Source organism: Archocentrus centrarchus, chromosome 4, assembly GCF_007364275.1.
Source record: "Archocentrus centrarchus isolate MPI-CPG fArcCen1 chromosome 4, fArcCen1, whole genome shotgun sequence".
Taxonomy (NCBI): domain Eukaryota; kingdom Metazoa; phylum Chordata; class Actinopteri; order Cichliformes; family Cichlidae; genus Archocentrus; species Archocentrus centrarchus.
In genome coordinates this window covers 13,288,392-13,412,065 of record NC_044349.1, presented here as the reverse complement: position 1 = coordinate 13,412,065, position 123,674 = coordinate 13,288,392, and the positions used below count along the sequence as shown (strand labels likewise).

The 123,674-nt window shown below is 39.8% G+C and overlaps 3 protein-coding genes across 3 annotated transcripts; 2 read left to right on the top strand and 1 right to left on the bottom strand.

The window, feature by feature from the left end:
- The first annotated feature begins 11,958 nt into the window (after positions 1–11,958).
- Positions 11,959–104,515, top strand: LOC115778843 (E3 ubiquitin-protein ligase rnf213-alpha-like). Its single transcript, XM_030727195.1, is given in 67 exon segments — positions 11,959–11,972; positions 13,493–13,599; positions 13,839–13,948; positions 16,591–16,994; positions 17,604–17,747; positions 17,983–18,182; positions 19,280–19,548; positions 19,682–19,926; positions 20,805–21,011; positions 21,088–21,280; positions 27,909–27,964; positions 33,679–33,838; positions 34,183–34,317; positions 35,583–35,681; positions 35,763–35,885; positions 38,644–38,833; positions 39,064–39,237; positions 39,504–39,656; positions 49,032–49,642; positions 50,097–50,256; positions 50,338–50,555; positions 63,447–63,584; positions 63,791–63,943; positions 64,042–65,266; positions 65,784–65,968; positions 66,099–66,254; positions 67,843–71,418; positions 71,910–72,040; positions 72,290–72,385; positions 72,488–72,609; positions 72,866–72,979; positions 73,063–73,112; positions 75,358–75,508; positions 75,608–75,743; positions 76,031–76,216; positions 77,796–77,914; positions 78,058–78,215; positions 80,229–80,429; positions 80,589–80,770; positions 83,048–83,168; positions 83,556–83,656; positions 83,758–83,937; positions 85,157–85,302; positions 85,529–85,631; positions 85,848–85,962; positions 86,594–86,798; positions 86,877–87,067; positions 88,979–89,101; positions 89,382–89,492; positions 90,715–90,957; positions 91,701–91,800; positions 93,530–93,564; positions 93,663–93,766; positions 97,400–97,553; positions 97,830–98,004; positions 98,233–98,321; positions 98,420–98,671; positions 99,410–99,539; positions 99,760–99,774; positions 99,777–99,836; positions 100,283–100,463; positions 100,793–100,997; positions 101,467–101,544; positions 102,067–102,264; positions 102,585–102,674; positions 102,996–103,174; positions 103,692–104,515. Coding segments are annotated over 66 exon segments (14,871 nt in total). The 5' UTR covers positions 11,959–11,972; positions 13,493–13,499; the 3' UTR covers positions 103,849–104,515.
- A 2,536-nt stretch (positions 104,516–107,051) lies between these two features.
- On the bottom strand, positions 107,052–112,819 carry lsm4 (LSM4 homolog, U6 small nuclear RNA and mRNA degradation associated). The gene is made up of 5 exons (XM_030727378.1): positions 112,683–112,819; positions 112,144–112,185; positions 111,774–111,872; positions 110,123–110,303; positions 107,052–107,933 (listed from the first exon to the last, which is right to left on the bottom strand). The coding sequence occupies exons 1-5, from the start codon at positions 112,683–112,685 to the stop codon at positions 107,803–107,805; spliced, it is 456 nt and encodes a 151-aa protein (XP_030583238.1). The 5' UTR covers positions 112,686–112,819; the 3' UTR covers positions 107,052–107,802.
- Positions 112,820–113,350: 531 nt separating this feature from the next.
- Positions 113,351–123,130, top strand: LOC115779490 (pyroglutamyl-peptidase 1). Its single transcript, XM_030728182.1, has 5 exons — positions 113,351–113,524; positions 115,134–115,186; positions 116,957–117,073; positions 118,134–118,366; positions 120,389–123,130. The coding sequence occupies exons 1-5, from the start codon at positions 113,491–113,493 to the stop codon at positions 120,582–120,584; spliced, it is 633 nt and encodes a 210-aa protein (XP_030584042.1). The 5' UTR covers positions 113,351–113,490; the 3' UTR covers positions 120,585–123,130.
- The last annotated feature ends 544 nt before the right edge of the window (positions 123,131–123,674 follow it).

Genomic DNA, 123,674 nt, shown 5'->3' with positions numbered 1-123,674 from the left:
ATGGAGGAGGCTGGGAGAGAGGTTCAACAGTGAGTGTCTACAGCCATCTGTAAAACACGGTGGAGGCTCTGTCATGGTTTTAGTTGCAATTATGCCATATGAGAATGATTCAACCCACCATTCACAAAAAAACATCAGAGCACAGTTAGAGAAAAGCAAAAACCTAAATCTGCTTGTGATGCCTATAAAAGACAACAAAGTCCACTGAGGAACCCAAAAATATGTAGTAAAGTTAATAGACAATAATTGTCCAACCATTTTACTCTGGGCCAAAGGCTATGTGAAGCAAGTAATAGCAAACAGTGCCATCCTTTGGCTGCACCACCTACATAGTACCAGAACATCAGTGATGTAGTAGCTACTGATCCTTTACAATCCACAGATTATTGTAATGTGTGAAGTGCAAAAAAAAAAGTTATGTTTTTTTGTTACAGTCATAATCAGGACATAATCAGTCATAATCAGGACAAGTGAATCGTCAACAAATGGAAGTGTTGGCGTTGAGGAGCATTAAGACTACATGGCCATTAAAAGCATGAAAACATGTGTGTTGTAGCCTTTGCCATATTACTGATGTTAACATAATGGTGATAGGAAGGCTCCAACCAAACCTTCCTAATGTGTGAGTCCACCAATAGGACCACTCCCTACATGGTGATGACCAATAAGATCATGATCATCACTATCTAACAGGACATGGTATACAACATGTGTGGCAAAGAGTTCAAGTTTTCACATCATTTAGTATTTCATTAAGTTCTTTCTTTATCATTCATGCATACAAAATGTATTAACACTGAGAATCTCATGTTAATGACTTTGCTAAATGAATTGAATCAAATAATCTTCAGCACATCTGGAGCAACGATCTGGTGAAATTGTAAGTAGCGTGCATGAAAGTTATGCTGTGAAAATGGAAAAGTACCCATAAAATTTGATCTTTATCACAAACATATTTTGGGCCATTAGGTGATCAGTGTGTGCAAGTTTCACTAAAATCTGGCCAAAAATGTACGAGGAGAAGCAATTCATGTGAATTCTGAACAGACGGATAGAAGTCTAGCCATGGCAAACAAAAAAAAAAACAAAACTAAATATAGTGTGCAACAGCAAATAGACTAATCCATAAATGAATGAATGACTAAATAAAAAAATACCTGCAAGCTCCTGCAGTACAGGCCCTCCGATCTCATACTTGTTTTATGGAGATTCCTCACATCTCATTGCAAAGTATACCAGAAAACAACACTTACTGGAATGCCAGTGCATCACATGATTTCTGAATGTATCAGCAATAATGTTGTGGAATAAACTCAGGTCTCCAAGAATAATTTTCAAGCCTGCATGTTAAGGCAAACCACAATGAGCAGTCAGGAATGCTTGGTATTGTTTATTGGAATGGTTCCTCTGTGCTCCAAAGAGACCATTAGTGCACTCAGCAACATGTGATTGATGTGTGGTTTGTACTTTAAGGATTAAATGCGAACAAAGGAGAAGAGTAGCACAGATATGGGCCCTTTGAAGAAATAAGTGTTAATTATCTATTTCCAATAATTTCTTCATTTAGTGATTTCAGGTTTGAAAGTGCGCTCAAGAAATAAAAAAGCATGTTTTCATGTTGAAAACAGTTAACGCAGGTGTCACTAAACAATGTATAAGTTTGCTGGTGCTGCTGGTGTTATCTTTGTCAGTGTTAAACTGCCAGCATAGCATGTGACACTATGTAGGCATCTGCGCCCAAAAATAAAACAGATGTTGAAAAAAAGTGTCTCAGCTCTCATTTCCTTTTGCAGTGCTCATCTTTCACACGTAATCATTCTGGTTTCATAGAAATATACTTTATCAGTATTTGTTGAGCTGTGACAGTTTTTACCTTCCTCCTACACATGTCAGATGTGGCAGCCAATTTTATTGCTTTCCAGCAGATATGGAAATGAGCCGGGGACGTGGAGGTGAAGAATTAGCAGGATTCAATCTTATCGCATATGCTTTTTTTCATTCTTCACAACCGACTCTTTCTGTTTAAGTGTAAAACATGAAGAAGGTTCTGTGTGTTGGGAAGTGGTTAGAACTAATGCCTGACAACAACAAAGTTCCTGGCTCAAACATCCTGGTCAGCTGGAACTTTTCTGTGTGTGGAGTTTGTATGTTTTCCCAGTGCCTGTGAGGTTTCCTCACACAGTCCAAAAACATGTTACCCAGCCCGTGTTCTTGGCTTAAGTTGGGGAAGCAGTTAAAAATTGTATATGAACTTTTTCTGTTCCTTTCCAAAGAGTCTGGGATTTTTAGGATTATGATTAAAGGCATCTTAAAGATGTACTTACAGTATTTACAAATCAAACGTGTGTGTTTAGTACTGCATGTTCAGTAGTAAATGGAGTTCACTAATCCTTATTAATATAGGTACACATGCATTTATGCAAGTTCCACCAAACTGCTCCTCTGAACCTATTGACGTAGTTTCAAAGTGTGGGTGAAGTTCCACACTCACGGGGGATGTAGGAACTGTATGTGTGTGATGTTGCTTGGTACAAAACACACCGAATCCACAAAAGCACACTCTGACAATTTTAATCAGTTAACCACAAAACCTCACGGGCCTACACCTTTTCATAGTTATGCATTAGCTTCTGAAGAAAAAGGTATCATTTGATAGGTTTTTTTTCCACTACATGTTACTTTTTTCCACTGAAAGTATTTTTGTGATATGAGGGATCAGAACATTTAACAGTAACCCAATCATTTTTTCAGTACTTATCGGGTTCATCTTTTTAAGCTGTTACAATGCTCTAATAGTCCAATCTAATACCTATTATGTTCTTATTTTTCTACTACAACATTATTGTTTTTCTCTGTGACGCTTCTATTAGCAACAGTATGATAAAGTGCTAACAAAGAGTCTCAGTGATCTCAAAAACAGGTTTCCATTTATTTTCCAGATCAGCTTTGAAACTGAAAAATGTAAATTACATTGTTTGAAAAAAAAAAAATCTAAGATTGAGGCTTTAATCAAGACTGAGTACCTGGTTTTATGTTACAGTAAATGTCATCCCAAAGACAAGCAGCACTTTCCAAAATAGCCATAAGTTTTGCTTTTTATGTCTTTGTCTTGAGTATATTAAAAGATTATTAAAGCCTCCGGAGCAAAGGTGGAAGGACAGGTTGTCTGTCACGTGTGAACAGAAACTCAACTGCTCAGCGGTGGCTCAGTGGTTGATACTGCCGCCTCACAACAAGAAAGCACTGGGTTTGAAAATTGGCCCCGATGGTTTCTGAGTTTCTGCATCTCATGTGGGTTTCCCTTTGACACCCACGTTTCCTCCACAATCCACAGACATGTGGGTCAGGTGATATGATATGATAAGTCGCCTACAGGCTGGCACTTATACATACAGTTCACATCATATTGCATCACAGAAGTAGTTACAGACTAGATCATCCACCTACTCTCTGCCAGACTCAGCCTACGAGGAATTTCATTCATTCTCTTAGTTTGTTAATAAAACTCAGCCTGAAGTGACCTTTTTCCTGTTTGGGTTTTTCCTTTGTTTGTTTTTTTTTGTTTGTTTGTTTTTTAAACCCTGTTAGTTATTTCAAAATTCATGAGATTGTAAATCTCACAGTTCTACTTTTAAGTGCAAAGTGCTGAAAAGACCATTATAAGTTTATAGTTTGTAAAGATGCGCCTCTGCGTTCAATCCTACGACTGCTATTGTTGTTTTGTTTTGTTTTGTTTTTTTCATTTGAACCACTAGCCTATGTAAAAATCTACCTGAATAGTGTGCTTATTCAGGTAGGTAGGCTGTCATGTGTGTATTGTTTAATGTGTGTGTTTTCTGTACTCCATTTTAGTACAGTGGTTGCGTAGCTCAGGTCCTGTTGGAAGTTGACTGCCGCCTCCCCAGAAAATCATATATTTTGTAATGTTGTCATTTGATACATATATTTTTTTTGGCCAGTTATTGCCAAAATGTCACCTATCTTTGCTATCTTTTATGGACCGTATACCTGACCCATTCTATTTGTCGTAAGCTTGTCATAAGATGTAAGTTTCTGGTGTAGTTGCTATTATTTACTACCCCACCCCCACCCCGCCTCCAAAGCCATACTCCAGTGGGTAATGTCGCTACATGAAATGGCTAATTGTTGCTCAGTGACACTGATAACATACAATGGCTTGATTGGTGGCTTCCTTTGGCACACCTCACAGTGTGGCAGTGGCACAACTACAGCCTTGAACAGTCAATTAATTTTCTTTCATCACTGGATGCCAACTCTGCCTGACATGATCTTAGTCTATAGTGGGAGTGCTATAATGCATTTCACCAGGTATGACATAACCTCAGGACATGTAGAGGGTGCTGTTTCATGTCTTGGATCTTACAGTCAAGTTCTCAGCGATAAATGGGAAATGTAGCAAAGAAGACTTTTAACTGCATAACTGCAGAGGGTGTATCATTTTCTATTTATAGTTATATATCATTTTCATTTTGTTCATGGTTTTGAAAAGTTTTCCTTTAAAAAGAGTATCATGAGAAAAATGTGGTCATAGACCTTCACTTTAGTTCCCTGAGGTTTGTTAGAAACTGTGAAGCTGATTTAACTTTCACTTCTCTAAAAATATAGAAAAGCAAATCTTAAAATAATATCAGCAATATTTTCCGCTACTGCACAGCCACAATTTTAAGCTCAGGGCTTTCTTAATTATTTTAATTGTTGTTTCATATAAAGGGAAAGTGGAACCATAAGACTTTTATTACATGTTTAAACCACTGTGTTTACTTTTACTGTACATATGACTTCAATTCAATTCTTATTTTATTTATATAGCACCAAATCAAAACAGTTGTCTCAAAGTACTTACAATAAATACAATAAACATCAACAACAACAACAGGATTTGGCAAGTGTGGGGACCCTAAAAGCAGGTTTAGCAGTGCAGCGTGTCAAAGAAATACTTAAGTCACATAATAATTTGCTTTTTGAGCTCCAGTAAAGTTCTCTTTGTGTACCAACTGCAATCAGCTGACATGTGCTGCTCCTCCCACTGCTCTTTGTGTATTTAACCATCTGAATTCAACATGGCATAAGGAGATGTTACGTAAGCTATATTTCCAACAGCTAGACTCTATGAAGCTAGTATAAAAGGTAGAATTCAATGAGTGAATCTGATCATTATCATCACAAATATTAAGGTCTGCTACTCTTAATGTAACCTAGTAACAGCACCCTAGATGTAACCAGCGTAGCTGCAAAGTCACCAGTGTAGTCGGCACTAAACTAGCTAGTAATTACATGCAGCCTTTGAATAATGAAATCTGTATACTTTCATTTGCTTTGCAAGGCCTTTCACAATTCAGCAAGATGTCATGTATAGATCCATTATTGGATTTGAAAGCTAAAATGAATGAGGACATTACATATAAGCTTTATATTTCCACTTTATAAAATGTCACTTGCTGAGCAGTCCTTACCTTTGAAAATCTCTCATCTTCCTCGCCTCTCTTTCTTACTCTATCTCAGAGTTGCACATTAACATTTTTTTTTTCTGTCCCTGGGAAATACAGCAATGGCACATTTTGCTGTAAGACACATTTTGTAACAAACTGTACAGAAACAGTTTGTGTGTTGGATGACATTTGTTGAGCTGCTTGAAAAATTTCATTTGAAATTATCTGGCACTTATTCTGTTTATGCTCGCTCCTCTTCTGCTAAGTACCGCAACCACAATTTTATGTCTGCACCATGAATGCACAAAAGTTCTTGTTCTTGAAGGTGTAAGTGGGCTGTGGATGTCATTATTTTCTTATTATTGAGCAAGAATCTACATGCTCAATAATAATGGAAGCAATACCAGGCTGTAGCACGTGAAAATTAACTCATTCAGTAGTAATATGCATTAACCTGCCTATCAGTTTTAAAAACTCATTAACTGAAGGTGCTCCTGTATATACGTGTGTCCCATCCAGTAGGGAAATTTAGTTTACCCAATCAGATGGAAATGAACCACTGAGGGGGAAGCTGTTGGTGATTCAGCACTAGGTAATTCAAATTTTTATGTTCTTTTAATTAGAAATGTTTATACAAGTTATCTATTTACCTAACCAGCATCTGCATGATGGACAGGCCACGGGGCTTGAGGTCCATCCAGAAAGGTCACAGTGCCCCCTCAGGTGAATTCTACTGGCATACTTTTACAAATACAAGTAAAATTAAGTCATACGATTTGGTAATGACAATGTTAACTACCCAAAATGTTATTGTAGTGACAACCAAGCCCATGTCAATGATTCTGTTAATAGTAGCTTAGAGCATCTGTGTCAGTTGTAGCAGAAAGACTGAGGAGGACACTGATTTTGGAGCGTATGCAAGTCAGAGCTTGGGAAGTTAGCCACCCCTCACACGTGTCTTTGAAACTAAAAAAGGTCATCATCAGCTCATGAGGTTATCCTCAAAGCATGAGCTCACTTGACACTTAGAAAACAAATTCTCTGAGTGTACTATGCGTTTATGCATGCTGGTTCACTTGGATAGGTTGTTTATGCTTGAATTTGTTGTGTAGGCTCTAAAGGTAGCAGCATTAATCTGTCCTCTTTTTTTTTTTTTTTTTTGAAAGAGTAAAGTAAGTTGAGCCCTCCTGTCAAAGTTTAGCAGCTTGATTCAGACTGTATAAAATGTAAAAAATAAATAAATAAACAAAAGCAGCTCTGCACAGGCCTATATCAGTCTGAACTTAGCATTTTGAAGGAATTAAAGGAATTATGTGAATATTAAGTCCTAAAATGTGGAACCCCTTTGAAGTAGTGCAGATCAGCACTTGTTTAGTCCAGTCTAGGTTGGCACAGAAAAACCACAGCAGGCAAGCAAGAGCAAGAGACACAATTACACAATTAGACAGTCTGAAATCATCCATATTTTTCTGTATTCATAATAAGATGTGCATATTTATTCTTCCCTTGTCCCTTTTTTGTAATTTGTAGATTTAACACCATGTTGATTTAAAAGATTTTGAAACACATTTCTTAACGCTCATTAAATACCTGTGTAGCATAGCTAGTTACAACTATGTTATACTGTCAGTATAACAGATTAATGTTCTTCAGCCTAAGCAGTGTTCATCTTTTCAACTATAAAACCAAAAAAGAGATAATGAAAAGAAACCTTAGTTTGTGGTAAAAATCAAGGGAACAAACTCCTCCATAAACATGATGCCAGAGGCCGCTCTCATGTGTTAGCCTACTTCACTGGAAAGCATTGTTCACAAAAGTTTTACTAGTCATTTCCTAAGAATGTCAGGGAGTGCCCTTTATAACAGTAATCATGCTTTAGCCATATTCACAACAACCACAAGTGATAACATTTACTAGTTACTGTTGTTGGGAAACTAAAACATGAAAAGTGTTGATTAACCTTCTCCCAGTTTAACATCTGGGTGTGTACAGCAGCTGTTGTTGACACATTAGATACACAGCCACATGACATGTATTTTTCATTTTTGCATCCATCGTGTCCTTGACTTGCAGTAGTGTATGTGGTATCTTTGTAACATTGTCTAATCCCACTCACATTTTGTTTCTTCACATCATTATGTTAGTTCTTCCCCTAAAACTGCAGCAAAGCACTGACTGTGTGTACTGCCTCCTGGTTTCAAAATGACCAGTCAGTTGCAGAGTCATGCTGACTTCCTTCACAGTTATCCTTCCTGGCACAGCAGACAGAAACCTATTAAGCGAGAGTGACCTTGAGTAAAACAGTGGTTTTTTTTTTTGTTTTCTTTTTTAGTACAGTACCAGATATGGGGGCTCCACCAATCCCTGACTCTCATCACATCTCAGTACCACAGATAGATAAAACACAGATATTCAAACAAGATCACTCAAAACCTTCACAGGTTCTATCTCCTCAGCTCAAAGGAAAAATATGCCTCGAAAGGAACAGCTTTTCTGAGAGATGAATGGAGCGAGAGAGAGCGTGGGGAGAGATGTTTCCTGGCAGGCTGGGATTAGATGCGCTTCCATAAATATGTTGGGCAGCTTGGTATACTTTGTGCCCACTGGTAAAAATAGGCCTTCTTCCCAAGGGAAGTGATGACGTGTGCAGCCTGCCTGCATCACCAGCCACGAGTCGGCTTCATCTTCATACTGGAACAGCACAGACAAAGTGTGGGGGGAGCATCACTGATCACCATGGCAACACATGCAGAGTGACGCAGGTAAAGGCAATAGAAAGGAAAAGAGGTAGTGATTGGCTGGCAACTGCTGCGGTGTGCATGTGTGGGTGGCAAAAAAATGAGGAGGAGGACTCAGTAGCCCAGCATTGAGATTAGCCCCCACACCACAAACACACACACACACACACACACACACACACACACACACATAGACACTCAGTGTCCAAGTCTGTTAGCACGGTCAACAATTCAGCCTAGGAATGAGATGATGTGATTTAGCACGCTGCTTGAGCACTGACTTCAGAGGCAGTAGAAAATTGTGTTACTGCCCTCCCTCGCAAATGCCATCTTGGATATTATGCATGCATGCATTAATGAAGAAAAATATTCCACAGTCTTCCCTCAGATGCACTCAAACTATACAGATGTTCCATTTCAGTCCTCCTAAAATAGACCTTATTGGCAATATGGGTACTTTTGCAAAGTTTTGTTGTCATCTGGACACATGCTTCCTCACATTCTTCCTTTTCTCTTAGGATTCTCCCTTCAACAGTTTTTACAACAGTGCAGTACAACACCACTTTAAACTTTGATGTGATAGACATGTACTTGATTTACAAATTACCAAACACTGTCACCACAAAGTGAATACTATAAGCTTTTCAAAGATGTGCAAGTTTTGTTGTAATATTCTCCTTACTTAATGTTACCAAAAAAGTAACAAGTTACTGCAGAATACCCCATAGTAGTTTGCTACTGTGTTGGAAAAGATTTTTAGTTTGTATTTCATAAGGCGTAATATTTGAAGATGAGGCCCTGGGTCAGTGCTGTTTTTTGTTTGTTTGTTTGTTTGTTTTGTTTTGTTTGTTTGTTTAAGACATGGCACTTCCTATTACTTATGACTAGTGAATATAACTATGTTTTACACTGTAGATGGGGATAAGATAAAAAAAAAAGTTTTATGTTGATCAATACTGCCACCTAATGGCCACAATTGGCCACATCTAGAAGCAGAATTTTTTAAAAAAAGGGGGGGTGGGGGTAGGATTTCTAAAAATTATTGAATTTCTTTTTCATTGCTTTGTGATACTACTGTAAAGGCGCCAATGATGCAACTTTGATGTCTGATTTTGACAGTTTAATGATAACTAGCAATAGTTTAATCAACTAACAAGTATCTAATTCCCCTTTTCCCAGCTTTCAAATGTGAAGATTGGCTGGTTTTCTATATTAGTAAATGAAACATCTTTTGCTTTGAGCAAAAAAAAACACAACTGACAAGATTTCACTTTTTATTCTGTGTGATTATTTTTTGCTCAATAGGCATAGTGGAACAAAGGAGCCACAACTGTTACTCTAAATGAAAGTGAAAGTGTCTTCCCAGCAAACCATGTAATATCAGTTGCTCCCAATGTCATCTGGTCACATTCTTGTTTTTTCTAGTTTTTGTTTCTTATCGCTTTTGAAACAGTCCAGAAGAGCACTTTCTTTTAACTATGTCCTCAGTAACAAACATATAATAACATTTTCAGATTTCCAACATTGTCACGGAAGACTGAATGTTATGAGCTTTGAAATGTTTATGATAAAACTCTGTTCACTAAACACTGCCAATGTAAGAAAATAGCAACCAGGCACTGCAAAGTACCCCACAGTGCCTGTTACTGTGTTTGAAAAGATTTGTAGTTTCTAATGCAGCTCATAAGGTAATTATGCCTTAGCCATATTCACAACAACCACAAGTGATAACATTTACTAGTCCTGGTTTCTTAGGAGACATGGCAGTTATTGTGCTCGTGGGGATTGACATAAATGCACAACAGTGGCAGCTTGTAGTCAGAGCTTTGGCATTGGGGAGTAGACAGTAAATGTCCTCGACTGCAGCTTCTTGGAACTTTGCCTTCAGGCTGCTGTTGCTTTGCAGTTCTTACTCCATTTTTAAGCAATGTGGCGACATTAATAGTGGCAGGATTTGTAAATATGGCAAAGGTTGAGCACTGTGCTTTAAAGTCAAAGAAGCACCTATCAAATTCAATAATCAAGTGGCTTACTTTTTGCACCCAGTTAAGTGCATGAAAAAGCTTTTGGGACTGTCTGATCTTTTAGGAGATGTTCTGGTAAACAGGAAAATTAGTAAGATTGTGCCATTCCAGCTGGGACTTCCAAAGCAGCAGTTTATGCTACAACGCTGCAATCACATCATATATTTCATTGATGACTAGTGTGTGGCCCTGCAGCCTCTGAATCATTTCAGTGAGATGTCACACAACATGGCAAAATCACACAACCAGTTTGGATCTGACAGTCTGGACAAGGGTTTCCTTTGCACAAAGAAAGCAAGTTCCTCCTGATGCTTGAAAAATAATTTAATGACAGCACTCCTACTCAGCCACCTTACATCTGTACGGCAGATCTCCATGTACCATGCCCACCTCCTTCAAAAAGGTGGTGGTGATTCAGGGCCTGCTTCTGAAGGAAGTTCATGGTTTTTGTGACAGTGATCATTATATTATCCAGTTCCAGTATCTTGCCACACAGAGCTTCTTGGTGGATAATGCAAGTTGCTAGAGGTGTGTGACGCCTACTTTGTCCCATTTTCTCCTTCACCATTGAGACCAAACCAGTACTCTCTCCACAGAGTGCAGATGGACCATCAGGCAATTTCTTCAGCTGCAAAAAAAACCTGCTTTCAATGCTTCAACATTTTTTTCCTGAAGCTTTGGCAAATATTCTGCTGTTGCTTTCCATTCATGATGCCTAAGATTAGTATACTTGGCGCCATCACATTTCTGCTGCTGAAGAAAACATTTTCCTGATTGGTAGAGCTAAGTTGAAATTTCGAGATATTCTCTCAAAAATTTTATTTTCTCAATATTTATTTATTTTCTCAGAAGTTGGTCAGTTAAAATTTTGAGATTTTCTTTTTTTTTTTTAGTGGTGGAAACAAGATTCAATGGAAAACTGCTCTGAATAATAGCTGTTGACGAAACACTGTGCGGAACACAAAAAGCAAGATGCATCATGGGACACGTAGTTTACATGTAAACTTTGGTCATTTTACTCTTTTTAAGCTCTCGCGGGCCCAGATTCAGCCCAGGGCCGTTGTGTTTGACATACTATAACAATCTGAAGATGATGGCAATTCCTGCTTTACTAGCAGTCATGACAGTTCTTGGGCTCTTGGGTATCAACTTACAGACACCTTCTATCACTAAACTGAATATGTTAAACAATAAAGTTACATTCTACCTTCTATTCTTACTCTGCAGATTATTTAATTTTGCATACGGTGTTGTTTGAAGTACTTAACTTAATGTTTATCCTTAAATCTTGTTGTTCTGGATTGTTTAGGGGAAATGAGGCCAAAACAGATTAAATATTTCAGATTAATCAATATTTAAGTAATTAATATTGCCACCACTAATAATGTAAAGAAAAAAATTGAACTAATCTTCAGTTGCTTTATGTTACCTCTGTATTATAAGTGACAGTTTTGCTGATAAAAGGTTAATAGTTTAGGGAAAAGGGCCTAACAATATTCCCTTTTCCAAGCATTTTCTTTTTCATATGTGAATAAATGAAACATTTTTGGACTTTGACTGAGAAACAAAGTGGCAAGACAGAACTTTTGAGTCTGTGTGATTATTTATTTCTTAATAGCTCAACTGGCATGGCGGGGGGGAAAGCCGCACCTTTCACTGTAAATGAAAATGAAAGTAAATGTGTGACTGAGGAAGCTATAAAACACCAGTACCAGCTCAGACATTCAGTGTTAAGCATGTAAGGAAGAAGAGGACACGAGGTAAGTTATCTAATGATTATCCTCACTGACAATAATATTACATTATGTTCAAGATTGAAGTATTGTATCTGTAATGTTAAATATTAGGTTAGCCATATTCAGATGTGCTTTCATGCATTTTTATTCCAATATAATTTGGTCATCTGTAACAGTATTAGACCTAACTTTAACTTTACTTCCTACTAAGTTTGAGTGCATTCCTAATGATCTGGTCATGGAAGTGAGACAAAATTAATCTAAATCAGTCATTTTAACTGTTAAATACTGCTACATAATACAGGGTGTAAAATATTGTACAAGATAAAATTGCAGTTATAAGTTCAGACAAAAGAAACTGCTAATGCATTTGTTGAACGGAAAGGTCTGGAACAGGTGTTGAGGACAAGGAAGGAAGTTTAAAGTTTTAAATAAACCACACTGTTACTGTTAGAGGAACTGAATGGAACTCTATGCCCCAACTAAGCTTGTTGATGATATCAGCTGCTTCCACAAAGCTTTCCACATGCTTTACTGCTCTTTTCTTCTTAGTCTGGCAGAAACACACTTTTAAGTATGGCCTCAGTAAATAATATATACAGTTCCAATGCTGTCACTAAAAACTGAACATTATAAGCTTTGCAGAGATCTGTAACTTTTTTGTTATATTCTCATTATTCTTTTTCAGTGTAAGAAAGTAAGCATTGTTTTAATTACTTATGACCAATTTATTATATAACTCTAAAATCACTGGACTGTGGATTGTTCACAGAGATTCAGGTTATAAAGTTGAAAACGATTTAGTCTCTAAGAATAATCAATACTGCCACCTAATGGTTACAACTGAGCACATTTACATGCCTTGCCTCTTTAAAATTAGAGAATATACCTAAACTAAACAATATCATTAATAATAGTGGTAATAATGCTCTGGTAGTAGCAGTACAAAAAAACATTTAGAAATTCTTATGACAAGCTAAAATAATCTTCCACTGCTCTGTCATACAGCTGTATTTGATGTTAAATATTAACACCTAACAACACTGTTTTTTTCTCACTTTCAAATATGAATATTTGTTGATTTTCTGTAAGTTCTATAAGTTTTTTTTTTTTCAACCAACTATTTTATCACCTGTTTTGTGATAAAACTTTTTTTACTAAATGATACTGCTGTAAAGAAAGTAACGAACAGCAAACTGTTGTTCCAGTTTTTTATTGACATGTCACATGACAGTTCCTGGGCTATTGACCTTTGACATAAATATATCCACTCATGCCTGTTACTACAGTGAATATGCCAAAGAATAAAAATGCAGTCTGCCTTTCTTTCTGTTATATGTGCAGTGCTGTTGTATTTAAGGTCTGACACTAAAATCTTGTCACTGTGGATGGTTGACGGGTAATAAGGTTAAATCAGATAAAGTGTTGTAAATTCATCAACACTGTCACCTACTATTTTTGTGAAGCAGCTTAAATTCTGCTTGCAGTACTCAATAAGGGCATCACAGCGTTTCTGTTATTTATAATGTTGTATTTTATTTCAGGCACATCATGTTTTGCCCTGACTGTGGAACTGAAGCAGAAAAGTCATTTAAATTCTGTCCTGAATGTGGCTACAAGTTATTTCTTTTGACCCCAAAAAAGGCCCAAGGTAGGTTTCCTATCACAATGAAAAAATATTACATTTAACCCCAGTCCAAGGAGTTCATTTACAGCCATAAAACAATCCTGCAGGTGGACGTTTAACCAGAACAACAATCCTCTGAAACACAACTCTATAAATGGTTGTCCTGTTATCCCATATGTTTGTATCTTAAAAAAGACTCCAACCATGCCATATTCACTGTGATTAGATATTTGTAACTAACAAAAAAAATAATTATTAAACAGATGGGGCTTCATCAGCTCATCAAATTTCAACCCCTGCTGAGGAGAAAAACCAAAAGGAGGCCCAAGACCCGGCTCCAAAAGAAAAACAAGAAAACACCACTGAAATACAGGTAAAAACAAAACAAAACAAAACAAACAAAAAAAAACTAAGAAATACATATTATATTTACCAAGTTACCAGTGTAATAAGCCATTTATCCAACAATGGTTGAAGAATTCCTGGACCCAAATGCAGATTCAGAAAACAGAATTAATAAGCAGAAAACAAATCTTTATTCAGGTGTAGAAAAGTTGAAGTTATAGCTGAAAACAAAGTCCAAACCTATAAAAACACTTGGTCAAAGATCCAGGACTATGGCACAATGTTTAAAGAGCAAATGAAAACTTCTTTCTGAAAACAAAACATTGCTCCTGCTGCTTGTTTTACACCAAGATTATCAAAGGCAATAAAAAGCTCTTGCTCTGGCTTTTAGAGACCTTCCAAGTTGATGCATGCTCAGTGACCTGTTTGTCTCGGTCAGACTGTGTGCTAAGTTATCAGTTTCATTTAGTTATGAGTTGTTTTCAAAGATGAATGACTGGAGATGAATGAATGAAGCGGCTCAAATTTTATAATTTATATGCGATAATACGTTACCTCCTCCCAGGGGGTTATGTTTTTGGTAGCATTTGCATGCGTGCGTGCGTATGCATGCATGTGTCATCATTCTGTCTGTAAACACAATAGCTCGAAAAGTTTTGAATTAATACTAATAAAAAGAATATAAAGATTTAAACTATCATGTCACACTTGACCTCTGACCTCTCCTTCAAGGTCAGTAGATTGACCTGTAGGTCTTGGCAGAGGTTCATGCTCTCAGAGTGCTTCTTGTTGTAATTATAACTGGCTGTCCATCCATGGATGGATTGATGGATATTATGTTAATAAGGTGAAGTTTCTTTGTATCCAGTTCTGATGGGGTTTAACCTTGGTTACAATGATTCCAGGGTTTCTTTTGAGTTCTGAATGATTAATGTGTTAGTCATTTTCTGGTCACTTTAATTTTAACTCTGATCACACTTTGGTCTTTTTGGATCTTTAGTTCATGCTACTTTTGAGAACTACTGTTTAAAATTTGCTATTTTGTGTCTTGGTTTATTATTCTAGCCCCCACCAGTGTTCCGCCATATTGTGTTAAGTGTGTGTATGTTTCCTGTTTCTTTGTTTAGTTAGTTCAGTGTTACTTCCTGTTTACTTGTCTTGTATACTTTGCCTTGAGTTTTACTCCTTGACTGTGATTGCACTGATTACATTCAGCTATGTCTTACTACCCTTCTGTCTCCACTTACCCTGAGTACCTTTTGTGTGTATTTATTGCCTGAATTTGAAAGTGTTCTTTGTCATGTCATATTGTGTTAACTTCAAGCCTGTCTCTGCTTTCTGCATTTGGGTCCCATCTTCCTACAGTTTTATGACACATTAACTACAAATTTAATTCCTAGTTCCAGACAAATCTTGTCTCCAATAAATATTCATAATGGTATTTGCTGAGCTAACTGTGTAGTTTTCTTTAGGGACTCTTGGCTACTGATGAATCAGAGCAAGACAACAAGGGTGCTACACCATCAGATAACACTGCTAAGCCAGACACAGCAGAAAGTGGAAGCACATCCTCATCCCTCCACCAGACACAGCTGAAAAGTGAAATAGCAGCTTGTAAGGCGAAAGAAAAGCAAACTGTGACTGCTGAAAGCAACTCTCAATCATACAATGAGGAAGCAAACCTGTCTGTTCCCAAAACACCGCCTTCTCCTACACCTGCCCATGGCAAAATACCAGCACATCAAGCAGAGGATCCATCAGCTATTAAGAAAGATGACAACACTGATGCACATCAAGCTCCTGCTGAGAAGCTAAGTGATGTTCATTCTGGACCCTTGTCCAGCTCCATGTCATGCCCAACAAATAAAGAAACAGACTCTACTGTCCCTGAATCTGAGGAAATACTGAAAGAAGGCAAAGTGGTAACGCAGCCTGCTGAAGAACAAGATGCAGATGAGCGAACATCTCATGAGTTACAAAAGCTGTCTGGGAAGTCAGATGATAATGAAAACCACACAAACACAGAACAAAATACATTCATAAAACAGCCTGGCAGAAAAGAAGACCAAGTAGCTGATGATAAGAGATGTGATACCAAAAAATCAGAGAATTCTCCAAACCCCAGTCCACTAACAAAGGAAACCACCAAAAGCACTGAGGTATGATAAAGTCGAATACAGAGTTTTAACCATTTAAAGTGAATTTTTGTACAGAAATACAAAATCATATCATGAGTAAAAAAAAAAAAAAAATCATTTTGTAATGAAAAAGATCATGCAATAAGGAATATATTTATCCAGCAATATTTAAATAGAAAATGAAAACTTCCACTTTCTGACAGCAAAACATAATTTTGCCTTCTTGTTTTACACCAAGATTATCAGCTGCAGTAAACAAGCTCTTAAAACTAGAGGAACCTTTCAAGCTCAGGTTGCACAATGAACTGTTTATCTTGTTCAGTGTGCTAAGTTGTTAGTTTTATTTAGTTATGAGTTTGCAAGGATGAACATTATTTTTGACCTTAAAAGTTGCACAACTTTGTATTAGAGATGATACATTATTAGGATTAACTATAAAAAAAATTTATTATTTTTGGTTCCAGAGAAACCTTGTCTCCAAGAAATATTTATAATAGTATTTGCTGAACTAACTGTCTAGCTTTTTTTTCAGGGACCGTTGGCCACTGATGAATCAGAGCCAGACAGCAAGGGTGCTACACCATCAGATAAGACTGCTAGGAAAGCCATAGCGGAAAGTGGAAGCACATCCTCATCCCTCCACCAGACACAGCTGGAAAGTGAAATAGCAGCTTGTAAGGAGAAAGAGCAGCAAACTGCTGTGACTGCTGAAAGCAACTCTCAATCACACAATGAGAAAGCAAGCCTGTCTGTTCCCAAAACACCACCTGGGACCATGTCTAACTCTGCATCATCCCTGACAACTACACAAACAGACTCTACTGCCCCTGAATCATCTAAGAAAATATTGAAAGAAGGCAAAGTGGCAACCCAGCCTGCCCCAGGACAAGATACAGATGAGACAACACCTCATGTGAATCAAAATCTGTCTGGGAAGTCAGATGATAATGAAAACCATACAATCACACTACAAAATACATCCATAAAACAGCCTGGCAGAAAAGAAGACCAAGCAGCTGATGGTAAGATATGTGATACCAAAAAAACAGCGAATGCTCCAAATCCCAGCCGACCAACAAAGGTAACTATCAGAAGTCAAATACAGAGTTTTAACTCTGATTCTTTTAACTAATAATAATTAACAGTCTATTTTATAAGCAAACATTTTTTTTTATGAATACCTATCAGATTCCTGACTTAAGGAATTTGATTTTCTTTAACTGTATATGTATGTTTTATTTTAGATGAAGTAATAAATAACTTTTTTTACACTTCAAACTTTAATTTTTTCAAAGGTTGCTGACACTAATTCAAATGAAAAAAAAAGTACACACCTGGCTGTGAGACAGGAACAGCAACCAGCCAGCAGAGATGTAGGCATCTCTGGGCCACCAAATTCATCCTGCCCTCCCAGTTATAGGGATGTCCTGGTGGACCACCATGTACCACAAATGTAAGTAGCAGGATATGTACGAGGTATTTGAGGTTATATTTTTAACAATGAAATTAACATTTACTGAGATTCTTTTCATTGTTTTTTTACAGTTCATCCATCAGTGAAGGAATAACTCTGTACTTTCATGCTGTTGTTTCTAAAGACTTTAATTTGGATCCAAAGAAAGACATTGTTATGTTGAAATCTGATGCATTGTTTGGAAGCTGGGATAAAGCTATACAAATGTTTGCCAGGTATAACATATAATATTATTATTATTAGTAGCAGTAGTATTATCATCAACAATTGCAAAAATAATGGTTTTATATATTTTTTCCTCTGGAAACTAAAAAGAGTGAATTTAGACTGTGATTACCTTTAGTCATATTCAGATTTTTCCAGCATAAAGACTACAGTTATTAGCCCCCACTGAATGATTAATATGTCACATCTCTATATGTCCCATCACTAACAATAACTGTTTAATAGGCCTCTTGGAGACAACCGATATCTTGTTGAAGGACTTGTTACGATTCCCAAAAAAATAATTCAGAGGAGCATACCCTACAAATATGCAGTTTACAAGCACAGTAAAAAGGAGCTTATCTATGAGACCATCTACCAGGAAAAGGAAAATGAGTACATCAACAGATGCCTGTCAATCAAACAGGAACTTCTGACAACAAAAGGTATTTTACATTAATTTTATTGATGCAGACTTTGCAAATGTTCACAGACTTACTGTTTTTAATAAACACAACAGCAGAGTGTGCTGTCAATAGAAATCAAACTATTTAACATGGGCTTGCAATGCTTGACACTTGACAGACTGAGAAGTCAAATATATCGTGGATTAAGGTTTTGCAGTAGGATGTCACAGACTGCCACCCCAGTGTACAACCATAATCCAACAAACTGAAAGGAGAAGTTGCAAATGTAATTTTTTAAAGGCATTCTATATGTACATTATTAATTATTAGGCATACTGTATTTTTTAGACACTGTGGTCTCATTAGTGAGAACACTGAATTTATGATATGTGTTTTTGATGACGTACATTGGCCAAGCTGTTGTTTTAAGCACATTGCAAAAAGCCTGATCAGAATTAAACAAGGTTTACACCAGCAAGTAGCTGCAATTATACTAGCTGTGGCAGGATTTTTAATGACAGGTCATTTTGGGATGCTATGAACGGGCAAGTGTCAGTTCCTTTTAAACTTTTCTCATAGTCTCTTCAGGCAACAATACTCCAGCTAAGTCCAAGAATAACAATATGAGAAATGAACAAATAGGTCTCTTGGAAAAGATGCTTTCTGTCCTATCTCAGTCTTATTAAATAACTTAAATGCTTCTCTGTATAGAGAAATATGAGGGTGAAGCTGCTGTTGTGCAACTGACATGTTTATTTTTCTATGAGACCTGTGTAGACATATAATGTAATATAGTATTTTAGTGGCACTCTCAACAAAAGTTTTTTTTAAAAATGCAAAATTTACAAACAGACACATATAAATAAAACATGAGGAGGTGTGAGGGAAGGAATATATTAAGTTCTCTGCTTAATATCAGTGAGAACAAATACTTGTGAACATTCAAGATGCGCAAGCCAAAATGTTCTAGTCCTACATTCCCCCGAAAATATAATTAGAGAATGAATCATTAAAACAAGGTGTTTAGTACACAGAATCTACCATTATTGGCCAAAGCAACAGCATGAATGGGCCAGTTGAATGATGAATGCAACTATCACTAATGTCATTAAATGTTGTGCTGTTGGGCTTTGAAGGTGAGTGGCACCAATATGATGATGTGATCCATCCCAAACTGAAGAGTACCTGGAATATCTGGACTTCTGCAAAAAAAACTGTAATAGAAGGGAGAACCCAAGCTGGGCAGCAAATGTTAAAAATAATCTTTGATCTTCTTACAACCTGGAATGAACAGAATGTGGAAAACTTCTTTGTCCTGCTACAACAGTTCCTTCATACATACAGCTGTCCTCTTCTTCACGATGGTATGGAAAGATGGTGGGAATTATCATATGGTGTAGAACAGGTAAATAACAAGAATTTTATGCTACAACACATTACATCCAGAATTCAACAATTCAAGAGACCAAAGAATAGTGTTTTCCATAGTGCATTGTGTACTGACATCAGTCCTAACACTCATCCTTCGCCTTTTCTAGGTGAAAAACCTTCTTAAACATTTTCTGGAGGAAAACATTAGTTATAAGGCCATAAAGAAGACAGAAAAAATACCACCTCTCCATGCGGGGATCATTAGATTGCTTGTCTACAACATGTACCTGAAGGACAGCATGACAAATCAACTTTCTAGCCTATGTGATCTTCTTTGTCTGCCTAATAAGCCACAGCACCATTTCTCCAAATTCTGGGAAAACTTTGCAAATCCTTTGGCAGATAAAAACAGGTATTTGATATGTAGTTTCTTTTCAAGCACAACAAAGGTATATTAGATTGTATTTTTTAATAAATAATATAGGAGATAAGAACAACCAACTTCAAGTTACAGGTTACCTAAAGATAATAAAATATAATTGTTTATATAAACTTAGCACAAAAAGTAAGGACATTTGTGTTTAGTTGATTATGCTTTTTGGCAATAAATCTAATACTGTTGGAAAGCTTGTTTATTTCCCCTTAAATGGTGCCACATTTGTATGAAAAATGCATTTGTGGGTTGGGCAGCAGAGTTGAGTATGTGGCTTGCACCCATGAAAAGCTGCCAAATCTTCTCTGATAATCCCAAACAGCGAATTCTGCTGTTGACTCTTGTTTGGTGTCGTTTATTGGATTGGATGATTAAAGTCATAGTCAAGTCAAGACATATTGGCAATTTAACAATTTATTCATTTACCATTCATTTAACAAACAGGCTCCCACAGCAGTGTGTGACCAAGCTGGTGACCAGCATGAGGAGGAGGTGCCAGGCTGTTGTGGTTGTTTGGCTCTTCCACATGCTACTGAGGCCCCTGTTTGTTAAATGAATGCTTTTCTTTGGTATAAGAAAAACATTCATTTATTGCCAAGACGTTTTGTTACAACAAAGAAATAATTGACCAAACACAAATTTCCTTAATTTTCAAGTTTACAATAGTTGAAAAACAGCATTTTATCATCAATCTGGAATCCAATCAACTACAATCTGATCAACTTAATTTGATTTTGGTGCATCAAAAAATGTTGCGCTGGAAACAGAAAAAATTTATTTCTCCTGGTCTATATTATATGAATTTTATTATATTATATGAATGACTTGTCTAACCGCTGACCTTTTTACTTAAATAGAGTTGCAGATGCAGTTGAGACCCTTTGCCAAACTGCTATAAAACACAGTATTGAGAAGTGGGTCTTGGTCATCCCTCTTATTCATCTACTGAGAGGAGAAAGCAAACCTTATGAGCCAGTCCCACCTGTCTTGAATCCACAGTTTGACTCCTGGACAGGCTTGAGTGGAATATACTCTCACTGGAGAAAATATGCTGGCAATGCACAGTAAGTGCCTATCACCTGTAAATGAAATTTAGTCAAATTTATCTGGTCCGAATAATCAGCTCTGACTTTAAATTAGGAATCTGATCAAGCTCATGAAGGAACATGCATACCTGGCAGACATCGATGGCCTTCTTGCACACTCTTGGATGTCTCTTATGCGGGTGGATGACCTAATGAGCTTCATATCAAGCATGCAAGTTGAACTTCTAGACATTCTTCAATGTTTGATGTTCAGGATCAAATCTGACATACCTCACTCCATGTTTATGGTATGTATTCTTAAAGCAGCTTTATTTTTTCTAATAAAAACATCATCATGACAAAATGAAACATTTCCATATCCCGTCATAGTGTTTTAGTGAGCTCTATTGACAGCTGTAACCAAAATATAGCATCTCTTAACTTTATGGAAACAGCACATATAACAGCACATGTTCACAAGTTTTTTGTTTTGTTTTTTTAAAAAGGGGCGTTAATGCTGTATCAAGGTGATGGATGTCTCAAACTGTAGCTGGTGGCACACATGACATGTTGGTTTGCTCCCTGTTTCATCTATGGGATTAAGACACCTGTCAATACTTTTGGGGGGTGGGGGTGGGGCTTTAAAGTCAATGTGAAAAACAAAACAAAATATGTAAAGCATGAAAATAAAGCTCAAAAGGAAAACAGGAGCTTAGGGCTCTCCTAGACCGCAGGAATTTATAACAGTGTTTTTCAACCAGTGTGCCGTGGGAGATCGTCAGGTGTGCCGTGGGAAATTATCCAGTTTCACCTAATATGCCATGAGTGTCTGTGCTGTAGTAGTGACTGGGAGCATAATCATGTAATACTCTTCCATATCACTAGACTAGATAGCAGCAGGTAGCGAATTGCATTGTACATAGAGACAAGAGAATTAAGGCGCTTTTCCATACAGAACGACTCTCCGGGTGGACTGGACTCGGCGCGATTTGACGGCATCTCCATTAGAATCAGGAACACTTTGCCGGTCCTTTTTCCGTACTCACTCACCCGAGGTTCTAAGCGATCCGAGGCGATACAAAAATATGACGCGGAGTTCAGCATGCCATTGATTGGCCAGGGAGTGTTGTCACTAGCGGACGCATGAGAGCAACTCCTTCACCACAATCATTTTTAAAACCCCACAGCAAGAAACTGGAGGTGCAAAGCACCGGTTGAATGCCCAGACTGACAGTTTGCAGCGGTAGTTTTGCAACATGAGAGCCATCTGAAACACACACACAGCGTACACATTTATAACCCTATACTGCCGGGCGTTCGCCGCTACTAGCCGAACAGCTGGTTAGCACAGAGCCTGTGGCGGCTGATCAAAGGAAATTTGAGTTACCATAATAGGGCGACCGTTTGTCCTATCGGAAAAATTCAAAGTTTCTGAAAGCTGAGAAACTGCACTTCCCAACCAACATGGTTTTATTACGGTAATTGTTGCCGTAACTCCACGAACAGCGACACTTTTGAAGTACACTGAGCCGATTATGACATGTTCGGTGGTATAGGGTTATAGTTAACAATGATAGCCTTCATCCATTAAAACATTGTACTGGGACTTATGCATGATGATGATATTAAACTGGCATTAGCTGTGAGCTTGCCTCTTTCTCATGTATTGTTGTGTTGTGTTATTCCTGGTAATAGAATGCTTTTGGACAGAATTAGAGTTTGCAAAACACTGAAGTTTTCTACTATAAGACCACATTGTTGTAGCATTTATGTTCAAGCTGTGTTTTTGAAGTGGACATGTTAAGTGCACTTTTTATTTGAAAGAAGATATATATTGTAGCGTCCCTCAAACAGACCACAGCGAAGCTTTTGCCAGTTTACTTGCTGTTTATTTGGAACCCAACACAGGCTACTGTAGGCCGTAGCCAATGCCAAAACAACAGAACTGTTCCTAGAAACTACTGCAATGCTCTTTAGCCGTCTCTCTCTCACTCTCTCGCGCGCGGGCACCAGCCCACACTCCCACCCCCCATGCACTCAGCCAATCACCAGCATGTTCTCTTGTAGACTCTCTATTATAGGTAACTAGAATGATTGACAAGCTTTGCAGCCTCTAAGTCATTACACATTTAAGGACACTCAGTTAATCCTATTGCTGCAGTGTAAGAGTGCCTCTGCCTTAACTAAGTAGGAATTCTGAACACTATAACGTTAACACATCAAGAACTTATAGTAACTCAGTCTGTTACACTACCCCGGCCCCTCAAAGTCCCTCGCCCACGAGGGGCAGATAAAGTCTCTCAGACCAGGCAGCCTGTGAAGTCTCCTAGGACGAGAGCATCCAGAGGAAGCAGCAGGCAGGGATGGAGAAGGGCCCAGGCAACGAGGCAACAGGGCTGCATCAGAGGGGGCCACTGGCCCAGGAGACACAGGGCTCACAGAATGTGGGTTTGAAACAGGGGAATCAGGCAAGGCCACATTGTTGGTGGGAGGACCTGTAGACGCCGAGTCTGCCTGTGATCCACTAAGTTGCCCCAGGAAAGTAGCTGTGCCCTGATAGGGAGCTAGTCTGTCACGGTGTAGGGCAACCTTCCGTCCCCTTGGGGGTAATTGGACCCTGTACACCACCTCCCCTAAGCGCTCCAGAATCTTACAGGGCCCAATCCAATCACTGTCCAGTTTGGGGCACCTACCCTTCTTCCTCTGGGGACTATACACCCAGACCAATTCTCCAACATTGAAATGTCGGCCCCTGGTGTGTATGTCATAGTTCCTCTTTTGCCTTGCCCCTGCACTCAACAGTTTCCCCCTTGCAAAGTCATGTGCAGACTCCATGCGATCCTGATGCTTCCTTGCAAAGTCGGGTCCTGGTGGGACCCCAGCAGTGTCAGGGGGTCTGCCCATCATCATCTCTGCAGGAGTCCGAATCTCCCTGCCCAACATCAGGAGGGCAGGGGAACAAGAAGTGGAGTCTTGGGCTGCTGAGCGATAAGCCATGAGGACCAGGGGTATGTGAGCATCCCAGTCACGCTGGTGTTTAGCCGTTACTATCGCTAGCTGCTCAGCCAGTGTGCGGTTAAATCTTTCAACCAGTCCATCACTCTGTGGATGGAGGGGTGTCGTACGGGTCTTATGAGAGCCCAATTTCTTACACATGGCCGCAAACACACGGGACTCAAAGTTCCTGTCCTGGTCCGTATGGATTGCTTCTGGCGCCCTGAACCTGCTAAACATCCCCTCCACCAGTGCATCCACAATGGTCTCAGCTTCCTGGCCAGGCAGGCTGTATGCCTCTGGCCACTTTGTGAAGTATTCCATAGCTGTGAGGACATAGCGGTTTCCCCTCTCTGTATGGGGAAAAGGACCCAGGACATCAATTCCCACCCTCTTCATGGGGTACCCCGCCGGAAACTGCTGGAGTTGGGCGTGAGACCTGGCCACTGGGCCTTTTCGTGCTGTACAGCTGTCGCAGCAGCGGCAATAGTCCTCCACATCACGCCTATGCTGGCCCCAGTAGAAACCCTGCTGGAGGCGGCGAAGCGTCTTGGTGACGCCAAAGTGGCCAGACCCTGGGGCCCCATGCATCACCTGAAGCACTGTCCCCCGCAGGGTCTGTGGCACTACCAATTGCCACCTCGTTTCTCCTGTGGCCGGCTCTATCCAGCCCCTTTGCAGCATCCCATCGTTCTGCCGTAAAGCGTCAAACATGGACCAGAGTCCTTTTGTGGCCCGTGATAACATGGCAATCTCCTCCCACTGGGGTTTTTTCCGTTCCTCAACCCACTGGAGTACCGGGCTGATGTCAGCATCCTCCTCCTGTTGGCGCTTCCACTCTTCTGCATCCACAGCAACCAGCCCCCAACTGTAAGACTGTTCCCCCAAACCTGCCACTGCACACCTTTCGTCAGGCTGCGATTGGTCCCTCTCCTGAACCTCCTTTCTCTCACAGTAGTGGCATCCATCTGGGTCACAGGGTCTGCGGGATAGTGCATCTGCATTCCCGTGGTGGCCCCCAGGTCTGTGTACCACCTCAAAATCATAAGCCTGCAGTTCCTCGATCCAGCGTGCAAGCTGTCCTTCTGGCTCTTTAAAAGACATAAGCCACTGCAAGGCAGCGTAGTCGGTCCTGATGGTGAAATTGAGGCCCCCGAGGTAGTACTTAAAGTGCCGCATGGCGCAGACCACTGCAAGCAACTCCCTCCTGGTGACGCAGTAGCGGCGTTCAGCCTTACTGAAAATCCTGCTGTGGTAGGCAACCACTCTCTCCCCATCTGGTGTCACCTGGGCCAGCACATAGCCCCCTGGGAGGGGATATGGGTCTTTTTTAGTCACTTTATTCAGTAGTCAGAAATCTATGCAGAACCGCCAATCATCCTTAGATTTCTTCAGAACCATAACAACTGGAGAGACCCAAGAGCTGGTGGATGGTTCAATGAGCCCTGCCCGTTGCATCTCTTGCAGGGCCTTGTCTGCTGCAGCCTGTCTAGCCAAGGGGAGGCGTCAAGGCCTCATCCGAATGGGTTGTGCATCCCCAGTGTTGATGTCATGCTGAATGAGGTCAGTTCGGCCCACATCATCTTCTGAGAGGGAGAAGCAGTCCTTGAAGTCCAGTAAAAGCTGCCATAGAGCGTCCTGTTTACTAGCAGTCAGTCCATCACAGTTCTTCCTCCACACCTCCCTCACAACTGAAATTCTCGCTTCCTGATCAGGTTGTTTAGCAGGGGGGAAAAATGGGCAGAGATCAATGTCAGCTACAGGTGAAGTCGGAGCAGCTGGATCGCTGGGGAAGGCAAGGCTGGGAGTCGCGTCCGGTGATGATTCGGCTGTCAGCACAGTAATGGTATGGGCTGCTGGGCAACCTGGTTGGGGTGGCCGCCGTGACATCTGGATAATGTGTCCGTCCGGGATGGAGAGCGTCCCCCTATTGGTATTAATAACACAGTCCAGTGCCCCGAGAATGTCCAGTCCCAGAATAGAGTCCTCCAGGTTCGCTACCCACACTGAGCAGCGGACTGACTTCCTCCCAACACCCAGGGTTAACAATGCCTCCCCCAACATGGGGGCCCGCTCCCCTGTTACTGTCTGGAGCTTCACTGTAGTAGGGAGGACAGTTGTTCCATTTCCGACAACATCAGGTCTCACCAGGGTCGCTGAAGACCCTGTGTCCACTAGGGCTGAGCAGCACAGTCCATCAACCTCAACTGGGGCATACCAGCAGTTCCCGACCCAAGTCCGGCCCAATGAAACAAGCTGCTCTGACGGCCCATCACTAGCCCCAGCGGATTGTCGCCCGTAGTCCATATACTGAGCTGTTCCTCCATGCATGGAGGACCGGGACACAGACCAGAGCCTCGTAATCACTCCTATCCTCTGGGCTCAACAGCAACAGGCTTGACAGGGCGTCACTGGTAAGGCACACAGCTAACTGGAGGGCCTTCTCTTCAGTGGACCACCTCCCAGCCCGTGCCAACAATTCAAACTGTGCATGAAAGGCTTCCCAGTCGGCCTTGCCATCATACCTAGGGGTCTTCATAGAGGCGCAGAAGGGGTTCCCACGCGCATGCACTCTCAGTACTCCCAACAGCTGTCCCACAGGCGTCACGTTGGACACCCGAGCGATTAGAGCATGTAAAGCCAGCTTCATTAGCCATATTGGCAGTCATTTGCCATACCTGCTCTCTGTGCTCTGCAAACATCCGGTCCCCAGCTGAGCTGGAATGTCTACGGGCATCTGTGTCAGTTTCCCGCTTAATCTTGGAGCAGTCTACTGGAAGCATTGTTGTTACTAGCCACCAAGCTCTGCAGCCCACACAGTAAGAAAAAGGCAGGAAAAGGAAAAAAAAGTCCAAAGGCGAGCTTTCCGTTTACTTCTGACACCAGTTGTAGCGTCCCTCAAACAGACCACAGCAAAGCCTGTGCCAGTTTACTTGCTGTTTATTTGGAACCCAACACAGGCTACTGTAGGCCGTAGCCAATGCCAAAACAACAGAACTGTTCCTAGAAACTACTGCAATGCTCTTTAGCCGTCTCTCTCTCACTCTCTCGCGCGCGGGCACCAGCCCACACTCCCACCCCCCATGCACTCAGCCAATCACCAGCATGTTCTCTTGTAGACTCTCTATTATAGGTAACTAGAATGATTGACAAGCTTTGCAGTCTCTAAGTCATTACACATTTAAGGACACTCAGTTAATCCTATTGCTGCAGTGTAAGAGTGCCTCTGCCTTAACTAAGTAGGAATTCTGAACACTATAACGTTAACACATCAAGAACTTATAACTCAGTCTGTTACAATATTATATGATAAAGTTTTTTGTATTTATTTGATAACTATTCAAGACACTTTGATAAGAATAACTATATTGTTAATACAGGCTACAGAGTATCATATTTTTTAACATTTTTGGCTGGTGGTGTGCCTCTTGATTTTTTCAATGAAAAAAATGTACCTTGGCTCAAAAAAGATTGAAAAACACTGATTTATAATATGCTGAAAGGTTATCATAAAAGCTATCTTTATCTTGATCCACAGTTACTCTTGGAGTGTGTGTGTATGTGTGTGTGTGTGTGTGTGTGTGTGTGTGTGTGTGTGTGTGTGTAGCATTACTAGCATAAACCAAGAAGTGTAAAAGCCAATAACCAAACCATTACAATAATCACAATTAAATTGATGAGACAGATTATTAAGTTTACATAGAGCTGTTTCAGATGTCCATATTCTTAGCCATATGCTATGATCAGCTGTGCTGTGATCAGGTGGTTTGTTACCACTCCAGTTTGCAGCATTGTGCTGGTCCAAGTTACAAAGAGCTAGCATAGATTGTAAGTATAGTAAATGGTGTCATATATAGGAAGTGAACTTTGAGAATGAAGGTTGTGTTTACAGTAAACCAATGAATGAATTAATCTGTGGCCTTTCTCGTGGTTTCCACACAGGCTTTTAATGATTTGACATCTCATCTCATCAGACGAGAAAGCCATCACAATAAAAGGTAAAATAATAATTAAAAAAATCAGAATCAGGATCAGAATCAGAATACTTTATTGATCCCAGAGGGAAATTTCTGTTGTTACAGCTGCAACTGTTTCATTTAAATGAATAAAAGCAAAACAAAATAACATACACTAAAGGCATGAAAATATAAAAACTAAAGAGATAATTTGGCTATATACACATCTAAATCTATACACATATAAAACTTGTGAGTGCAGTATCTGTGACAGTAGACATAATCTGGAGTATACTTAAGTATTTATATCTGTTTTGCATATGTACATAATAAAATAGGTGTCATTATATATATGTACAGTCTTTTTTTTTAATGTATAAGTGTATGTACAATGTATATGAACAATTTTATGTACAATTTCAGGCACACATACCAAATGAATACCGATAAATGAATGACACTGGTGAACCAGTGTCACCTATTAAGGGAGGAGTTATAGAGTCTGATGGCCACAGGTAGAAATGACCTCCTGTGGCGCTCTGTGGTGCATGTTGGTGGGATGAGTCTTGCACTGAATGTGCTCCTGTGTCCCATCACTGTGTTTTAGAGTGGGTGGGAGCCATTGTCCATAATGGCCTGCAGCTTAGACAGCATCCTCCTCTCTGACACTGCCATAAGCGAATCCAGCTCCACTCCCACCACATCACTGGCTTTGTGGATCAGTTTATTGAGTCTGTTGGCGTCTGCCGCCCTCAGCCTGCTCCTCTATGCAACAGCATAGAGGATGGCACTCGCCACCACAGACTCATAGAAGATCCTGAGCATAGTCCGGCAGATGTTGAAGGACCTCAGGCGTCTCAGAAAATAGAGACGACTTTGGCCCTTCCTGTATAGGGTATCAGTGTTCTTAGCCCAGTCCAGTTTGTTGTCAATGTGTACTCCCAGATATCTGTAGTCCTCTACGGTGTCCACACTGACCCCCCCCCCCCCCCCCCCCCCCCCCCCCCCCCCGATGGACATAGGGGCCACCGGTGCTTTGTCTTTCCTCAAGTCCACCACCAGTTCCTTTGTCTTTGTCACGTTGAGCTCTAGATGGTTCCGCTTGGACCATGTGACAAAGTCCTTCACCGTCATCCTGTACTTGTTCTCATCACCCCTGCTGATACATCCAACTATTGCAGAGTCATCAGAAAACTTCTGAAGATGGCAGGTCTCTGAGCAGTAGCTGAAGTCTGTGGTGTAGAGGGTGAAGAGGAGGGGAGAGAGGACAGTCCCTTGTGGGGCTCCAGTGTTGCTAACTACTCTGTCAGACACACAGTGCTGCAGGCGTACATACTGTGGTCTGCCAGTCAGGTAGTCAACAATCCAGGACACAAGGGGGGCATCTACCTGCATCACTGTCAACTTATCACCCAGAACAGCAGGCTGAATGGTGTTGAATGGACTTGAGAAGTCAAAGAACATGACCCTCACAGTGCTGGCTGGCTTATCCAGGTGAGCATAGACTCGGTTTAGCAGGTAGATAATGGCATCCTCAACTCCCAGGTGGGGCTGGTAGGAGAACTGGAGGGGTCCAGAAATGACTGGACCATGGGCCGGAGCTGATCCAGGATGAGCCTCTCCATGGTCTTCATTACATGGGAAGTCAGTGCCACTGGCCTGTAATCCTTGACGTCACTGGGTCGCGGCATCTTCGGGACAGGAACGATGCAAGATGTCTTCCACATCACAGGGACCCTCTGAAGATTCAGGCTCATGCTGAAGACATGGTGCAGTACTCCACAAAGCTGAGGGGCACAGGCTTTAAGCACCCTGGGGGAGACCCCGTCAGGGCCTGCAGCCTTGTTTGTGTGGAGTCTCTTTAGTTGTCTTCTCACCTGGTCAGCAGTGAGACTAACTGTAGAGGTGGCTTGTGGGGGAGGGGTGGAGACGTCAAGAGGGCCATCACAGGAAGGAGGCAGGCTATTGTGAGTGGGGGGTGGGGGTGGAGTGGACTTCTGGAGACCGACAGCAGAGCTGTATGGACGAGGGAGGACAGAGCCTGCAGTGTCAAACCTGTTAAAGAACAGATTTAGCTCATTTGCCCTGTCCACACTGCCCTCCATTCCCCTGTTGTTGCTGGTCCTGAAGCCAGTGATGGTTCTTATTCCACTCCATACCTCCCTCATGTTGTTCTGATGGAGTTTCAGCTCCAGCTTCCTCCTATAATTGTTCTTAGCCTCCCTAATTGTTGTTTTAACTTCCCTCTGGATCGTTCTCACCTCCTCCCTGTTGCCAGCTCTGAAGGCCTTCTTCTTATTGTTCAGAAGTGCTTTAGGTGCCGTTTACACGAGACCGTTTTCATTTTGAAACGGTGTCGTTTTGATGCATTTCGGCCTTGCGTTTACACGACAACGGTGTCGTTTTGATGCGTTTCGCCCTTCTGTTTACACGACAACAGAGTGAAAACGATGTGTTTTGGAAACGGGGTCCAGAGTGGAGCGTTTCAGAAACGCACCGGCTTGCGTTCTCGTGTAAACACTTGAAACCGGGGTGATTTGAAAACGCTCGACTCGCACATGCGCACTCTGGTTGCGACGGCCAAAGTTTTTCGCGCACGCGCAAATTGGTAAACAATACTCGCTATGGCGGATTCACGAGTGCTTCTTGTGCTGCTCAGTCTTTTAAACTTAGCAGCCCTTCTTCAACAAAATGTACATTTGCTACACCATCATGTGGATCAACGGAGACGCATTTCTATCATGCGTCAGGTTCTGAGCGGGCGTGTTCGGCGACGAAGGGCAGCAAGAAGGCGCTTCTGGAAGCGGCCTGGGAGGACAAGCAAATGGTGGGATAACTTTGTGGCTGATGTGGTCGATGGCGATGAATGGAGGGAAAATTTTCGAATGTCCAAAACATCTCTTGTAGCCCTGTGCGAGGAACTTCGCCCTTACATCGATGGTGAAAATACAACCATGAGAGCGCCGGTGGATGCACTCACAAAGGTGGCGTGTACAATTTATTACTTAAGTGATGAGGGCAGACTGCGGAAAACGGCCAATGCTTTCGGTTTGTCACGGGCAACTGTGTCGATAATTATCAGGCAAACCTGCCACGCCATCTCTGTTCACCTCGGACCAAAATACATACAGCTGCCGTTCACCGAACCAGAGGCACAAAGGCTCGTAAACGGATTCCAAGATGCTCACGGTATGCCGCAGTGTTTGGGAGCCATCGACGGAACACACATCGGCATTAAACAACCATCAGCTAACTCCACAGACTACATTAACAGGAAAGGTAATTATTCCCTAAATGTTCAAGCGGTCTGTGATTATAAATACAGATTCATGGACGTTGTTATCAAGTGGCCTGGAAGTGTGCACGATGCCCGCGTCTTTGCGAACTCAAAAATAAACACTTATTTCAAGACTGGTAAAATCCCTGCCCTAGCAAAGCAAATTGTTGATGATGAGGAACCGGTTCCAATTTTTCTTCTGGGGGACCCCGCTTACCCTTTATTGCCGTACCTCATGAAGGAATACTCAAACGGTGGTTCAACTGCACAGGAACAGTATTTTGGACTTTGTTTGTGTCGAGCGCGAATGGTTATAGAGTGTGCCTTTGGCAGACTCAAGGCCCGATTTGCAGCACTCAGGCGACCAATGGACATTAACCTAAAGGACTTGCCCCATGTGATTTACGCATGTTTTGTCCTACACAATTACTGCGAGGCCGCACAAGAGACTGTGGATGCACAATGTGTGCGTAACGCCATAGATATCGACCACGACTGGCAGCCTCGCACACAGAATAATAGATATGTGACGGACTGCAATGAAAGTGCTGGGAAACGTGTGAGAAGAATTGTCACAAAGTACCTCGATCCATGATTCTGTTTCTGTCATGTACAGTTTCACACTGCATGTAATTTGGAGCTGCCGTCCTGTGATTACTTGTGTAATCAATGTAAATGGAAAACTGCTTATGTAGGTACTGATAGTTTTAGACAGCAGTATGTTGATGTTGCTTTGGGGAAAAAAAAAAAGTTGTGTGTAATTTTTGAGTGATGTTTGTAAACAAATAACCGTTTGAAAGTGCCATTTTCATGCTTTTATTGAGGAAAATAAAATGTCAATACCAAAATCACTAATAGTGCTATACATGCATAAATAGTAAAAAGGTTAAAAGAGCAAGTACAAAGTGGCTTTACAAAAGATGGTGTGCTTTTTACACACCATCTGCATGTCCCATTTATGTACATGAAGTAAACTCCAAAGTCTGTCACAAGTCCAGAAAGTCCCCGTGCTGAGAGTTGTGCTGAGAGTTGTGCTGTGTTGGGGCCCTATGTGCCTGTGCACTGGCAGGGCCGCTGAAAAAATGCTGTTGGGTGTGTGCAAATGGCCCTTGTGCATATCGTCCCATGTGCCCCTGTGCAAAACTGTATGGCTGTTGCTGCTGGGTCATTAGTTGCCCAAGAAGTGTAAAGCCATCTCTAATCGTTGAGGTTATATTGCAAATATTTTCTGAAATTTTATCCAGTCTCTCTGAGTTGCGTCTCTCTGACTCCTCTAGTAGGTCGATCATCCTCCTCTTTAGCTGGAGCTCTTCCAGAACTGCTGGGTCAGAGTGCATTTTCCGCTTCAGTCTGTCTTTCCTATGGTTGGACAGCTTTGCCTTAAAAAATAAAGCAGATGTTATATTATTTGTAAATACGGCACAGATGTACACATCTAAGCATTTTTTAAAACAAACAGCAATTACACCGTTTAGCACTGTTTACTAATACGTACTTCAAGCTCAGCCCGACGGGCTTGTGACACATCCAGCTGAACTGGGGAGGCACCTGGGTCATCCATGGGAGCGTAGCTCATGGCTGGCAAGGGCGTAGAGCTACGGGAACTCGAAGCTGTGCTGTCCGCCCCACTGTCTTCTAAATCGGCGGTTTCGAGACCTACTTCCAGGGTGCTAGTGGCTGGCGATCCGCCCCATATTTGCTCACAGAGTTCAAAAAACAGGAGCACAACACGTCCATGACCACTACGACGCCCCGAATCCACTGCCTGCCTGTACTTCATCCTTACCGCTTTCAGCTTGCCGGTTACCTGGGCCTTCGTTATTGCGCTGCGGTCGTGCGGAAAGTCTTTGCCATCTGCCGTCCCATTAGCAGGATAATGCTCAAGGTATTCAGCGTGGATGTCAGCGTACCTTGAGTAGCACGATTCCCAGTCTACATTTTCTTGTGATTTTGAGGTTTTGTAATTTAGGGTTGTGTGGAGCAGCAACTCCACTTCATCATCTGTCCACACGAAACCTCTCACACCGGCCATTTTGTAAATAATGAACAATTTGCCGCGCTTCCTACTGAATCCCTCCACGCATGCGCGTCATGCGTAAAAAAACTTTGCAAAAAGAAAACCAACGCCAACTTGTGGCCTGGCATGGGAACTACATCGTTTTCATCGTTTCACGTGTCCTCGTGTAAACGCGGATCGTTTCTGAAACGCTATCGTGTAAACGCAAGGCCGAAACGCATCAAAACGACACCGTTTCCAGTGGAAACGGTCTCGTGTAAACGGCACCTTAATGTCCTTTGTTACCCACGGCTTGTTGTTTGGGTAACATTTTACAATCCTGGTAGGAACAATGGTGTCCACAATAAAAACTACCTTTCAATATAGCCAAGTATCTCTGAAGAAGCATCCACTGATTTCAGCAGAAATTGATAGCAATCTTTAGCCATACACCGCAATAATGTTCATTTTTTCTTCTCACAGATTTGATGACAGAAATGGAGAGTGCTGCCTGAAAACCGCAGTAATGCTTCTTGTTTCTGTCTGCTGTCTCACAAAAGAGCCAAACCGCTGTGATCTTCCTCTTAACTGCCTCGATCTAGTTTGTCTGATTGCAAAGGCATATAGCCACAGTGATTCCCAGGTGAGACTTGCCTGTGAGTCAGTTGGACAGGCCACAATTTTAAGACACTGTACACATAATGTAGGCTTGCAATACTTAGACCAGTTTATAGAAAGAGCTTTAATAGATTTGAATTTATTTTTATACATTTCATCTCACGTGAATCATTAAATAATGTGATAACTTTTCTATAAAAAAATCTTAGAGCAATTTGAACTTGAAAGTCATGTTTATCTTTAAAAGCAAGCTAAACAGCAAAGCTAAATAAATTATAATGCTTAAATGCAATTTTTGATTGATCATATTGAATATTATGAAGTTTATTTCATAACTATCATATCTGCATTAATCTATAACTGTTACAGAGAAGAGAGAGAATTCATGAAGAGTCAGTCGGGGAGACATTAGAAACGATGAGGGAGTGGCGGAGGAACACCTTCAAAAACAAACTGCTGAATCAATGGGGTCATTCGCAGTTTTCTGTACCCAATGAAGTAAAGGTAAACAAAACTAAATGCCAGTAATACCTTTTTCTCTTCACTGTTTAACAGATTGATTCTTTTCTCACCCTTGCTTTAGCCACTTCATATTAAATACATCACTTTAACTGGCATATATCTCATCTCACTAACAAATTTTAAAGAATTTCTATGTCTGCTTTCTCTTTGCCCATCTCTACTTCAGAAATGACAGATGTAAGACTGCTGGGGACCAAATGGTGATTGGTTTCTGGCTGTCCAGATAAGCTGTCATTTAATTTTAGTTAAAATGTTATATATTGTACTGTAGTGATGCATCTTTTGAAAATTATCACCCAAATGTGCAGTCTCCATCCTATCAAAGGCACTTTGGCATCACATGAAATTTTGCAGAAAAATTCACAGCCCTTTGTGATATGAAATTTCATAACATCCTTTAATTAAACTCGAATCCTTTGATTAAACCTCCACCATTAGAGGTTTTTCACAGAAGAGGACCAAGCCAGTGTTATGACTGTTTTATAACTGTATCACTGTTTTACCTTCAGATGTTCAGCTGATTCCATCTATTTATGTTCACTAAATACTGTAGCTGAAATTATTCACATTTGTATTTGACCAGGATGATGTAATGCTCTATCATGGATAGCTGTTATACTGTGCCTACCTTATTTTCTTCATAATGCTGTAAATGAGAAGTATACTCTCTGATATCTGTCTCTCCTTTTCAGACTTCACCATTTTAAGCATATCAAAAAACCAACCTCACATGCTAGGAGCAGATGCTCTTGTCAAATTAATGAAATAGTCTACAGCATGGATTACACTCTTTTGCAGAAAGCTGCAGATACCAAAGATGATTAGTAATTTTCATTACTTCTTTACAGTCTGCCCACAGGGCGTATGCTTAGTTCATGTATGATAATGTGGTGTCTGCTGACAAGGCTGTGCAGTCAGAGACTTGGCAGGCATGCAGATGTCCTCACTGAGCTCACTGTTTGATGATTAAATTTACTCAAACCCATGCAAATCCTGGCAGGCTGGATGCAGAAATTTTATTTTGTCTAAATACTACTCTTAAAAATACCACCAGGAGATTTAATATCTAAAAAAAAAAAAAAAGAAAAGAAAAGAAAGAAAAACATTTTAATAACTTAGTTTACTGGATTTTAATTTCAGACCTTCCAATTTAAAACTGTTTCTAACCCACAGAAACCTTGTTAACATGCTTGTCACAGCAGGCACTGTACTAGTCAATTAACACCTCTTTCACATATTTCTTGTAGGTATGGAACAAATTACTTTCAGCATCTTTCAGCCATGAAGAACACACTAAATCCTGGAGAAGCACATTCATAAATGATTTTGAAGGCAAACTGAAAAAGGTAAGACTGGATTTATCTTTGTGTTTTCATGGTAACATGTGCAGCTGGAAAACATAGTGAGGATGTGTGCTTATGTGCTAGGAACACCCTGTGAATCAAATTGGAATATACTGCAACATGATGGAAGAGTTAAGCAGGACAAGTCCACTGTTATGCAGCATAATGGAGAAATGTGCAATGGAGGCTGTTGCACATATTTGCCAGGTATGATTTCAATAAATCATGTTAAATGCCTTGTAATGTCATGTGATATCATTTTAAGTGCCATGTAATGAACAATATTTTTGGTTTACAGGTAAAAACTTGCAAAGTAAAAACTTGCAAAATGGTAGAAACCATGCACAGTTTTATAACATTTCAGTAACAAATGGTTAAAAACTTATGTAAGGTGTGAGCATGAAGTTATTAAAGATCCAAAAAGACAAAACAAAGACAAAAACCCCACATGTCTAAAAGTCATCTTGTAACATCTCTAACAATGTTTAGAGTAATTTCTGCTTTCCTTAAAAGGAATCCATACAATGAAGACATGCATAGCTTATTATATTAACATTAGCATCAGTGATATAAATCTCATACTGGAGAAAAAAGAACATATGTCTTACATTTGAAAAAGACCTTTTGCCCCTGTCTGGTTAGTGACGTCAAATATATTCTTTGAGGCTTTTTTTAATTTAACAGTTCAGTTTACATAACTGAGAGAGAATGGAGCAAAATCATACTGTAACATTCAATTGCTGTTTTCTGCCAACCAAAAGGAAAAGCTGCTTTAGTTGTGTCACTTTCTGTCATCAGCTGTTGGAGGCAGGCATGTGGATCATGTGGATTAAGACAAAATGTAGTTCACTAACAATAATTTCATTAATTTCCATAATATAATGCTTCTCTACTTTTTTAAAATGTAAGTCAGTTTCATGATCACATGCCTAAACATAGGCCACAGTTAATGACTTGAACACATCTGCTGGCCACTGTATGGCTGAATCTTACTGTCATATAACCACATCATGGTACGCAGTGTGTGGACCCAAATGCAGGACTCAGAAGACAGTCAGCTTTATTGCTGGAACCCCAGAGGGGAAAAACAGAATACAAAATGAGGCTGGGCTAGAGCCAGAAACGCAAAAACTCCAAGACCAAGAGAAAACACAAGGCAGGTTAGCATATAGCATGAAGAAGGATGTGACAAAGAACTTAGGAAAACTGAGGGCTTAAATACACACAAGGTAATTAGGGAGAGAGAGCACAGCTGGGGGAGACAAGAGACAGGTAAACAGCATCTAACTAATGAGACAAAAGGGGAAGCAAAACTAAACACAACGCACATGAGGCAAAAAACTAGCAAAATAAAAGACGAAGTAACTAAACAAGGAACACAGAAGGGGTGCAGAAAACAAAATTGCATTCCATTTAGTTAGGAAACTGCACCAAGCAGGACTTCATGGCCCTAAAAAGGCTGGTTCGTTCAGCTGAACGGACCATCAGAACCACCCTCCCCAACCTGCAGGACATTTACACCAAGCAGTGCAGGCTGAGGGCCATGAAGATCCTAAAACAGCCCAGCCACCCCGGACACTCTCTCTTCTCCCTGCTCCCATCAGGCCGGCGTTACCGCTGCCTGAGGGCTAAGACTGAAAGGTTGAAGAAGAGTTTTTACCCACAAGCCATCCGTCTGCTCAACTCTGAGCCCTAACTGGACCATTATTGCACAGTGTAAATATCATAATTTAAAAAGTGTGTATAGTGTATAGTATATAGAGTATAGTGTATAGTGTGAATTACTTTTTTTTTTATTTTTATTCTTCTTATTTATATGTGTGTGTATATAAGGTTGCAGGTACAAAATACATTTCACTGTGCATTGTACTGTGTATAACTGTGCATGTGACAAATAAACACTATCTTATCTTATCTTATCTAGTTAGTGGTGGTTTCTTAGGACACACAAATAATGGAGTTTGAATAACTAAAATTTCATTAATTGAATTAAGCTCAACAGAAATGTGGAATAGCTAAGTAAACAAAGTAAACTCTGGTAAACTTTTTTCTTTTCTCTGAAAGAAAAAGGTTTACCAGAAACCAAACTAACGCCAAACCTACCACGCTTCTCCCTAATGTGGAGAACAGAGAGAGATCAGGAACAGAGAGAGATCAGGACTGGGTCCTTGCCAACAGGCAAGTTAACACACATGCTTCATTTATGCTATCGCAGTTGTGTCTGTTTGTGGAGTATTTGCCTATGAACAGCCTAAAACCAACACAGTCCTCAAATATCCCAACTGCACAGTGGATGGAGCTGTATGATGGTCAAATGCTGGTTGTTGTGCCAAAAACTGATTGTGGGCCAAAAACTGATTTCCAATGGTTCTTTGTGTTTTTAATGTGTAACATCTTTGCTTATCTTGGTAAATAGACTGTAGTCAACAGGATTTATGAAGGGCTTATACATCAAATGAAGAAATGACCTGTCTTGCAAGGATCTTTATGAGTCTGTGTTACTGTATCTACATTATAATCAATCCAGTCCTTTTTGGCCACTTCAAATATCTTTATAGAACTTGATGTTATATTTGTTGCCCTCTTGGCCAGATCTTTCTTAAAGAAGTCATTTTTAATGTAAATGACTGCTTTCACCCTGATAAATAAAGAATATAAAAAAGTCACTTTGCCAAAAACTGACTGCAGCTTCTACTTTATGACAGGAATTTTGTTTCTTGCTCAGAATGGCTTGGCATCATTAATATCTCTTTGACATATTTTTCACAGATTAGTGAAAACAACAGTTTAAATATAGCCTTTTTTTTTTGTAAATACCAGAAAGAGGCAACCAGAGAAAGAAAAAATATGATCTTGGCCAAAGAGATTGTCACATACTGCCTTTGCAAGAATGATTTCAATCAATCAATCCTAAAGGTGTTTCTACATTGCTTAATTTTATTTTTCTATTTTTTTCTCTCTTCAGGATAAATCTGGAGAAGCTGTGTTTGCTCTTTTGGATAAATATGATATCACAAAGTTTTTGAAGCTGATGTCTGTTGTTGTGGTGGAGTCATGGCCCAAAGGTGCAAGTGGAGATGACATTCAAGGCGAAGACTTGATATTTGAGTACCTTATAAACTGGCCCATGGCCAAAGCTATCTTCCAAATGACAGGTAAATGAGATATAATATATATATATATATATGTATATATATATATGTATATATATATATATATATATATATATATATATATATATATATATATATATATATATATATATATATATTAGAGAGAGAAAGATAACTTTATCAAATACATTTTGGACTGGATGAACAGATTTTTATTCATTTAAAAAAATATCAGTAAAGTACTTTAAGTTTTAACTCTTTTTTTTTTCCAGGTGTTAGAAGAGGACTGACTGACAAACTGTCAGATGAAGCACAAATTAAGATAGTTTTGGGGACTACAGCCTTCAAATCTATATCAGAAAAATTACTGAATGGAAACATCCAAATGAAAACTTTACTTCACATTTTCCAGAGAAAACGTGAATTTCTTGATTTGCTGAAGTTAGGTGAATATAAATATCTATTTCCTCTCTATGTTTTGCATCAATCTTTTCAGCTGACGTTCTTTTTCTTTTATTTGTTTTGTTTTTTATTTTTCCAGAACACATCCGAAAGTGTGACAAGTTTATTTATCTCTGGGTTTAATAACACTATTTGTAACACATATGATTAAAAAAAAATACATTTAATTGTTTCTATTTGAGTTATGTTCAAATAATGCTGAAGTGTAAGTGTTCATTACACTCCACCAAAGTGTTCATTAATGTTCCAGATGTCCTGTGTGATGATGGTCGTTGTAACGATGAGCAAAACATGAGAAAATTACTGGAACAAAGAGAAGCGGAAGCAAAAGCTGTGAATACTAAGAAAGAGCTGGTCAGGGGTCTTCTACAAATCTGCCAAGAAGTTCCAGAACATGTGAAAGGTAGGTAGTGCTAGCAAACTGAGAGAGAAAAAATATGTTTTAGCTTTAAGTACATATATTTTAATGTATTTGTTATCACTGTCACTTCAAAGAAAGTTCAGGGTGTGAAACCTCATGTTTGGCATGGGCTTTTCTGTGTGGAGTTTGCATGTTGTCGTTGTGCTTGCATGGGTTCTCTGTAAGTACTCCTGCACATCAGGTGCTGTTAAAGCTGGTTATGGAGCTGTTTGGCCTCCAACTGGATTGGACTGGAGAAACCTATCTCCATTAAAGGTCTAATATCTCCTTAATGATGGAATTATTTTCAAAATGAAAAAAAAAGTGGATTTTGCTAATGACATCACAAAGCCATGAAAAAAAAAAGACTCAGGGGCAGATTTGCTAATGGTCCATGCCAACATAAAACCTACTGTCAGTATTTACTGAGGAGGTGTATTGTCAGTTTTGATGTGGACACAGGTGTTTTTACAGCTGGCCTTATTGTATATGTATTTGTAGAAAATTGCTTTTCAGAAGAAAGAATGCAAAATTTTAGGAGGAGGGTGTTTAGATGAATCTCTCATGTCATGAATGAGTCCTGGACCCAAATGCAGACTTATAAGATGGAAATAATAAATAAACATTTTTTTCAAGTATATCAGAGAGTCTGTCAGCTGAAAATAAAGTCCATAAACCCAAAATAAGTGAGAGATAAGTAAGGCAAGACAGAATGAGACTACAACACAATAAGGAACTAAGGGAAACTGAGGGTTTAAATAGACAAGGTAATCAGGGATATGGGAAACACCAGCGTAATGAGATACGGCTGAAACTAATGCAAGAAGACAAGACAAAGGAAACTGGGGGAAAACTGAAAACATAACACAAGAGACTGAAGCCACCAAAATAAAACAGTTTGTAACAAAATGAGGGAACACGTAACACAGAAACAGACTAAACAACAGAAACAAGGAACACAAGAGGGCAGGAGAACTGAAACTAAACTGAAACTAAAAACAAAACTATGTAACTGAAAACTGCATCAAATTTAACATAGAAAATAAAGTGTCTTTTCTCGTACTTGATGTGTCAGTGATAGTTACAGATGTGATTGTTTATTGCTTATTTGTAATACTGGGAGAGGGTGTATTATGACAATGAGCATGAAATTGGCCTGGGATGGTTCAAGGATGTGAATGTGATGCCAAAGCTTCTGCTGTGCCCTGAAACTCTTCTTTGTTCTCAGCCTGAATGTTTATAGGGCCAAGTCCTGCACACTTCTGGTCTTTATTAATTCTGGAATTTTGATAAAACAAAGCAGAACTGAACTGAACTTAACAAGGAGCATCAGAAGGAAAGAGAGAACAAGTGTCTCACATTCCATATTACAAACAGCCGGGTTACTTTTTAAAGTTAGCCAATGGTTTTGTTGTGATTCAGGTTTTTAGTCAGATTTCTACGCAGAGATTATTCCATAACAAAAACTGTCAACAGCAGAAGACCATGTGTGTCTGTTCTTAGTAGTGCTTATAAACAGAGCTTGATGTTCATGTAGTTGACATAGCATGCAGGAAAAAAAAGCAAAAAACAAAAACAAATAAATTTTCTACTGGATTCGCTCTGTGATATTACACTTTTCCCAGCTGTTGTAGCCATTTTTTTTGTGAGATAGTTGTATGCATTTGGAAACACAAATTTGGTAATTATAAGTAATTCTGCTTGTAATGGAATTGTTAATCAATGACTAATTTGTAGAATAATTTGTTGGTTGTGATGTTTGAGGTTTGTATACTGGTAGGAAATGAGGAAAGGGCACCGGAAGTCACTGGACCCTAGAGCAACACAGTTTTTCGACCTACACTACGCTGTACAATGCGGTAAACTAAGTTAAATCAGAAAGGTCAAGATTTCCTTTATGTTTGTACTTTGCTTTCTTCAGTAAAGATACACCAGAAGATTTTTGGACTCAAGACCTTTGTTTACTAACGCGTGTGTGTTGAGTACGGAACACTTGAGGGTCCAGGCTAGGGAGGCAGCCGTGCCGCTGCAGCCACATTAGTCAAAAAACTTGCTATAGTGGAACGACTTGCTGAAAGGCTACCGCTTGCCGTGGAAAGTGTGCCTGGCTTGCCGCAAAGATCCGCAAGGGAAGACGGTGTGGAGCTACAAGGAGCTAACCAATCGGGCTAGCAGGCGGAGGCTACCGAACTTGCTAGCAAAGAGTAAGGAGTACCTTGACGCTGAGTATGCTACGGCAGGAGGCGGTGCTGCAAGTAGAGGTCTGTGCCAAACGAAGAATCCTCTAAAAAAGGTCTGACACTCTCTCTCTTTATTCCGTTAACTACCTGACGCCACTAATGTTAAACACCATCTGAAGTGAACAAAAGTAAGCAGACACTCGGGATTCCGCTCTGAAAATCATTGTGTTTAATTCTACACATAAAGAAACTCCTTTTGCAACTGTTGTGAAGTTTAAGAAGAGTTAGAAGCTGTTGATAATTCGAGGAATTGTAACAGTTTGTGTAGTGATTAAAATAAATGAAGGAATGATCGAAGGAAAAATGATGGCGGAAGGAGGTGCTGTCCCGCGTTCTGACCAAAAGAGGGCGCCAAAGCCCAAGGAAAAGGCGATAGAGGAGAAAATCAAACGGCTGAAAGGAGAGAGAAAGGGAAAGTTGGCACACGTAACCAAACAGAAGAATGACCTGGAGAAATTAAAAGAAAATGAACACAATGTTGGACTCATTAAAGATCAAGCATTATTGATGTTTGAAAAATCCCTTGGAGAATTTGCACGTCTTAACGAAGAACTGTGTGAATTATTGGATGTGGATGAAAGACAGGTAGATCAAGAGGTTTATGATAAGAGATATTCAGAGTTTAAACTGTTCATACAAGGCGTGAATGAATGGATTGCAAATGTCCATAAAGATCCTCAAGAAGATGTTGATGGAAAGCCATGTGATAATGAATCAGAGGCCTGTTCAGTTGTATGCCATAGCGTATCTAAGGCCAGTTCAGCTGTAAGTCATGTCTCAAGTACTACTACTGCTAAGCTGAGAATTAAAGCAGAACGTGAAGCGTTGTTGGCAAGAGCAGCAGCAATGAAAAGGAAAGCAGCATTGGAGCAGGAGGAAATTCGTTTAAAATTACAAAGGGAGCAGTTGGATATTGAAACAGAGCTTGCCGCTTCAGATGCCAAATTAAAGGTGTATGAGGAATACGAGGATGCTCGTTCAGTAGATGAACTTTCCGAGCCATTTCCAGGACTCAGGAATTTATCTATGACTGACAAACCAGATAATCTTTACAGCGATGACAATTACGCGCCTCATCAAAGTAAGCCTCTGGTATCCAGTTCAAACCCAGCTGCAAATGTTTCAGAAGAAAGAAAGCTTTGGCCAGGATTGGATGCTAGCAGCGCTGTGCCCCGTCCTGATGATCACGACCATGCTGATATCTCTTCAGACAGCTTGTATGAAGTGCTGCGGCGCCAAAATGAAGTCACAGAGATTCTCATTAAACAACAGAGTTTGTCTCAATTGCCTCATAGAGATATACCAATGTTTAGAGGAGATCCTCTGACTTACAAATCCTTCATAAGAGCTTTTGAGCATGCCATCAACAGTAAAACAGACAGCCCTCAAGATCGGTTGTATTATCTCGAACAGTTCACAAGTGGAGAACCACTTGATCTTGTTCGTAGCTGTGAGCACATGAGACCTGACAAAGCTTACAAAGAAGCCAGGGAATTACTTGCTCGCCACTATGGAGATGAGTTTACCATCGCCACAGCTTACATCAAGAAGGCAATGGAATGGCCTCAAATAAAACCTGAAGACAGAAAGGGATTGAACGCCTTTGCTTTGTTCTTGATTGGATGTCGTAACACACTGAATGATGTAGACTACATGGACGAAATGAACAATCCAACAAACATGAAGTGCATTTTGTCTAAGCTTCCATTTAAACTGAAGGAAAGATGGAGAAGCTATGCTTATGATATCCAAGAAAAAACAAGAAAAAGAGCTAGATTTACAGATTTAGTGGAGTTTGTTTACTGTCAAGCAAAGGTAGCAAATGACCCACTCTTTGGAGATATTCTGGATTCCACTGCAGGGAATCAGAAAGGCTTGAAAAGAAAACCTAACATTGTCAAAGGTGTATCTAAAGGAAGCAGTTTTGCTGTGGACGTCTCTACTGAGAAGAACGCCAGTAAACGCCAGCTTGAGAAAACAACAGTTTCAGTCAAGACTGCAAGCGTTTTCCAAAATCCATGTCTTTACTGCCAAAGGAGCCATGCACTCATTGTGTGCAGCAAGATCAAAGAGCAGCCTTTGAAAGACAGAATACAGTTCCTGAAAATGGTTGGTCTTTGCTTTGCATGTCTAACAGCAGGTCATCGGGCCAAGGACTGTAGAAAAAGAACCTCATGCCCAGAGTGCTCCCTCAAGCACCCAGCAATCCTGCACGTGGTAAAGGATGTTAAATCAGATTTGAACAGCACAACTGGTGGCTTGCAAGGCACAGGTGAGGTCACAAGTGCTCTTGTGTCAGGAGAGAGTATAAGCAAGAACACTGGGGCTAGTGAGTGTATTCTTCCTATTGTACCTGTGCAGATAAAACACAAAAGGGACTCAAGGATGATCGAGACCTATGCCTTCCTAGACCAAGGAAGCACGGCAACTTTCTGTACGGAAGACCTAGCCAGCAAGTATAACATCAGAGGCAGAAAGACAGAGTTCATCCTTCGCACGATGGCAACCGAACAGAAAGTAAGTAGCTGTATGCTTACTCATCTAGAAGTGTGTGGCTTAGGGAAGCAAGACTTCATCCAGTTGCCCAACGTGTATACTCAGCCAGAAATCCCTGCAAAGAAAGCCAATATACCTCAGAAGAGTGATTTGGCAAGGTGGCCTTACCTGAGCAGAGTCCATCTCCCAAACCTTGAAGCAGAAATTGGTCTTCTCATCGGTTCCAATGTCTACAAGGCCATGGAACCATGGGAGATCATCAATAGTCAGAATGATGGACCGTATGCTGTAAAGACGGTGCTCGGGTGGGTTGTCAATGGGCCAATTAGTAGATGCACAGAGAAAGAGGCTGAAGACAACAAAGAACAAAGTTTCCTTGTCAATCGTATCTCTGTGATGAACATTGAAGATATGCTGGTGAAGCACTATAACGCTGACTTCCCAGAAAACCGGTGTGACGACCGGCGAGAAGACTCTGAACAGGACAGGCAGTTCATGCATACAGTGGCAACATCAGCACAACTCATTGATGGCCATTTCTGCATTAAGCTGCCGTTGAAGGATGACAAAGTGAAGATGCCATGTAACCGTGGTATTGCTGAACAGCGACTTAACTCACTAAAGAGGAAATTCAGCAGAAATACAGACTTTGCCCAAGAATACAGAACATTCATGAGCAACATACTTGAGAAGGGCTATGCAACACAAGTTCCTGAACAGCAGCTGAGTCGCAGTGATGGAAGGGTGTGGTTTATCCCACACCACGGCGTGTACCACCCGAGGAAGAAGAAGCTGCGAGTAGTTTTTGACTGCGCCGCAACTTACCGAGGAGTGTCGCTGAATGACCAATTGTTGCAAGGACCAAACCTGACAAACACACTCATTGGCGTACTGCTAAGATTCAGGCAGGAGCCCGTCGCCATGATGGCAGACATAGAGTCCATGTTCTACCAGGTGCGGATACCTGATAATGATGCGGACCTGCTACGCTTCCTCTGGTGGCTGGATGGTAATACAAATTTGGAACCAGCTGAGTACAGAATGTGTGTGCATCTATTTGGCGCAACATCGTCTCCCAGCTGTGCGTCATACGCACTAAGAAAAACAGCAGAGAATGCATTAACACAGACCTCAGCAGAAGCAGTGCAGACAATTCTCAAGAATTTCTATGTCGACGATTGCTTGAAGTCTGTTCCCACAGAGGACCAAGCAGTTGCTCTTGTCAAGGAACTGATGACGTTATGCACTGGCGGTGGTTTCCACTTAACCAAGTGGATCAGCAACAGTAAGGCCCTACTGTGCTCAATACCTGAACATGAGCGAGCTGCTGAGGTCAAAGATCTAGACCTAGAGAACGACGAATTGCCAGTAGAACGGGCACTGGGCATGCAGTGGTGCACCAGTACAGACAGCTTCAGATTCAAGACACAACTGCCAGATAAGCCATGTACAAGAAGAGGCATCTCAGCCGTCGTCAGTACAGTGTACGACCCCATGGGCTTCCTAGCACCACTCATGCTACCTGTGAAGCGTATTCTGAGAGACCTCTGTAAAGACAAAAGAGATTGGGATGAAGAAATCCATGGAAGGCCACGCAAGACATGGCTGGATTGGTTAGCACACCTCCACAAGCTTTCAGATCTAAAGGTTAGCAGATGTTTTAAACCTGCCACCTTTGGTCTAGCAAAGACTGCTCAAATCCACCACTTCTCAGATGCCAGTCAGGATGGTTATGGCGTTGTGTCATATCTTTTGTTGACAAATGGACAAGGTGAGAAGCATGTATCATTCTTGATGGGAAAGTCCAGAGTCGCTCCACTCAAACAGATCACGATTCCCAGAATGGAATTGACGGCAGCGATGGTGGCAGTCAAGGTAGATCGTATGCTGAAAAGAGAAATTGAAAGTCCCTTGATGGAATCGATCTTTTGGACAGATAGTACGACAGTACTAAAGTACATTCGAAATGACACACTTCGTTTTAAAACGTTTGTAGCCAACAGAGTTTCGTACATAAGAGAAGCAACAACGCCAGCCCAGTGGAAGTATGTCAACACGGCTCAAAATCCGGCAGATCAGGCTTCAAGGGGCTTGAAGTTCGAGAGTTTCATTAAAAATGGGAGCTGGTTTCATGGGCCCAAGTTCCTGACTGGTGAGTGGCCAGACCAGCCTGAGCAAACCTACCTCACGGAAGATGATGCTGAGATTAAGACATCGGCTGCAGTATCATGCTCAGTTCAGGAGGAGTGCAAAGAGCCACTGAACAAACTCGTGGAGTATTATTCCAGTTGGCACAAGCTTAAAAAGGCCATTGCTTGGATTTTACGTCTAAAGGAGTCATTGAGGTATTTATGTGAGAAAAGGAAAGAACTGGAACGAACCATGCAACAATCTAAAGAAGGTCCAGAAAGGCAAAGAGACATTATCGAACAGCATATGGTGACATGTAAGAAGAACCTAGCTAAAGGAATTCTTACGGTTGAAGATCTAGCCAGAGCTGAAACAGAAATGATTAAATACAGTCAGAAACAGACCTATGCAGAAGAGATAAAGGCTTTGCTGCTTGGAAACATGCAAGTGAAAAGAAACAGTTCAATCTTCAAACTGGATCCATACCTGGATAATGGTGTGCTGAGGGTAGGAGGGCGTCTGAGCAAATCAGCGATGCCCGAAGAGGCCAAGCATCCCGCTATTCTACATAAACAGCATGCAGTAGCCCGCCTTATTCTCCACCATATCCACCAAGAAGCTGGACATGGAGGCAGAAACCATGTCTTAGCCAAATTACGGCAACGCTATTGGATACCAAGGGCCAATGCAGCAGTGAGAAGGGTGATTTCAGAGTGTAACCTCTGTAGAAGACTGTATGCAAAGGCAGGAGAGCAGAAGATGGCAGACTTGCCACCGGATCGGCTACTGCCAGACAAGCCACCCTTTACTAACACTGGTGTAGATTATTTTGGCCCGTTTGAGGTCAAAAGAGGGCGTGTTAAAGTCAAGTGCTATGGAGTGCTTTTTACATGCTTAACTACAAGAGCAGTGCATATTGAAATAGCCCATTCCCTTGACACAGGCTCGTGTATTAATGCTTTACGGCGTTTTCAAGCCAGAAGAGGGCAAGTGTCAATCATTCGTTCCGACAATGGCACGAACTTTGTTGGTGCTGAACGAGAGCTACGAGAGGCATTGGCAGAGCTGGACCAGTCTCTTATCCATGAAGCAATGGTGAAAAAAGGCGTGCAGTGGATTTTCAACCCACCTGCTGCTTCCCACCATGGCGGCATTTGGGAGCGTCAAATCCGCACAGTGAGGAAAGTGTTGAGCTCCGTCGTGAGGCAACAGCAGCTAGATGATGAAGGGCTACAGACTTTACTGTGCGAAGTTGAGAGCATTATCAATGGAAGACCCTTGACTACAAACACAGACCACCCAAATGACCTAGAGCCACTGACGCCAAACCACCTCCTCCTAATGAAGGCACAGCCTAACTTTCCACCCGGTGTATTCAATAAAAATGATCTCTACGTCCGCCGTCGTTGGAGACAAATTCAATACTTGGCTGATCTGTTCTGGCAAAGGTGGACTCGTGAATATCTCCCTCTGCTGCAAGAACGGCAAAAGTGGCACATCCAGAAGAGGAGCTTCACAGTTGGAGATGTCGTCCTGGTCATTGACTCAACCCTGCCAAGGAACTCTTGGACATTAGGAAGAATCACCAGAGTGGTACCAGATTCTGAAGGGGTCGTTCGAAGTGTCGAGGTCAAAACGAAGACAAGCATCATTCAAAGACCCATAACTAAACTTTGCTTCTTGCAGGGAGAAGATTGAAGCTTGAGAGAAGAATGAAGACCAGATTAGTTTAGAACTGGTTAGGAAAGACTGTTATTTCTTTGCTAATGTTATTCGTAAAGGGATGAAACCTGTTGAGAAATATTAGTTGATCAGTGTAAATGGCTCCAATTTAAGTTTAAGTTGGTAATTGATATGCTGAGGCATAGTCAATTAGGGGGCGGGATATGTTGTAGCCATTTTTTTTGTGAGATAGTTGTATGCATTTGGAAACACAAATTTGGTAATTATAAGTAATTCTGCTTGTAATGGAATTGTTAATCAATGACTAATTTGTAGAATAATTTGTTGGTTGTGATGTTTGAGGTTTGTATACTGGTAGGAAATGAGGAAAGGGCACCGGAAGTCACTGGACCCTAGAGCAACACAGTTTTTCGACCTACACTACGCTGTATGATGCGGTAAACTAAGTTAAATCAGAAAGGTCAAGATTTCCTTTATGTTTGTACTTTGCTTTCTTCAGTAAAGATACACCAGAAGATTTTTGGACTCAAGACCTTTGTTTACTAACGCGTGTGTGTTGAGTACGGAACACTTGAGGGTCCAGGCTAGGGAGGCAGCTGTGCCGCTGCAGCCACACCAGCCAATTGCCATATCCATCTTTTATGCACAGCCTATGCATTTGTCTAACATCACTAGTAGTATTAAGCATGAAAACTGTTTAGCTTATTGTTATATCTTAGGAGTACAGATCTAAACACTTCGGAAACTAAAGTCTTAAATCGGGAAATGTTGAAATAGTACTAAGAAAAGAATTTTTGATAATAATACATTTTCTACATCTAATCCACAGTTGACTTCAATGGGTTGGACCAAAAACTTAATCAGAACATTGAGACAATGAATCTGAATGAATTTATGAAGGTTTGCACTCTGGATGAACTGAGCTCTTCTACAACTTTGAATGTCACTTTTTTCAATTTGTGTGATAAAACCCACCAAATGGCTTCAGAACTGTTGGATATTAAAGACAGCGCAATCTTCAAAATGTGCTGGACCAACCAAGTGGAAGAGCTGTCAAGAGACCAACCAGATGCAGATGACACTGATAGAAATGAAGAAGTCTATACTCTTGAGCAGATCTACAACAAAATATTCCAAACCTGCTATGCCAACTACAAAAAGCTTTATGATAGTCTTAAGAGTGGAGAACTTCTGCTGGAGGAAATTGACAGCATCTTTGAAGTCTATAAAGGAAGGTATGAAGACTTGAGGAAAGACTTAAATATCATGTGCAGAATCAACTCATCTGACGACAGAAAATGGATCAGAGGAAGGGTTTACCAGATTCAACAGTACCAGGATGTTCATCTAGCAATGGAATCTTCCAAAATCATCATGGATATCAAAAACATAATATGTCCAGAAGGAGACTTCAGTGTATTGGACAAATTGCTACAAATGGTGTGTTTACTTCTTCTTCTTCTACTACTACTACTACTAGCGGTTGCCAAAGGAAGCAGCCAAAAAAATGTTTACAGCTAATTAATATTATTGAAACTAAGGTCCATTAAAGAAACTCTAGCCCTGACAGGATATTAACATCAGACTTACTTTAGACTCTTTTGATAGATATAGAAGAATGTAGTTGTATATGATATATATTATTATATATTTTGATATATATTATATACTTTATCAACTATTAACAGTAATGTTCTACTACAGACACTTAATGGTGAAACTAGTTTGGTCTTGTTCTCTGATAAATAGCAATGGAAAAATCTAAAAAGTAAAAGAATGAAATTAATTATGTATTAAATAATTAACCTTTATAGAACATTTATTTTTGGTTATAAATAATTTTATTTTAAAAAATCAAATATAATGTGATATTGCATAAATGTATATTTTTCAGAATGAATCCAACTTTAAGAAAAACAACGTGAAGTGCATTGATGATGCTTTCATAGATGCAAAAAAGATTCTGAAAGACATTACGGATGATCGCAAGGAATGTCTTCAAAAACTCTTTCAGAGTAAAGACTTCATCCAGTGGATTAAGAAAGAACTTAAAGGTACAAAAAATTCTTTTTTTTTTAATTATCAACAACTAAATATAGTAATTCATAACAGCTAAAGGATACTTATAATTGCAGATGTCAATGAGCTAAAGGTTTTTGTTGATCTGGCATCAATCTCTGCTGGAGAAAATGACATGGATGTCGATCGAGTTGCCTGTTTTCATGATGCCGTCCTTGGTTACTCGTCCATGCTGTATGACCTGAAGCAGGACTCTGATTTTAAGAAGTTCAATGAGTCATTATCAAAGTTGTGGAAGGCACTTGATAATGACAAAGATATACCCAAGAAGCTGGTAAGATTTCATCCTTATAAAATATAAGTAGCATTTCTACTATAAACAGGTAATTATAGTATAATTATAAGACACATTATTAGTTTTAGTCGCCCAGCAAGGTGATGACAAGCTGATGTTGAAGTTTGACTTATTACTGACAGTGATGTATATTACTAACATAATCAGTAGTCTGGGGTTCAGTCTAGTTTTGGAGCAGTCTCTTTCTTTGAGTATAATGGACTTAGTTGCTATTTGGTTTGATATTATAGACTTGGTGCTACAGACATGATACAGTATATCATTACACACAGTGACTTGTTACATTGTACTTTTTTGTGCAAAAGAAATTAATTTAGTAAGGATGTAACTGTATTTTTATAGTGCCTTTCAAGATATAAGGTGCTTCACATCAAATAAAACCAGCAAAATAAAAAACATAAGACCAGAAGTAAAATGACACCAGGTCATCAGAAATAAAAATATATAAAACAGAAACATAGTAAAGTGATACTTGAGTGTCAGTTTTAAAAGATGAGGATTCAGCAGCTTTTTTAAATGAGTTCACAGGTTGTGAACTGGAGGGCAGAGAAACACGGATTTCTCTCTTCAATCAAAGTTGTTACCTTTTTGATATGTTTATGAGTGGAACCACCATTATCTCCCCCCAAAAAATTGCTGTTGTAAGAAAACAGGATGGAATCCTAAAGAATAAAAAAAATAAATAAATAAAAAAATGAGCACATGCTGCCCTACAGTGCAGGCTTACCAAATATAAATAATTTAATGTGGCACAATAAGACACTTGTTACCTAATTGTTGGGCTGCAGTACTGCTCATCCTCACCTTCATCAGGAGTGGAGGGGGTCAAATAGGCAGTCAATCCAAATTAGAAGGGATAATTATAAATACATAAATTAAGGGTTGTATCTACTTAGGGGTTATATTGAGAAGGAAGTCTTCTCGGTGTAAACAAATATTTGAATGACATCACAAGGGTAGATAATTACTAAATGTTGTTGTTACTACATAAAAGACATGATTCATACAAGGAAAAACTCCAATTTCTATATATATATATATATATATATATATATATATATATATATATATATATATATATATATATATACCAGAGATGCCGGTTAGATATAGCCGGGCTCACCTCAACACATGACCTGGGCTCTGGAACCAGTCTCCAGGAGAGGGGCTGAACTCTGTTCCAATCTGGAGTTGTCCTCGGTGAAAGGCGGCGAGCTGGGGTGGGTATTCTTGTATCCCCTTGGCTTACTGACTGTATGTTGGAGTTTTCACTGGTGGATGAGAGGGCTGCTTCCCCATGCCTTCAGGCCAGGGAATGGGTCGTGACTGTTTTTTGTGCTTACGCACCAAATGAGTTCAGAGAACCCAACCTTTTTGGAGTTGCTGGGTGGGGTGCTTGAGGGTGCTCCATCCGGTGACTCCATCGCCTTACTGGGAGACTTCAACACTTATGTGGGCAATGACAGTGGAAGGGTGTGATTGGAAGGAACGACCTGCCATATCTGAACCTGAATGGTGTTTTGTTATTGGGCTTCTGTGCAAACCATTTTCCATAATGAACACCATGCTCAAACGTAAGGATGTCCATAAGTGCATGTGGCACCAGAATACCCCAGATTGCAGGTGGATGGTTGATTTTGTAAGGAGTCCTATCAGGATTGCTGCCCCCGCAACTTGCCCCTGGATAAGTGGAAGAGAATGCATGGATGAACGGATGTGTTGTCTGGTTGGTTAGCCATCAGCAGTTTGTCTTTCTGTATCTGGAAGTCCCACAGGATTTTAGCTTGGTTATTCTCAACCACTCTTGGAGCATATCCCATTTTGACCTTGGGACTTTTGGGCCATACTTGGCACAGATGTTCCTGCATACTATGTCAGCCACTTAGTTATGGCGTTTGTAACGTCTGGGTTGTGTTCGGTGGTGAAGAGGAGGCGGCGGGCAGCCAAAAAAACGCACAAGCACACTGGCACTGAGAATTTCAGTATTGCCCTTTTAATAAATGTAATCTTCACAACCTTATGAAGCCCGGTTGAACGGCTGCTACATAAACACACCTGAAAACGAGCAGTGTTCATACAACCTGTAACGGTACAAAAAATAAGGAAAAAGGAAAAGGTCCGCCTAAATCCAAAATGTCCGTCTGCAAAAAACATCTCCCGCGCTCTCTACTGAGGAGCGGTGGGTGCACACTGGTGACATCATCTACACAAAAAGGCCAGACTGTCGTAAAGAGACATCACAATTACGACTGTTACATATTCCCCCCCGGTTAACAAAAGGCTGTCCTCAGCCGAACACAGCAAAGGCACAGTACATACTTAACGAGCCTCCACACATGGATAAGCCAGGATAAGATGTTGAAACCAAACAGGAAATCTACAGTGCAATATTGAAAAGCTGGCAAACATGACAGTTTCCAACAAGGTGAATGTCAACTTGGACAGATATTGCATAATAAAAATACACTTAGGATGTTCAGGACAATTACAAAATGAAGTTCCCTTTTTTTTTTTTTTTTTCCCCCCACAAAATTTTTTTCAAATTCTGGAACAGTCAACACAATATGTAAAAACTTATAAACATGAGCTGTATATTAACTCACATAACAGTCATGAAACACCAGTGAACAACAAGAAACACATAACAAATGCAAATAAGGTCACTTCAGGTCAAACCTGTCAGTATGAAAAGGGTTGGTCCACCTATTGACAGACCAATCAGTGGTGACTCTAGGAACACGCCTCGGTCTGAAGTTATAGGAAACCCCAGCAGCGCGCCCATTGTCAGCAGGAGGTGGACTGTTCACATCTGTTCTCAGGGCAGCGTCTGCGGTCTCATGAACAGAGTTTTGGTTCAACAAAGGAGGAACAGTATCGGCATAGTCGAAATCAGTCTCAGTTGGGATATCACCAGAGACCATAGCAGTGTTTGTATCAGCAACATCACAGTCACCAGGTTCTGGTTCCAAAAGAGCAGAGGGCAAGCTGCTGCCTGGCAAACTGCGAGTCAAACCTGCAGAAGCCTTTTGTTTTGAGTGTTTGTCAGATAAAGCTGTGGCCCAGGTGTAAAATGGTTGCAGGTTTGCAACATGAAAAACTCCAGCTTTCTCTCCAGTGTCCACTTTTGTTAGACAGTAATTCACATCAGACATCCTCTTGGAGACACGGTAGGGACCTGTGAAAAGGGGTGCCAGCTTTGCTGAAAAGTTGGATGCTGCATCTGATTTTGGGTGCGATTTCACTCTAACCAGGTCCCCAACTTCGTAAGAGACTGGGCGACGTCTTAGATCATAGTAATGCTTTCGCCGTTTATGACTCTCTGTGAGAACCACACGAGCATGCTCATGAGCCTCTTGAAGTGAAGCTCTCAGATTCTCTGAGTAGGATGTTTCAGGTTCGCCCACTCCGTCCCAGGAGGGTTGAGTGATGAGGTCCAAGGGAGTGTCCAACTCTCGTCCATAGAGCATCATAGACGGGCTCAGGCCTGTGCTCTCGTGAGGCGCAGTACGCAGGGCAAAACAAATTTGGGGAAGATATCTGTCCCAGGAAGTGTGTTTGTCGTCGACATATGCTCGGATGGCTGTTTTCAAGGTGCGGTTTACACGTTCAGTTGCATTCGTTTGAGGATGGTAGGCAGTTGTCAGTCTGTGTTCAGTTCCAAGTGTCGACAGAACATGCTCAAACAGGTCGCTGATGAAAGGTGTTCCCCTATCAGAAATAAGGTAGGAGGGAGAACCATGTCGGGCAAATATTTCAGTGATGAACTTATCAGCAGCGACTTGAGCTGTGGCTTCTCTCACAGCACTCACCTCAATCCATTTGGAGAAATAGTCCACAAAAACAAGAATATATGCATTTCCCCTTTGTGTGCGGGGTAGTGGGCCAACATAGTCCACACCTGTGTACTCCCATGGTCTTTGTGGTTGGATGGGAACCATAAGACCTGCTGTTTTCCTTTGGGTTGGCTTAGTGGCTTGACACAGACAGCATGAGACGACATACTTTTTCACATCGGTGGTCATGTTTGGCCAGAAGAACCTGAGACGCAGGCGTGCCAGAGTTTTTGCAATGCCCAGATGTCCTGCTGTAGGGTGATCATGGTAATACTTGAGCAGATAACCATGGAGCGCATTAGGAGCGAAAAGTTTAATCTGCTTGAGTGGGTGAAGACCACATTTTGTTTTTGGGTCGAGGAAATATAGGAGTCCATCTTGTATAATGAACTTCTCAAGATCTTTATTATCTGTCTCACTTCGTTGGTCGCTCTCCAGCTGACGAAGCAGTGCGCCTGTGACCGGGTCCTCTAGCTGTAGTTGGCGAACATGTAGACGGTCCGACACAATTACAGAAGGCAGAGCGCGAAGGTCCATACTTCCCATCACGGCATAGGGAGGGAGGATATCGGTAGGTGCATCCACATCTGGGAGGGGATTACGTGAAAGGGCATCAGGCACCTTATTACGTTCTCCAGGTTTGTGGATGATGCTGAAATCAAAATCTTGAAGGCGAAGAGACCACCTGGCAAGCCTGCCAGAGGGATTGGGGCGAGACATCAGCCACTTGAGGCTGCTGTGGTCAGTGTAAATAGTCACATGCAGACCTTCGACATAAGGCCGGAAATGCTCCAAGGCCCAGATGACAGCGAGGCACTCTTTTTCTGGAGTCGAGTAAGGTTTTTCCGATTTATGCAGAGCACGGCTAGCAAAAGCCACAGCAACATCTCTGTCATCCTCATCTTTCTGCATTAACGCTGCTCCGAGTCCAGCATCGCACGCATCCGTGTGGATGAAGAATGGACGTGTGAAATCTGGAAACTTGAGGATTGGTGCAGACGTTATGGAACGTTTTAGAAAGTCCACAGCTGTTTGGCACCTATCATTCCAGTTAAACTGCACATCCTTTTTAGTGAGGGCGAAGAGTGGCTCTGCGTGACGGGCATAATCTGGTACAAAGCGGCGGTAGTAACCCGTTAAACCAAGGAACTGTCGCACCTGCTTTGTTGTGGTTGGTACTTTAAACTCAGTCACAGCTCTCACCTTGTCAGGGTCAGGATGAATGCCAGATGGTGTGACACGATAGCCAAGGAAGGTAAGGTCTGTGAGACAAAATTGACATTTGCTCAGTTTCAATGAGAGGCCAGCAGATTTGAGCCTACTAAGGACCTCCTCAAGGTCGATTAGATGTTGTTCAAAGGTTGGTGATGCGACAACAATGTCATCCAGATACACTGCACATGACTTATAAATCAGGCCGGCTAAAACATTGTTCATAAGCCGTTGAAAAGTCGCAGGGGCATTACACAGGCCAAAAGGAAGGACTCTGAACTGAAACAGGCCGCAATGCGTGATAAAGGCAGTCTTTGGTCTAGCCTCTTCAGCAATGGGGACCTGCCAGTAACCTCGAGCGAGGTCTAGTGTTGTGAGAAACTTCCCTTTGGCTAAAAAGTCCAATGATTCATCCACTCGTGGGAGTGGGTAAGAGTCTTTCACAGTTAACTGGTTTAGACCTCGGAAGTCAACACAGAACCGTGGTTCACGGGGGGGTCTGATCACAATGACCACAGGTGCTGCCCATGGTCCTGACGCAGGTTCGATGATGTTATCCTGTAACATTTTTTGTACTTGGTCTTCAATGATTTGCTTTTTAGCTGGGGAGGTGCGGTATGGTGGCAAGTTAATTGGTTTCGCATCCCCAGTGACAATGACATGTTCTGCCAAATCAGTGCGGCCAAGGTGACCATCAAACAGATCACCGTAATTTTTTAGCAGTCTTAACAGTCCTTCCTTTTCCACAGAACTTAAGTTAGCGTCATCAACTTTTTCATGAAGTGAGAGCTGCGGAGTGTTCTGCAGAGTCATTGTTCCGCATTCAAGATCAGCTTCCACAAAGCCACTGTCACAGAGTTCATCGAGACATGGGGCATTATTGTCCATAATTACGGTTCTGGTTGGGACATGAATTGTTAGAGAAGTGCGAGTCATAAAGTCCATCCCGAGAATGAAGGGGGATGACAAGTTCTGCACTATTACAAACCTTTGATAGACTGACTTGCCCATAAATCCAATGGTCAACCAGGTTGTTCCTAATGGATTGCAGTTCGTGCCGTTAGCCAGTCTTATGGGTGGAGAATTCCACTGAGTCTTTAATGAGGTATTTTTGGACTTTTCAGCTACCAGGTCTGCCTTCACTGCTGAAAGCGATGCCCCTGTGTCTAGTGTGGCTTCCAGAGCTGCTCCTTTGAAGTTTACCTTAACTCTGAAAGGGGTGTTCCATGAAGATTGTGAAGATCCATCTTCGACGTGATTGAGCATAGGTGGTGAGACTGGGTTTGACATAGGTAGTGAGGGCGGAGTTATTGACTGGGGGGAGGGTTGGCCCTGTGAAACACCCTCCCCCCCCGGAAGTTTCCCTGCCTCCGACCTGCTGGTTGTGTCTGTCTTGCTGTCCCAGCACCGTCTGGTTCTGGAGTCTGTTATCGGATGATAATCTGCAGGCGACACTTGAGGAAGCTCTCTGACGTGTCCGGGAGACTGTCGAGTTCCCTGAAATTCAGTGGAACAGTTAGGGCAGGTGCGGGATGTGACCCCTGGCATTGAACATTTAAAACAGTAGGGTCCACCAACATCTCTACTTTTCACCTGGACTCTTGGTGGCTGCAAAAGGTTGGTGCCGAGAACAGAATGCAGCTCGTGGGCACGCAGCACTAGATCAATTACTGACCTGACAGGTGTCCCATACAATGCCACCCTGTATTTTTCCACTGCATGTTTACAGATGAGGTCAATTTGCTCCTGCTCAGGTGGTGGATTCCTCAATCTTCTGAACTCACTGAGCATGTGGGCTGCAAATGTTGGCAGAGGCTCTTCGGGGTGCTGGAAATGGTCCAAGATGCCTCTCATGATGTTCTCCTGGTTGTCAGCAGGCAAGAACACAGTTCTGAAAAGTTCACAAAATTTGGCCCAAGTAGATACATGAGGACTGAGAACACTAAACCACTTCCTTGGTTCCTTAGCTAGAAAATGTGGTAGTGCCCTCAGGATCTGGGCATCTGTTAGGTCCAATGAGGTTTTATAAGCATTAACAGACTGTAGCCATTCTTCTGGGTGGAGACCACCATCATTAGTAAATACAGTGGGTTCTAATTTAGCCTGGTGCAATGCCGCAGCGAGGACTCTGGTTGTATTGATTAACTCCAGTGAATCTGACTGCGACTGAGACAGGGCCCTATCAGATTGAGTGGGGCCAGGTGCTGGGTTGGGATGCTCTTTCTTCCTGTTATGTTGGCTTTGAACAAATGGAGTGGATGAGGCCTGAGGAAAAGGGTGAGTAATCCGGGCGGCTGGAACTGTAGGGGCTGTTTTAGTGTGTTGAGTCCAGCGCTCCAAAATATTTCTCTGGAGATCCAAAGAGTCATGCAAGCATCGCTGAAGCATGTCCACCTCTGCTTCTAAACTTTGTACTTTATGTTCAAGGTTAGGGGAATTTCGTTTGGTAGCAATTTGACTTGGGAGCAACATAAAGTCTATATCATCACATATATCATTCAAGTCAGGGTGAGTAGCCATAATGCACACTTATCAGAACCCAAATCTGTATAATGTAAGTTGTACTGGAATGAACTTCACGTCTGGTCACATAAAAACCTGAGGCACATAAGTTCTTAACCATAGCAATTATTTGTCTGGCCCCCCCTTTTATTTCTTTTTTTTTTTTTTTTTTTTTTTTTTTTTTTGTTGAGGCACCAAATTAAGTGATGATTAACTGTAAAATAGACAGAAACTTATAACTTTGTATGGGTAGAAAATTTTCGAGTCAAACGATCTTAAAACAGCTTTCAACTAGGAACCGTCAAACCAGTGAAAACCAAGAAACCGTATTTAGAAACACTTTAACTGTCCTTATATTATTCCTCCAAAAAGAAAAAAAACATCCCACTGCTGAGTCCAATGAATAGCTCACTTTTTTTTTTTTTTTTTTTCAATCCATTCACAGTCAAAAGTCAAGACTTCTTTTGTTCTCTCTTTATTTATTTTTTATACTCACGGCGTCGGTTCGGTATCTCTCAGAAGAACTGAAAGCCTTGCAGTCCTGATTCTGCACAGAGCTCAGTCCCGTGATAAAGTTCCGACGTGGAGAGACTAATCAGATGAAGCAGCTTGCAGCGTGTGCTCCGCCGATGAGGGGGTTTCCGGTGAGTTCGTTGTGCATGCGTGCATATTCATGAACTATGGAAAGTTGGGTCCGTCTCACATCCAGGTAATGCAGGTCTGCTGTCATCCGACGATTTCACGGCGCAGGGCTTCAGCAGGGAACCAGATTATATCCCGAAAACGGCGCTGCAGCGGCTCCGCTCGTTGCCATGGAAACTCGTCGCGACTCTTTGATCCACCCGACGTCTGTGTCTGGGCCGGCCTGGCCTGTTCCCACGAAGTATGGCGGACGATCGCTGCACTTCGACTACCGTTCTGATGTATCAGGCATCTGCTGCTCGAAGATACTGCATTCAGAGGTCCAAGATAAGATGTTCGGGCGCCAATTTGTAACGTCTGGGTTGTGTTCGGTGGTGAAGAGGAGGCGGCGGGCAGCCAAAAAAACGCACAAGCACACTGGCACTGAGAATTTCAGTATTGCCCTTTTAATAAATGTAATCTTCACAACCTTATGAAGCCCGGTTGAACGGCTGCTACATAAACACACCTGAAAACGAGCAGTGTTCATACAACCTGTAACGGTACAAAAAATAAGGAAAAAGGAAAAGGTCCGCCTAAATCCAAAATGTCCGTCTGCAAAAAACATCTCCCGCGCTCTCTACTGAGGAGCGGTGGGTGCACACTGGTGACATCATCTACACAAAAAGGCCAGACTGTCGTAAAGAGACATCACAATTACGACTGTTACACGTTCCATGTATGCCCTGCCTGCTAACATCTTGCACCTAGCTGTTATGTGCTGGATTGTCTTAGGGCAGTGCTTCTCAAAAAGCTTTTCTTCTTCCTAGGGGGGGCATAACAGAAAATAATTGAGAAGCACTGTCTTAGGCAAGACCCCAGCCTGCACCTGGGGTCTTGCCTGGTTTGGTAGACCCCAGCCTCTGTTGATCTTGTGTTTAGAGGCTGTACCTGCGCTGCCATGAATAATGACTCTGTGCTATCTTTTGGCCCAGCTATTTTCAGCCATTGGTAGGATTTTCAATATCAGCAACTTCATCTATTTGCTGATGGTACATCCCGTGCAGGGGCCTGTCCTTCCATGATGGTTCCTGTTCTTGCTCCTCTTCTTTGTTGGGTTTCTGCTGACTGAGTTATTTACTAAGCACATGATCACTTGTGGCCATCTTCCAAATGTACACATGGATCTTTGTTGTTTCATCCAGGATAGGATTACGTCCGCAGCGCCAACAGCGATGATGCGTCTGGATCCACTCAGACATCTGATCCTTACTGAATGCCTTAAAGGTGGTGCATTGGCTGAGGTAGTGATCCTCTTTGTTGCAGTAGGGACAAAAGGCCTTAGATGAGACTTTCTTGTTGGCTGGCTGATTCAGGTACGAGGAGGCTGGCTTAGGAGCTTGATTCCCCCCTGATTCCTCCACTCCATGCAGAATGGTAGTTGAACGGGTTGGTGGCTTGTGTTCCCACTTCCTATCTCGTCCCTGTCCTCGTTTCTCCGTAGGGGGTATCTCTGAGCTCTGACACCAGGCTTCATACTGGAGCTATTCCGAGAGGTCAAACAGGGTATACATTGTTCCACGTTGGCGACCCATCTGTCTGCGAAACTCCGACCTCATCTCACCTGGCAACTTGCTCAGAAGTCGCTCTACATGCGACCCGCATCGTAGCTCCGCTTCCCCTTGTGGGCCAAGAGTGTTAAGCATGCCAACGAGGGACCTGATCTGTAAGGCGAATCTCAAATGCTCCAGTATCTCCTCGTCGAATACTCGGTGAATCCATCACCTCCGCAATCTTCATGAGAGCCAGTTTATGTGGCTGGCCATACCTCTCATTCAAAGCTGCCATGGTGTCGGTGTAGGGGAACAGAGAGTTGAGGTAGGAATCTGCGATAAGGCGGGCTTCTTCCAACTTCAGGTGATCCATTAGAATCTGATATCGGAATAGCTCTGTAGCATCAGGTGGTAGCAGATTATCCAGAGCTATCTTCAGTCTCGTGAACTCACTCGGATCCTTAGACACAAAGTCTGGTATTGTGGGTGTAGGACCACGGTAGGTATATTCCCTAACAACCGGGACCGTTTTGGACTGCCTGGAAGCTTCGTAGTGAGGTCTGTGAGGCTGAGGCCTCTGTAGGGGCATATACTCCAGTTTGGGTGGACCTATCTGTGGTTGCTGGTGCCCGAAGTGAGTGGGTTCACCAGCATGTGAGGCAAAGGGAGGCCTCTCCGACTGAAGAGGGAAAGAGGAGGTCGGATATACAACAGAAGAGGGGTCATGAGAAGAGGGGAAGGCTCTTTGTTGGCTCACTGATGGTGGGGACTTACTGGGTGTCAGGGATGCTACCTGGTCTTTCACGATCTGCAACTCACTCAACATCCTTCCCATAAACTCAGATAGTAGCTGGTCCCTGTCTATACTCTCGGATCGCGGCCCATTGGGATATGGCGGGTAGGATTGATTAACCGGGCCTGGAGGACCATGGAGCTGAGGTGAACACTGATGCTGTGTTGCCGAGGCTACGGCAGTAGCAGGTATGTGAGACGGTCGACCTTCCCTGTTTAGGAGGAATGACTGAGGGCTCACTCTTGATGCATAGCTAGTTGCAGGATGATCAGGATGGGATTTCTGTCTGCTCTCGGGAACCATAGGCAACCCATACTGACCGACTGCCTCCTGAGGTGCCTGCGAGGGCCCTCTCTCCCATGGCCGATGGTAAGGGGATGACTGCGATGGCCGACCAGGCTGTGGGAATGGGCTAATAGGGCGGAAACCAAGAGGTTGTGTGTCCACTTCAGGCCCCTCCCCCTTATGCCCTACCTCTTCCAGGGATGCACTAAATGAGTCCATAATCTCCCACTGACTTTGGCTGATAGGGCTTGAGATTCCAGAGTGTGATGGAGTCACCTTCGCTACTCCCTCCAAATGAGGCTGGTCCATCTGATGGTCGACTAGTGCTTGATCTGCTGTGTGAAGAGAGGCAGGTCGCTCGACGTGTCTGTAGCCTCTAGTCAGATCGTAATCTTGAAGATGGGATGGTGGCTGTACCTGGCGACGTGGCCTGACCACTTCTGGCTGGGAGGTATATGGCTGCATGCTGGAAGGCTGCTTCTCAATCCAGGAAAAGGTGCCCTATCCGGCTCGAAGGACCTCTGTTAGATAGCGCTAGCAGAAAGGACTGTATAGGTGATATTGGGTGTCTTCCCGGTGTGTCGATCAGAACACTCAGCAGCCCATCACATGCAGTCGTGTACTTTAATCAGGCTTTGGCATACGAACAGCACAGTAACATCAGTAGGCATGCATGATAGTATGTGTGGTCTGAAATAGATTAATAAAGAAATAATATTTACATTAATAAACTCAATAAACAGATAAATCTGAATAAACATCATCAACTTACTAAACATCTGACAACAGGTCAGGAAGTTGCACTATTCTACCTATTTCTCCTACTTCACTACAGTTCTACAGGTATTAGGGAATTCACATTCAAATGTAATGCAACACTACCATCTAGTGGCTACAATGGCTCATAACATGGAGACATGTTGCTACATGCCCCTCGGCAAATGGGTCGGCAAGCCAACCGCTAGCTTACAACTAGTATCACCATAACATGCATGGCACAAGCAAGGTAAACATTCTAACATGGATGTGAGCTGAAGGGTGAAGTCTGCCCACAGTTTACACTAGGAGAAATTGTATTGGAATACAAAGGGAACATTGTTCCTGCTCATCACGGATCGGACTTAACTGTAAGTTTATCACACTACGTCACCTACAACTCAGGCTACTCGTAAGTACGACACACAATAAAGAAAAAGGCAGTTAAATGATCACTCACATCCTCAGCAATGACGCACACTACACACATTAAGGTTTTCCGTCATAGTCCACTCCGGCACTCGCCATCCACTGCCGATCTTACTGCTACGTTGCTGCTATACTGCTACTTGGCGCATGCCCAGTAGGTCGGTCTTTCCAACAATTATTATTATTATTATTATCCCAAATGAGCAGATACTGGTTCTGCTGATGCGTTAAGGACCTTCCACAGCCTGGTCCAGCTGTCCTAGAGTAACTGCCTCTCCCAGTAGTCTCCCAGAATCTCCTCCATGTTTTTGAGACTGCTGGGAGTCACAGAAAACCTTCTGGCAATACCATCCTGGAGGAGTTGGGCTATCTGTACAATCTCTGTTGGATCCAGTTGCTGCCAGTAGTAGCTGACCCCTGCTAAATGCAAAAATTGTGAAAAAAATTCTCAGAAAAGATGAGGAGGGGAAAAAAATGTCAGTGGCCTCCACCTGTAAAACCATTCCTGTTTTGGAGTTTGTCTCATTGTTGCCCCTCTAGTGCACCCGTTGTTAATTTCATTAACACCAAAGAAGCTAAAACTGATAAACAATTCTCTGCTACTTAACTGACCAGATCATCATACCAGAAATTTGATTGAGTTGATGCTATACTCTGATTAAAAAGTGCTCCTGGAATTTTTTTGTGCAGTGTTTAATCTGTCAAGTTCATCAAACAGCAAAACCAGTACTTGTACAAATATATCTTTTGTTTCAGCATGACTGTTGTCAGGAACAGCTATTTCCAGTCAACGCACCTTAAATTTTACCTGACATTTATGAAAACCTTTACTTACATCCAGAAATACATAGGTTTTTTTTTTTTATTTTTTGATGTCTCATTTAAGCTCGATACTTCACGTCATCTGGAATGGTTAACAACTGTTAGAGAAAGCCATGGATCTGTTGAATTCTCATCGCTGTCTTTGGCTACATCCATCAATGACCGAGGGAAATACATCATCAAAGCACAAAACCAGAAAAAGGTAAACAAATTAATGTTAGTAATGCTGAATTCTGAAAGAAATAGGAAGATTTTCACAATTCTAATCTCTAGAACATGTGTTGCTGCAAAATGTAGTACATTTTCTTGTGATAGCTAAAGCCTTTTATGTGATTTTTTTTTTTAATTACTAAATTTTGCATAGTAATAACACCCAACTCCAGTCATTTTTGTTATGTCCCTTTATAGATTGACTTAGATAATTCTCTGACACTACAAACTGAGGATGGACATAAAACCATGACATATACCTTTGAGGACCTGAAAGAGCTGCAAAACAAGCTCATGCTCATGTCTGGAAAAAAGCAACACAATCAGAGTGAAGTGGAGCGGTTCACCGAGGTATGATTTTGTTATACTTATTAACTCTCTACATTGACGGTTTGACAATGACTTAATTTTTAATCTCACCCATACTCTAATTTATTCTTCATATTCAGGTGTTTGAGAACATCCAAAGACTTGCCAAAGCATTCATAGATCTTCACACTTCAGGAAACCCACTATTCAGGTGTTGGGAAGCTAAGATTTTTTGCAATACTGAGAGTGACCCATGTATCACTATGGAAATCAACTTTTGCAAGACACTGTATGGCTTCAAAATAAATGGAAGTTTAATTGAAGGACTCACATCACTATCCAAGAACATGGAGATGTTTCTTGATGACTGGCAAAATTTCATGGACAGACAGAGAAATGATCACTACTACCTAAACTACTTCACAGCAGAACAAATGTTCTACTTGTGCAGCATATTGTCTCCAACAAACATGAATGCAGAAATAGAGGACAAAGCACTGATGATGCTTTCTTTTATCAAACCAAACTGCTCAACATCAGATGTCTGGACTACATGGAGAAGGTTTCACAACCAATATGATTGTGGCAAAAGAGATGGTGAACACATTGATAGTCATTTTACAGACCACACTGACCCAGCAGATGAAGCAGAGCAGGCTGTTGGTTTGAAAGAACTTGAGGAGTTGTGGAACAGCTACATGAAGAATGAAGGAGTATTTTTCCATGACCTTTTACACATCAGGAGTTTAGGAAGTCTCTTGCAATTGATGACAGAAAACAAAAATGAGAGTGAATGGGAAGAGGAACCGATGCTCTCAGAGACAAAAGACAGTTCCCTCAGAAGGAGCCTTCCAAAAGGCTTAAACTCAAAACAACCTAATCTCATAATCTGCCCACACGATGAGGTCCTGACTTCAAGTATCTGCTTGTACATGACCAGCGACTACGAGCCATTGCCAACTTATGATGAGGTGCTCTTGTGTACCCCTTCAACATCTTATGAACAGGTAGAGCTTTTCCTGAGAAGATGTCTCACACCAGGTGACATTGGCCAGAAGATTTACACAATGCTCTTTGCAGATCAGCTTTCCTATGATGTTAGCTGTGCAATGGAGAGGTGTTTTCAAAACCTGTGCTCCCTGAAAAATGATTACAGGCTAGTGATCTTTTGCAGCTCTGACAGAGAGCACACTTACATTCCAACTGCATTCAGTCAGTACAAAGCAGACTTTGTGCCACAAGAGCCACTGGAAAAGATTCAGCAGTACCTTTCCAGGCATTACACCATCACCTCAGATTACAAGAATGCTGTGTTCAAAGGTGGCCATTCTTTGGGTATTGTTGCTTCCAGTCGTGCAGGAGTCGGTGAGTCATATATGTGCAGTACACTTTCTTATGACTAATTTCTGTCTCCATCAATGTTATGTAAAATAATTGTTCAGATAGGTCAATTATTGTTTAATGAAACAATAATTGTTTTTAGGTTTATACATTATTTAACAGTAACTCTAAATTAACATAATTTTCTTAAAGTGATGCACCTCTTTAAAAACATCTTCAGGCAATACTTATATTGATTTAATTTATGCAGTTTTCTATAATGTAATCATGACTGGAAGCAAATTTTCTTTAATCAGTGTCGGTGATTTGATTTAAAAATGTCCAGAAATAATACTTGTAAATGTTCTTGGAATCGTTTGAAATAAGTTTCACATTACAGTATATATATGGAAAACGGTGTTGAATTATATCTGGTTTTCTGTCTTCTGATAACAAAATTGTTTCTGCCTAGAAATACATCTGTAATGCAGTTATTACATTCAGTTATTATTTTTGCAATGATTTGTCAGCCAGTTAATGGACTGTTATTCTGCCATTTTAGGCAAATCATTGTATGTCCAAAGATTGTATGAAAAGCTGGAGAAAAGTGTTAAACAAGGAAGTGCATTTAAGAAGTGCATCAGGCTCACTGAACATGAAGTTGATGACCACAAGATTCTCCGGTTTTTGTATGACACACCAAAACAAAAAGATCTTAAGGTGTTTCACTTTGATGTCACATCCTCGGTAAGCAATTTTTATTATTTAGTGAAAGTGCTATTATTTATCAGTTTATTTATTTAAATGGACATTGTGGTTCTGTTAGAATCCCTATTCATAATGTGTAACATTTTTATGTCTCATATCTGATTTCAAGGTGCAAAAAGGCTTGAATGAATTCATCTTCAAGCTTTTCTTTTTGCGGTACCTGATGGATTCTGATGGACAAATGTGGCACTGCAGGCAGAACCACTTGTATATCATTGAGTTACTAGAATCCACAAATGATCAGAACAGATGTGCCACCAGATCAGTAAGTGGAGATTTTACTGCTTGTCTAGTTCTTATGAAATCATACTATACTCTACTATTGGCATGGCTTATTCATTTTATTTAATAAAAGAGAAACACGCACATCCAAAAAATTAACCTGGGTGCTGGATCCAAGCAAAACTCAATGAAAAAGGAGGAGGTCCGCACACCAAAAAGCTCCTTGAGAAATTTTAATCCATCAGTATTAAAGAAGTAACATTTCGGGCTGGAATGCCCTTCTTCAGACTTAACAAGGTAATGCTACACACCTGTTTAAATACCCACCCGTCACCAAGAAATTGAGTGACAGGTGCCATTCAATGACCAAGGAAAAAATAGGACAAAGAACACCTGAAATCATGGATATACCAGACTGGTCTATCACATAAATAAGAAACAAATAGGAAAGACCATTTTTAAAACCTCACATCAGTGTAGCATACCTAAAAACATCTAAGAATACACCATTACAACCATCCTCGTCACAATATAAGAATAAAGGGAAGAAAAATACAAATAAATAAAAGTACAAAATAAGCCATTAAAGATACACTAAAAATTAATCTCCGATCCACAAACAAAGGTCCCACAGTACAGTGTCATATGTACATTGTTGTTAGACATCGTCTATATCAGACAGGAAACAACGCTCAAATTTCCGACACAAAGATAGAAAACATTACACTAGCCCATATGTACCAGAAGTGGCAACTGACCAAAAGGTTAATTACAGAAAGGGTCTTAAATCAAAATCTTCATTGAGTCCAAACGGAGAAAGGGTATTGAGTGTGAATATCCAATAAGCTTCTCTTTTCAGTAAGGCAGAATTAATGTCACCTCTGTGTGGTGATAGAGACAGATTCTATGCCAAAAAACTGCAAAGACGAAACACTATGTGCGGCCTGTGTGAAGTGCAATGCTACAGAACTTTTAGTGTTATGGTTGCGGATATTAGACCGATGCTCTGATATACGAGTTTTCAGTGGTTGCGTGGTTTTGCCGACATACGCCAAACCACATGGACATTTCAACATATAAATCACATTATTAGTTAGTTTCGCATGTAATGTTACGCTTCATAGTAAAGAGCTTACCTGACCGTGGATGACAGAAGGTGGTCATGTGACGTGTAAAATTACACTGAGTGCAGTGTCCGCACCGGTAATTACCAAATGGTCTATCAGTGCGGTCATGTTCAGTCTTAGGGCTAGGAAGATAAGACTTAACCAGATGATTTCTGAGATTGGGAGGTCTCTTGTAAACGAATCTAGGCAACGAATGTAAAGATTTAAGAGAAGGATCAGAACTAATAATGTGCCAATGTTTATGTATGATATTATGATTATTCATTTTATTGACATTTGAAATTAAACAGATTCTCAGATAGCACAAAATTATGCCATAATCTTAACATGTTGCTTCTGCTGAACAAACAGACAGTTATACTTGTATCTAATTTGTATATCAAATAAAAATTATATACAAATAATTGCTGAACTTACGATTTGTAGCTTGTAGGAGAGGATGGTCTTAGGAGTGAGAATAGATCTGATTGTTCTAAACTTAATTATGCATTTATATATTTTTAGGTACGAAAGGAAAACTTTGCATTCTCAGATGTTTTCCCAAAAGTGTTTTGCCGTCCACCAAAAGAGGTTATGGCTTTGGAGATGCAGAAAGAAGGAAATCATGACATGGATTGTGATGACCCCCTCATGGATGATGAATGTTTCAGAAGTGAAGCTTATCAAAGACCATACCAGTACCTCACACGTTATTACAACAGTGACAATCTTGACAACTTCACTTACAGGGGCATTGAAGGAACCCGTGCAAAGTGCCTTCAGATACTCTTAATCTATTGTGGTATAATAGATCCATCATGGGCAGAGCTGCGTAACTTTGTTTGGTTCCTTAATCTTCAGCTGAAAGACTGTGAGAATTCAGTTTTCTGTAACTTTGAGTTTGTTGGAGACACTCTTCACGGGTTCAAAAACTTTGTGGTTGAGTTCATGATCTTGATGTCCAAAGACTTTGCAACCCCATCACTATGCATCTCTGACCAGAGTCTAGGGAGGAAGAAAACTGACATCAGTGGGCTAAAAGAAAATGACTTAGCTCCCTTCCTTTTTAGAAAAAGGTGGGAAAGGGAGCCACATCCATACATCTTTTTTAATGATGACCACATGTCCATGACGTTCATTGGATTTCACCTTAAGCCCAATAACCAGAGAGGGGTTGATGCAATAAATCCTTTGACTGAAGAAGTGATAAAGGAAAACATCATGAGCAAAGAGCTGTACAATGCCTTAAAACTTCAGAGAGTCCCTTTTAATACGGACTTTGATCAGCTCCCTAGAGCTGACAAAATTGAGCATCTCTGCAGTGTGCTTGGCATCAAGTGGCCAACAGATCCTGATGAAACATATGAACTGACCATTGACAATATCCTCAAAATGATGGCAATTCATATGAGATTTAAGTGTGGCATTCCTGTCATCATAATGGGTGAGACAGGATGTGGCAAAACAAGGCTCATAAAATTCATGTGTGAACTGAGAAGATGTGGAGCAACTGCAGAAAATATGAAACTGGTCAAGGTTCATGGAGGAACCACATCAGAAATGATTTATGAGAAAGTGAAGGAAACAGAAACTCTTGCAGTGACCAATAAAGAGACTCATGGGTTTGACTCTGTTCTCTTCTTTGATGAGGCAAACACCACCGAGGCCATTAGTTGTATCAAGGAGATCCTTTGTGATAACTCAGTGCAGGGAGAAGAGCTTGGCTCTAATACAGGGCTACAGATAATTGCAGCTTGTAACCCATACAGAAGACATACAGACCAAATGATCGAGAGGCTGGAAGCATCAGGATTGGGCTACCGTGTTCGAGCTGAGGAGACTGAAGACAGACTTGGCTCCATCCCTCTCCGCCAGCTTGTGTATCGTGTTCATTTGTTACCACCCAGCATGATGCCTCTTGTTTGGGATTTTGGACAACTCAATGACTCAACAGAGCAAATGTACATCGAACAAATTGTACAAAGACAGGCAAAGGCCAGCTTGATTGAGAAGAGCTATATACCAACAATAATTAAAGTGTTATCGTCATCACAAAAGTTCATGAGAGAGAGGAAAGATGAATGCAGCTTTGTCAGTTTGAGGGATGTTGAACGCTGCATGCAAGTATTTCTGTGGTTCCACAAAAATCATCCAATGTTTGCTGAAGCTCTAAAAGCCTTTGGTCAGCAGCAATCTCAGAGGAAAAAAAACAACCCACCATTTTTACCTGCTAGGGACAAAGTAATCTGGTCACTCTTGATGGCTACTGGAGTATGTTATCAGTCCTGTTTGGAACACAAAGGGCGATATCAGGAAACTATCAGCCAAATTCTGCGTGATGAGTACAAACCACAGAGAATACAACAGGAAATCCAACTCATGCAGGATGTTCTACTCAGTGGGGTACCCATGGGCGAGACAATAGCCAGAAATGAGGCTTTGAAAGAGAACTTCTTTATGATGGTGGTCTGCATTGAGCTAAGAATTCCCTTGTTTATTGTTGGAAAACCTGGAAGCTCCAAATCACTGTCTAAAACCCTAGTTGCAGATGCAATGCAGGGTCCCACATCACATTCTGACCTCTACAAGAAGCTGAAACAAATACATCTGGTGTCCTTCCAGTGTAGTCCTCATTCAACTCCTGAAGGAATAATCAACACATTTAAGCAATGTGCCCGCTTTCAAGAAAGCAAAAACCTGGATGAATATATCTCAGTTGTTGTTCTTGATGAGATTGGATTGGCTGAGGATTCCCCAAAAATGCCACTGAAAGCATTGCATCCATTACTGGAAGAGGGCTGCGTTGATGATGAGCCAAAACCTCATAAAAGGGTTGGGTTCATTGGAATTTCTAACTGGGCATTGGACCCTGCCAAAATGAATCGTGGAATTTTTGTATCCCGTGGAGATTTAAATGAGAAAGAGCTTATCAAAAGTGCCAAAGGAATCTGCTCATCTGACAAACAGGTTCTTGAAAAGATCAGTCACCTCTTTGAGCCCTTTGCAAAAGCATATAGGACAGTATGCGAAGAAAGCAAAGGGTTTTTTGGTCTGCGGGATTTCTACAGTGTGATAAAAATGTTATTTTCAGTTACCAAATCCTCTAATGAACGTCCTACTGCAGATCAGATCACTGGAGCAGTCCTGAGAAACTTCAGTGGAAAAGATGATGTTGATGTACTTGACATATTCAGCAAAGAACTCAGAGATGACTTTGCTAATGCTAGTATCACAACTATTGACATGGTTGAGCAAAGCATCTCTCCAGCTTTTAAAATGGAGGAAAGCAGGTATCTTTTAATCCTCACAAAAAACTACGCAGCTCTTCAGATTCTCCAACAGATATTCTTCTCTCATCAAATCCACCCAGAGATAATATTTGGATCTAGTTTCCCAAAGGATCAGGAGTACACACAGATTTGTAGGAACATCAATCGGGTCAAGGTGTGCATGGAGACCGGACAGACAGTTGTGCTTCTGAACCTTCAAAATCTGTATGAAAGTCTCTATGATGCTCTGAACCAGTACTATGTGACACTTGGGGGTCAAAAGTATGTTGATCTTGGATTAGGAACACATCGTGTGAAATGCAGAGTTCACCAAAACTTCAGGCTCATCGTCATTGAAGAGAAAGAAGTGGTCTATGAGCAGTTTCCAATACCACTCATTAATAGGTTGGAGAAACACTACCTTGACATCAACACTGTCCTCAGAACGGAACAGAAGGACATTGCCAGACAGTTAGAGGCATGGGTCAAAAATTTTGTCTCCTTAAGTAATCACTCTTCAAAAAAACAGTATTTTCCAAGTGATGTGTTCATCGGCTACCACTCAGACACATGCTCCTCTGTGGTCATGCAAGTAGCAAAGAGTCAGAGTACTGAAACTGATGCTCAGATCACTCTGAACAAAGCCAAAGGCATTCTGCTCAACTGTGCCACTCCTGACTCAGTTGTTCGTTTGGACAAATCCAACCTTCCTGATGAGGAAAGAGAGCATTTAATGCAAGAATATGTTAAAGACGCAATGCACAGTTCATTGGGAGACTACATTGTGTATCACACTCAGCAGCCTGAACAGTCACACTTCTTGTTCACTGAGGTAATTTTTCTTTGTTTGCTTTCAAATAATACACAGCAATCCCATAACACTGTAGCTTTATTAAAACCAGAAATTGAAAAAATGCCTTGAATTTCAAGGTCTGTTAACATCAATGCAATTTACAGTTTAAAAGGGAAATATATGGCTTGGATTTTGATGTCAGGTCCTCGGTGTTATTGACTCACTGACTTATGTTACTAGTAACAAGTTTTTACTAGATACACTCTTAATTACTTACGTTATTTCTACCAAGACTTATACTTTTGCTTTGTTTGCTTTAGATATTTTTATTCTTTAATATTCTTATGGAAAGTGGAAGTATTGGGTAACTTCTTTTCAGTTTTAGTGTAGTTCTTATTTGTTGTTAAAAGACAGGAAAAATTTTACTGTGAATCAGTAAATAAAAACTTAATATTCAACAAGAGCACCGCCTAGCAGGGCAATATTGATGATTAATATGTAGTAATTCTTGGTTATTTTCTTTTTCGAAGGTTACAACCTTTTCCAGGCTACTCACTGCAGCAGACATTCAACAGCTGCAGAGCCTGATAAAGATTGAGTCTATCCAGCTGCTGACACTGCAGCAATTTGACACTGAGTACTCTTTCCTCAAGAAAATCAGGTAAGCATGTACAGCATTGTCCATTACAATGAAAAGGAGCAATTTTAAAACACCATCTTGCTTTAAAATCTTGTGACTCTGCTGAGTATGATAGAAAATTAATACTGTCTGTTATATTGAGTAGATTTATGGATCCATGTACTGTTTAGTTATTATACTGTTTATTAAATATATGTTTTATGATATTACAATATATTTGTTATATTTATTATATTACTATATTACAAGTTGTCTATGTGTCAATACTAGGGAATTTCTGGGCTCAACACATGCAAACAAAGTGCTCATTATCCAAGCGGACTATGATGAAGGATTTCACAGAAGGAATATTCTTTCCTCAGCCAAGTGAGCAGGAAGATCATCACGTAATTGCTCATTTTTATATAATTTGCCAACATTACTGCAAAATCTGATATTTTTCTCTTTTACTTGTTTGGTTTTTCTAAGGTACTCATGCTTCAATGAAGTAAACAAGTGTGATACTACTGACGACACAAAGACATTTGTGTACTTTGTCATCAAACTACCTCGAATAGAGGGTGGGACCTCCCATGTTGGGTTTCAAGGCGGTTAGTCATGCGACGCACTCACACATACACATGCAAATTGAGGTTTATTTCATGTCAGCAATTTTGTCATAACATGTTTTGATAGCACAAACAAGACAACACTAATATTGATGAGGTTAGTTTATATCGAATATTTCCTACGCAAATCACAGTATGTTGTGCTACTTAAGACTGAAGTGGAACATCAAAAAAGACCACACTTTAAACAGCAGTTAAAACTTACATACTGTGTCTGTCTTAATCTGATTTTTTTCAGGTCCTTGGAGGTCTGTTCACATTGATGATCTCAGAAGATCAAAAGAGTTTTTTTCAGATGTCCTTTCTTTGAAAGATTGGCGCATAAGTGATCTTTTTGAAGATCCACCTGAGGGTAATTCAGCAAAAAAAAAAAAAAAATTCTATCAAATATTTTGTATACTAAGAAAATAACACATGATTCTCTCTCCTTCCAAGCCATGGAGACAGAAGACTACACTGGCATGCCACAAACTGATGACTCTACAGTAAGTGTTATTTTACAAGCAATTCAAAAACCTTAAGGAATAGAGTATACATATTTCCACAAAATCAAAGTACAATTCACTAACCTCTGTTAAATGAGCAGGTTTAATATTTTTCACCACTTTCTTGCTTTTACCTTTGTTGCAATGTTTGTAATTAGAGGTGCCAGGCATACAGTGAAGGAAATGCTTATTTGATCCCCTGCTGAATATTTAAGTTTGCTGATTTACCAAGAAATGAACAGTCTCTAATTATTATGGTAGTTTAATTTTAATGGAGAGAGACAGGATGTCAACCAGAAATCCAGAAAAAACATCCATCCATCCATTTTTTTCCATTTATCTTGGGCTGGGTTGCGGGGGCAGCAGCCTAAGCAGAGAAGCCCATATCTCCCTCTCTCCAGCCACCTCCACCAGCTCATCTGGGGAGACACCAAGGCATTCCCAGGCCAGCCAAGCGATATAATCTCTCCTGGGTCTGCCCCGGTGCGTGCTCCTGGTAGGACATGCCAGAACACCTCATCCAAGAGGTGCCCAGGAGACATCGTAGTCAGATGCCCATACCACCTCAGCTGGCTCCTATCAGTGTGGAGGAGCAGAGGCTCTACTCTGAATGGCTGCACTCCTCACCTTATCTCTAAGGAAGAGGCCAGCCACCCTTCGGAGGAAGCCCATTTCCGCCGCTTGTATCTGTATTGCGGTCACTACCCAAATCTCATGACCATAGGTTAGGGTAGGGGTGTAGATTGACCGCTAAATCGACAGCTTTGTTTTCATGCTCAGCTCCCTCTTCACCATGACAGACCAATGCAGTGCCCTCATCACTGTCGACACAGACCCGATCGGTCTGTCAATCTCTCACTTCCTTCTCCCATCACTTGTGAACAAGACCACGAGATAGTTACCCCCCTCCACCTGGGGCAGCAACTCGTCCCAGAGCTGGAATGGGCACCCCACCCTTTTCCAGCTGAGGACTATGGTCTCAGACTTTGAAGTGCTGATTCTCATGCCAGCTGCTTCACACTTGGCTACGAATGGTTCCACTGCAAGCTGGAGGCCACCACCTGATGAAGCCAACAGGACCCCAAAAAGCAGCGACTCTATCCCATATGGGACTCAACTGCTTTCTCGCAGACTGCTGCCATTACTTTTTGGACCAGCGCAGTGCACACACGCACATGCACACAGTTGCCGTATGGGCACTGCCAGTTTAAAATACTAGAGCAAAAAAAATAATTTCATATCAATCCACAAGGATGTTAAATAAAATGATGAATTTTATCTATAATTTCAGTTTGTTTTTTTTATTTTTGTAAACCCATAATATTGTTTTTTTTTTTCCCTTTAATTATCATCATTTATTTCAGTTAATGAAAATGTTTTTTTAATTTCAGTTTTCTTTATTTCATTCAAAACTGAATGATAATAACTTTGTTCAGGAGATTAAATTCAGTTTGAAAGAATAAACATTGCTTAAGTAGCTCAGGTGATGAAGCATCAGCTAGCATTTTATCAAGTTATAGAATATCTTGGGTTAATTTTTTTAATTTTTAATTTTTTTTTTATCTGAACATTATATGATATAATCTGACCCCTTATGTATGCTTTCATTGACTCCCAGATTATAGAGGACATCCCTGGGGTTTACATGCTAAATACTCAGTTATTTCAGATGATAAGAATTTTATATCTGAGAGGAGTAGCGTATTGAAACGCCAAGGACGGTAATCACTAATGGGGCATGATTGGAGAGAACTATGGCTGTGTAATCACACTCTGTATCCACTGGAAGCATCTCACTGTCAGCTGCTAATGCTGGGTAAAGCAGGCTCTGTCTTGGTAGCAGAATTCTTTCAGATGTATCTGTATTTATGGAGGTTGCTGGCCATTTAAGATGAGAGATAAGAACAACTAAAAATACCAGTAATCCTTAGGCTAGCTATCCCGCATGCTAATGATGATGCAGGGTGCCAAAAAAGAATGAAATCATATTGTCAAGAGAGTTCTCTTTACACAAAACCTCCTGCACTGCCTGCTCACTAGCACTGCACTTGATGCTATGCTCTGATTAAAATGTATTCCTTGAATTTTTTATTTTTTTTGAGAAGTGTACATCCCACCCAGTTGACAGTTACTGTTCTAATAAGAGTAGTGATAGCAGTAAATGGTGTCTTTAATGTTGCAGATAATCAGTGTGTTTGTTAACTGCTGCTACAAATTTTTTTTAAAAAGATTTTTTTTTCTTCAGGTTTTCAAAGATTTCTTTGACACTACAAACCTGGTGAGAAGCTGTGTGCAGAGTGCAGTGAGCATGCTGAGAGATGAAGGAGACAGTGGAGAATTCAGCACTAAGAGAGTCGAGAATCTGCTCGCTCTTCTGGATGGCAGTTATAATCAAGGTTAGAAAATCAGCACAAGCCTGTGCTGTGCATAACTACAGTGAAACTGCAGCTGAGATACATTTTGCTGAAATGTATTGCTGTGTTTTTGTTTTTAAGGATTGTTTGCAAAAACTGTGAGGAAGCGAATTCACTCACTGTTAAAGGACTATGAGCTCAACATGCCCAATCCAAAAAGCTGGGTTCTAAATGAAGCATCTAATGTCAGCGCTCTTCAAGAGGGAGGGACGTTCCTGTAAGTTTATTTAATATTTGCTGTACACCATGCTGGTCTACATTTCACTTTTTTTTTCTTTTTTTTTTGGTACATTTATTTGCAGTCGTGTCTGTTATTTATTCATCATTTATCGAAAGATTTTTTGTTGTGTTCAATGTAAAATACACAACTGCAAACAGGGTGTTTATCATTACAACTGCAAATTTGGCTTCATTTGGCCTGATACTTGCCTCAACTGTGATTTTGAGTAGATATCAACAAATATCAGGCTAATTTTAAGAATGTTGCATGAATATTTCTTTCAGACACACACTGTGGAGGAAAATCCAAGCAGTTGTGTCTCCACTTCTAGCCTACTTGATCTCAGTCATGGACCGAGACTGCAATATAGACCTTCTCCTGGATAATGAGGAAGACATCAGGAACCTGTGGCTCGAGATTTTTAGGAACAAAGAGATGCTCAGTGTGCCTTATGTGAAGGTAGAAAACAAGTAAGTATCTCACAGTTGTATGACAAAAGCATCAATACTGACAGACCACTTCATGGATTCACTTTGCGCATACTGGTTCAGACTCCATTTTGCCTTCAAAATCGCCTTAATTCTTCATGGCATCAATTCAGCAAGGTGCTGGAAATATCCATGAGATTCTGGTTCATACTGAAATTACAGCATCACACAGTTGCTGCAGACTTGTTGCCAGCACATCCATGTTGTAAATTTCTCTTTCCACCACATCCCAAAAGTGCTCAATTAGATTGAGCTCTTGTGACTGTGGAGGCCATTTAAGTACAGTGAACTCACTGTCATGGTCAATAAACCAGTTTCAGATGGTTTGAACATTGTGACATGATGCCTTATCCTGCTGGAGGTAGCCATTAGAAACTGGGTACACTGTGGTCATAAAGAGATGGACATGGTGAGCAACAATACTCAGGTAGGCTCCTGTTTTGGTGAGCTGATGCGAATTGTAGTCTGTTTCCTGTTCTTAGCTGACAGAAGTAGCATCCAGTGTGGTCTTATGCAATCCTAGAAATGGTTGTATAGGACAATAGCTCAGCAGTTTCTGAATTACCGTATTTTTCGGACTATAAGCCGCTACTTTTTTCCCACGTTTTGAACCATGCGGCTTATAGCCCGGTGCGGCGTTTCTGTGGATTTTTCTTTAACCACCAGGGGGCTCTTTAGCAGGATATGAATCATGGGACGTCAAAGTTGGAAATCAAAGAAGAAAGCGCCAACAAGTGCTAGCAGCAGGCACAAAAGAGATTTTTTTCAAACTCCCTCATCATGGAAACCACAAAAAGAACTTCCTATGATGCCGCTTTTAAGTTGAGGGCTATCGACCTGGCACTACAGGAGGGAAATAGAGCCGCTGCACGTAAGCTCGGCGTGAACGAATCAATGGTGAATTGACTTCTTATAACTCAAATTTGGGGTTGTCTGTCCCCCTCTGCTGAGTGCCGAGTAATTGTGGAAAACCGAGAGCGGCGGAGATACCAGCGGCTTATAGCCCGGTGCGGCTTATATATGTACGTTTCCAGTTTTTTCCAAAAAATTTGTAGGTGCGGCTTATAGTATGGTGCGCTCTATAGTCCGGAAAATACGGTACTCAGAACACCACATCTGCCCCTAATAACCATCCCACATTCTTCTTTTCTTCTACCATTCTGATGTTCAGCTTGAACTTACTCAGGCCGCCTTGACCACATCTACATGTCTACATGCATCCAACTGCTGCCATTGGCTGATTAGAAATTTGAAATAATGAACAGCAATGAAGTGGTCAGTCAGTGTATTCAGTTCAAATAGTCTCATTTAGGTTTTATTTGTTTATTTATTTATTTTAAGTGAAACTTCAAGTCAGTATTTTTTTCAATGATCAGCTGTAAAACTAATTTTAGTTAATTTTCTAGCACATGAAAAATGCATTTAAAATAAGAGAATTACAGTGTCTGTTAAAAAATCATTATATATATATATATATATATATATATATATATATATATATATATATATATATATATATATATATAATATATATTTAATTTTGGCTCTTTTACTTCTCCAGATTATTAATGGTACAAAGCCATATCACAGGTGGTCACACCATGCATTGCCACATGCCCTTCAGTTGGTGGATCAAAGACTTCCTAGATGGGCTCATGATGCAAACATCCAGACATCAAAGTAAATATACTGTACAAGTAACATATTTATTCTCTGTCTAGGATTATATTAGTTTAAACCTCTTTTTTAAGCCTACATCCTAACACATCAATGGCATTCAGCTTGTTTTTGTTTGTTTGTTTGCTTTTTGTTTGTTTTTGCAGATCATTCACCTGGTCATTTCCATGCATTTTTCTTGAAAACTCCATTTGGCAGTTACATGGCAAACATTGCGAATGAAAAAATTAGAGACTTTTTTGAAAGGTACCTGTGGGATTTTGTTTCCATGACCATGAAAGTGGGATCAGATGAAGAATTAGAGGTGAGACTAATGCAAAGTTAAAGTTAAAGACAGTGCAAAATACCTGCCTCTATTAGTGCAATATGACTATTTGTTTCTTCAAATATAGCCTTGTTACACTTGAAAATGCTTGTTTATGTAATGTTCGATTAATTTTACCTTCAATCTGCAATAAATCCTACTATTTCTCCTATTAACTCTTCAACATAAAATAGAGTATAAAAATTAATTAATTTAAAAAACATCCCAGTGGTTAGCACTGCTGCCTCACAGTTAGACTAACATCTAGAAGGCCTGTGTTTGATTCCACCTTAGCCCAGGCCTCTCTATCGAGTTTGTATGTTCTCCCCGTGTCTGCGTGGGTTTCCTCTGGGTACTCAGGTTTCCTCCCACTGTCCAAAGACATGCACTTACTGGGGTTAGGTTAATTGGCCATTCTAAATTGCCCATAGGCAATAGTGAGTGAGTGAGGTTGTCTGTCTCTCTGTGTTGGCCCTGCGACAGGCTAGCGACCTGTACAGGGTGTACCCTGCCTCTCGCCCTATGTCAGCTGGGATAGGCTCCAGCCCCCCTGCGACCCTGACCAGGATAAGTGGAAGTGAATGGATGGATGGATGGATCCCTGCACACAATTTTCTCTGCTGTCACAACAGTCCAGTTCACTGCAGTCAAATAGCATGACAACTTATATCAGCTAACGCTTTCTGACAAGGTGTTGGCACACTGTAAAGCAGATACAAGAGTAAGGAATTTGGAATGAGTGTGGAGGGGTTAAACAGTGGAGGAAATAATTATTTGATCCCCTGCTGAATTTGTAGAAATGCCCTTCAGTTGGTGTAAAGAAATGAACAATCTAAAATTGTTATGTTAGTTTCATTTTAATGAAGAGTCTGACTATCAAGCAAAGATCCTGAAAAAACACAAGTTATAAATTGATTTGCAGTCAACAATCTTACAAATTCAGCAGGGGACTAAAATATTTCCCCCACTGTAATCCATAGCAACAAACCGGAATAAAAAATAATTCAGTTTTAAACAGATCATAGGATTACTTCATTAATTATACTTTGGCTTGATGCTATTTGTGGCTCAAGAAGATAATAATCAATTGGAACTCTATAAACCACCCTGAAAATCTTCAAACTATTAAATTAAATGTTACGTCAAAAACTACAATTAAATGGACAGTGGGAGTGGCGCAGTGAGTAGGTGCTCGCCTTGCAGCCGGAAGGTTGCAGGTTCAAGCTCCTGTTCCTGCGGTGCGTTGTGTCCTTGGGCAAGACACTTAAACCACATTGCCTAATGGTAGCGCCGGTCTCTGGCTGCATGACCGCAGATGCTCGTCTCTGGATGAGTGATCTGGAACAATCATTTTGTTGTGTACCTTGTGCACACAATGACAATGAGTTGAATCTAACTTCTAGGTGTAGCCAAGTGGCGGAAGGCTTCTGCCTTGGTGGCCTCAGAATCTCATCTTTAGTTTTTGCGGATGATGCGGTCCTGTTGGCTTCATCAGGTGGTGGCCTCCAGCTTGCAGTGGAATGGTTTGCAGCCAAGTGTAAAGCGGCTGGCTTGAGAATCAGCACCTCTAAGTCTGAGGCCATGGTCCTCAGCTGGAAAAGGGTGGAGTACCTTCTCCAGCTCAAGGACATGTTCCTGCCTCAGGTGGAGGATTTTAAGTAGCTCAGGGTCTTGTTCATGGGTGATAAGAGAAGGGAACGGGAGATTGAGAGACGGATTGGGGCTGCAGTAATGCGGACGCTGCACCATTGTGTTGTGGTGAAGAAACTGTCAATTTAGCGGTCAATCTATATGTCCCTAGATGGTCACGAGCTTTGGGTAGTGATCAAAAGAACAAGATTGCAGATACAAGCGGCAGAAAGTAGCTTCCTGGAAATGGAAGAAAATGGATGGATGATAGATAAATGGATATTAAAATGGATGGATATTTATATTAAATGTAATGCTAATTTTAGCTGCTGCTGCTGATGAAAATAAATACCATGTTATTAATCTTGGGTCTTTACTCCTCAGCTCCTTTGTCATGCCATGTTCAGCTGTGTTGATGAAGTACAGAGACGAAGACGAGATGATGACCTTTCTTTCCTACACATCCACGTTGCCTATCATTTCTTCCAAAACCGTTTTCAGAACCTCTCACGGATGCTTTCTCTACACCCTGAAGTGGTTTCACGTTTGCGAGCAAATCAGCACATTAGACGCTGTCCTGAGATGGTAACTGCATTTCTTTATATCTGGTGCTCTTAGCATTTATTTATAAAATCGCTTTTAGTGGCTTTCACACTAAAACAGGGGTTTTCTGGGATTGTTTAAAGGATGTTAGAAATATTGCAAAACTACTGAATCACTTGCAAACTGTTTTATTTCCTGTAGGTTTTGGATGTTTATGCAGCCAAAGCATGTGTTGAAAGCCTGGAACCTTCTAATTTAGACAATGATACCCAGGGCTGGCTGAGGAAGGTGAAGAAGGTGCAGGCCTCTTTGGATTTGATTTGCTCTGAAAATAATGCCAAACAATATGGTGAGCAGTGCAAGAAAATACTCCATGATGTCAGGTAAGACACAGTGAAAGTGAAATTCTAGTGCCCATTTCTCTCTACTGTTTTCTGAAAGAAGCTCCAAAAGGTTTTTCATAGTGTCTTTCATTATGAATAAACGGATTATTGTAATTCAGAATATTCTTGTTAAAACAAGTTTAAACAAGGATGCTGTTGCTCACCTATTTCAAAACAAGCTGTATGATATTATCATTATTTAAGGTTATTTAATAGAGAAAAAAAATTTGCTCATAATTATACAGAGACTATTGTGTAATTATGTTGATGCTGATGCTTTCTCATAAACTTAGAATTAATCCATTAAAAATACACAGGACTGGGCACCACTTTGTGCCATGTTGCACCACCATCTTGAATACAGTGGCCAAGATGGGCATGACCATTCTACCTAGTCATTTTTTATGTACCCTCCGATATCCACAATAGATGATTTCATATCGCTATTAAAGGCCCGTGGGTAAATAGCACTCCCACCACCATCCCACAATGCACTGCAACAGCTTCCATGCAGGCCAAGACCTGTGCACTAACCTGTTTTGTGTGTTGCCAATGATATGCTGATCAATGGCCATGTGAGGGATTTACACAAACCAGCCAGGAACCCACTGAATGGTTTCAAAAAAAGTTCTTAATTTATTACAAAAATTGTTTCCAAAAATAATAAACTGGGCCCAAAACAAAAATCAACAGTACCGAACTTCAGCTCAGATAGCAACTCAAAGAAACCCCCCCAAACAAAACAAGAAGGAAACTTAAATAGTGACTGATCAGACCACTGCTGACATACATAAGGAGGTAAACAACTGACAAATCAACACAAACTACCAAACAATACTTAATTAACAAACAAATACTAATCAGAATGCTAAGTACTTTTTAAATTAAACAAATACTATTACAACTGACCAAAACAGTCCAAATAGAAGAATAACAAAACAAATAACAAATTCCCCCCTCCCCTTACAAACAAATAGTAAAACCCACTAAGGAGTTTATGCCGGCTATATAAGGAAGAAGGGCCGCTTGAGCTCCTTGTGGTCCTCCAGCAGCAGCTCTATAGAAACTGACAACTCAAACAAAAGAGAAATTAATCCATTGCATATTAACCACAATATAGCAAACTGATACCTAAGGTTAACTAAATGTGTGCACTGCAAATGGTCAACTAAGGAGTCAGGCTAATTAAAACATTAATTGAAAATCTAAAGTAAACTATCAATATATAAATGCATTTTAAGAATAAAAATATACATCAATTATCAACCATGATCAGCTTTAGTGTGGGTGACAGCAGGAACAGCTGTCACAGGCCACAATAACTTTTTATTGACAGTATAGGTTATGACAGGAAAGCGGGAGAAGAGATGGGGAAGACATGTGGCAAATAGCACAGGCTGGGATTCAAACCTGCACTGCCAGCTTTTGCCTCACGACATGCATGAGGTCACCAGCTCTACCACTGAGCCACTGTCACCAAGTGCTTGCTTATAGGGGGTCGTTTTATTGTTGGGTTTTCTCTGTAATTATTGTATGGGCTTTACCTTACAATATAAAGCACATTGAGGTGACTGTTGTGATTTGGCACTATATAAATAAAATTTAATTAAATTGAATAGTAACAGCATTATATACAATAATACAGGATGAGTCAAATGTAAGCATAAAGGTAGCCTAGGTATTATTTTTCCCTTGAAATTTTAAGTGAAAGTATAAAATAACTTGAGTAACTAAAGTATAAAATAACTTGAGAAACTAAAGTATAAAATAACTTGAGAAACTAAAGTAACTTAAATTTGTAACTTATCAGGAGCTGCCCAATATTGTCACACAATGAGACGGAAAAATATTTTCTATCTGGGATGTTGTATCAGCTTTTAAAACAGCTGCTTAAAGTTCCAGTTTTCCACCATTTAACCACACCACATTTGTTCTTCCTGTCATATGGAGCGCAACTAATAGGCGCAGCTAGTGATGCTTGGTTGAGTCATTTGATTACATTTGGGTTGTACATCACCAGCTGCTAGGATCTCCTCCTTTGTAGGCTTGCATAGTTTGCAAAGTACTGTGATTTTGTTTTGAACGTTCAAGTAGCTCACCTTTTTGCTAAACTGTCGTGAGAGGCTGACATGCAGCTCTTGCCATTAGTGATGCCTTGGCTTGTCTTGTTGTGGACATAAAACTTTCATACCAGTATTGTCATATGATAAGGAACAGCTCTATGTATAAACACAATCTTCAACAAACTAACTGGTTATGATTTGTAATATTTTACAGTAAAGGCTGGAAGCGCATCTACATCCTCTCTTTGTTTGTTGAACACATGCTGCTGGGTTTCCAAAAGGAAAACAGTCAGCTTAGGACTCTGGTCCTGAACCACACTGAAATCCTTAGCAGGGTAAGTATTTTTGTGTGTGTGTGTGTGTGTGTGTGTGTGTGTGTGTGTGTGTGTGTGTGTGTGTGTGTGTGTGTGTGTGTGTGCGTGCGTGCGTGCGTGCGTGCGTGTGTGTGTGTGTGTGTGTGTTTTGTTTGTTTAGTTTGTTAGTTTTTGTTTTTTAATGTGCGGATGAACAGTTGTAACTAATGAAGTGTATTCAGCAATGTGGCCTACAGCCAACATGATGGGGGTTCACTTTTTTCTGTAGCCTGTCCACATTGAGCAGAATTTTTTTCTAACAGGAAAAAAAAATCTTTTGGGGGCACATTTGTCAAAATTATTTTGTTCTTCTGTGTCAAAGTACAGTTAACAAATCAACATAATGGTCATGTTGTATTTACTTCTAAGATTTTAGAGAGAAACTCGGATGTAAAGTCCACAAAGTCTTTTGAGGCTGTAGTTGGAGTCCTGAAGTCGTCTAGGCAGGCGGCAACTAATCAGATTTTCAGGTAATGTTGTTTGGCTTTTAACTGATCTTTAAATTAATTTATATGAAATACTGAAGAATGTTTGCACTTACTTTGCACGGAATTTGATGATTTTCATGAAGGTTTGGAGTTGAATGTGGGGTGTGCATAAGAGAGCCTCAGGAACCAGTGGAACTGCCATGCAATCACATCTACTGCTTAACATGTATCGAGAGAAGCATTGATGCAGGACGGACATCCTGCCCAAAGTGCCGCCAGCAGATACCAAATGACTTCCTACCTCATGTTTCTGAAGACATAAGGTGAGATTTGTTTAAATTGCTGATAACGCATTTAACAACTGTAAACATCCACAGGTCAAATTGCTCTACTCATGATCTTAGAATAGCACTGTAGAGCTTGTATGATTCAACTGTTCACATTCAGAACTGTACAGTTGCTTTATATTATCAATAAGCCATCTTGAGAGTACCTTAAATAGCTTTCAGGTACAGAGTTATAAAACTTTATATTTTCAGTAATGGCTCAAGCCAGAGTGCTGACATGAACAGTGTTGCAGGCTTATCCCAACAGAGCACTTGAACTAATTTCATGATAATTTCCAAAAAATATATTTATTATCTAGATGCTTAGTATGATAACAGGTAGATATGCATATCATCATATAGTGGGAACCTATTACTATGTGCAACAAGACTGGCTCATTTTGCAGATTTCCTGCTTTGACTGTTGATTAGCTCTTTAGGGGAGGGCCAGGACAATGGCCATCTTTGCTTTGGCAAAATACTTTTATGGATTACACAGGTTGTCACTTCTAACTGATGTTTTACCCATTAGCTCTACAACATCTCTAAATATGACAGCGTCACTGTTTAGCATTGTTGTCTCACAGCAAGAGGGTCCTGGGTTCAAACCCGAGGTTGTTCTGTGTTAAGTTTACATGTCCTATTTGTGCTTGCACAGGTTTTCTCTGGGAGCTCAGGTTTTTCCTGCCAACAATTCTGGTTAAATAAAGGTTAAAAAAAAAAGTGGGGAGTGGCAAGAATGCCTGTATACATTCTGCCTTTAGGTTGGCATCTTTAACCTTCTTGACCACAATGTGGTAGTGGAGAGATGTAATAGTCATTTCAGAGGACATTTAGAGCTTCCTGCTCAGATATCGGTAATTTCATATAGTGCATAAATATATCCTCCACTGCACTTCTAGTTAAGCATACATCATTATAGACAGTTTTCATTAAAGAGAACTTTATAAATAGATTGTAACATGATACGAGACCCTTGTTATTAAATTAGCAATCTATTTTGGCTAAACTAGAAAGCAAGCAGCTTGTGCAAAGAAAATACTGTATAATTAAAAGTACTGCTTTGTAGTGTGTATAAAACAGTATCAATCCGTAAAGTACAGTGGCATTCTGACAGTGCCGTTTTTGGGGAATGGGTTTGAAAAGTGAAACAGTATTTTGTAATCATCTAATATATTGCATATAATATTGTATTCACTTTTTTGCATCTCTACAGAGCTTCTATCAAGAAAAATGCAGGATTCAGGCAACGTTGCAACAGTTTCTTTATTGATCTGCTCTCTACTGTGTGCTTCAAGGACAACACACCTCCAGAGGGGGGTGTCATTACCTACCTTTTGTCCTACCTGATGATCGAGACAGGTACCACTGACTTATCAAGAAAAAATTATATACTATTTTCTTTAACTTCTTTTCTAAAGAAGCTAAAGTCTAGAGCTAAATTCTCTGGAATTGCATGTGACCACTATATATATAATTTCCAATACAAATTTTTCAAAAATTAAAACAAAAGATCAAAATGTGCTGGAATATAATTACTATTGGTCTTATTTGGTTTTTTTAACATTAAAATTATTTTTCCAAACAGAACAGAAACAGATTCACACCAAGGATTTATCACCTTTTGATGAGTCCCCAGATAAAAACCCAGTTGTGCGATCGGTAATCCTCAAACTGCTACTGAAGTTCAGGTATGTAACCTGCTCTAAATACATTGCTGTAAAATTACTGTTAGTCTAAATATTCATAGATGAATAGAGTTGTCTCATAGATTTAAAGTGTATCCCTGTTAGCAGCCGTGCAGAAAGGTTTCCCAGCGTTGCTGCTTTAAGAAAGCTTGTGATAAAATGTGCATAGAATTAATCTTCTTAACCTTCCCCTTTATAATGGACCAAACTGTGTTTCAGCTTTGATGAGGTCGAGAAATATTTGCAGCAGCATTTGTCATCTGTTGAAGAAAGCAGATTTGTGGATGATGTAGATAAAGCAGAGCTGTTTGCCTTATACATCAACTGCTTGGAGGTAAATCTTGAACAACTCTGTTGTTGTATTTAATAGTGTAAAATCTACTTTAAAACAGGTGGAAAGAAGATTTTACAGAATATTCCAGAACAGAAAATGACTTACTTTTCAAATCAAATGGTAACTTAAGAATAACCACAACCTGTTGCTGAGAGTGTATTGTTCTCCAAAAACAAAAAATATGTCTCTACAAGGACATTTTTACTTTAATCAGAGCGATCTCTTGTAGGATGATAATTACTAAAAGTTTCACTCTCTATTCTCTTATACACAGCTGCAAACTCCTGAAATGTTGTTTACTACTATTTGGTTTTTTTTTATTTATTTTTTGTGTTTGAATGCCTGAAGGGTTGACCATTTGTCAAATGGATCAAAATATGAAAGTAAACCACACTGACATTATGTGAATAATCTCTTTCTAGAATGAAACTTAAGTCAGTTGTATCAGCAGGAGTATTTTCTGTTGGATTTAATGCAGATGTGAGAACAGTTTAGGTCTACTGGAATTATTTATTTCTGCTTATTATTAAATTTTTTTTTTTTTTTTAAAGTGTACCTCAGACTGTTTAGTTTTTTTGCTTGTTGCTGATAAAGGTCAGATGAAGTGATAGTTAACTGGTGATCTTTGCAGGACTCCATCTGGGAGAAAATGCCCCAGGAGGGTAACAAAACTGAAGAGTTGCAATGTTTCATTAATGAAGCACAGTTCCTGCGCTCGTTTGGTGCTGAAGTCACTCCTGTTCCAGCAACAGTGTCTATTCAGCATCTGCAACACATTGCCAGTTTGCGTGTGACCCTCACCATGGCTGCCCAGCTCATCAGTGACAGACTATCTGGTGGGATATAACTTCACTACTCCAATGCACTGCTACAGTTTGTTAGCAACTATAACAAGCAGCTCGTTGTTGTTGCAGGCAACAATGTCCCAGACGGTGCTGAAGATTTTCTGAACTTGGTCAAAAAGTTCTGTGAGGACAGTGGGAATGATTGGTACCGTGTTTACCTCATCCGCAAGCTCAGCGAATTGCAGGGTGTCCAGTATGTCCAGACAATGGTGAAACAACCAGAGTTCTTCTGGATTTTCCCTGAAGAGATTTGTCAGCAGGTATTCCACCACTCATGAGCAAATCTACCAGAAATTTGAGTCAAGAAATTATGAAGTTCAGTCATTTTTAATTTATATAGTATGAGATCCCATCAATAGATAGAGGCCTTAACTATATGAACTATGTGCAAGAACTGCTGGGGAGGAAGAACTTCTTTTAACAGAATAAAACAAACAAAACCCTCACCAGCTCTTGGGAACCAGTTCAGGTGAGGAAAAAGAAGACAAAAAAATGAGCAAAGAGACAAACAGCAAACAGAACAGATCACAACCTAGTAGTGTGAAGATACAAAGGGATGCATAGAGGCATGCAATAGTAGCATATAAATAAATGGGGACTGAAAGAGTTGCAAGTGAACAAAAGTTGCTCAGTGTGTCATATGTCCTACAGGCAGCTCAAAGCTATATCAGCATGAACTGAGCATTAATTTAATAGTTAGTAAAGCTCAGTGAGCAATCTAGGAATTGTACAATTATGAAGTGCTGTAATAGTTTGTAAATGTAATAGCCCTATGCAGCCACATATGTTGCCTATGCCTTGGGCCCTGCCCTTAAATATAAGCTTTATTGAAAAGAAGTTTTAAGCCTAATATTTAAAGTTGCAAGCATGTCTGTCAACTAAACTAACTCTACTGGTTCCACAGTAGAGTTGCCTGTTAGCTGAGGAGTGACCCCTATTCTAACTCTAGAAACCTCAAGTTCATCTGCAATGTAATGCACACATGAAAAGAGAACCCAAATGAAGGTACTTACAGGGAGTAAGTCCAAAATGCAATAACAGGTAATAGACATTCACAGAAAGGCAAGCAGCAAGGTAAACAGTCAAAGTAGGAAGCAGGCAAAAAGCAACATCCATAAAGTAGTCCAAAACAGTCATACACAAGATACAAGATATAAAAACAAACAAACAATGCAATTGAAATTTTATTTATGGACCTATTTTTCATGGAGTTACAAACATGTCCACTTAGCTGGACACCATGCATTTGATTTTTGAACCAGAGAACTATGTATTCAACAAACTGAACAATGCAATTTCACATTTAAACAGTAACTTCTGTGTTTATAAGGCTGATTCTGGGGCCAGAGAGGCAATACTTGTCCAATGGGTTAAGTTCACTACCATGTACTAATCAGATCATCTGTCATTGTTTTAAATTGTAACAGACATATGTATTTAGTTCTTTTATTGCAATACTCTGATCCGTATTTTTCACTTTGTAAAAGATGGTGTGGCTAGACCGCCATTCAACATGAAAACAGTGTCAGTGTTTGTCCATGTACAGCTCAGTTTTTGGCATCATAATATGAACATTTTGACCAGTGAGATGACATGAGGATTTCAACCATGTTTGCTGGGTAACTGCAAAAGCTGAATTACCTCTTTTTAACTCCAAGTGATTTACAGTTGACTGGTACTCTGTAAGTGGCTTTTCCCTAAGTCTGACTATCCACTCCAAAATCATTGGTCAGTTAGCCATATAGCCACGATGGGTTTGGTATTTTCTCTTCATGCTAGTGACCATTATTGCTACAGATGCACTAAACTACTGTAAGCCAAATCAATAGCTTTGAGCTTTGTCATTAATGCAGCACATATATTTGTGTATGTTTGTCTTTCATTACCAAACTGGATGACTCAATTTTACTTATAGCTCTAAAAGTAGACAGTCAGTAGATTTAGGCTGAGGAGGCACAGTGACCTTTTCAAATGCACCTGGACTTGCAAGGCCCACACATAGCACAGACATTAATTATTTGATTGTACCTGTCTTTTCATTCACAAAACACTGGAACAAGCCCTGATGTACAATCTATTGAGCTAATTCACAAAGTCACCAGAACAACTCAGGACTAACATATGTAATTAAACATATTTGCTTTCTCTAATCCCATTCATGGTTTCAACAGAATGAAGATGGAGGCCTGATGGACCAGTATCTTTTGTATGGAAAGGAGTATAAGGCCGTGAGAGATGCAGTTGCTAAGGCGGTAGTAGACGGTGACGTCGACCACATAGAAGACGTCTGTGAGGTATTTCTGTGCATGTCAAATATGTTCCTGGCACTCTATTTAACCAACCTGTTGCTGTTATATTGTTCTGATGAAAGCACAGTCTGTATGTGTAATTTCTTGAAACATTTCTCATTACTCGTATAGCAGCGCCACTGTTGTACAGTATCACTGTAAAGACCTGAGACGCTTTGTAGTACTTTTATACTGGTACTGTACTCTGTATATCCATTTATACTTGTATTTTTATTTAAAATTTACACTTATACTGTTATTATTGTTAATATTCTTAATACACTAGAACTGCACTGCATCACCAAGGAATCGAACAGTGTTCATCCTCTTGGCTCTTTTCCGAGAAGTTACAACTCTGTACAGATCTGAAAACAAGGGTCTTCATCCTAAACCTGAGGTATGAACAATGACAAAATTAGCATCTGGATGGATAATGAATCAAGACTCTAGAAGAATGCACAGGGTGTTATTCAGAAAACCATGCATTTGGTGACTTTATTCACAATTGGAAGTGTGACCCTGAGTCTGAGAGTTTTACAAATTTGAAAAATTGAACCTCATTTGCATCATGTTCTATATTTGTATTTGCTGCATGTTAACCACCTCTACAAATTGAGGTGCCAAAAGAAACCTTTTTGATGTTTTTTAAACTGGTATATGTTGCTGTCACATTAATGTTATGTGTGTAAACCAGGGTACTATTTGCAGGTGGAGCTCAGGCAGGGATTTCATCCCCTCTTTTATGTGTTTCTCCCTCTGCTAAATTACTTTATATTTGCAGTAGAGCTACAAATCTAGAGCAGTGGCTCTACTCCAGATCTCTGAGTTCCTCATCCTACAGCTAAAGCTGAGCCCATCCACCCAGTGAAGGAAACTCTTTTTGTTACTTTTTACTCTTTTGGTCAGAACCCAAATTTCACGACCATAGGTGAGAGCTGGAATGTAGAGGGACTGGTAAATCAAAAGCTTCACCTTTCAGCTCAGCTTTCTCTTCACCACGATAGTCTGGTACAATGACCACGTTGCTGCTGAAGCCACACCAATCTGACCAGTTTCCTTTTTTATGGCTGTATGATTTATAGGTCAGTGTTAAGTGACTTAACAAACGAAAAACATTCCTCTGAAAATAGTCAGATACTAGGATTGGACTGAAAATGGGTGAAAAAAGCAGTGAATGTCCAAAGAAAAACTTTGATAGACCTTCAGAAAGCCTGGAGAACCACTGCTCAAGATCACTTTAAGGAATGGCAAGAAATGCTTCCCTGGAAGCAAGATATAAATAAATGAGAGGTGGCCCAAGACTTTTGCCCAGCACTGGACAAGGATATCTACTAATATAAAATCAAATATGACATGCTATTAAATCATCAGTAAAATACTTTTGTTCAGAAGCCCAAAAATTGTTACAAATTTGTACCATATGAACATCATCCGGTAATAGTCAAATCTAGTACTAAACAATGAAATTATTGATAAGAAATACAAATGTAGATTTTTTTTTCCAGAGAAACTATTTTTTGCAATTAATCAGTCCCTGTCAGTTGATATTGTGTATGTGCTGGTGCTGTAAAAATATTAGTGTATCCTAGCCTCTTAATTGTCTTCTATATCCTGTACAGCAATGTAATGGATTTGATGACCTCATCGATGGCTCGAGGTATCTGCAGCAAAGAGAAGTAAGGGATTTTGCCTCAGCCTTGATATATAACAGGCTGGGAGCCCTCGCCATCCAACCTGGTAGTACTATCATGGAGAACACTGTCACTGAGCTGATCATCCATCTGGCAGCTGTGCTGCTCACTGGGACTCATCTTCTGCTGATGCCACTCAAACACCTTGGCCTGTCTCCTGAAAATATGCAGGTAAACATCATGACCAGAGTCTGTGTATAAAAGATGGATGTTGCCACAATGATGTCACCCATTGGTTTGTGGAGTCACATTTCAAACCTTTGATTTTAGTTTTATGTCCAGAAATGACTATATTTGGATAAAAGAGTGGTATGATAATGTGCCTTTGAGCTATGTAATCTAGAGTCAGGTTTGTTTGGAGGTTTGTTTGTTTTGTTTTGAAACTGTTTTCAGTGGTTGGGGATTGTTATTTCAAAATAGAGTTCAGGTATGCACAGTGAATAAAACATTTAAAATGTTTTTCACATTGACCATTAACTCACCATGAATATTAGATATTATTCTCACCATTCCCCCTATAGATATTTTGTGTTAGTGTCATATTTAAGGCTGGAGTTAGAACCCAAATGCAGATGTTAAAACAAAGGGGATGAAATCAAAGCAAGCCTTTACTGGCTGATAAAATGTAAGAAAGTAAAAAAAAAAAAAAAGCAAGGGAACCAGGAATACAATTCAGTAAACACAAAAATCTAAACTTCAAACACCAGAACAACACAACCCTTGAATGCATTAACTAAGAGTCCACAACAACAGCAATGATCCAAGACAGAAAAATATACAATCCAGGGACCGTGAGAGCTGCTCAGATTCTGTAATTCTGTGCTGCTTACTATCTGTAGTGGGTAGCTTCAACAAGATTACGCTCATGTTACCTTTATGGCATTTCTTTGATTTTCATTTAATTTAACCTACAGAGGGCTTTCATACCCACAATGCCTGATGACATGTTAGCGATTGCCCAGGCAGCCATACAACAACAACTACCATACTATCAGGGCCAGCTCACATGGTATGGTAAGTATTACTCCTTTTATATGTATGCAAGTAAAACCATTATGAATGATCTTTTCTTTTCTTGCAACTTGGATTTTGGCAATTTTAACTTCACATACTTTTTCTTCTCTCTTTCTTCAGTAGATTGTATTTTCTGCATTGATTGAAATCTGAATTTCTCTGAGTAATCACACTAAACCTTAAAGGAGCTTAAAAACATTATGAAAGAGTGACATGGCACACAAAATCTTGAAATCTTTGAGAGAATTCTCTGGAGACTGAAAAATGATGGTTGTTCAGTCGACATAGATGTCTCTTTACTTTATGACCACTATGAACAGCCATCACTGAACAGAGGAGGTAGATTACGTCACCAACTTTCCCCCGCTTACAATGCTGTTGTGAGCTCCCTCCCCGGGCGTCTCAACCCCTATTCACACCTTTGTTCCGGTGACCTCAATAGTTCACTTGATACAATAGAGCAAAGTCCCAAATTGGTTTCAACTGAACCCACTGATTGGCTTAAATTAGGGGTGGGACTTTAACGCGTTAATTTCGATTAATTAATTACGGGGAAATTAACGCGTTAAAAATTTTAACACATTTTAATCGCACTTTGCACCGTGGAACGTTTCTCAGTGCACGAGTTCCCGGCATACAGATTATATCGACGCACAATGTCCAAATTAGGGGCCGCATCCTGCGAAGGACCCGGCCCACGTCTTTCGCAGCCCACGAACACCACAAAGGCCGGAAGTGAGCGGCTAGCCTTCATATCAGCTGCCGTCACCTCTGTGTAGCTCATGTCGCCTAGCAACCGTGAGTGCGAAGCACAGCTGTGTAAAAGCAGCTGGTTAAACGGAGAACGAACTTTTTCTCCTTTTTGTGGTTTAATTTTAAGTCTTTAATTCAAAATAAGCTGTTAAAACAAGCATAACACATTTCAACATCAAGGAATACAGCTGAGCTAATGATTAATTTCCAACTATAACAAGTGAGACATTAATGTTGAATAAAACTATCCAGTTATGATGCTTAACTTTAATTTCAGGAGTTTGCTTATCACAGGAGCACTTCCACCCTTCATTGGTCTGTGTAGTAGACTGGTGGGAAAATGAACAAAATTTTGAAGTTTAAGCTTATGTATATTGATTCATTCATCAACTAAACTTAAATTAATATTTCTCATGTCAAATATTGAAATGCGATTAAAATGCGATTAATTTCGATTAATTAATTACAAAGCTTGTAATTAATTCGATTAATTTTTTTAATCGAGTCCCACCCCTAGTTTAAATACCTGGGTCTTTCCACCTTTTGGTTTGAGAACTGAAGAAGCCTTTCAGATGAGACGTGAAATGTCTTTAAGAAACTTAAAGAAGTCCAGTCACCCTTTTTTCAAGCTCCAGACTACTATGACCTGAATGACTGTGAACCTACACAGACACTTTGGGAGAATTCCACTACAACAAATATGTCTCTGGAGCTTGAAAAAAGCAACTGGACATCTTTAAGGTTTTTAAAGACATTCAATTCTCATCTGAAAGGCTTCTTCAATTCTAAAATCAACTGGTGAGAGTCCTAGTTAACCCCTGGTAGAAAATAGATGCAGGGAGCACCAAAAACTGCACAGATGTGTTACCAAGATGGCAACACTTGGTTCTAAAAGCACTTTCCATAAACTTGTCCATTAATTCACAGATTATTGTATATTATGTCTTAATAAGTCGTGTGATTTCTTTTTCCACAGTTTGTCCAAATAATCACCCATGTTGTGTTGATATGGTAAGATATGTTTATACTGTTCCAATGAATATGTTCTCCACAGTGATTACAGACATTATGTTGTAAAATTATACTCTATGTGTTATCTTACATTGCAGTGTGGCCGGCCAATGGAGAAAGGCCAATGTCTGGAGTGTGGCGAAGAAGTTGGAGGGGAAGATCATATAGCCTTGCCTGGATTCACACAAGTTCCACTGCATCAGTGAGTGCTGTTAATTGTCAAGCAAAATAATTATCTAAATAAATCTCTTGTTGTTTAAAAAATGTTAGGGTCAAACAGTCCTTAAAAGTTGAATTCCTAGTTATTTATTGTTCTTTCTCTTCAAACAATGTTTTTCAGTGCAGCGTAATATAAAAGGGATTTAGTAAGATTTTCTGTGAGAGAAAATCTCACAGAAAATCTACCTATTTTTTTAAATAGGTAGATTTGTTAAAAGAAACACATTTTGATGCTAATGGGTCTATTACATCACCATTATCATTTACTTTATGAGGCTAAAAAAAAGTTGTTGTTTTTTTAATATTTTTAATAAAAAGTTGGCTTATGATCAGTTTCCCTTATTCTAAATTTTAAAATGTACAACAATGAGACTGCATCGTGAACAGAAAATTCAAGGTGAAGTTATAAAAACAGTGATCTGCAAACTGAAAACAGTTGTTTCTCAGCTTGGAGTGTAATTGGTTCCAGAGCAGTGGGGTGAAAATCCAGGTAAACCCCAACATTATAAATTAAAAAGAAGAAAAAAATAAAAACATAAAAACAAAATAATAAATTACTTAATTTATAAGTCATGAGGTTATTATTACAGATCCTATTGGTGTTAATAGGGCCTCTGGAGTGTTTTACAAAACAATTGTACATCTGGGGATCAAAAAAGACATACAAAAGCCTAATGGATTAATTTCAGATGAATACAGAGCACACCTGGATGCAGAAATTATCAAAGACAAAATTTCCCCACTTCTCCAATCGAAAAAAAACAAAATGAAGCTGTTAACACAACTTTCAGAAATGTTTCTAAAAGTGTTTCACAATGCCTTACACATTCTATGAATAGTGCTTTTATTATATTACTACCAAAACCAGGGAAACCTAACAATGTGAGAATAAAAGGCCAATAAGCACTTAATACCAGGAACTGTTGATAAAGACCACAATAGATTTAGATTCATTATATAAGGAGAGTACTAAACATTACAAGCAGTAATAAAGATAATTCACACACTGCTCTTCTATCTTTAGATGCAGATTTTCAGGTGATCAAATTACTCTTCCATTGTGTTAGGAAGGTTTGGATTTGAAAAACTTGGGAAAAGTGGGATCAGCTGATTTATTAAATAAATTTAAAAAAACAGCAGAAATTTTGACAAACTGGAACTATAGTTTATTCACAACTAATTTGTATTAAAAATTGTTCAGATTAATATTTCTTTTTGTTACAGTGTTTTGTTTTTTCTGTTGAGTTGTTTGTTTTTTGTTTAAAGTGAATGTTTCTACAGTGTTTTCTTAAAAAAACCACTTTATATATGTTATATACACTGCTCAAAAAAATAAAGGGAACACTCAATAACACATTCTAGATCTGAATGAATGAATGAAGTATTCTCATTGAATACTTTGTTCTGTACAAAGTTGAATGTCCTGACAACAAAATCACACAAAAATCATCAATGGAAATCAAATTTATTAACCAATGGAGGCCTGGATTTGGAGTCACACACAAAATTAAAGTGGAAAAACACACTACAGGCTGATCCAACTTTGATGTAATGTCCTTAAAACAAGTCAAAATGAGGCTCAGTATTGTGTGTGGCCTCCACGTGCCTGTATGACCTCCCTACAACACCTGGGCATGCTCCTGATGAGGTGGCGGATGGTCTCCTGGGGGATCTCCTCCCAGATCTGGACTAAAGCATCCGCCAACTCCTGGACAGTCTGTGGTGCAACGTGACGTTGGTGGATGGAGCGAGACATGATGTCCCAGATGTGCTCAATTGGATTCAGGTCTGGGGAACGGGCGGGCCAGTCCATAGCTTCAATGCCTTCATCTTGCAGGAACTGCTGACACACTCCAGCCACATGAGGTCTAACATTGTCCTGCATTAGGAGGAACCCAGGGCCAACCGCACCAGCATATGGTCTCACAAGGAGTCTGAGGATCTCATCTCAGTACCTAATGGCAGTCATGCTACCTCTGGCTGTACAGCCCTCCAAAGAAATGCCACCCCACACCATTACTGACCCACTGCCAAACTGGTCATGCTGAAGGATGTTGCAGGCAGCAGATCGCTCTCCACGGCGTCTCCAGACTCTGTCATGTCTGTCACATGTGCTCAGTGTGAACCTGCTTTCATCTGTAAAGAACACAGGACGCCAGTGGCGAATTTGCCAATCCTGGTTTTCTCTGGCAAATGCCAAGTGTCCTGCACGGTGTTGGGCTGTGAGCACAACCTCCATCTGTGGACATCGGGCCCTCATACCATCCTCATGGAGTCGGTTTCTAACCGTTTGTGCAGACACATGTACATTTGTGGCCTGCTGGAGGTCATTTTGCAGGGCTCTGGCAGTGCTTCTCCTGTTCCTCCTTGCACAAAGGCAGAGGTAGCGGTCCTACTGCCGGGTTGTTGCCCTGCTATGGCCTCCTCCACGTCTCCTGGTGTACTGGCCTGTCTCCTGGTAGCGCCTCCAGCCTCTGGAGACTACGCTGACAGACACAGCAAACCTTCTTGCCACAGCTCGCATTAATGTGCCATCCTGGATGAGCTGCACTACCTGAGCCACTTGTGTGGGTTGTAGAGTCCGTCTCATGGTACCACTAGTGTGAAAGCGCCACCAACATTCAAACGTGACCAAAACATCAGCCAGAAAGCATAGGTACTGAGAAGTGGTCTGTGGTCCCCACCTGCAGAACCACTCCTTTATTGAGTGTGTCTTGCTAATTGCCAATAATTTCCACCTGTTGTCTATTCCATTTGCACAACAGCATGTGAAATTGATTGTCAATCAGTGTTGCTTCCTAAGTGGACAGTTTGATTTCACACAAGTTTGATTTACTTAGAGTTATATTGTGTTGTTTAAGTGTTCCCTTTATTTTTTGAGCAGTGTATGTTTTATATATATATATATATATATATATATATATATATATATATATATATATATATATATATATATACACATGGCTTCTAAATTCAATTGAGTTCAAGTCAACTTTAATTATACAGTGCCACTTCACAACTAATTTTAAAAGTATAGACAGTTTCTGAACTGCTCTGTTAGAATAATAAGGTACTCTGAGGTCTTGACAGGGCCTGATTTTTCATGACTTTGTATGTGAGGAGAAGGATTTTAAATTCAATTCTGAATATAACAGGGAGACAATAAAGAGAGGTTATCTATCCATTTTCTACCGTTTAGCCATTTCCAGGTTCGCTGGGGTGCTGGAGGCTATCCCAGCTGTCACAGGGCAAGAGGCAGGGTACACCCGGTACATGTCACCAGCCTGTCACAGGGCTAGCAGAGAGACAGACAACCATTCACACTCACGGGCAATTTAGAATCACCACTTAACCTAATCCCACTAACTGCATGTCTTTGGACTGTGGGAGGAAACTAGAGTACCTAAAGAAAACCCACACCAAGACAGGCAGAACATGCAAACTCCACAAAGAAAGGGATTCCAACCCAGACCTTGCTGTGAGGCAACAGTGCTAACAACCATGCTGTGAAGAGAAGCTAATAAAGGAGAAATTTGTTCTTTCTTTCCAGTTATTTTCACCTATCACTGGGAGCAGACCTACTCTGCTTCTGATTGATATAAATCTGTTGTTTTAGGGATCGTACAAGTCCCGGTCACATCCTGGGAGACCCTGAGCGGAGAAACAGCCCAGATGCCTTAGACACCAAAAACATGTCTCTGACTCCCTTTACTCTGGTGCGGCTGGTTACACATCTGGCCATGATGCTGGGAGCCTCAGAGAAATCCCAGGTGAGCAGATTAGAGTTACTCTGATTTGGAGGATCTTAACCATCTGTAAGTGAAATATCTGAAGTGGCAATTAGTTTGTGCAGTCATACTAATATTTAAGCAGCTTTTGGTAACTTAGTTAGATGTAACTGCTCGCATTTTATTTTTAGTTTGTGTGTAGATTAGCTGTCAAACCGTTCTACCCAACTAATGAATCCTCTACAAAATAAAAAGAATGAATAATATTGCTTGCTCTCTTACATCTAACCATGATACTGTGACCCACTCCTTGTTCAGGCTGTCCAACAGATAATCCAGCCACCTGTGGAGGATGTCTGTTTGTTTCTCAGGCTGCATATAGTAAAGGATCTTGAACAGCTGTCACAGGCATTGGGAAAAGGAGCTGATGACACTGTAACATCTGTTCACTTGGTGCTCAGATCCCTGCAGGAGCTACAGCAGGCCAGCCACAGTAAGCAGCACACCTGTCATCACATGTAGATCTGTCAAATATGGTCACATATAGTATGACTGGAAGAAATAATGGAAGTCAGAACTTAATAAGAACTTGAATACAATAGTGATCCTCCTTAAGATAGGAAATTTCTGCTTGGATTAAATGTCAGGAAATATGAAAACTGGTATTTGACTGTATTTGCAAATGGCTATGTAAACTTTGCCTCTATTATTTTTCCTCTAGCTGGTATTGACCCTTACCTTACAACCAAAGAATCCAGAAACACCTGGGAGACTACTGTGGCTACAGATATTATGACACCAAAGTTGAAGGTAATTCTTTCAATTCACTAATTACATTTCCTGTTCTTCTGATTTTTTTTTCAAATCTTATTTGTATAAAACCATCTTTACCAATATTTTGTGCCCAGGATCTTGACCAACTCCTACAAGAAGCAAAGGGAACCATCAGAAATGACTCCCGTATAGCTTCCAACTTCATCATACGGACCACCCACTGTGATGACTGTAGCTTCCTTGCCTCACTGCAACAGAGCTCTCAGGTTCACAGCTCAGCGGTGTGGAGCTGCAGGGAGAGGCTGTCGTTGCTCAGTCTCACACACATTATGGAGACTAATGATCAAAAGGAGGAGCTGCCGCTGCTCTGGAGGTTCCTGCAGAAGGTGAATGTCTAAAAGATGTAAAGCTCTGACAAAATGAATTGGAATTCCCTGTTGTGGATAATCACTGTTTGGATAATCATGAGGTTTGCTTTTGTGCAACCTTTAGACAAAATGTCAAATTCATCCTCATACAGTGCTTAAAAATTTAATGGAACACATCAGATCTCAATGGGAAAAAAATATCATGCTGTAAATCTATTCATCTATCATCTCCTATTGAGATGATAGATGAATGGATCCTGATACCTAATGACAGTCAGGGTGCCATTGCCTTGCCTGCAGAGGTCTGTGTGTCCTTCCATGGATATGTTTGCCCAGACTATCACTGACCCACCACCAAAATGGTCATGCCGAATGATGCTACAGCCAGCATAAAGTTCTCTACGGCTTCTCTAGACCCTTTCATGTCTGCCATATGTGCTCAGGAACCTGCTCTCATCTGTGAAAAGCACAGGGAGCCAGTGGTGGACATGCCAATTCTGCTATTCTATGGAAAATGCCAGTCAGGCTCCACGGTGCCAGGCAGTGAGCAGATCAATATCCCAGAAGTTTTATTGACTTGATGCTAAACTCTGATTAAAAGTGTTCTTTTAATTCATTTTGAGCAGCAAAAATAATATTTATGAATGCATTGCTGTTTCTCAGCTGTTATACTTTTTTCCTACACTTTTGTGTAAATGCAGCCTGTGATCCTGAGGCATTGTTAGCAGCCAGTTAATCTGTATTTTTGGTTTTCAGGAGAGAGAATTTCGGCATATTAAATTCCTCCCAGAAATCCTAAATCTGCAGAAACGTTTGGTGAGAAAGTATCAGAATGCATCTGAAGAGATTGTGGGCTCCATCAGAGAGTTCACTGATGAGCAAACAGGTACAGATGATTATGTGGATCTAAACCTTGTTTTTCTGAAAATGTGACCAAATAAGTCACTAGTCTCCTGCTTCTAATTCTGGATCCATGTGAAAAGCACCGTCAAAATCTATCACCACATTTAGCATTTGCTACAGGGACACATCAGCTTACATTTTTTTTTCAATTATCTTTCTGTAATGTTACAAACTTAGTCAATGTTTTAAATTACATGTTTCAGGAATGAGGCCATGGTATCAAAACACATTGAGACCTTCCTGAAAACTTGGAACCAGCTCAGAGTTTCTGTAACCAGCAGTAAGTAAAGCACCTATTCTACTCTTTGTCTGCCAACAAAGGCAATCCCAATGTGTGCAATTACACTACCAGTCAAAAGTTTGGACAGACTTTTGATTGGTAGTGTATATCTTTCTTTGTTGCTCCTTTATTTTGTTATTTTTTTAAGAACAGTGTAGTTCTTGAGTGGTTTCAGTTGCCTTGTGAGAACACAGAATTACATTTATTATATTTACATTTATTACATTTGCAATCTAAATGGCAATGCTTATCTTTTAAGCTCCCACAGTCAAGTAAACTGAGTAGTCTGTTTTTGTGCACATATGACAGAAGTCAAAGTGATGGGAAAAGATCTGTAACACTAACCAGTAACTGTGATTAAATAATCCAGTTATATAATAAATACATTCTCAGATGTTTTTGTATTTGAAATAAAGAACTATTTATCTGTCATTTTAAAACTATAGATGAAATAAAAATTCCAGAGGAATTTTGCAGTAAGGATTTGGACCTGGACAGCGACCTGAAGTACCTCCTGCCCCGTCGGCAGGGTCCAGGTCTGTGTGCCACAGGGCTGGTCAGCTATCTGGTGACGCTACACAATGAACTGGTAAATGCAGTGGACCATCATACAGGAGAGGACAGCAGGTACTTTTTTTTTTTTTAAAGCATCTTATTGTGGCCTTTTTAAATCCACCTGTACCAGTCCTCCTTCTACCTGAAGTTCAAACAAAACTTCAACAGTCCGAGTTAGAGGAGTCAAATGAGTATCATCCTTGATACTGAAACACAGTGATGCACAGAGCCAAATAACCAGTTGCTCAGTCATTGATATTGATAAACTAATATATTTGCAAATATATTAGAATTTAGTTTTGCTTTCAACAAACTGTTTTCTACATTCTGGAGCAATATTTAACCAAAGGAATTGTCGAAATGTAAGATTATAGTTCATATTCACATTGTGATGTCTGCAGTGACTACACAGTGAGTCTGTCGGAGCTAATGGAGCAGCATGTGATCAGCTATGATGTGGAGAAGGACCTGTTTCCTCTGATTTTGTCCAACTGCCAGTACAGCTTGGAACGTGGCCATGAAACAATATCTCAGTATGATCTGCCCAGGATCCAGCAGCAGATCCTCACCCGCTTTCTGCAGGGAAAACCCCTCATCAGCCGTGCAGTGAGTCTACACAGCCTGGTTTGGTTAAAGTGTATAAAATGACACACACTACTAACTACTCTACAGTCTGTTGTTGCCTGGATTGTGCAACACCTTCAGGGATCTTTCAAGCTCAGAATAGATTTTTAGGGGTGGTTATGCAACCTCCTTGGTGCGATTATGGTAAAGGCAATGAGTCAAAGAAATCTATGCACTTCACTGTTATTTCTGACAATTTGCTAAACAAAAATATCTAACATGAGAGGACCTTTTTGACCCAATCCCCCAGAGATTTGTGTCTCCTCCTGGGATCAAACCAGGGATTTCTTGCGTGTAACCAACTGCGCTGTTTTTATCATGCTGGCTAATTACAATAGGAGATTCCCACCATTTAACTTCTCAGTCTTGTATCTGTTCTGTGTGATCATACTTATTTTACAGTCATATTTATGTATTTCCCTGTTTCACTAAACCCACTGTCTTTTATTAGGGAATTCCAACACTGATCAACACTCAAGAGAGAGACTATGAAACTATTTTCACAACTGTTAATGGAAAAGTGCCACAGGTAAAGTCAGTCAGCCAGTCAGTCTTGCAAAAGACAAAACAATTAGTTGTTAATATAATTTGATGTAATATGCAACTTGACATGATTATAACTGTATATCACCCCCCCCCCACATACAAAAAAAAAAAAAATTATATATATATATATATATATATATATATATATATATATATATATATATATATATATATATATATATATATATATATAAAATTCATCAGATGATTTGTGCTGAGCCTAAAACTGAACCATATTTAGTTCACAGTAAAAGCACTAATACATATTTGGCAGATTTTCTTGATGAATGGACTTTAAATAGTTATCAGTTATTACAGTTACAGTTAACAAGTCATACAGTTGTTTCAGCAGTTAAGACATCCAGCCCCATTAGACTTAAAAGTACAACTCAGGCATTATATTTGATAGTTATGTACATGTGGATGCACACAGTAATAAAAGGATGATTTGCATTTACAGTAGCTTATGGCTTTAAGCTTCACTAATACTTTGTTTCTCTGTCAGGTTGCTCTGTCCTCTCTGGCTCGGAACACTTTTTCCAGAGGGTTGGACTCCTACAGCGAGGTGTGTGAGGCCCTCAAGATTGTGGAGCTGCTTCTGGGTTTCCTCTCATTGACTGGTGGTGATCCCACTATGAAACTGGTCTCTTACCTTCAGGACACTCTAAAGATGGACCAAAACATTGATCGGCATATACTGAGGGTCAGTACATGTACACTCTCTTACTCTGAGTCTCGCATGTCAAAAATCATAAATAAAACAAAGGTTGCCGATAATAGAGAAGCATGAATTTGTGTGCAAAAATCATGTTTAATATGTAAAGCATATGTAAAATGTGATGATACAAAAGTGAACTGCTCTTTCCTGTAAACTAGGTATTTATTAAGCCAAACATCCAAATAAAAGACAAGTACAAAATAAATGTTATTTCAACAACACTAATAGGACTAAAGATAAAAAAAAGAATAGAGAACAAACTGCAGTAATAAATTGATGCTTTTTCTTTGCTTCGTTTTTCGCAGGCTTTTGGCAAATGTGACCTCAGACACTGTGTTTGTCTGTGGCAAGTCCTCTCCTCTGTCAGATCTGAAAAAATGCTGCATCTGAAAAGGGTAATTTTTTTTATTTATTTATTTATTTATTTATTTTTTGCAGCATGTTTGTTTTTTCAGATATAAATACAAAATTGCCATTTATACTTTATATGCTTATTTTTCAGTGTACATAAATTGTAGATGGTTTGATCCAAGGCTCCAGTGTTAGACTGAATTCATGTGGCTTGTATTATAAAAAGCACTCTGAATGGTCACTATGACTGGAAAAGTGCTACATATATGCATATATGTAGCATATGCAGCATTATGTAGCTACATATATGCCAGTCCATCTAGCACATACATACAAAATACATGACTGCATGTTTCTTTAAAAAGGAGCCCTTTTCCGGGTATCCAGCTGATTACCAGATGACACTGACTGAGGACAACAAGACTGAGCTAAAAGGATTCATATCCAGAGGAAACGTGGACCAGTGGCAGCTTGAAATGCACCAATTCATCTTGTTGCATCTGAGCCGCCTACGGGCCACTGAGGTCTACAATCCATTATGGAGGTAAACATGTTCTTCTGTTAATATTGTCGTTCCTCTTTTTGTCCTGATATATTCTGTGTGAAAAGAGATTTACATCCTAAACCTCACAGTCACTGCAGGTGACTCTGTGTAGCCAAAATCTGGATAAATAAGAGAGATCTCAGAGATGCAAAAACTGTCAAACTGAATGTTACAAGGATCTACATAAAGTTGTAGATTAGTCTAATTAATTTTAAGTCTCTTCAAATATGGATGTAATTCTTAAACAGTTAATGCCAATTTTTTGTTAAGGTCCTTGAGTTAAAGCTTAAAATCTGCACTTCAGTCACATATTGATAGTTTAATTTAAAACCCACTTACACATTTCAGTATCAGTGTAGTTCCTCATTGTTTGGCCTTTCTTTCTGCACTAAAAGTGTGAATGTCTTTCTTTGATAGATTTTTTTTTTAGTTTTCCTACTAAGTGAAAAGTTGCTTGCCTTGAATGGAACAGAGAAAAAAATGCATTATAATTAATGTTTTCTTTTCTTTTTGACAGTGTGAAGGGGGCAGTCAGTGGATACATGGACCGTAAAGAAGTGGAGGTCCCCCTTTACGTGAAGGAACACTTCCCTGAAAGTCTGAGGCTCTCTCAGATAATTGAGACCTGGAAATACACAATCACTGCCAAACAGGAGTTGGTGATGGAGGGATGAACTGGATGAGTTTGTAGAGATTTTAGCTATTAGAAGAAGTGCTTTTTTTTCCTGCATTTATTGACATAATAATCATAGGATGCCAAATGAGAAAAGTTGATTTGTTTTTGAATTTTTTTAGAAATTCTATTGAATGACCAAACGGATATTTTATTTGGCTCTGGTTTATTAATGTTTCCCTGGTCCTTAGATATGGAAGATTACAAATAGCCTTTAGGCTTAGTGAGAAAAATAATATTTAGTATGGTAGATTAAACTGGATTCCACCATCCACAATTTAATAAGTGTGAGAGAAATATTTGCTGAGCCTTGCAGTTGTTCGGATCTATCCTGGAAAATTTGACAATATACTTGTAGAGGCTATTTACCCAGTAAATACATATTCTGCTCCTACAATGTGTTTTTTTTTTTTTTTTTAAGTCTTGTTTTTTCTATATTATTACCACTACTACTATTATGATAAAACTCATAAAGGTCACAAATATTTCGTTTTCATTATATTTTAGTCTTCTTTCAAGTGGTTTGAATTTGAAAAAAAAAAAGAGTAATGCTGCAAGCACTGAATATTGTTTCTGTAAGAGATTAAAGCAGTAATGGACTGATACTGATATTTTATGTTTAAGGGTTATTTTTTAATTCTTTTATGTTTTTAAATATATTTTACAGTGAAAAAAAGCAAAATCTTATGTTATTGAATGTGCATGGTTCAGTCATAAACAAGCAAGGAAATGTGATACAGCACATTTACATACTTCATACATGTTTTATTTTTCTTACTTTTTAAAATGCTTTAAGTTTTCATTTGCATTGATGTAAAACAATTTGATTTATTTGAGTTGGTTGGTTGTGTTTGGAATAATTGACTCCAAAACCTGAACATGTGATGATGATAATAGAAATAGAAATGAATTGGGTGAGTTTAAAGAAATTTTGGTTTATCTGTTAACTTTCATTTTTACCTCTTTTATTTGTTTTTGGTGTTGTTGAAAAAATTCTTTTATTCATATGTATGAAAGATTAAATATAACCTTTAGGCTCAGTGAAAACAATGAAAAAGCAGAGCAGATTAAACTCAGGTGCATCATGTTTTTATCATGAGTGAGTTCCTCATTTATTTGATTTATCAATATATAAAAAAAAGACTAAATCCTTATTTAGAAAATTCAGGAAAAAATGTTTGAATTTGACAGTCATATAGTGTGCAACATTTTGATATATAGTTTATGCTTAAAAAAAATTATATACACTTTTCTTTTTTTTATCTATCTTTTACTATTGACCAGCAATATCTGACTATTAAGGGCACAATGAACTAAAGGAGAAAACTGTATTACAGTACTTTTTTCCTTAAGAGATTAAAGCATAAATTGATAACCGCATGTTTTGTCTTGATTAATCAATAAATCAATTTAAACATGCATGTGTGGTCTGAAATGTATTATTCCCACTATAGATATACATTCTCAGTCACTTATTTAAAATTATCCAAGTTTTTTTGACTGTCTTAGATTATCTGGTTATTGTATGATTGTGAGTAAATCATTGTGTGCATGGGGAGGGGGGGAGGGGGGGGGGCATTTAAACACAATGAATTAAAAATGAGAAAATTGTGTTTTATAATTCTTTATGTGAAGGAAAAGCTATTGACAGCAAATGCTGACAATGGGAGGCTGAATTTTCACTAACATTAATCTTTTGTCTTGTAGACTCACCAGACGTTTAGTCATACTTAGCTATTATCAGGTTGGACCCCCTTTTGCTTTCTTATCTGCGTGGAAACATTCCTCAGAGATTTTGATCCATATTGACATGATAGCGTCACACAGTTGCTGTAGATTTGTCAGCTGCACATCTATGACGCAAATCTCCTGCTCCACCACATCCCAAAGGTGTTCTACTGGATTCAATTAGATTCCGTTCACAACAGTTGCCTCAAGGCACTTTATATTGTAAGATAAAAACCCTACAATTATTACAGAGAGTAAGCCAGCAGTCTGAGAGCAAAGTGCTCTATTGGGGTGATATGGTACTATGAGGTCTTTAAGATAGATTTAACAGGGAGCCAATGAAGAGAAGCCAGTATTGGAGAAATCTGCTCTCTTTCTAGTCCCTGTCAGCACTCTAGCTGCAGCATTTTGGATCAGCTGAAGTCTTTTCAGGGAGCTTTTAGGACAGCCTGATAGTAATGAATTACAATAGTCCAGCCTAGAAGTAATAAATGCATGAATTAGCTTTTCAGCATCACTCTGAGAAAGGATGTTTCTAATTTTAGAAATATTGTGCAAATGCAAGAAAGCAGTCCTATTTGTTTAATATACATATCCTGGTCAAAAATAACTCCAAGATTCCCCAGTGTTCCTGGAGGCCAAGGTAATGCCATCCAGAGTGTCTGCTTCTAAGATTTGTAAGGGTGAGTACAATAATGGTTTGATAAAGCAGGAAATTAGAGGTCATCCAGGCCTTTATGTTTTTAAGCCATTCCTGCTAAACTTAATTGGTTTGTGTCATCTGGCTTCATGGATGGATAAAAACACTGCCAAAGGGAAGCATGCATACTCTAAATAGAATTGCTCAGCACAGAACTCTGTGGAACTCCAGTGAAACACTATCAGTCATGGATTGGCTTCCCCAGAGCCCAGACATTACTGAAACAGTGTGGGATCACCTCAACAGAGAACAGAACAAAAGACAGCCAAAATACGAAGAACTCCGAATGTACTTCAAGAACCATTTCTGAAGACTACTTAAAAAAATAAATAAAAAAATTGAAGCTGCCTAAGAGTTCAGGCTGTGTAGATTAAAAGGTGGTGATACCAATATTGACTTTCAAGCTCATTAGATTGCAAAAATTGTTCTTTTGCCTTATATACTGTATTTCTACATATGTTTGAATGTTTTAATAAATAGCCCCACACATTTTCCTAACAAAAAAAAAAAAAAAAGAAAAAGAAATGAGCCCTTTGCACAGTACCAGATATTGCATTATAAAGGTTGCTATGGTGGTGCCTGTGGCTCAAAAGGTAGACCTTTTCATCTACCAGTCGGAAGGTCAGTTGTTTGATCCCTGGCTCAATCACATCAGTACCAATTAATTTACCAAAATATTGTGACTCAAGTCTACAAAACTCAACAAGATCATGAGCAGCTAACTGAGGCTGTATGGTCAGAGATTAGGATTTTTTTTCCAAAATAATTAAAACTCCTTTAACAAAAGCTGTTTTATTTTTATGTTCTTTTGTAAATAAATTACAATATGGTCTTTTGTTACAAAAATAAAATGAAACCCAACCAACAACACATGTTGGACTCTATCCATTTCAGGCTTAATATGAGAATTGTTTTGTCTGGATATCCATACTGGTTGTCTTACAAACGCTTTAACTGAAGTTTTAATTTATAAGGACTGAATTCTTGTCTCCTGGTTATCAATCTGCTGTTTACCTCCTGTGACTGGACCTTTCAGCTTAGCAAACAGACAAAATGTTTTCAACCACAAAACTTCACAAACACAGAAAAGAAAAATATTCATGCAACAGAAGACAGGGCCATTACACCACGAAAACTACACCTGAGGAGACAACTGCCAAAAAACTAAAAGTAAAAACATTTTTCCAGTGTACCAAAGTGGAATTTAGATAATGTGGTTTATGATACAAAAATGTTTTTGTTATACTGATCTACAAACTGATGCTAAAGGAGAAGTCTGACAGCTCTGGCTGATACACTGGCATATTGTCTTAATAAAAAAATGTTAATATCACCTTCCAGATGCTAAAAAACAAAATTCAGTGCAAAAGCACGGCTTCGCTTAATGTCTCCGAGTGTGATTTCTGCAACAATCAGTCCTAACAAAGATCACAGCAGAAAAATACACCAGAGGTATTTTTTTCTTCGTGTGCTGAAGGAAGAATCACTGATGAACAGAATGTGTTGTTATAGGTGCAGCGTTGTCTGTCAGTGCTGGTTCTTCATTCCCTGTGGTTTTCCTGGTTTCTTGTCTGACTGCTGCTGCTGCTGCTGCTGCTGCTGCTGCTGCTGACCCCGACCGGGGCCGGCCATCCCTCGTCCACGGCCACCAAACAAACCTACAGAGAGGACACGAGAGAAGCAGATCAAGAAAATCTATGTTAGGTCTGTTAACAGAATGTGTCCCCAGTTCCCAGTAAACATTAATAATTCTGAGTATTCACAAATCCAACTGCAATTATCAAACCAGACACTAAGGTTAGAGTGGGTTTCCATTACTGAAAACAGACCAGCACCACGTAAAGACCAATAGGTCAAATTTAATAGCTGGATCATGGACCATGTCAATTCAAGTGCCCCCCACCTGGCCATCACTGATTTGTCTAGGGAAAAGAAATCCAGAATTATGAGAATTATGCAAAATTTCCTCAAAAAAGTATTTTAAGGGATGAAGGCAGGGCTCTTTATATTTTTCTAGCATAATTTATGGGAGAGAAATTAAAAAATTCCATTATCTAGAATACTACTTCAACTAGGTTCTTCAATTTTTAAGGAAACCATCTGGTACTACAGTTCTGTGAACACAGACTTTCAGGAGTGTCGCTTAAGTTAACAGAATCATGAATGCTTCAAATAGGGCTGGGTGATATGGACCAAAAATAATATCAATATTTTCAAGCTGAATGGCAATAACGATATATATACACAATATATTTTTTCCTTCCCAAAAGTTATAAACAAAAAGGCACCTCTGAGTCAAAGCTACATGTCCCAAATGTCACATTGGCACTTTATTTTAAAACATTCAGCTGTAGATGCACATGAGAAATTGCTCAAAAATAAACTGTTGGCATATTTAAATAATAATGCTCCTCAAAGAAATTAATGCATTTTTCCTCCATAACAGAACACTCACAGCTCTGCTATTAAAATGTAAACAGAAAAATAGCAAAAGGCTGACTTATTCTTTAACAAGCCAGTCTGGTGAAGTAGACTTCAACAAAGTGCTTCCTCCTGTGTGTACTCAAAAAACAAAACATGTAAACAGACTGAATTAATAAATTTTCATCCGTCAGTCAGCAGGGTTATAGCTAGCTCAGTAAATCCATAGACATATGCACTGACCTATCACAGGAATGGGCCCACCTGCTCAATGTGGCGTCTACCGGCTGCATCGCGAACACGAATACGAATACGAATACCTTTATTAGTCCCACAATGGGGAAATTACACTTAACAGAACACCCATCCAAGAACACAGGAAAAAGACTCACTTTCCATTATTAAGGTCACGTGTCTTACGGTACAACCCAAGAGCCAGGTACTTTTGGGGGTCCGGGCGACACCAAAGCGTAGGAACGGACGCAGTACATAGACTGTTTGTACACAAAACATGGCGACAGCGGAGGATTTCAGGTTTCAAAACTCTCCGACGTCACCGGAAACGCTCGCCAAATTTGTCGCTAGTCGCTTTTTGGGGAGAAAAAAAAAAAAAAAAAAAAAAAGGCGCTGGGGGTCTGAAAAGCTGCTAAATCTAGCGACAAAGTCACTAAGTGTGCAACACTGCCTGACCCACGTGAGCATAATCCGCTGCGTGGTGGAGTGATGTACTTACTCCATAAAATTAGCATATCATGATATAATTTATTTTCCCGGGCAAGAATATTTTTTACCGGTATTATCGTGAATGATATATGACCCAGCCCTAGCTTTAAATCCCTAAAATATCTGCAATGTCCAATTTCTGCAAGCAGATTCGGAGCAGAAACCACAATCGATTCAAACTTTATTCTATGAGGCGACAGTGCCAACTACCACATCACTGCACTACCCAAATGGGAACAGCTGTTATAGTTGTTTAATATCTGTTAAAAATCTATTAGGTTTTGTTGTGAAGCAGCAATATTTCTCCCATGTGCATCTAAAAAGAAGGTAATGAATAAAACAAGGCTTTGTGTCATGGCCTCTTTGACTTAGCAGATACTAAAAAGAAACATTTATCAGGATCCTGCTGGTCAAAATCATGCATAAATCTATCTGATAGAAGCCACCAGAAATTTCAGCTGTGATTAAGGTAATAATTTCATATTTTTCTTTTAGCTCAATGAGAGATTTGATAATTGGCCTCTTTTGGATTTATGTTGGACTTGTAGAATTTGAACCTGATAATTATAAAAATAAATTTATTTACAAAAACTGTTTCCAATTTGACAGAGCAATATGGAAACAGTACTCTCAATACAGTCATCCCACACTCTTGTGTTTGTGAAGACATCTTGCATGAACAACAAAAGCTGCTTCAGCTCACCTCGGCCACCTCCTCCTCTTCCTTTGCCCTGCTGTTTGTTCTGCTGGGCGCCTCCACGTCCACGCCCCTTTGACACCACCTCCTCCTTCACCATATCGATGATCTCATCGGGGATCCGCAGATATTTGATGGTGCTTCCTCGGATGTAGCACTCAGGCATTCTCCAGAACTTATCTCCATCCTGTTAGAGAAGCGTGGAATTGTCAGTCCAATGAGTCGGCTTAACAACTTACTCATCTCTAAACATCCCTTAACATACCAGATTTCAAAGAATAAAATAAAATCTAGATTCTGAAAGACCACTCTCATATGACCAAACATAAGAGCATTTGTGGTGCAACAATACTTATATCAACTATTACAACTCCTTTTCATTCATGATTTTTTTCTCTTTGGTTATAAAAATTATTTATATGTTGATTGAATGAAATAAAAATGAAAATGAAAATGAATTTATAGGGCTGCAACTAAAGATTATTTTGGTAGTCGAATAATCTGTCATTTCTGTTATCGATTAGTCAACGATTATTTCAATCTTAACTCACCTGTTCAAGCCTGCCCACCTGTTAACATCACCTTGTTCCCCTCTCACAATTAAAATGACCCATAAAAATACGAGTTTGAAACTAATCAAATGTATTTTTAACAGTAATGTGACCATCACAATAAATATCAAATAAAAAAATGCATATTAAAGTAAATGCAATTTTTATTTTTAAATGAAAATATAATGTGCAAATAAATAAAAATGGCCTCTGTCCAAAAGTTCAAATAAAGCTTCAAATTTAATCAAAAAGATTTTTCCGTCCAAAACAGCTGAAAAGTTTACAGATGATTCAGTTCATACAGAGGTTTACTATTCAGAATGAACGCTGATATTAATATGAGGGAAAAAAATAGGAGCCAGCGTAGCTGCTCCTATTGTCCTTCAATCGTTAGCTAACATAACTGAAATGGCGGTGCTTAGCAAAACTTATCCCTGAGAGCTTGTTTCCGACAGGTAAACTAACAGAAACATTACTGTACAAACATTAACAGGTATCTACGACGCACTAACGTACCCATCCAGAGCTGACGTCGTTTTAAACGCTCAGCACTGCAGTGATGCTGCCGTGGAAAAAAGTTCTGCTTTGCACAGTCTGCATTCAACTTTATTTTTGTTTTCTGTCAAATGCTCCCACACCTTTGACAGTCTGTCTCCATTTTCTTTAATTTTCTCCACCCTCCTCTTTATTCCACTAGCGTTAAGCTGTTCTGTTACTTTCTTCTTCGTTGGTATTGTTGTTGCTGGCAGACAATGGAGGTAATACTGCTCCCATATCTTCCTGTAGTGTATTGCAATTACAAAATCACACGACAAGCGGAACAAAATAGATGGATGGGTTTAAAATTGATGATTCCACGATGAAATTCCATGTCGACAAATTTTTGTAGTCGACGTCATCGATTACGTCGATGAATCGTTGCAGCCCTATTTATTTACATCAAGAAAAAAAAATCCCCTTTCCTTTTCAAAGTTCCCTGTTGTTGTTTAGCTGTCAGTGTTTTTTGGCCCTAGTTACAGAAAAACAAGTCTGTGTACAAACACTGAGAGGTGCTCTATCAAGAGCTTTAATATTCACAGAAAAGGGAGAACAGAGCTCAGCTTTACCCTGGATGTGCAGATGACTTCTCTCAGGTTAATGTTCATCCAGTTATCACAGCTGACCAGGTGACCATTGTATGTCTCTCCATTCTTCAGCTCCACCAACTGCAGAGAGGAAAGACAGTGAAATAGCAGGTTGTTCAGAATTTAGAAAAAAAAAAAAAAAAATCTTCAAGTTTACACAGATTACAATATTTGCAAAAACAAAGAAATTCAACTCATGCCAATTAAATTTTAATGTTCAAATAGTAGTCAAGACTGGAGATAGTGTAGCAAAATATTGGGAAACAGCCAGAGCTGAAGCCACAACTACATACAGTATAATTTTTAGAAATTACTGCCTGTTATATAATGATATACACGATCAGTGTCTCACCATAGGGTGGTTCTGGGCGGTCTTCAGCAGGGACAGGGGAAGCTGAAAAATGACAGATTCACATCAAACATAGGATAACTTCTCCAATCAATAGCAATTAATTAGCAGGATTTCATACGGTACACAGCTACCGCAAGTAGTCTGTTACGAGGGTGCCAAACACACACCAGTGTTTTATTCCAGAAAAAGCTTCTTCGCTGTGCTTGGCGTAAAGAGACGGAGGTGCTGTTATGTTCAGTTTTTTTTAACTGTTTTCACGTCTACGCCGTTTATCCATCGACTCATAAGCTGCCTGCAGCGTTACAGGTACCAGCATGGAGCTAATTGAGCTTATAAATGATCACTTCAGCATGCCCAAAAAGTTTTCTTTAGCTGAATGGTAAGTCTGCACTCATTTAAAAACGTTGTGGCTACTAACGCTAATCTCACAGAGCTAACCTACCGACTATGAAGCGCCGCTACCGCTGCTAGTGTTAGGTGAAAAACAGATGTCCCACTGAAAAGAAGAAAACTATTAATTACCAGAGGTAAACACTTACCATTTTAAACTTTCCTCTTTTCTTTTTGTCTTATTTGCGGTCTCGGACCTTCGCTAACACAATTTTCCCACCTTCTGCTACTCTTCGTCTTCCGGCGCTGCGAGGCGGATTCATGGCTGTATTATATGATGCTGCCCTCTACTGTCAGAAACACGCACTTCCAGTAATATATGAGCACAAATGCTAAATGACGTGTAAAAAAAATTATAAAATGCGCACACTTTAACTGATTTAATATTTGCCTTTCAATAAAGGATATCAATGAAAACAAGTAAAATACAAATATCTAAATAATTGGATATAAAATAAGAATGATGTCAAATTTTAAAATAATGACTGCAGCTCTCATATTCCCAGTTTAAAGCTCCAAAGGTAGGTTACCAGTGGGTGTGGAATTTAGGTATGGATTATTTTTATCCGAGCTATGTCTTTCCGGAGGTTTTAGAATTAATAACCAGAAATTGTGTGGAAATTGATTGGTTAGTTAATATATACATTATTTCTTATAAGTAAGCAAATAAATAAACTTTTATATATATATATATATATATATATATATATATATATATATATATATATATGCGCGTGTGTTGCCATTTCCGGGAGATAAACGTAATGAAATTTGTCCGTTGCTGACGTGATCACGTCACGTCTTGTGCGGCCTGCAGACGGAGGGAGGACCTCCGCTTCTGTCTTGTGTGGTAGAAGGAGCCGTCCAGCTTCGGAGCAGAGTGACTGTCTTTCCCATCCTGGTTCAAAGTAAAGCCCGAAAAAAGACAGCAGCGTTTCCTCCTGAACGGGACGGGAGATGGATAACAGTAAACGGACTGTGGTCGTTACAGGTTTGTCCTCTTTTGTCTGCAGTCGTTGTCGCGTTTGTCGGCGAGCCGAAGAGCGGCTCAAGTGGAGGAAAAGTTGAGGAGACGAAAGCTGTTAATGGCGTCAGGTCGTTACTGCTCCACTCTGTTGCAGCTGTGCTGATATAAACGTCTAGTTTTATAAGAGTTTTGATAATAACGATTCGCTGTTTTATTTGTATCCATTTTTTTATGGGGGGAGAGGAGGTTTTATGACATATTTACAAGTTGCAGACCGGTTACCTTTGTTGTGAATGAGTTCAGCTGAAAGGCCGCAGACAGCATACTTACAGAGGTAAACAAATTATCACCAAAAAATATGCGTTTTTGTGTTGCTTAATGGAAATACTTGTTTCCAAATGCTTTTAAATAGCCTACGGTCATCTGCAATATTAGTTGATTATGGTAAGCAGAATACCATATGGCAATAAAGGTAGTAATGTTCATATTTTAATATTAATTGTGGCTTGGAACATCGTTGACATTTCTGTTAAAAAAAATTGTCATGGTCAGTAAAATACATAATAGAGACAGGTGAACAAAAAAAGAAGAAGAAAACGCAAGCATTTATAAAATTGACAGTAGCAGAGGTACTACAAGTAGTTGAGTAATGAAAGTTTTAGCCCAAACTATTGAATTTCTTTATTGCTTTTAATTATGAGCTTCCTCCTCTAACTGCTGGATATGATGTCATTATAGATCTATGGCTAAAAATACATATCCCGTTATCAAACAGACTTATGTTCCACTGTTGATAGGTTAGTGAATGAGTTTCTTTATGCAAGCTCATCCTGTTTAATCTCATTATTTTGCGTAATAATATGCAAGCGTGGGCAGAGGGCTGCTAGCTGCAACTCCCAGTCCAGCCACATCAAAATGATATTTTCTAGGTGTGGAAACAGTAATACTGAATGGTACAATTTTGCAGAAGTAAGAGAGACATTAATTTGGTGTTTCCAGACACAAAGGGGTGCAGACACTCACAGCCCCAGCTGATAGGAGATGTGGGAACAGCGCCTTCACAATAGCAGGCTGGCTGGCAGCTGCCGGCCCCTCACTCTGCTTCTTTTCAGCAGCCTGTCAGACAGACTGATCCCCTCTCCACCCAACCCCCAGGGACCCAATGACCCTAGGACGGGTGGTGGAGGGGGGGGATCAGTGATAGAGCCTTGTATAAACAGTCTTGAGTGAATTTCCATGGGCTGCTGAGATTTTTCTGCTGGTGATATGTAGTGCTGCATCAGGGGGTCTTTATTTTATTAATAATGAGGTGCATTCTTCAGAACAACCGTTTATAATCTCAAACAACAGGCAATGACATCTCAGTAACTTTAATGAAAAGGATGTTTTACATATACCAGATGTTAAAAAAATGAACTATATACCCTTTATATTGGAAATCAGCAGTGTGTTGACAGCATTTCACATTCAAACAGAATTTTTTCAGTCAGAAACTGCCTTTTGAAGTCATATCAATAGAATATTTAAAAAAGCAAATGCTTGTAGACATGGCTGTTTTTACAGACTCCATTACCAGAAACATAATCCACATTAATTCAGCAACTGGAATAACAGCAGCTGACATCTTTTGCAGGTTTTGGCCCATTTGGAGAGCACACGGTCAACGCCAGCTGGGTAGCAGTACAGGTAATTTTTTTTTTAATATCCATCTAATGTGGTTGTAATTCACATAATTGGTAATTACGGTTAAATGCTATTTTTGTTATCTGTATTTGGTAAAAGTAAATGTGACATGGAAACAATGTGTGTAAAGTTTTTAATGAGTTTTTTTTTATAATAAGATTAAAAACTCAGTTTCTCCAAAATATTTTTGAAAAGTCTTAAAGGTCATCAAGTCATTCACTTCATGTTGTTGGCAGCACTTGAAGCTGTTTGTAGGGCAGTTCTGTGATGCTGATGAATGCTGGTCGGCTTCACACTAAGCAGCAGTGTTTGTTAGAGGTTTCGTGTGGGGGGATGATGGTGGTTGTCAGGGTGTCTAGACAGACTTTGATAAGGATATTAAAGGCAAACAAAAGGGCACATTGTGACAGGGTCACAGACGTGGTCAAATAAGCCTCCTTTCGATACAGCTGGAGGTCAGTGTCCAGGGCAATTGGTCTTCAGGGCGACTGGGGGAGGTGTTGGCTTACTGGCTTTGAATTTGATACAGATTTGTTTTCTATATATGTGAAATCAGTTGTGTATTTTATTTCTTGATTTTTTTTTTTCTCATACTGTTTTTATTTTTGAAGAAGCCTGAGTTTTGGATTGAAGTTTTTGCTCATTTCATTTGCCAGGTTGAGTATAAAATTATACTATTTGGGAATGGTAAGGCAATTGAGAGACTTCTTTCCTCCAAAATAAAGCACACAGAAAGTGAAATGTATTTGCCAAGTGACCAAAAATTTCAGATATGAGGGGACATATTTTGCAGCTAAATTTGCTGTCAGTGAGCATGAAGTATAAGTGATAAGGAGAGATGCCCAGATCCAAAAATGGCCAGTAGTTATACTCTAAACACTTGAAACACATTATTAAAAAAGGTATTTTTTAAAAGAATAATTTAGTTTGTGGGCTACAGGTTAACATACTTTTAAATTAATGTAGAGGGTCTACTTGGACATATTCAGCAACTCTGCCCTTTGTCAGGATTTGATTAATCAGGCCTTCTAGGTTTCTAGGCTAATCATATTAGCAAAGGCTAACCCAGCCATAAGTTATATGAATGGCTGAAGCTTCATAATCAGGCATTTCAAAAGCATGGCACCAAGCAGGAGGACAGGACAGGAGGACCTGAGGGGTTTAATGTTTTGTATAATGCAAAGCTTTTGAATTACCTTGTCAGTTAGAAAAGATGGATTTATAATGACATTTATGGCATGACTGTGGCATGAAAATCGGGTCACTACTGTCTAATAATTACATTTTATTTAGGCTATACACGGTCACTTCATTGTGCTAATATAAGCATGTCCCTGGCAGTAATATAACTGTTATTTATTGATTGATTACTAAAGGACAATTAAAGCCATGATGTGTGACGACAACAGCAGCATTAGCATGTTAAGAAATATAACAGTGGCCGCATAATCTGTGCTTTATTCACATTGCATAAAACAATTGTTTGTAAAAGGGACTTTAAATAAAAAACTTTTAGACTTTAATGAACAAGAAGGTATACTTTAACTGGTCCTGACTGACACTTAAGTATAATGTGAAAAGATCTTTTAGTGCCCCCTCACACAGATTTGCACACATGCTCATATAACCCTATATCCTGTGTATAAACAAAGTGTTAACGGAGAGGTTACATCTAGAGAGGTTGAAGCAATATTTTGTAAGTTATCTAAATTTAACTGAAGAAGCTGAATGTGTTAAGTTAATTCTAAACTTTGTCTTCATTTGCTCTAACAGGAACTGAAGAAGCTTGGACTGAGCAGTGAGGTGGATCTGCATGTATATGAGGTTCCTGTAGAGTACCAAAAAGTCCAGAGTTTGGTTCCGTCATTATGGAAGCAGTATCATCCACTGGTAAGAGGAGAACCTAATTTAACCTAACAGCATTATTGCACTTTCATAGGTAGAACACTGCACTCATGTCTGCTTGTGTCTCAGGTTGTCATTTTTTCACACAGATTTCATGTCTGTGTAAATGCAAATTTAAGTTGCATAACTGAGTCTAACAGCCTCAGTGAACAATCTGAAAAATTATGTGCAAAATATTCTGCATCAAATGAAATTACTTTAAATTATCCAATTATGGGCTTGAGTGTGCCTTTGATGAAAGCTCTTCATGAAGGATCTACATTTTTAAATTCTACTTGAGTTTTATCTTGAGTTTGTTTATTTTGTATCAACTGAACCAAGACGTTCGTGTTTCAGTTCAAATAAAAGTAGGCGCTGTTTTGAACCCATGAACACCTCAGGTGTAAGGCGATGTACAGTGTATCACAAAAGTGAGTGCACCCCTCACATGTCTGCAGATATTTAAGTATATCCTTTCATGGGACAACACTGACAAAATTACACTTTGACACAATGAAAAGTAGTCTGTGTGCAGCTTAAATAACAGTTTTCATGTAGAGCAACAATTCGTCTTTTAAGATCCTCAGAGAGTTCTTTGCCATGAGGTGCCATGTTGGAACTTGCAATGACCAGTATGAGAGAGTGTGAGAGCTGTACTACAAAATTGAATGCACCTGCACCCTATGCACACCTGAGACCTAGTAACACTAAGTGTCACATGACATTTTGGAGGGGAAATGACAAGCAGTACTCAATTTGGACGTTTACGGGTGTATTCTCTTAGGGGTGTACTCACTTTTGTTGCTGCTGGTTTAGACATTAATGGCTGTATATTGAGTTATTTTGAGGGAAGAATAAATTTACATATAAGCTGCACACAGACTACTTTTCATTGTGTCAAAGTGTCATTTTGTCAGTGTTGTCCCATGAAAAGATATACTTAAATATCTGCAGAAATGTGAGGGTGTATTCACTTTTGTGATACACTGTAAGAGGGAGATCAAAAGAAGCCCAAGACATTCTAGTAATTCTGACGTTGTGTTTTTATCTTTTCTTTGTTGGACAGTTGGTAGTTCATGTTGGAGTTTCAGGTATGGCCACCACTGTCACGCTGGAGAAGTGTGGAAGAAATCATGGCTACAAGGGCCTGGACAACAGCAGCTTCTGCCCTGATTCACAGTGTTGTGTTGTGGGAGGCCCGGACTGCATCAACTCAATTATTGACATGGAATCAGTCTGTAAAAGAGTGAATGCATCAGGGCTGGGAGTAGCTGTGTCTGTCTCCAAAGATGCCGGGAGGTAATTATTTAATGTGCTTTTTCTCTTATACTGAGCCACATGCTTGAGAGGGTTAAAAAAAAAAAAGAAACATGAAAATTCTAAGCCACCCTTTAAACACAGGGATCAGCTGAGAAAAATGTTTATTCTTTGTATAGTGAAATGCTGTTTGACCTCTTTTTTTTTTTCAGTGAAACAGAACGGCACAGTTGAGGCAAAACTGTACATTTAAAGTAGGTAATAGTGTGTCTTAGTTTGCATTCAAAACTAGTAAAAAAAAAAAAAAGATGTAAGAAACAGTAATCCTGAATAGAAATTCATCTGTTCAGCTGCTACATGTACTGCTCTACGGATATTGATATATTTTAGAGATTGTTAGCTTAGAAAACAACACAGATATGTTGCTATGATTGTAATTATTAAGGCCTCACTGAAGTTACATTTTTGGCGCTTAAACCTTTGAGGCAAATCCTTGAAAGCACCTGTACTCACTATTTTTAATACAACAATGCAGGAAACAACAATGTAAAACACAGTAAAAGTTCACAGTCGTGATCCAGCAGAGAACTATGACCTGAATCAGAATCAGAATCAGAAGGTTTTTATTGCCATATGGGTGAACAGGTTCACAGCATTAGGAAATTGCTGCGGTACTTCGTGCTTACAGAAAAAAAAAAACAAATAAGTATAAAAACTATAAGACAATATACAAGTATACAAATTGCAAATATCTGACCTGAATCTGAGCTTCCAGCGGTTTCATGTGTTGTTTAGCTCTCGGGCTCAGAATCTTACTGTTTTGTTCACTTTGAAAGGCTGATTTTTGGGATCATTTTCAGCAATGAGATGTTTTTAGAGAAAAACATCTGCTGTGCAAAAACTGCACAGCACCAAACAACAAAGTGAGGGAGTAGCCGTTGAACACAGAAGATTTAGCAGATAGAAGGTGGTAGACACCAAAAAATGGAACTAAAACACAATGAATATTGGATTTAATGAGGCTGTTAGAAACAAGTCTGCAAATGAAGGATATTACTACTTTTTTCATTGTATGGATTAGCTGTTTTAGCCCGATTTGACCTTAAAGCATTGTGTAAATGGATAAAAATAATCAAAGCATGAAATAAAATCTGTGGCATTGTTCACTATGAAAGAAATGATCCCTCCCATATTTGTGTAACTTACCCATTGAAGTAGTTTGCCATGCTTATTTGTTGTAGAATGAAAGTAAAGTCTATGCACTAGCCTGGCACATTTAGTCACTTTAACTGTTTGGATCAACTCTGCAGTGATGAAGGAAAGGAAAAAGTGAGACAGATGGAGTGCTATATAACTGGGTGTCTATTTCTCTTCTTACAGACCAGTGAACATAATACACAGCATTTAGATTGTCTATACACTGACATATCTATGCACTGCGGTTAACTTAATCAGCGCTGTCGGCTGCACGTCAAAGGGGCTGCAGCTGCTTCTCCCACACTTGCATGTCTGGACAAGGAAGCTATCATACACAGGTTAAAGGGAAAAGCTTTTCCTGGAAAGCCTTAGCCAGTAACAGGAGTATCACTTCACCTCATATTTCAGCTTCTCCTCAGTTAACAAGCATGACATATGAAGCGCTTGCTTTGCTAAACTAATGCTTGACTTGAAGTCAAGTCTGATTTAAATATTTGACTGATGCTTCAAAGCTTCAAATTTCAGGTGACAGCCTAAAATGTTTTTGCTAGGCTAAAAACAACAATGTTTCTAATATGCTGACAGCTGTCAGGCCATAGTAACGATATAAGCAGTAGTTGGCTTATGAAGTTGGGCCTTTTGGGAAAAACAGAGCAAGTTTACAGCTACCAATATCTGACACCTGACATACCTGATATGCCTTAGAACTTCAGGTACATATGTTAGTAGAGGTCAGAATCACCAGACACCCATAACATTTTGCGAGTATTGCAGTATTACATTTGTTCTATAGGAATTAAACCAGCATACAAACAGCTGGCAGCCAGTCTCTTCATTGATCCAATACCCTGCTCTCTTCCCTGATAGGTATCTTTGCGATTTTACCTACTACACCTCTCTGTACCTGAGCCACGGGCGCTCTGCCTTCATTCACGTGCCTCCTCTCGGAAAGCCTTACAGCAAAGAAGACCTGGGTCGCGCACTGCAGGCCATCATCCAGGAGATGTTGGAGCTTCTGGACCAGGCCGAGGAGAAGATCCACTGCCAGCAGCACTTCCACTAAGTGACCTCCAGATGCCAACCAGCCTCTCCAGCCCTCATCATACAAGAGAAATTGCACTTATTCACAAGTAGCCAAACCTTTTTTTTTTTTTTTTTTTTTTTTTTTTTTTAAACTGTATCCTTAATTGGTGATAATGACACTTCACAGTATAGTCTGCTTTCACTGTTTGTCTTGCTTCTTTATTTCTTGCTTTGCTAGGCCTGATTCAGCTACGGTTTAATGTTTCCCAGTGGTGAGAAGATAAAATGGCAGACAACCCTTTGTTACATCATAATGTGAGCTTTCAAAGAACTGGAAGCATTCTGACATTGGAGTTTAAAATATGAGGATAAACACAGGAGCAAAATGCTGTATGTATTGTTTATATGCAGATGCAGCAGAAGGTCTGTAATGGCAAATATTACAACCTGTAACCCCAAATGTCACTCCTATTAATGCACCTTATAGAGGTAGGGTTATTAAAATTATTATAGAAGTGACGTTTGGGGAAACTGTGTAATCATAATGGTTCTTTCTTAAATTTTTCCTTTTACTTGGTCACAGTAGGTTTCATGTAGCACACCTAAATGTCTGCATTATGGCTTAAGTAGAAACATCCAGCAGTAAACTGCTGATTTCATTTTCCTTCACATATTTTCTTCTGTGTGTTCTAAAGCCTCTGTGTGCTTTTCACATTTGATGTTGAATTGTTTCTCAAGTCCTTTTTTCTTTATAAGAAGTTGTAAATTTGCCTTCTTTTACAAAGGTTATTTAAATCAGGGAACGGGTTGGTTCCAGCTCATACTTCCCCAGTTTGTTGGCCCAATTCTGACAGAAGCCCTCCCTCCTTTTCCAAATCCACCGCACTGAGATCTGACCCCGGGATGTGCAATGTTTTACAGATCTCATTCATTGATTCAGGAGAATATTCATTTCATACATTTTATTAAGGCTGCACAACTGTTTGGGTTTTAACTGTAGAAAGTATGTGTTAAACAGATGAGTTATGTAATCTAAAGTAGTTTGTATTAAGTAATCTTTTTGTTTTAAGTACTAAATGACTAGTGTGTTAAAGCTACTTTAGGCATGACTCTTCCAAACTCACTGGATGGTGAAATATAGTGACCCTTGATATGATTTGTGATCATTCATGTCTGAGGATGCCTGCTGGCTTTAACATTGTCTATTTTATCTTAAACTTTTTAGGAATTACTTTGTCCTGGTTGTGCAGTCCTAACCGTTTTTCCTTGACTTTCTTGTCATTCCCTTCATTGAATCAGATGTAGCTGCTTATTTTATCTGAGAATCTGATTTGATGAAGTTGGACTTTGCTTTCAGTCGGAATCGGGCCTCAAATTTATTTTCTGTAGCACTTTTTCTTTTTGTATTTCAGTTTTACTTAATCTGGAATTTGGACAGCATTTCTCAAGCAATGTGAATGCTTCTGTTTTTATGTTTTCATTTCCAGTCACTTTAACTTGAATTGTGTAGCTTTCTAGACATCCATTTTTAACCGTTTTCCTCCCACTGATTATAATGACGTAGATGAGGTATGCTTTTTTCCCTGAGCTTTGCTTTGTTTGACAAACAGAAGGAAAATTCTTTCATTGTGTCTGTGACGGTGACACTCCCAGAGATAAATGTTTTTGTTTTGTTTTTTTTGTCTTCTGTTTTGTCATCCTGATCAGCGACTCCCTGCCTGCTGAGAATTTGACTGCCTGCCCCTAACATGCTTCAGTTTGAGCAGTTTCAGCATGTAATCATTTATGCACTGCTAAGGAACTGTGTTCATGCCCAAACGAAGTCACAGTTCTAGTTTTAAACTGTCATGTCTAGTTAATGAGATACTAACTGAATACTGTGCCGTGTTGCAGCACTAATTAAGCAAGCTGGTGCCACTAAATTTGAGTAAATTGCCATTTTTAGCTGTGTATTTCATTTTAATTGCTATTCTGTACATCACAAAGTGGGACCCTGAAGCACTGAGCTGAACACAGCTGAATTTCATCTCAGACCTAAATTTCATCACCCTTTTTTTTTTTTTTTTTTTTTTTTTAAATTCAGCTCATTTCTTGGTTGTGGGATTTCAAAAATCTCTGATCTCATTTTAATTCTGATTTTTAGGTGCTGATATTTTATCATGTGGCTTTGTGTGTGCTGAGAAGTTTAAAAAAAAAAAAAGGGGTTATGGAGGAGCTGTCTGCAGAATTTCTGCTCACAAAAGTGAAAGCCTCAAGTTTACAAATGAGGTGACCTCTGACCCTGACTCCCTCCTGTGCCTTGCTGTTGGTTATGTGTGTGATGAAAAGGCCTTACTAATTCTCAGTGGGTCAGTTCAGAGATGTAGTACTGATGCTGTCCTTGTGGCTACCTCAAAAAATACTTAGTTTTGTTTGTTGTTTTGTTTTTTGTTTTTTGTTTTTTTAAATATCAGTGTGTGCTCTACCTGTGTTTCAGATCTTCTGAAAGGTATGTTCTTCTGCTTCATTAACAAAGTACTGTTACAATAAGTAATCCTGGCTTTGTAAAAGGAAAGGCTTTGAAATAAAGAAAATTAAAGAATTACAGGTGATGTTTATGCTTTTCCACTCTGTTGTGATTGGCTTTCTGGTATAATGACCATGAAAGGCCTTTCAAAGAGGACAGTTACTAAGAGGCTCCACTCTGTTAGTAATTGGATTTAACATCACAAAACATGAGTCACAACACAATATTATAAAGAAATTAAGTTACCTATGTCTTAATCAGAAAGTATTACATAAAGCATCTTCGAACAGGTCAAATCAAGATCCTGTCTGCAGCAAGCAACTCCCGGTTTCACATTTAAAAAAAACAACAAAAAACCTCTTTTGCAGAATTTTTAAAGATTTTAGCAAGCATGGTATATCAAAACTACATTACATGTCACCTCAGCATCTGCCTCCTGTCTTGTCATGGTCACCGTCTCCAAACTTGTAAACCTTCCTTTTCACTTTTGCTACTATGTTTCTGTCACAAGTCACACCTGAGTCATCTCCACCCTGCCTGTACTCTCTTCTTTACCTCTTGTGTATTGCTTGGGATGGTTGACCCTGGGTATGTAAACTCATCAACCTTCACTATGTCTACTTC

Excerpts from the sequence above, each read along its gene's own strand:
- lsm4 (XM_030727378.1), bottom strand. Across the intron at positions 110,304-111,773 it reads AAGTCATCTGCACATCCAGG|GATGGAGATAAGTTCTGGAG; the intron begins GTAAAGCTGAGC and ends CTTCTCTAACAG. Across the intron at positions 107,934-110,122 it reads AAGAGGAGGAGGTGGCCGAG|GTTTGTTTGGTGGCCGTGGA; the intron begins GTGAGCTGAAGC and ends TCCTCTCTGTAG.
- LOC115779490 (XM_030728182.1), top strand. The coding sequence starts at position 113,491 with ATGGATAACAGTAAACGGACTGTGGTCGTTACAG. Across the intron at positions 117,074-118,133 it reads GGAAGCAGTATCATCCACTG|TTGGTAGTTCATGTTGGAGT; the intron begins GTAAGAGGAGAA and ends TTTGTTGGACAG. Across the intron at positions 118,367-120,388 it reads GTCTCCAAAGATGCCGGGAG|GTATCTTTGCGATTTTACCT; the intron begins GTAATTATTTAA and ends CTTCCCTGATAG.